The 143869-nt window shown below is 48.5% G+C and overlaps 1 pseudogene; it reads right to left on the minus strand.

The window, feature by feature from the left end:
• Positions 1-15676: 15676 nt before the first annotated feature.
• On the minus strand, positions 15677-102740 carry LOC111144994 (annotated as a pseudogene).
• Positions 102741-143869: the final 41129 nt, after the last annotated feature.

Here is a 143869-nt window from a genome sequence, read left to right on the forward strand (position 1 = left end):
GAGGGGCCAAGAGGCAACCCTGCCCCTTGGGAAGCACCATGCCCATTGTTGTAGGTGGGACCATTGGGTTGCATAGACTACAGTCCATGTGAACCTGCTCCTGTGCTGGGCAGAACATGGTGGTTGGAAAAGGACAGGGGCCTGTAGATGGAAAGCAAGGCCAGTGGGGCTTATGGCGGTAGGGTCAAGGAGGCCACCAGAGAGGGAGGCAGTTCCCCTCTGTCTGTATCTCTATTCTCCCATCTCTCTTGGGCTGTGTGGTCTTTGTCCTTTGACAATCTCTGAGCAGCCTTTCTGCTGTTTTCTGCTCTGTAGGCAGGATTCCTTTGCTTACTCATGGCTTCTTTGCCCCCCACCCCCCAGCTTGTTTGCAGATGGCATGGTTTGCTGTGGGGCCCACTGTGGCCATGACTACATAACCCACAGTGCCTATCCCTGTCTAACTTGGTCCAAATTCTTAAGAGGAAAAAACCTGACAGATTGCTGGTTAGCCAGCAGAGATGTTTTAAGAACCTTGATGTTTTTAGGCCGGGTATCCAACTCCAATCGAGTCAGAGAAGAACAGGTGGTACAAGCAGGGCCACTTAGAGCTGTCCCTGCGGCTGGGGCTGCGGGCAGGCAAATACACCACTGCTCTGCCACAGGCCAAGGGTCAGTTGAAGCTGTTTGTCTCACTCCAGGCTGTGGGCAGGAGAGCAGAACCAGCAGCAGTTTCTCCAGCAGCATTTTCTCCTGATGGGCTGCTGGCCACCTCCTCAAGTCTTTGGGCAGGAAGGTTGTACCGTTAAGGAGGCCTCAAAGAGCACAGTTTGCTGGTGGGCTTTTCCTGAACTCAGATCACTTTGAGCCCATAAGGGAGGGAAGGCATTGTGGGAGAACACACCACCTGGAATCCCATTTAATTCTCATAACCTGCCAGGAAAAATGGGCCTGCTGACTCCTGTCACACGAACGGTGACATGTTCATTTGTTGATGAGGCATTTACTGAGTGCTTCCTGGGTGCCAAGGCTGTGTTGGCTGTTGAAGATACGGTGGTGTGCAGTGGCTCATATTACTGTGAGTGAACTGTAGAACAGAGACCATGGGAAGGAAGAGGGTGCTGCATATTTATCCCTTTTAGTACTCTGAACAACCCAATGAGATAATTTGTGTTTTTAACCCATTTTACAGATAGGGAAAATGAAGTCCAGAGAGGTTAACCTTTTGTAGAAGGTCACACCGCTCGTAAGTGGCACAGTCTGAAGATGAACCCAGGCCTGCTGGCCTCTTATCATTTAGGCCAGGAAATCTGGGTAGAGGTAGATTTTGCTGGCCAAGGGGTGCTTGGGAAGTAAAGTTCCCATGGCCTTTGTCTCAGCTGGCTCCTTCCATTCCTGAAGGAGTGGTGGGCAGTAGGATTCCTGGGCATGCCCCTCCCATCTTCCCCCTTCATTTCCAGAGCTTCATTCTGCTTTCTCTGTACATTCCTAGTCTTCCTTGTGTGGTTTTCCCATGCCAAGGTCACAAAGACTCTTGGCCTTCTTGTAGGCCACATCATCACATCATGTGCTGTGGTCTGAATGTTTGTGGCCCCCAAAATTCGTGTACTGAAATCATAATCTCCCAGGTGGTATTGTCGGAGGTGGGGCCTTTGCAAGATGTTCAGTCCTCAAGAACGGGATTGATATTCTCATGAAGGAAGCCAGAGAGAGCTCCCTCACCCCTCTCACCAGATGAGGACCCAGTAAGAAGTCTGTGACCCAAAAGAAGGTCCTCACTAGACAGTGCTGCTACCTGTTCTTAGATTTCCAGCCTCCAGAAAGGCGAGAAATAAGTTTCTGTTGTTTATAAGCCACCTAGTCTGTGGTGTTGTGTTGTAGTAGCCTTTTTTTTCTTTTTTTAAGATTTTATTTATTTATTTGACAGAGCACAAGCAGGGGGAGCAGCAGGCAGAGGGAGAAGCAGGCTCCCTTCTGAGTAAGGAGCCTGATGTGGGGCTTGATCCCAGGACCCTGGGATCATGACCTGAGCTGAAGGCAGACACTTAACCCACTGAGCCATCCAGGTGCCCCTGTTTTATAGTAGCTCGAGTGAACTAGGGTGCTGTATGTGTGTCTGAGAGCCCTGCTGACCCAGATGGCCGAGTGGGGCCATGTTTGTGGCTGCCCCTGCCAGCCATTTCCTCTGTGTTCCTGTGGACCTCCCCTCTGCTGGGGTTGTGTGCTCACTGAAGAGACAAGCTGTGTGTGTGAGGGAGAGAGTATTAGACATCAAAGCAGGCCTTGGCATTGGGTCTTTTCATGGGCAAAGAGACAAGGTGACAGTCCTTAATTGGCCAGCATAAGAGCCAACTGTGTCCTACTACATCCATATAGTCCTCTTGATTCCTTCAAGGGCAGCTGTGCTGGGAACCATGTGGCAGCCAGCTCTTAGAGCTCTGCAGGAATCAGGCGGGGCTGGAGAACAAGGAACAGCCTTCCCTCTGGCTTTGAGAGCCCAGCTTTCTGGAACTGGGGGGAGGGCCTTCTCCCTTCTCTCTTGTACCTGATGGCCTTCATCACTACTGAGAGAAGGAAATTCTGGCCCAGAGTGTTTAACTCCTAGGCTCTTCTAACTTCTTGTATTCTAGTGATCCCAGAAACTGCCAGGGAGAGTGTTGATGAAGCAAACGATCTTGGGTAAGTTAGGAGAATGGGAGACCTTGAGGTCCTTGCTGGCCCAGGACATCCATGTTAGCTGTGGAGAGAAGATGAGGGCAATGTCAGAGCCCTGACCTGGCAGAAGGACATGCTTTGATGTCATGGGAAGCATGAGTACAGGATCCGGGAGGCTTGGAGCCAAGCTGTAGGAAGGTAGTTATTAATAATAGCACAGTCTTATTGTGGGTTGAATACCTTATATAAACATCTTACATATTTTAATTCATTTAGTGTTCATGACAACCTTATGAAATAGGTTCGTTATTACCTCTTTTAGAGTCAATGAAATTGAGGCACAGAGAGAGTAAGTGACTTGCCCAAGGTCACAATAGCCCTGGGCGGACAGTCAGTGGCTGTGCTAGCTGGCTGTGCGACCTGGGGCAGGCCTCTGGGCCTCTTTCCATGGAGTAGCTGGTCTTGTAGCACCCTGCTTGTTGTTGTCTGCTGCATTTTGACACGGCAGTCTGGCCTTGGACTCTCCCAAGGGTGTGAGATGGCAAGGGGTGGAGCTCTCTTACCAGGGACAAAGGAGCTGCCCGGATGATGTCATCGTGTAGCCGCCAGAGCCAGCCTTTCCCGGTTGATCACACTAGTCATTAATCCTCACGTAAAACACAATTTGGGACCAGGCTCCAGACCCTGTAGTTGCTCTCATGTTTTCATGTGCCTGATAAACGATTCTGCTGGAAGAGGTGTGAAGGGCATCTGTGAAAAGTGGTTCTGAGCAAGATGCTTTAAGACCCTTTTACGAATTTCTATCCATTTTGAGGCTGCCCTGGGACTGAGAAATGAGAATGCTCACAGTACCAGGAAGGCCTTTGGTCTAGAGTCAGGAAGCCTGTACTATCTTCTCACTGGAAATTAGAGAGGGAGAGATTGCTTGCAGAGCTGCTGAGCCCATTTTTTCCACTGCACATTGAGGGGTTGCGGGGAGAGGGAGCTCAGGTCCAGACAGGGGAAGGAGGGGCTTGAGGTTAACCGGCATTAGTTCCAGCATTGAGACCCTTAGGGCCACACCTGGACTTCCTCCCTGCCCAGCTAATGTAGATGGAACACTGTTACCATGCTCCACCTGGATTGTCTCCACTTAATATCCAGACTAACCCAAGATGCTTAAGACTGTTTACAGATAAGGAAACTGAGGCCCAAATGGCAGAACTAGAATTTGGCTCCAAATGCTTTCTTACTTATATTCCTTGTGTGTCCTTTTAATATTAAGACCTCTTTATGAATATTTTCCAGAGTGCTTTCTCTTTCATGCACAGACCATCTGGTAGAAATAATTCCTGAACCAACAATCAGGATGGCCAGTTCCTCCTCTGTTAGTCCCAAGTTCAAATCCTAGCTCCACCATGTACTAACTGTGGCCTTGAACAAATCATGTAACTTGAAACCCTGGTTCCTACTTTGTAACTTGGAGGTAATAATATCTAAATTACAGGGAAGATTTTATTTATTTATTTGACAGAAAGATCACAAGTAGAGAGGCAGGCAGAGAGAGAGGAAGGGAAGCAGGCTTCCTGCCAAGCAGAGAGCCCAATGTGGGGCTCGATCCCAGGACCCTGAGATCATGACCTGAGCCAAAGGCAGAGGCTTTAACCCACTGAGCCACCCAGGCGCCCCGATTTATGTTGTTTTGAGCCATGAAGTTTGTGTTAATTTGTTAATAGGAGCAGTAAGAAATCAATACAAGATATGTATTTAGTATTTTCTACTCAAATTCCATAGGCATTTATAAGCACCCCCTCCGGAGTAGGCACTGTGCTAGGTACCTCACCTGAATGTGTCTCTATAAACAGCATGATGAATGGGTGCAGGAGCTTCCGTGCAGAAGAGGCAAGCAGGAATCCCAGTCCTACTGCTCATTAGTGGTGTGATCTTGGGCCAATCACCTGACCTCTCTGAGCCTCAGTTTTCATGTCTGTAAAGGAGAGAGTTTTACCCACGAAAATACTTGACATGGCTAGGTACTCAGTAGCTTCTAACATAATTCATATTGCTGCCTACTTCCTCCAACTCAGATGCACGGCACCATGCTTCCCCAGGAGAGCCTGTCTGGGGAAAGCAGACTTGTGAGTTTTGTGTTCAGTGCCTCCTGTCTCTGGGGTTCTCCTGGGGAATGGGCAGCTGGCCTGCCCAGCAGTGCCCAGGGCAGGGTTAGGGCCAGATGTGGGGAAGAACTCCCTTTCAGCCGGCGCTCTTCAGAGTTGGAGCCAGCAACTTGCCCCCTTGGTTTTCAGGGGACCCAGGTATTACGGCTGCCCATCCTAGGACTTCGGATGCGGATCTTTGATGTTAGCACCCCACGTGGTCACATGTTGTCCTAGAGCTCACTGGTGCGACTGAAAGATGGGCATCTTGCAGTCTGGAATTTGTGTCTCTGTCCTTGCCTTCATGTTTGTAGAGCTCCACACCGCTCAAGAATACAGGCTTTATTTCAGGACTAGCAAAATCACATGGATTGCACTTTGTTTTGGGTTGGTGGGTTAGAACAGTATTTTGGTAAATGTACACACTGAAAATTGCCCACTTTTTTTTTTTTTTTTTAAATTCTGCTTTGGCAAGTCTTCATTTTTCACTCCACTCAGCGCTCCAAGATAAAAGTAGCCTGAGCTGGTGTTTCCTCCAGCTAGTATCTATCTGTTTTTGAAGAGGCAGATTCCCCCTTTGAAGCCCTGTCCCATTCAGTATCTCCTGTAATGCTCTCAGCAGCTATCTGAGGGCTGTATTCTCATTCTGCTGCTCTGATGTTCGAGCAGGATGAACAGGCAAGGGTACTAGGTGTGCAGACGATACCACTTTGCCTGTGGTTCTGGTCGTTTCCTCCAGCATTCATTCTGATTGCTCTGGGCTTGTGCTGCACTGATGGCTACTTATTTGGATAGTATCCCTGGTCATCCCCATTTTACAGGTGAGAAAACCCATATAGATGAAGGACGTGTGCCAGGCATTGCAACTGAGCCCAGGGCCCTTGACTCTGAGATCCCATGAGCTTTTCCCGCCCAAGCTGCCCCTCTTTATGGGAGGTTAAATCACTCTGCCTTTAAAGACCCCATTACAATACCTTGGTTTCTTTTCTTTTTACCACCTCGAAGCGGCTGTAAAAATATTAAAACCAATTGCCGTCATCTTTCAGACCGCTGCGTTTATGAGATGTAGCTTTCAAATGAATGGAAATAATCGGAAACTCCCTCCCCGTTTCATTCTATGGGGGCATTTCAGATTTATACAATATTTCTGAAAGCTCTTATAATAGGGCATATGCACTTAGGGCATTAATGAAGTCGGCTCAGCGCTGGCTGGTCTCATTTCATGGAGCTAATTGTTAAGTGTTTTGCATACTTACAATTGAACTAAATTATTCCAAGCTAGCTGGTTTCAGGAAGTGTTAATTATATTTCAGTAAAGGAAAATCAAGGCTAAAAAATCATCCACTTAGAGCTTATCTATTTATGAACATCTCATTCTAGAGATCTCAAACATATATTTTAACGCCATGTGAATATTGAGATTAATATTTCTTCACCAAAGAAACCTTTCTTCCTTCTTTGAATAGCCCTCCTCCCCCCAACCCATCCTTCCAGCTTTATTCAGCAGCCTAGTCTGGAAGTTGAAAGAAGCCTTCCTTTGTATTTCTGGCGCCTTGAATCTTTAAGTTGGATGCCAGGAACAGCATTAGTTCCATTCATCCTGAGACCAACTGGCCTTCTGTAAATGATATTAAGTAATTAATTTATGGGTCCTGCACAGGCCATTTAGGACCCAGTGCTTCCTTGCTCCTGGGTTCTTTTTTGAGGAACTTAGGAGTTTTTACCTGAGACTTGAGTTGGAGAGGCTGAGTGACCAAGCACTGGCACTCAGGTCTCAGAACAAGACGAGGGGATGGGGGGATGGGAGAGGAGCAGGTCTAGGGGGATCTGCAATGCTTGTATCGTCTATTCACACTTCTCTTCCTATTCATTGGACCAGAAGGTCTGAGTGAATGCCTAAGCAGAAGTTAGTCTAGTTTCTTTTGCATCTGTTGCTCAATTTCTTTTCTATTTGTTTTTAACTTTTTGTTCATCCACTCATGTATGCATTCATTTTCTCATTCAGTACACACACACACAGCATCACAGGAGAATACTGGACTAGGGGCTGGGCATAGAGAGCTGAGGGTGGCGGAGAACCCCCACTCAGGAGCTCTCATAATACAGAAAGAGACTGGAGAGCTTGTTAAAGCAGGGGTGCTGGGCCCCACCCCAGAGTTTCTGATATAGCAAGACTAGGGAGGGCTCATGATTTACATATTGAAACAGCTCCCAGGTGATACTGATGCTCTAGTCCAGGGATCTCCCTCTGAGAAACACTGGGAGACTCATGGGACTTAGAAATTATATCCCAAGACCGTCTAGATTTTTCTAAAGAAGACATACAGATGGCCAACAGACATCATCAGGGAAATGCAAATGTAAACCACAATGAGATACCACTTTACGCATGTCAGAATGACCAAAATAAAAAACACAAGAAATAACCATGGGCAGGGATGTGGAGGAAAAGGAACCCTCCTCCAGCACTGTTGTTCTGTTGTTGGAAGTGCAGATTGGTGCAGCCACTGTGGAAAACAGTATGGAGGTTCCTCCAAAAATTAAAAATAGAATTGCCATATGATCCAGTTATTATGCTACTGGTTGTTTGCACATAGAAAGTGAAAACACTGATTTGAAAAGATACATGTACCCCTATGTTTATTGCAGCATTGTTGACAATAGCTAAGTTATGGAAGCAGCCCAGGTGTCCATTGATAGATGAATGGATAAAGAATGCACAAAGAATGCACACACACACACATACAGGAATATTAGCCATAAAAAAAAATGAAAATTTGTCATTTGCAACACCACGGATGGAGCTAGGGAGTATTATGCTAAGTGAAGTAAGTCAGCCAGAGAAAGCCAAATACCGTATGATTTCGCTCATGTGGACTCTAAGAAACAAAACAAAGAGACAAATAAAAAACAGACTCTTAAATACAGAGAACAGACTGATGGCTACCAGAGGGGTGGTGCGTGAAATAGGTGAAGGGGGTTAAGAGGACACTTGCCTTGAGCACTGAGAAATGTATGGAATTGTTGAATCATTATATAGTATACCTGAATTAACACTGTAGGATTGGTAAAAAAAAGATTTGTATCTAAATTTATATATATGCATATATATAAATTTATATATATGCTGTAGAGCTAGATTTGTATCTAAATTTATATCTAAATTTATATATATGTGTATATATGTTATATATATGTTTATATATTTATATATGTGCTATATATATGTGTATATATATTTATATATATGCTATAGAGCTTTTTTTGGCTAGCAGATGAGAGAGGCATTTTTTTCACAAAGTTTTTTCCATTTTAAAAAATCACTTTTTTCTCGTAAATAATGAATGGAAAATAAGCAATATGTGTCGAGAAATGGATGTCGAGTGGCTGGTCAGTCTAATGAAATAGCTGTACATTCCCCTGCACAGTAGCCTTCCAGAATGAGATTCAAGTCCACACTTGTACAACATGACAAGTTATGCCTTTGCAGGGGCCTCCAGAGATGCTCACATGTATAGGAGACCTTGGGTGGAGTTACTATTTAAATAGCAGTGATGGGGCACCTAGGTGGCTCAGTGCGTTAAGCCTCTGCCTTCGGCTCAGGTCATGATCTCAGGGTCCTGGGATCGAGCACCGCATCGGGCTCTCTGCTTGGCAGGGAGCCTGCTTCCTTCTCTCTCTCTCTGCCTGCCTCTCTGTCTACTTGTGATCTCTGTCAAGTGAATAAGTAAAATCTTAAAAAAAAAATAGCAGTGATGCGAATATCATCTCAGTGTTAAATCTACACATGCCCCAGTCTACCCAAAGCTTATGTAGGCCTGACCTTGATATGTGGGCACGGAAGAAGACACGTTAACTTGGAGACAGAAGAGTATCAGGGAAGTTCAGTCTACCTGGGGCTCAAAGGATGAATAAGAGTCTGCTTCACTGGAGTGAAGGTGGGGTGAAGAATATTTTGGGCAGAAAGGACAGTCTGCAAGGCACTGAAGTGAGAAAAGGCAGGGCTTGTTCAAAGAGCATAAAGAAGGGGTACAGGGACACCTGGGTGGCTCAGTCATTAAGCGTCTGCCTTCAGCTCAGGTCATGATCCCAGGGTCCTGGGATTGAGCCCTGCATTGGGCTCCCTGTGCAGCGGAGACCCTGCTTCTCTCTCTCCCCTACTTCTGCTTGTGTTCCCTCTCTGGCTGTTTCTCTCTCTTTCTCAAATAAGTAAATAAATAAAATCTTCTAAAAAAAGGTGGGTGCAGATATTGCTATATGTACAGGGGGGAGAAGAAGGAGGAAGGCTGGGAGAGGAAGCAGGATTACGAAAACCTTGACTATTAAGCTGAAAAGCCAGACTTCGTTCTGAAATACAGGTGTCAGAGTCAAGGAGAGTGACTCAGGCTGCTGTTAGGCGGGGGTGGGATTAGAAGAGAAGTCTGGCAGGGCTGGGAGACTTTGGGAGGCAAAGTTAATGAAAATAAGATAAAAATCAGTAAATGAATAAAACTTCAGTTCCTCAGCAGTAGTTGCCATGTTTCCAGGACTCGTTTGCCACTCATAGCTAGTGGCTGCCACTGGACAGTGCATATAGACTTCATCACTGCAGAATGTTCTATTGGACAGCACTAGTTAGATCAGAACCATGCTGTCTGGGTGGGTCCATGCACCTCTCGTGGCAGGGAGAGATGGGTGTGGCAAGAGGAGACCAGAGTGGAGCTACATTCAGGGATAACAGATGGGTGGAGTCGAAGCAGTGCTCAGAGGGCGTTAACAGGGTCAAAATGATGGTAGTGGCCAGAAAAGGCCTAATCAGAGGTTGGAGGAAAGCTGGCACCAGCTGAGTCCTAGAAGCCAAGAAGGAAGTTTCAATAAGTAGAAGCCACTGGTGAGGCTAGCTAGCAAAGGGCAGAAATGGTGAGGAGAGATGCAGCCTGGGCTGGTCAGCATCTTTCTCCTGGAAATTTGAATTGGGACACAGTGACTGAGGGTATTAACTGTGGCCGCTGAGGCTGCTGTATTTGGGAGGCTATGAAGGCTTTGTGTGGGAAGATGAGCAGCCTGTCTGTGGAGAGAGTGGAACACAGCAGGTGTATGGACAGAAAGGAAGAGGACCACGCTCCTGAAAGGGACAGAGGCCGACAGCATGGCTTGATCACCTTCTAGTTCCCTTAAGGCCCTCTCTTCTCCCTGTGACACCTGGGCATCTTCACAGCCATGTTAACCAAGGGCGGGGCAGGGGTGGGGCCAGTTCCGTGAATTTCCCTTTCTTACAACCCAGCGATCTCTAAATACACTGACTCCCTACTGCCCAGCCCAGGATGTGGCACATACAAATGTTCAGTCAAAGCTTGTCGAATTGTGGAATTCCGGAGAGATTTGAATGATGGACAAGATTGAGACAAGCAGAGGGAAGGAGGAGGCCAAGGCTGCCTCTTCATCCTTTTGCCCACCCCCTTGAATGCACAGGGAAATACTGCTGGCAGGCCACTGAAAGATTTTCTCCTTCCCTCACCCCTTTGGCACCTGGAATATGGCGTCCCCCTCCTTCCTCCTTCCTGAAGCTACACGTGTGGCTGGCACTGTTTCTGATGTCTTGCCTTGCATCACTACACTCCCACATCAATTCAGGTGGTGGTTTAGAGCCAATTAAAATTTATAAGCCACAGGTAGTGAGTGAAATCCCAAGGATTAATTTGCTCAGTGGAGTATTAATCTGTGTAATGTCATAGGCGCTCCTTCAACAAACGTGGCAAGATGGAGCCGGGGAGATACATCTCCTCCTGTGTTTTACTGTAAATGCTTTAATTGGTCCCACTGGGCTGAAGGTGGGGTGTGGCTCCGCCTCCTCTGAGCACAGTGAAAGGGCAGAGTCAGCTATTTGGGTTCCCCAGCTGAGCTGCCCAGAACTCAGCCCCCCTCTCTGCTATGCAGCAGACCCTATTGTCCCCTCCCTCCACTGGCAGAGACATGCCCTCTCTGACCAGCACTCCCTCCGCCCTGTGCTCCCTTTCCATACTGCAGGGGTAAGGCAAGGGAAGGAGCAGTAAGGGGCTGATTCTGTCAGCGACCAGGACCTGCCACTTTCCAGGGTTTTGTAATTAGAATCCTTCTCAGTTAGGAGGTGCGGTGAATCAGTATCCAAATTAATAATGTGGCAGTGCCCACCTGTCCAGCCAGCCACCTTGCACAAGACTACCAAAGAGTCGGAGAGAGGATTTACTAATGCTGAGAGTGCAAAATTAGGGCTCCGTAGCTGGCTGGATGTGGGCCTGTCCAGTCAGCTTCGATGCTGGGGTTTGAGACACCTGGGTTCTAATTAAATTCCTTTCCCAAGCAGAGCTTGGCTGAAGAGAACCTTGTCTCAAAGGCACTCCGTTTCTTCCTGGAGAATGTAAACTTCAGTGTTGCAAGTCAGAGCAGTTACTGCAGCTGGTGACCCTGGAGTTCAGAGGGGATTAAGTGGTTTGTCAGAAAGGTAAGCAGAGGCAGAACAGTCGGGAGCCACTTAATATAATGACTAAGAATTCTGGCTTTGGACCCGGATTCAAGTCCAAGTTCTCTACTTAAAAACTGGATGCTCTTAAGCAAATTAACTAACTTCTCTGAGCTTGTTTCCCTATTACTAGAACGTGTAGCAAAACATCTATCTTGCAGGGTTGCACAACGTATAATGAAGTGTTTAGCTGGTGCTTGCAGATAGCCAACTCTGAACAAATAGTGTCTTATTATTGTTGTTAATAGTAGTGATTAAAAAAAAAATACCCCGAGTCCCAGTCTCTCTCTGCTTTCCTCTCCCTTGGCTTCTCTCACCCTCATCTGTGCTTGGTGATAGTGAGCAGGATAGGGGAGGGGACAGCTTTGAAAAGGACAAAATTGGTGCTGAAGCAAAAGAGATTATTGTTACTAACAAGCGAAGTTGAAGGCTGCAGATTCCCACATTCCAGGGATGGAATGGCTTGCTCTAATCACTTTGTAGGGGGGAAGTTCAGGACAAAATTTCTCCTCAGTTTCAGAGGATTCTTTTGTTTATTTGAGATAGAGTGAGTGAGAGAGAGTGAGCACAAGCAAGGGAGCAGCAGGCAGAGGGAGAAGCAGACTCCCCACTGAGCAGAGAATCCCACGTGGGGCTCGATCCCAGGACCCTGGGATCATGACTTGAGCTGAAGGCAGACACTTAACTGACTGAGCCACTCAGGAGCCCCATTGGTTTCAGAGGATTCTGATGTTGGTATGATGTTAGTCCAAGTTCACTGTTAACAGAAATGACTTCAGGCTGGTTTAAGTAGGAAAGGAATTTGTTGAACAAGAATATGACCTATCAGAACATCAGCAGGATAGCTGGGGAAGCAGGATAAGAGTGGCTGGGCACCAGGACCACAGTCTGAACTGAGCTGCAGGGTATCTTGGTGTGAAGCTGGTGCTACTTCTGTCCCCACTGTGATGCCCTTAGGACCTGGGAGTTGCCTCTACTTCTGGTATGCATTTTTCTCCCAACCATGCCTCTTCAAGTCATGAGCATGACACACTGGGCTTCAGCTGCAAAGAGGAGAATGGAAATATAAAACAACTATCAGGCCTCCATTGTTTTCTGACTTAGGAGGAGGGCTCTGCCTCCCAAAGACTCACAAAGTAGGGTGTTCCCTAGTAGGAAGACTCAGCCCTAACGTAACATACGTCAATAACAAATACCAGCATTCTTCTACATCCCCATGCAGTGGACCATGAGGATGTTGAAACCTTCACTGGCACATTTCTGGGATATTTCTGCATTGACTGGTACTTCTTTGTCTTCTGTTGTGTCGAGAAAGGGACTTGTGTTCCTGGAAGTTGAGGCCCAGATCTTTCGATGGCATCAACAGGCTGCTTGGGAACTCGGGTGGGGGAGGAAAATAAGGGTATCAGTGATGGCTGGACTTTTCCCTGCCTTCGAAGGCAGCTGGTCAAAAAGTTCAGGCCGAGGGCAGAGTCCAGCTGTCCAGACAACCAGTGAATCACAGCCACAGTTGAGGGCAGAGGGAGAGCCGGCAGTGCAGCTAAGGTGGGAGCTGCCATGCCTTTCTGGGGACACACTTGGGCTGTGATGCCCCTCCTCACCAGGCCCCCCCATGGGATAGTGTGTCCAGTGGGGAGGAGACTGGCTGGAAAGGCCCTTTTCCTGCTCTGACAGCACACCTTGTGTCCCAGGGTCTTCACCTCACCCCTGTCCCCCATGGGGGATGACCACTGAGCTCCAGGGAAATGAAAGGTAGCTTCCCATTGTCAAATGATAAGGACTCTGATGTACTCCAGTCTTTCCCCCACAACAGCACTGAAGCAGTCAAACACCAGGAAAAAACGTGAGCTAATCTTATCCACACAGCAGAAAAAAGTATTGCTGTTGCATTCAAATCATGGGTGGGTGGCTGGCTGGATGGGGAGAACCCACGTGGCCTCCCTTACCTCACCCAAATACCAGGAACCCTTAGGACATTGGTTTTCAAGGGGTGGAGTTCTCTGTATCAACAGCGTCAACATCACCAGGTAACAAGTGAAAAATGCAAGTTCTCAGTCCCAATGGCAGACTCACTGAATCAGAAACTCCAGTGGTAGGGCCCAGCCCTCTGTTTTAACGAACCAGGGGATGCTGGTGCTTGAGTTTGAGAACCACCGCTTTAGGATTTTGAGGAGATGCTCTCCTTTTTAAAGGGCCTCAAGTTTCCCCCTCTCTGTAAAGTGGAGAGTTTGAATGATTTTTTTAAAAGTACGGATTCCAGTAATTCCATGGATCCTCACCCTGTTCTGCTATTAATTAGCTGAGCGTCCTTGGGTGAGTCACAGAACCTCTCTGGGGACCATTTCTTTTCTCAGCAAAGGGACGGTGTTCAGACAGTTTCATGGAGGAGGCGGCACCTTGGGGTGTGGACAGGATTGGATGACTTTGCTGGTCCCCTGTGGCCCCTGCTGTGTGCTGTGGTGTGTTTGCAAGGCGGTTTGCTGTGGCACCAGTCCAGACTGTAAACAGCCACGTGTCAACAAGGAGGACACGAAGTTATGGTGCATCTGTGCCATTAACTATTCTCCAGTGTCAGAGAGAGTGGGGACAATGTGTTTGTACTGATTTGGGCTCATCTCTCAAAGTAAGTGAAAAAAAAAAAAAAAACCAAGGTGAAGAACAATATATATATTAAAATTTGTGTGAAAAGATACAAATACATGTTTGAGTTTATGTCAGATATCTCTGGCAATAGCAGATCCCTCTTGGAAAGGGCCCTTAGGGACTGGGGTTGGGGATGATAGGAGTGAGACTCACTTGTCACTGAATTCCCTTTGGTATTGTTCGAGTTTTTAAAGCCTATACAGTTGACCCTTGAACAACATGGGTTTGAACTGTATGGGTCTACTTATATGTGGATTTTTTTTTGGATATGGTACAGTATTGTCAATGTATTTTATCATTTTCTTAGTAACATTTTCTTTTCTCTAGCTTCCTTTGTTGTAAGAATACAGTATATTATACATATAACATACAAAATAGCATTAATTGACTATGTTATTGGTAAGACATCAGCAGGCTGTTAGTAGTTAAGTTTTGGGGGAGCCAAAAGTTACACGTGCAGTTTCAACTGCGCAGGGGGTTGGTCGCCGTAACCCCCTGCGTTGTTCAAGGACCAACTGTTCCCGTACTAGTAAAAAAATGAAAATGCAACAAAAAGCACCTGCAATAGAGAACCACAGTCCTGTCTGGCTCTCTGATGTTTTGATCTTGGAGCAGTGGCAGCCAAGTCTGCAAGTCAAAGATGAACGAGGCTCCTGTGGTGCCCTGAGAGCAAGGAGGAGAGGAAAGTAGGGCAGCGGGTGTCGGCAGAGTTCACTGGGACACACGCACAAACGGCCCCCTGTCCAAGCCTCTGTCTGCACCGTGCAAGGACAGGGGGACATGGAGGTACAGAGGGCCTCTGCGGGTAGGCTGTGGACTGGGCCGCACACCAAAGCTCTAGAAGGCAGAGCTGTGCCTGCCAGGCAGGCAGGGCACTGACCTCACTGTGGACTCCAGCGGGACACTTGCATGATGGAGTCCAGGACCCCAGAGGCGCCAGAGGGCAGGGCGTGAGGCTGGGCTGGGGCATGGTGGCTCACCAACAGGGTATCCTGATCACAGTGCCCTTCTCCCTATGTCATCTCCTGCGTACCCATGTGGGGCATTATTGCTAACCCCTTTATGCATGTGAAGAAACTCATTTTTTCCAAGGACCTGCTCAAGATTGCATTGCTGGTTAATGGCTGAGCTGGGATTGGAACTCAAGTTACTGTCTCTGAGTGAGAGGTAGAAACAGGAAAGAACTCAGGGTCCTGGATTTGAGAAGTGGATTTGGTAGAACCGGCAGTTCACAGGCAGTGGCCGACCTGGAGGAACTCCCTCAGGCTGGGGCCTCAGCTGCTCCTCACGGGGAGGATGAAGAAGGCCATGGAACCCTCTGAGATTGTTCTCCTGCCGCCCCATCCCATTTCCCTCCTCTCATTGCAAGTGCCTGTCAGGCCAGATAAATGCGTAAGATGAACATCCTCTGTGTATTGAAAGCCTGTTACCCCTTTTAAGGTCCAGCTCAAATGCCTGACCTCCATGAAGGTTCTCTGATCAGCCCTAGTGGCCTGGATCACTCTATTCTGACCTTGCAGGAACCCCAGGCAGAGTCAGCCGGTCCCCTCAGAGTCCTCCTCCAAGCAGAGAGCCAGGATTGGATTCCTTGAGGTTGCCCACCCTCTGGCAAATTATAGGGGCCCAGTCCTGTTTTGTGAAGGCTGAAAGGTCTTCTGCCCTCATTTCTCCACTCTCCAGACAGAAATTCTTTATGCTGATGAGTCTCATATGGTTAGAACAGAGGGCGTGTGATAGGGAGTGGCCAGGGGCCAGTGTTCGGAGTTGGGGCTGGTTGTGAACGCCCTTATCGTGCGGGCTGCAGGCGGACTTCATCCTGGAGGCCTTGGGAGCCATCAGAGGTGCAGTCGCTCTGGCAGCGGTAGGCTGGGAAACCTGGGGCTAGAGGGAGATCCTTGATGTAGCCAGCCAGGGACTCAACAGGCCTATGTCCCTGCATGGATCTGAATTAGGCAGTGGGGGAGGGCTGGGGGCTGGCAGCCAGAACTGGGGGTCAGCAGTCTGGGGAGAGGAAGAAGGAAGAAAGGCCGGGGAGGACTCCCAGTGCTTGGGTGGCTTCTAATGGGTGGGCGGTGGGTAACACAGAATTTCAAGTAACAAGAGGGGTCAAAGGAAGTCTTAACAACAGAGGGACACACTCTTTACAAAGGAGGGGTGATGGCCAACTTCACAGTCTTTAGAGGTCACTCTGTTGGAGGGTGAGGGGAGAGGTGGCTGGAGCCGGCAGGTGGGAGGCCACTGGCGGTGCTGTGGAGTCGCTTCCCGGGGTGTGACCGTGGCAAAGCCAGACTGCAGTGGGAAGCCGGCAGCCGAGGCATGGCTCATGGGCTAGGAGTGGGCGCTCCGCACAGGCTGGCTGCTTGATTGATTCTGCTGCTGGAACAACACAAACAGCCGGAAATGTAAACACTGCTGGGTCCAGCACAGCGTCCCTTGGCATTGCTAATTAGCCCTGAGATTATTCCTTGCAAGGAAGCAACTACATCACACCTTGGTTCTGGCTGAGCAAGCAAGCGAGGAGGCAGGTCTGGTCAGCAGCTGCCCATTGACATCCCCCCGCCCTGCCCCCGCCACCATTCTCTTCAAGAAATGCCAGAAACAGTCACATAGCCCCCTGCCTCCTGCTCCTACCTTTCCAAGGTACCATTGCTTAGGTGTTACTAGTTAAGAGAGGGACTAATTTGTGTAATGGAAAAGTCACGGAGAGAGAATGTGATATAAATGTTAATCGCTTTTTTAACTTCACATTATGTGATCCGTTAACATTAATATTTAATTTAATGCAGTCAAAAGATTAATGCTTGTGTTTATTTCTAAAAAAGGCAAGGATGCTTCAGGCTGCTTTTCAGCTTGGTTGAGCTTTGGGGGAAAAAAAAAAAAAAACCCAACCCACCCGGAACAGAAGAAATGTATTCATGCTGTAATAAGACAAATACCCTCTCCCCCACCCGCTCTCCCTCCTCCATTCCTAAAAATAAGCCGCGGGGTTCTAATGGGGACACTGATTAAATATTCGGCTCTGTAATTTATGCCCAAGTGAATCCCAACAGGAACCAGGGGCTCTGGAAATCTGTTGTGAAATAATTATCCTGAATGACATTGTCGAGATGGTCTGCAAGGGTGCTGTCAATAATGCATTAGCCCAAATCTGTTTGAAATACAGCAAGGAAATTACACGATATTCATGGGAACCTGAAAGAATTATCAGTAAACAAATTTAATCAACTTGATGTTATGCATACCACTCAACCTCTTATTATCTGATCATCAAGGTTTAGAACACGCAGGGGAATTGAATGACGCGGGACGCGAGGCTGAGCGTGTGTGTGTGTGTGTGTGTGTGTGTGTGTACGCGCATGCACGCCTGGTGTAACCAGCCTCGGGTCTCTGCATTTCTCCTCCTTGGCTGCGTTTTTCTCTCATTTGCATTTTTCTCTAGGTCTGATTGTTGGCTGTCAGCTTTCACCTCAGCCTGGCTCTTGAACTCTTTTTCCCCCAGAGTCAGAGCCCTGCTTAGAAAAGTCAGTTGACTGCCTCCCTTTCCTCCAGATGCCTCTTTCTCCTCTTCTGCCTTTCAATGGCGTGGTAGTTGCCTCTGCTATGGAAATAAGGAGTAGAGAGGTAGGAGTGCCCTCATTGGGGGAGACACTTCCTGGCAAAGAAGAAAGAACCCTAAGTGAAGATCTGCTGCTATCTAGTGGATCTTACACAAGACTTTTCTCCATCTCTGGGCCTTAGTTTTCCCATCTGAAAAATGGGTCTTGTGTTGGGTGGTCTGTGTGATTTTATGAAATCTTGGTAGAAGTTCAGCAGTGTGTCATTTGCTTGGATTTTATTCCTTGCTGTCTAGATGGGAACCCCAGAGGGAATGGGCTTTCTCAAGACCTAATGGGAAAATTGGAGGCAGAGTCAATGTAACTTTCAGACCCACTTCTCATTACCCCTTCATCCCCCAAATCAGAACATTACTTTTTGTCTGCACTAAAAGCCATGGGGAGCATTTCGGAGTGTTTAGTCCAGAACTGAGCCCTAGGTTCCGTGGTGGGGGACTTGGGTTGCTCTCCTGGCTTTGCAAGTCCCTTTCCATTTCTAGGCCTAAGCTTCCTTGTCTGTACAACAAAGGGGCTGATGAGATAACCCTTCAGACCCCTTATTTTAGCTTTGACATTCCACATCACCATCCACTTTCTAAGTTCCCCAACTGGCTGGCTGTGGCTTCGTACTTTCAGGAAGGAAGTCTAGCTTCCATTTCCAGACTGTAACCCTCTCTTCTAACTTCTTTGTGGAGTGAAAGCACACTGTTACTGAGCATCTGCTGTGGTCAGTGCTCAGGACTGGGCCCTGTTGGGGGGTGTGTGGAATATACTTATTGAGTTCACTTTGTGCTTGGTACTGGGCCTGGTATTGGCTTGACTTCATGGAATGTGGGAAATAATACTTGGGGAATGAATAAAAGCTGATTCTTTCAACAGCTTCTTTTGGGGGTATCTACTATGTGTCTGTCCCTGTGCTCAACATTATGTAGGATAATAGTAACATTTATGAATACAAACTATGTACTAATCACTTCAGTATTTAAGAGCATGGTGAATGAGACTTTCCCATTGCTTGGGAATGGGCCAAGTAAATGTAGGGATAAGAGGCAGAAAACACCTGTGTTATAAAGAACATCAAAAGCAGAGAGGTATAGACTCTCCCCAGAAGCTACTGCATGGGCTCTTCTACCTCCATCCATTACTGCGGCCCAGACCCTGGCTTCACACTGTCCCAGCCTAGAGAGATGAAAGTACAGATGTGGCACTGTTCAGTATGGTAGCTGCCAGCCCCAGATGGCTATTAAACCCTTGGAATGTGGCAGGGGCGCCTGGGTGCCTCAGTTGTTGAGCGTCTGCCTTTGGCTCAGGTCATGATCCTGGGGTCCTGGTATTGAGCTCCGCATCAGGCTCTCCGCTCGGCGGGAAGTCTGCTTCTCCCTCTCCCCCTGCTTGTGTTCCCTCTCTTGCTGTGTCTCTCTCTGTTAAATAAATAAATACAATCTTAAAGTTTATAAAATAAACAAACATTTGGAATGTGGCTATTCCAGACTGAGATGTGCTGTAAGTGTAAAATACACACCGGATTGCAAAGACTTAGCACAATGAAAGGATGTAAAGTATCTCAGTAACTTTTTATATGATTACATGTTGTAATATTTTGGATATATTGAGTTAAGTGAAATAGAATATTAAAATTAATTTCACCTGTTTCTTTTGGCTCATTTGGAAAAGTTTTACTTATTTAAGTAATCTCTATACTCACCGCGGGGCTCAAACTTACAACCCCAAGATCAAGAGTTGTCCACTTTTCCAACTGAGCCAGCCAGGCACCTCTTTTGGCTTATTTTGATTTGAATAGTAGGAAATTTAAAGTTATGTAGTCTTACATTGTATTTCTATTGGAAATAGAAATATGTAAATTATTTAAAAAATATTTAAATATTTGAATAATTTTTCTAATGGGAGTGGGGTGTACTAGGAGGGTAGTAATGTGGCTTTCTTCCTCCCATTTCTCATGCAGGAGGCTAGAGGGGCATTTGTCCCCACTCCATATAAGGGATTCTAAGAGAATCACTCACAGAGATGGAAGGGTCCTGGATAAAAGAAGATTGACATTTTAATTCTTGGCTTAGCTTCTTCTTAGCAGGGGAATTGCTGATCTGCTCCCTGTGCTTATTTGAACAGGAGGAAAAGATAATCGGAGAGTGTGGTAGGCAGAAAAATGCCCCCCATCTCACCCCAAGGTGTCTATGTCCTAATCCCAGCAACCTGTGAATTACCTTATATGGTGAAAGGGACTTTGCAGTTGTCATGAAGTTAAGACCTTGCGACAGGGAAATTATTTTAGATTATCCAGTTGGGCCTAATCTGAGTTCTGGAAGTTGGAGAGCCTTTCTGGCCATCAGAGAGAGATGGTATGACTGGGATGATGGAAGAAGAGGCAGGAAAAATAAGACGTGTGAAAGAGGTTTGGTTTGCTACTGCTGGCTTTGAATATGGAGGAAGGGGCCATGATCCAAGCAATGCAGGTGGCCTCTAGATGCTGGGAATAGTAAGGAAACAGATTCTCTCCTAAAGTCTCTAGAAAGGAACACAGCCCTGCTGATACCTTGATTTTAGCCCAGGAGATCTGTGCTGGATGTCTGACCTACAGAAGTGTAAGACAATCCATCTGTGATGTGTTAAGCCACTGTTTGTGGTAATTCATTATGGCAGCAATAGGAAGCAAATACAGAGAGACACTGGGTTGGAGAGAGTATAGTGTTTTGGCAAAATAAAACTGCATGAGTTGCTCTTGAGTTGAGTGGAGCTTTTGGAACACAGCCAGGCTTCAACCATTCTGCTAAGACCCTGGATGGAGGGAAGGAAGCTTAGCAGCTAGAGGCTTTCAGGTAGACCACCGAGGGTGGTAGTTGAGGGGAAGCGGAGGACGTCAACTTGGAGCAGCCCTTGGGGGTGTGTAATGGAGAGTTCTCCCTCTGGTGGGGCCTCCTGAAGAGCTCCCAAGGAGAAAGGGCCCCAGGAGAGGAAGGGGGAGGAGGATGGAAGAGCAGACCATAGGTGTTGCCTGGGTGGTATGGGAAGCGTGTGAGTGCTAAATGAGATAGGCGATTGAGGTTTTTTTTTTTTTTTTTTTTTTTTTTTTTAGATTTTATTTATTTATTTGATGGAGAGAGAAAGAACAAGCATGAGTAGGGGGCAGAGGCAGAGGGAGAGGCTGACTCCCTACTGAGCAGGGAGACCTACATGGGGCTCAATCCCAGGATCCCGAGATCATGACCAGATCCAAAGGCAGACGCTTAACCAAAGGAGCCACCCAGGTGCCCTGGTGATTGAGATTTTAAACCAGACTGACATTTCCACTTAGATACTGAAAATGAAAGGAGACTGAGGGGTCTTCCTGTGATGTCATTACAAAACAGGAATGTGAGATTCATCAGGGCATGGATGAAGGCAGTACTTTGAAAGCTGTTTTTTTTTTAAATGTGCGGCTAGTTATCATACTCTACTGAATCCAACTATGCATGCATTTAATCCTAAAAATGATCCTTCGAGTCAGTCCCTGTTACCTTCATTTTACATATCATAAAACTGAGGCTCAGAGAGGATAAGAAATGTGCCTAGTGGCACACAGCTTCAGCAGCTAGCCAAAACTCAAACTCAGATTTGCCTGGTTCCAAGTACACTTTTAAAAGCCATACTTGCTGTACTCTGTCACACTACTCTGATGTAAGTAGAGTACTACTGCTTCTGGAATGGACCAAGAGAGACTCACTCACACTGTGAGTTAGCCCTTTGTGGGCAGGAGGGTAAAATTAGAAAGATCCTCAGGATGTAGCCAGAGAAAATGGATGTTTGTGGGACACCTACCATGTGCCAGGCCCTGCCACGTACTTGGCACACATTATCTCAATTGAACTCCCAGGGTAACTTCATAAGGTAAGCCATTCCATTCCAGTTTAGCAGATGAGCCAAACTGAGACATAAAGAGATGACTTGACTTGCCGAATGTCAAACAAGTAATAGGCAAGATTTGAATCCAGTTCTGCCTGATTTTTAAACTCTTTAAACTTTTAAACTCTTTAAAACTCTTTCCACCCAGCAGCAATTTCCCAGTGAAAGGAGTTTTGAGGGTGGGGCAGTCTTGAGGAAGGCCTCCAGGTCAAGAGGATGCAATGGAAAGAGGGAGGGTGACAAGTGAAGGTGCACAGATGAGAGAGAGCTCGGGGCCAAGAGTAGGCAGGTCTGACACAGAGAGTGTGTGAGAACAGTGGGAATGGAGGAAAAGCAGTTGGAGTCAGGTGGGGGTTGTTTGGGAATGTCTGGTTGAGGAGTTTGGCTTCGTTTTCTCAGGCCACAGGAGATTATTTGCAGTGAGGTCTAGTGTACCTTTGGAGGAAGAACAGGAAGCCTGGGGTGTGGGGTTTCTGGGACTTTCTGCCATTCCCCCTTGCCCCCCCACCCCAGTAGGTACACAGCAAGAAAGGGATAGTTTAGGCAGAAACATTGCCAAGACAAAGCGTGGTCAGGGTTGGGGTGGGGGGAAGATTTCAGATACAGTGGGACAGGGCAACAGAAGGCACTGAGGTATGGAGGGTACATAAGGCAGGGGAAAGATTGTGGCTTTGGCACATGACAGACCTCTTTCAGGTCTCAGCCCTGTGACCCTGGGCACATAATTTTGCTTTGATGACATTGAGATTAAATGAGCTCTGTGTGAGAGAATGTGCAGATTTCCTCACTTTAACATGCTTCAAAATGTAGCCCCTTTAATGTCTGTGTCTGGCCGCCTTGAGGAGCCCCTTTCCTACAGGGGGGCAGGGAAACCTCACATCAGCTGACAGGCTCCACTATCCTATTCAATCAGCTTTCAGTGAAAATGTTCCCATTCTTCATTCCTATTTTCCTCTCAGAGCTGGCTTAAATAGTTCCTTTGGGATTAATGAATAACTCTTTAAGTAAATGGTCTTTCAGAGTTTTCACTTCTTTCTCTTCTCTCCAAGATGGCACCCAGGTATTTGAGGGCTTTATTGCATTCTCCGGATAACGGAGGGACAGGCTTTGGATTTGCATGGTGTCTTCCATATCCAGGAGCTAGTAGTCTGGTCTGCTCCCTGGACTGGTGGCCACGAAAGTGTGACTTATCTCTTCTGGCCTTCTGGGTGATGTGCTAGTGGAGTCTGTGGTTTTGTCCATTTGCCCTTAGATCACAAAGAAGTTCCTGTCAATGATGTCCTCTTTCTCTTGATGCTAGGCCTCTGCCCTCTCAGTACCTTTGTGTGCCCTCCTTTGATTGCCTCTTTGGTGGAGGGTCAGGGGTTCTGCCTGAATCAGTCCTCTGGCCACTTCCTACAGTTGCTGCTGTGCCACCACACTCTGCCATGTTGGAGAGATTTTGAGTGGCTCTTCTTAGAGAAAAACTCTTGCTAGTAGACATGTGAAGTGAGTGGGCCTTTACTTCTTTGGTTGACTTTGGCTTTATCCTCGACCTATCTAATTTATCTCTTCAATGTGAGACTATAGTTAGAGGGGGAAGGTAGAATGCAATGGCCTGAGTGTCCCTCCCATCTTTTGTTCTCACAGCTTTGTGAATGTGAAGGGATGAACATCCTGACTTTTACTTTGGGGAAATATGGCACCACAAATCATGTGGTTCAAGGGTACTGACTTCATGCCTAAACTCCAGAGACAGACAGATAACTAAGGCCTGGATAACCACACCATTCTCTTCTCATGGCCAGTGACTGGTTCAGGGATGGACATGTGACCACATTTGTGCAATGAGAGATAGCTCTGGGAACTTATTAGAACTTATAACAGAGGAGTGCCTGTTGGTTTAGAGGGTTAAGTATCCAATTCATGATTTCAGCTCAGGTCATGATCTCAGGGTCATGAGACTGAGCCCTGCTTTGGGCCCTGCACTTGTCCCTCTCCCTCTGCCCCTCTGCCCCTCCCCCTGTTCTTTCTCTCTCAAGTAAATAAATAAATCTTCAAAAAAAAAAAACAAAAACAAAAACAACTTACGACAGGGGCACGCGGGTGGCTTAGTCTGTTAAGTGTCTGCCTTCAGCTCAGGTCACGATCCCAGGAGTCCTGGGATCGAGCCCCATGTAGGGCTCCCTGCTGGACAGGGAGCCTACTTCTCCCTCTCCCCCTGCTTGTGCTCTTTCTCACTCTCAAATAGATATATAAAATCTTTAAAAAAAACCCCAACTTAGGACAGAGAAGCTCCTTTAAAAATTTTAACAATGAGATATAATTCATATAGAGGGAAATGCACTGGTCTTTGGTGTTTAATGTGAAGAGTTTTGACAAATGTGTACACATTTGTGTAAATAGCACCCAGATAAAGGTATAGATCATTCCCATCACCCTCAGAAGTTCCCTCAGGCCCTTTTCCAGTCAATCCCAGAAATACTCTTCTTGTCCCTTTCCAGTCAATACCACTCTCTTCCCAGTACACACAGTAAAGACAATCATTATTCTGACTTTTATCATTATAGATTACTTTTCCTGTTCTACTTTCCATTTTGGCTTTTTCATTCTGTTTCACTTATCCACTTGCCTATACTTAATCCAACATCACAGTACCTTGGTATATTGCCTTGGAGTTAGGCAGTATAAATGTTTTTAAATTTTGTTCTTTTTAAAGACTGTTTTTGTTAGTTAAGTTCTTTGAATTTTTATATAAATTTTAGAATTACCCTTCCAATTGTTCAATACAACATGCTGGGATTTTGATTGGAACGTCAGTGAATCTGTAGCTCAATCTGGAGAAAGTTGACATCTTATCCATATTGAGTCTTCCAAACCATGAGTATGGTATATCTTCCCCCCCACCTTTTTTTTTTTTTTAAGTTCTTCTTTCATTCCTCTCAGCAATGTAAAAGTCTTTTATGTTCATTACCAAGTATTTTATATTTCATGATGCTATTGTAAAGGTATTTTAAAAAATTTCATTTTCCAGTGGCTAGTGTAGATGTTCTCTTTTTAGTGTCTGCTAAGCTGGTGGGAGGTGAATCATGCAAGAGACATCATGGGGAGGTGGTCTCCCTGAGAGTGAATTCAAAACAGAGGGGAGAAGAGCTGAAAGCTGGGAGAAGAAACAGCGAGACAGAGAGAGATAGGGAGAGGGAGAGAGCTCTGAAGAAAAGATCTGAGCTCCTGTATTCCATTTAGGCTGAAGCCATGTCTACCATGGATACTACTGGAGACAATAAATTTATTTATTTCTGCTGAAGCCATTTTGAGCTGGATTCCTGTCACTTGCAACTGAAGGAGTCATGACTAATCCAATGTCTGACTTGGCCCAGCCTTGCAGGCTTGTGTGTAGCTGAGTAGGAGTTCCATGCCAAAGAAGAAAAGACACGGCACAGGTCACCCATTTACTCTCTTTTCCCATGAGTGAGAGCTGTGGGGCTGTGGGTCTCCTCATGGGGTGAGGAACTATTAAGTGAGCCCACTGTTTAATTCTTTCCTTTTTTCTTTTCTTCCTTTTTTCTCCCTTTCTCCCTCACTTCCTTCTTTCCTTCCAAAGCACAGTCTAAACCTATACAGAAGAATTTGAAAAGCAACATTACCTCTGTTAGCTGGTCTGTGGTCCTGCCATGTGAGATACAGCAGATCTCCTCAGTTTTGCTGAGGAATGTGGGATTTATTTTTGTCCCTCCTGGGGCCTGTGGCATCACAAAAAGCACTCTAAGCTTTTGAGGGCTGCTTTCTCTGCAACCCAGGGAATGTCACTGCCTTTCATTAAATTCTTTCAGTTTAGACTCTCCCTCTGGTGATGGGGGAAGGAGTTGGGGGTAGGAGTGGGGAATGTGGTATGGGAAGCACTTGATGTTTCTGTCACTAGGCTAGCCATCCATCCACCCAGTCATGGATTCTCTGAGCTCTGAATGTTTATTTCAAAGAAAGGTAAAATATGCACTGGGTGTGTTCCATATACATTATCTTATTGGATTCCTACTGCAGCCCTTTGAGGTGGGCATTATTAATACCTTCATTTTTTTCTGATGAGGAAGCTGAAGTTTAGAACATGTAAGCCACATATTAAGTCCAGACAATGAGAAGGTGACAAAGCTGACATTCAACCCTCCCCAAAGCTCCCACTCTTTGTATTCTGAGAAACTGTCTTGGTTTCATGTGTGTGGGGGCCATGCTGAGCAGTGCAGGAGGTGGAGAGAAGATGAGCACTGACCAGGTGTGAATCTTGTCATCCAACCCAGCAGCCCATTAGAGGAGCTGACGCTGTGTAGATAACTGTAATGCAAAGGAGAAGGGAGGAGCATCTACATGTAATGATGTGAATCTTTGGGATACAGGGGCCAAACCATGAGAATTTCAGGGACTTTGCAAAATCCCAAGTTATTCTTAAGACTTCCAATGTTCTGGGGTGCTTGGGTGGCTCAGTGGGTTAAAGCCTCTGCCTTTGGCTCAGGTCATGATCTCAGGGTCCTGGGAATCTGCTCAGCAGGGGGCCTGCTTCCACCCCCTGCCCCCCTCTCTGCCTACTTGTGATCTCTGTCAAATAAATAAATAAAATCTTAAAAAAAAAAAAGACTTCCAATGTTCTTCATTCTCTTTATACATTTTTATATATAACTAAACTTTCTGATGAAGAAATAAGAGATAGTTAGTAGAGTAGAACTGTAGCCTAGAGTGTGTATTAAAACATGGAAAATGCCAGTGAACATAATTGGGTAGTGTCTGAATAATGTCACATTGAGATCTCCTAGCAAGGTTAACAACACTAAGGAATTCCTTGTCTTCCAAAATTTATTTCTTGGAACACCACTCATAGGATTTATGTAAAATATACTGTGCATATAAACTTATTAATATTTATTTTATTTGCAAGAATAACTCACCATTAGCAGCAAAAAGGGCATCAAACACACACTGATAACACAACAGCCTTCAGCAAGTCTGACTCATGTCAACCTTAACCTTCAACTCTGCCTGTCAGTCTTCCCTGCTCTTGCTTTGACTTGACATTGGCAGATTCCTTCAAACCAGTAATGCCTCTGTACTGATAGGATTTAATTCTCACAGGAGAATATGATACTCTTCTTGGTTTTCTTCGTTGTTTTTTCTCAGGAGTTGAGATTTGGAGGAAAATTTAAATTTCCTGAGAAAGAACAGGAAGTTTCTGAATGGAGACCTTGGTTTTGAGGGAAGTGCAGATACAAGCTAGCAGGTTTGGGGAAGGTAAATATAATGCGCAGCTGCAAGACTCACGGCCGACTTCCTGTAGGAGCTGGCACCTGAGCTGGGATGTGAAGGGTGGGCAGGATTTAGAGATCGAAGTGGGTGTAAGAGTAGGGAGAAAGCCATTCCAGATGGACTGCCCAGCTTGAGCAAAGTAAGACTGAGAAGCTGGAAACTGGGGATACACCAGGCAATTTGACCTTGAGCAGAGCGTTTGTGAAAGGGGGTAGTTAACAATACAGTTGGAAGGGTAGAGTGGCACTAAATCCACTGGGGGCGGTAGGGGGTGGGGGATGAAGGCGGGCTCTGCATCATTTACATCTCCCTGTCCTGTAAAGTAGATATTCCAGGGTTATTTGTTTCTTTTGTGATGAGACAGAGGCTCACGCTGTGCTTAAGGTCACATGAGTAAGGTGGGGAAGATGAACTCTATAGAACACGTAGTCCAATGTCTTGTCCATCACCAGCACACACTGGAAGTCTCTGGAATGAGGCGGTCCTTGGGATTTCTTTTCTTTTCTTTTTTTTTTTTTTTAAAGATTTTATTTATTTGCCAGAGAGAGAGAGAGAGAGAGAGAGTGTACAAACAAGCAGGCAGAGAGGCAGGCAGAGGCATCGAGAGAAGCAGGCTCCCTGCCAAGCAAGGAGAATGATGCAGGACTCGATCCCAACACCCTAGGATCATGACCTGAGCTGAAGGCAGCGGCTTAACCAACTGAGCCATCCAGGTGTCCCGGTCCTTGGGATTTCTTAAGTGTCTCTGAGTTGAACTGGTGTGTAGAAATTGAAGGGAAATTAGATTTTGGTTAAATATGAGCGAAGGCTTTCAGGAAAAATAGACTTCTGCAACAAGTTGTTTTAACTTTTTTTTTTTTTTTTTGAGGTCTGTATCTTTCTGTCCTTTATCTATCTCTTACTGATGTGAATTTATAACTAATCATAGTCCCCTCTTCCTTTTGGCCACGAGGAAGTCTAAGTCAAATTTGTGGCTCTGTAAAATGGGATGGTTCGCATTTCTGCATGCTCATCTTAGCCCTTGCTTTGTTTTTTTTCCTGCCTTTTTGTCCCTTTGCTGATCATGTTCTCTTTCAGCATTTGACATCTTCATTCAAGCTGCCTCAAATTTGGATTTAAGTAACTAATCTATAACTAATTGGGCACAGACTACGAAATGCAAGTCAGATGAGCAGAACAATGTAATATGCTGCCTTGGGAGGTTATGAGCTCACTGCCATCAGAGGTGTGTAAGAAAAGACTGAAGGATCATTTGGCTCAAAGGTCCCTTTGGTTCTGAGATTTTCTAAGAGTTGGGAATAGGTCATTCTTTCACTGGATCCTCAGCCATCCCCCCAACAAGCTGTACCCCAGTGCCCAGAGTAAAATCCTCACCCCCTTGCCAGCCTGAGGTCCTTTGGCTACACAGCCTAATGAGACTCTGGGCTCTGGGGATGCAGAACACGGCAAATGACATTAATAGCATGTGACTAGCAGTAGGTTGATTGAGTAAGCAGATGTTAAGGTTTTGGCTGATAATGATTCATTACTATTTGGGAAAAACCTGATAGGGATGCTCTCACTCTAAGAATTAATTAGTTTATGCTTCATCAGTCGTATTGAGCAGAGTGTAAATGGCCCTTCTGAGTACAGAGCTCTCCAGTTAGGGGAATTAGCATTCCTTCCACCCAGCAAGACATGGGAACAGTGAGCTTCTTTCCGTGGAAGAACAGGCAGAGGGGGAGGGGAGGAACCAGGAGCAGGGGTGGGGGGGGAAGCATGCATACCTGATGTTCGCCTTTCCAGCTTCCACCCCTCTTCTACCTGATATTTGCCTTTCCAGCTTCCATCCTCTTTCTCCACAGCTTATCATTTGGAGAGGTTCCCCTTCGCCACTCTCAGTCTATGCTAGGGCGGGGCTCCTCCCTAGCTCAAGTTGGTTGGGAGATCATGTGACCAAAGCTGGGCCAATCAGTGAACTGCATCGCCTGGGCCACAGTGATTGGCTCACGGATGTACCTGTGTGACCCAATCAGGTAAATCAGATACCCTGACACTCAATGAGACATTTGATGGGAACCTAGGGAAGGCCATTCTGTAACTTTTCCCAAAGGGGTGTGAGGTAGGAGCTGCGGCAGCCATTTTGTGATTCCAGCCTGCAATCCATTGAGTCAGTTCCAGAGTTTGAGCCTCCCCAGCTGGTGCTACGTGGAGCAGAGACAGCTGTCCCCACGGAAACCTTTCTAAATGGTAGATTCATAAGCAAAAAGAAGACTATTGCTGTTTTAAGCTACTGAGTTAGGGGTGATTTGTTACATGTCAATTGACCAGAACAGAGTATTTTCCATATTTTGGACTATAGACCAAACTTTTCTTACTGCAAACCTGATCATCTTTTTGCTTAAAAATTCCTCAAAAGCCTGCTGGTTAAAGATCAAACACCTTTGTGTGGTATGCAAGGCCTTTCTGGGGGTACCTCTGAGATCTCATCTCCCTGCCCTTCCTCTCAGGAATCCTGTCCTTCTGTCACACAGAACTGCTTGTTGTTCCCTAAATAGCTCATGCTCTCTTAGGCAGACACATGCTATTTCCTCTGCCCGGAATGCCTGTCCTTCCTTACCAGACGTCATCTCTATGGAGGATTCCCTCCCTTCTCTTTTCTCTTTTTTGAACTCCTGTTATTAAAATGTTGGGGCCCATAGATTAATCACTGTATTCCTAATTCAACTATTTTTGTACCTATTCTTTGGTTTACCATATGGAGAATTTCCCTGACTTTATCTTCCAGCCCTTCTTTTTAAAAATGATTTAAAATTTTTTTTTAATTTATTTGACAGAGAGAGCACAAGCAGGGGGAGCAGCAGACAGAGGGAGAGGGAGAAGCAGGCTTCCCGCTGAGCAGGGATCCTGATGGGGGACTCCATCCCAGGACCCTGGGATCATGACCTGTGCTAAAGGCAGATGCTTAACCGACTGAGCCACCCTAGAGCCCCTGCACCAATCCTTTTTTATGAACTTATACTATGTGAAGTTTCTAAACAAATGGAAACACAACCATTGCTAAATTAAGTACAAAAGGTTTATCCTGGCAGCACAAGCCTCCCCAGTGTGAATCTACCACACTCCCCTAATCTTTCTTACTGTTGCCTCAGACTCCTTCCCCTCTTGCCCTATCCAAGCCATATCCTTATAGGCTGATCTCCTGGTCCTGCTTCTCCATGGCTGATTGGAACAGCTCTTCGATATAGCCCCCAGGCCCATCATTGATAATTATGTTATAGCGAATGGTACCCTCAGGCACCTGGGGAAAACTTCTTTGCCTGTTTTGGTGCTGTCTTGCTGAGCTTTAATACTTTTAACAAAATATGCTTTTCTCCTGTTTGTGTCTTGGTTCCCATCAGACTCATAAATCCTTGGAAAGCAGGGACCATGGCTTAGCTGTCTTCGTTCTCTCCAGAAGCCTGGTGAAGTTTTTTACATTGCTAAGCTAGATGGAACAACCTGGAGATGGGTAGACCTGGTTGAGGTTTCAACTCCCCCAGTTGATGGTTATGTGTCCTTGGGTAACTAAATTAACTTCTCTGGGCCATCACTTCCTTTTGTGCATTTTGTGACTCAAATAGGATATGCCAAACCCTGCACAAACCTAAGGTCCGGTGAAAGTAAGTTTTCATTGAGGACATTGCTGATGAGGCAAGCCGAGCATTAGTCTGAGGATAGGAATTTCTTGCACGGTGGATGGATCATGAGACCTGAAACCCCAAGGACCTACCAGAGAGACTTTGGCAGTTGCAGGTAGTGGTGGAATTGGCAGGATGGTCACATGTGGAGGTAGAAGGCGAGCGACCAATGTGACAGGAGTTTTGAGTGTAGCTTTTTGGGAGGATGATGTGAATGACCAGGATGGAGTAGTTGTGAGGGGAGCAAAGTTGGGGGCCAGATGAGGCATTAAAATTGGGAAGTTTGGAGGGTGGAGGCTCCCATGCAGATGTTCCATCAGTCAGTTAGAAGTGTGAAACCCCTGGCTCCAAGCAAATCTGGTCTGTCTCCTGTGTTGAGCCTAGGGAGCCTAGGACAGGATGAGATGCCTGAGGGAATGTGAGGACAGATCAGAGAGCTGAGAACAGTGTCTCTGGGGAAAAGAGACAGGTTTGGGAGGTTTGGGCTAGAGTAGCACCTGAGAAAGGAGAGTGCTTTGAGATATAGCAGAAGACCAGGAGGACACCTAGACACCTAGAAGACTAGGAGCCCATGAGGTGGAAATTAAAAATAAATGCTGAATGCTGATTGGGAATTTGGTGGTATTAAGTGCCTTCATGAGTTTTTAGGTGTGGTAATGGTATTGTGAAATGATCTCATGTTTGGTATTTGCTTTAAAACAAACTGGTAGGGTGCCTGTGTGGCTCAGTGGGTTATAGCCTCTGCCTTCGGCTCAGGTCATGATCCCAGGGTCCTGGGATCGAGCCCCACATCGGGCTCTCTGCTCAGCAGGGAGCCTGCTTCCCCCTCTCTCTCTCTGCCTGCCTCTCTGCCTTCTTGTGATCTCTGTCTGTCAAATAAATAAAATCTTAAAGAAAAAATAAAGCAAACTGGTGGGCTATCTTAAAGGAGACACACTTTAGATTGAAAGATAACCACATAGGTTGAACGTAAAGGATGGAAAAATATAGACTATGCAAATAGTAAACTAAAGACAGCTGGGTTAGTGATAGTATTATCACACAAAAGACTTTAAGATGGAAATTACAGGGAACAAAGAAGGACATTTAATAATGATAGAAGGATAGGAAGGTATAACAATTATAAAAATATATGCCCCTAACAATAGAACCTCAAATACAAAAAGGTGACTGAAGTAAAGGGAGAAATAGACAATTCAAAAGTAACAGTTGGAAACTCTGATACCCCACTTTCAATAACAGATAGAATGAGGCAGAAATCAATAAGGAACTATCTACAGAACACTCCATCCAACAAAAACAAAATACATGTTCTTCTCAAGTGCATATGAAACATTCTCCAGTTTAGAATATTTGCTAGACCATGAAACAAATCTCAGTAAGCTTAATAGAAAAAATAGAAAAGTAGAGAACGTCAATGAAACAAAAAGTTGGTTCTTTGAAAAGATCAACGAAATTGACAAAATTTTAGCTAGGACTGAGTAAAAAGGGAAAGAATCAAGTGCCTATAGTGAAAAATGAAAAAGGAATGTCGCCACTGATCTTACAGAAATAAATAGATTATAGGAGAATAAGATCATGATGGATTTTTCAGAAACCGGATTATAACTGCATTATGAACAACTGTACATCAACAAATTTGATGATCTAGATGAAATGGACAAATTCCTAGAAACACAGAAACTACCAATACTGACTCAAGAGAAATAGAAAATCTGAACAGATCTATAACAAGTAAAAAGATTGAGTTAGTAATTAAACTTCCCACAGAGAAAATAATAGTCCCAGATAGCATTACTAGTGAATTCTACTGAATATTTGAAGAAAAATTAATACCTATATCACAATCTCTTTCAAGTAGGAAGAGAGGAGGGAACACTCATGGCATATTTTATAAAGTCAGATATCATAATATGTGGATGCAAAAGCCAGGCAAATATATCACATCAAAATAAAACAACATACCAGTATCCCTTATAAATACAGATGCAAAAATCTTAAACATAATTCTAGTAAATTAAGTCCAGCTACACATACAAAGGATCATATAAATGATCAAGTGGGATTTATCCCAGGAATGCAAGGTTGGTTAAATAACTGAAAAATCAACGAGTGTATTTTATCAATAGAATGAAAAGACGAAAACCACATGATCAGCTCAGTAGACACAGAAAAAGCACTTGACAAAATCCAACACACTTTTATAAATTAAAATCACTCAACGAACTAGGAATAGAAGATGTAGAGGGTCAAGGTGCTCTTGGGTGGTGCAGTTGGTTGGGTGTCTCACTCTTGGTTTGGGCTCAGCTCATGGTCTTGGGATCCTCGGATTAAGGCCTGCGTTGGGGTCTGTGCTGGGCATGGAGTATGCTTGGGATTCTCTCTTCCTGTCCCTCTGCCCCTCCCACTTGTGTACTCCATCCCTCTCCCTCTCTCCCAGATAAATAAATAAATAAGTAAATCTTTAAAAAAGAAAAAAAGATGTAGGGAGTTGAAGATCACCCTCCCCAGTATGTCCAAATTCCAGAACTTGTGATTGTTACTTTATATGGAAAAAGTTCTTTTGCAGATTTAATTAAGGATCTAGAGATGAGATCATCCTGGATTATTCAAGTGGAGCCCAAATCCAATGTCCTGCTAAGAGATAGAAAAGACACAGAGACACAGGGAAGAAGGCCATGTGAAGATGGAGGCAGAAATTGGAGTGGTGCAACCATAAGCCACAGAGTGCCTGTGATCATCGAAAGTGGGAAGAGGCAAGAAAGGATCTCTTGCCTTTAGCAAGAATGCAAGCTATAAGATCAAAACACAAAAATCAGTTGAATTTCTATACACTAGCTGTGAACAATCTGAAAATGAAATTGAGAAAGCAATTCCATTTATTATAGAGTCAAAATGAACAAAATATTTAGGAATAAATTTAACCAAAGAAATGTAAGGCTTGTACAACTAAAACTTCAAGATGTTATAGGAAGAAATTAAATAAGACCGAAATAAATGGACTGACTTCCCATGTTCAAGGTTGTTAGAATTGTTAAAATGGCAGTACATCCCAAACTGACCCATAACTTCCGCATAATCCCTGTCAAAATCCCAGCTGGCTTCCCCTTACCACCAATTGACAAATTGATTTTAAAATTCATGTGCAAATGCCAGGAACCCAGCATAGACAAAAAAGATCTTGAAAAAGAAGGACAAAGTTAGAGGACTCACAATTCCTGGTTTTAAAATGTACTACAGACTTACAGTAATCAAGAATGTGTGGTACTAGCGTAGACATATAGATCAATGGAATAGAATTGAGAGTCCAGAAATAAACCCTCACATTTACAGTCAATTGATTTTTGACAAAGGTGCCAAAATAATTCAACTGGGGAAAGAATATTCTTCTCAACAAATGGTTCTGGGAAATGGAATATCCACATGCAGAAGAGTGGTTAGATCCCCTACCTGATAACATTTACAAAAGTTAAGGATTAAAACTATACAACTCTTAGAATAAAACAAAATTAAATATTTGTGATATTAGGTTAGGCAATATTTACTTGGGTAGGAGGCTAAAACACAAGCAACAGATACATTGGCCATAATAAAAAATAAAAGAGCTTTGTGCTTCCAAGGGCATCAATAAGTAAATGAAAGCAACCCACAGAATGGGAGGAAATATTTACAAATCATAGACCTGATAAAGGACTTGTGTCCAGGATAGAGAAAGAACTATTATAACTCAGTAATAAAAAGATAAATAACTGAGTTTAAAAATGGGGAAAAGATATGCAAAGACACTTAAGAAGATATACAAATGTCCAATAAGCACATAAAAAGATGCTGAACATCATTCATTCTTAAGGAAAAGCAGATTAAAATCACGAGACACCACTTCACACCCACTAGAATGATTGTAATAAAGAAGACAGACAATAACGAGTGTCTGCAAGGATCTGGAGAAATTGGAATCTTCATACATTTTGGTGGGATTGTAAAATGGCACAGCTGCTTTGGAAAACACAGTTGTACACTTCCTCAAAAATATTACACATGGAGTTACCATATGACCAAGAAATTCTACTCTTAGTCATGTATCCAAGAGTACATCCTCTTGAAAGTTCATAGTGGTAGAATTATTCGTAATAGCCAAAAGATGGAAGCATCTGAAATGTCTATCATTGAACAAAAGTGGTAGATCCATACAATGGCATGTTATTCGGCAGTTAAAAGGAATAAAGAGTGGATATATACTACCACATGGATGAATCTTGAAAACATTATGCTAAATGGAAGCAGTCCGTTACTTAAGGTCACAAATTGTATGATGTCATTGATATTAAATGTCCAGATAGACAAATCCATAGAGACAGAAAGTAGATTGGTGGTTATCAAGGGCCAGGTGGAGGGGAGAAAGGGGAATGACTGATAATAGGTAAAGGGTTTCTTTTGGGGCAGTGATGAAAATGTTTTAAAATTAGATAGTGGTGGGGCAGCCGGCTGGCTGAATTAGTAGAGCATGTGACTCTTCATCTCAGGGTCATGAGTTCAAGCCCCATGTTGGGTATAGAGCTTACTTAAGAAAAAAAAAAAAAGATTACATTAAAAATATAATTGGATAGTGGTGATAATTATAGAACTATGTGAATATACTAAAACCCACTGATTGTACACTTTAAAAAGTTGAATGTTATAGTAGGTCAATAAAGCTGTTAGACATTTCAAATTACTTAAAACTAAATAAAATTAACAGTGTGGTTAGTCACATGAACCACATTGTAAGGGCTCATAGCCATATGTGGCTTATGGCTACCATATTGTACAGCATGAGTCATTGCAGAAAGTTCTGCTGGACAGCCCTGTAGTTGCAGAATGGTAGCTGCAGAGAACTGGGGCAGGCACTGCACACCCTCCTAGACATCTTCCTGTGAGGACTGTAGGTGATGTGTCGGTGCACTGGTCACTTCTTGGGATGAAGCTGATGAAAATCTGTGTCTGTATTGGCACCTTACAGGATGCAGTACTTGGCTTCCTTGAACATCTGCACGTGAGCAGGGTAAAATGTGCGTAAGGGAAAGAAATGAAACAAATATACCAAAACATCCAGTGTGATTATTTTGAGTAAAGGGAATGTGGGCCATCGTCTTGCTTCTGGCTATTTGTAGTGAATGGTGCAACTAGAGTTCTCATCTCTCCCCGCTCACCCACTTTGTGGTCCAGGTGACATTGTTTGAATTCCTAGAAACAGCCATGTCTCTGAAGCTATGGCACTCTGTATTTCCTCATCCCATGAACCAGTTAAGATGATTTGAACTGGGTTTGTATAAGTCAGTAATGGTGAACGCTGGGGGCTGGGTTCAGGGGCTTCGTTATACTAGTGTCACTACTAAAAAGAAAAAATCCCCTTGACACAGTGAATGGTGATTAGCAGTATTACCTGATGCAGAGGTTCAGAAATGTGCCAGTTAACCTGGCAAAGTCCCGGGGGAGGAGAGGTTTCTTCAGAGAATGCTGTGAAGAAAAGCCAGAAAACAAAGGGGGAGAACTGAGGGAGTGTTAGGAGTGAGGAAGGTGGGGGCGTCAGTACAGATGTCCTTTCTCGAAAAATTTGGGGGCTTAGGAAATAAAGAATAGTAATCAAAAGGAGTTTTGATTAATTAAATTGTTTATAATCTCTCTCTTTATATATTTGAAATATTTTTTCACTTAAAAGTAATACAAGTTGAAAATTGGAAAAATAAAGAAGTGCAGAAAGACAAAAAAAATCACCCATTGTTCTGCTGAGAATGGACAGCATTATTAGTGTTTTTGTGGGTTTTCTGTCAGTCTTTATTCTTTACCCGTTTATCTCTACATATTAGAGTCTACTTCATGCACAACTTTGTTGTCTGCTTTTTACACTGCATATTATTTCCTCATGTTGATAATATCATGTAATAATGATAGAATCATATAATTAGAATGTCTCATTGTATCTATCTCATTGTATCTCACTGTGTAGTAAGTCATTTTTCCATTTGGGATGATTAAACTGAGGGAGTGAGATCCCAGGGAAGGGGACAGTAGAAGGACAAGGACCCCCATCCAGGTTAGTGCCAGGCCTCATTTGGAGAGTTGTGTTGGAGGACAAGTGAAGGATAATTGAAGAAAAATTTTGAGTTTGAGAAGGTTGCTGTTGAAGAAAATCATGTCAGAGGGCCTCTGTAAAGTAAGAGAGAAAATTTAGAACAGCTGAGGTGGGAAATTTGGTTGGGAATTGACAAGAAGTGGGTTGAAAGGGTTTTTGGAGGAGCAGTGAGGGAATTCAGCTGAGCCTGGGATTACTTGAGGCCAACTTCTCCTGAATTAATCAGCTACTGAACTCCCTCCTGATTAAGGAAAGGATTGGGTGTGGTGTTTGGGCTGAGTACGCCTCACTGGTTGGAATCCTTAATGATGGAAATGGATGGCTTTGTGGTTGAGGTGGGCTCAGGGGCAGATGCATGGATCTGAATCCTGGGTCTGCATTTACTGGTTGTGTGGACTTTGGCAAATTACTCAACTTCTTTGTGTCTTGATTTCTTCGTCTGTAGGAAACACAGTGATATCAATGCCTATTTCTTAATATTTGTTAGGATTAAATGAGAAAATCTGTGTCAAGCATTTACAACAGTGCCTGGAACATAATAAATATTAGATAAATATTAGCTATTACTATGATTGAGTTTGTTGCGGTGAACAGAAACTCAATATAACTAGATTAGGATAAAGGAAGGATTTATTGACTCCTATAAGTGAGAAGTATAAGAAACCAGGCATTGGTGGATCCATTTTATTCTCTGGAATATCTTGAGACTTCACTTTCTTCTGTGTTGATTTACTTCTCAGGCAGGCTATCTGGAAGATGACCACCAGCTTCTCTGTGCTTACATCCTATTAGCTGAGCGATGCCAGCAGAAGATAGAGCACCTTTTCCCTGAAAGCTCCAGCTAAGGGCTTTGGAGCTGGTTCTTACTGGCTTAACTGCTGTTCCCAGCCCATCAGTGACCTGACTACTGTGGCCAGGAGAATTCAGTGCAGTCGTTGGCCAGGCCTGAGTCTCACTTAACCTTTAGAGCTGAATCACATGGTCTGAGGGTAGGATGGTACCAAAAAAAAAGGTGAGATGTTTTTACTAGAGGAAGGATAAAGGATACCGGGCAAGCAGAAATTTCCTCTATACCAGCGGAATGGACAAAGTGGAGAAGGACTGTGGAGAAGGCAGGCAAGCAGGAAGAGAACCTGTGTCAGGTGGTGAGGCTACTAGGTGAGTGAGAGTGTCGTGGAGGGTGATAGAACAGTTTCCCAAAGTGTGTCCCACTGATTGCCAATTCAAGCAAATATTTTGTGACAAGAGTTCTGTGGAGGAGGAAGTCTGGGAAATGCCAGTATCTATACTATGTGATTTTTCTCACTTTTAACACACTTTTGTACATAGTGTTTCTCAGGACAGAGGTATAGGACCTGTGATTCCCAAATATATGGGACTATGGTGCCCTTATTCAATGGAGCATTTTGTGGGATTAGTATCTGTGGACCACGTTTTGGGAAACATGGTAGAAGAGGATGGTGCTGAGGTTGGGGAGTGATAGAAGAGACTTTCTGGAATGTTTGCAGGGGACAGTGGTCTCCAGGTGGCTGCAGGCACTGAGGAATGGGCCCCTTCTCCTCAACCTGGAGTCAGAGGCATAAGGGAAGGTGGGGAGAGGGGGCTGTTGAGGAGTGCAGAACTGGCAAAGCTGTCTCTTGAGCAGAATGGCAGGGCTTGAATGGGCAGGTGCCCAGAGTTGAGGGGAGGATAAGATCTCAGGTGGGACAAGACTAGCACTGGGGAGAGACACCCCCTGCCCCCTTCTCTTAGGATGCCTGAAGCTCTTTTAGCCAGCTTGTTTAGGTCTAGCATTTTAATCAGAATGTGGTCACTGAACTGGATTTGGGGAAATTGGCTTCTCGAGAGAAGTGTAGATAAGTCATTTAAACGCCTGTGGGTAAAGCTGAATCTGGAGGACTCTGGGACCAGGAGAGCCTGAGGAGTTGATGGCACAATGTTTGGGAAACTACCAACAGAGCTCAGCCACAGTAGAAAGGACTGACTCCTCCCATCACCCAGCAGGGATTCTGGATACACAGAATTCCTCCATCTTTCCCTCCTTTCCCTGTGCCTTCTGATTTTTGTTGGTTATGTTATGTTTGTTCGCTGGCATTGTCATGGCCTATACTAGATCAAGTTCTCTTGTAACCTCAGTTTGTCACATTTCCCTAGATTTTGCTCTGTAGTTAACTGCAATCAGTTTTTTTTTTTTTTTTCTGCCAAGTCTTGTACAGCACAGGCCTTGTACTCACAAGTTCTTCTTTTTACCTCTTTTGGATTCATTTATGGGTTGGCTAGATTTTATCACCAGGAAGGGTTTGATGGGTACTACCTTTCTGAGAACTGCTCTGTTGTCTTTATATACAATGACACCTCTGCTGGGTTAATAAAAATTTTGATTCACATTCTGTGTGCCCCCACCCCTTGATTTCTGTAAGGGTTGTTTTTCTATCTCTTGACATTGATTGTTGCAAAGAAGACCATGGAGGCAGCCTGACTGTGTCCCTATGTAGCTGACTCTATTTCTCTGCCCATTCGAATATTGACTTCTTATTGAATTAATCTGAGAGGACAAATTTCCCTTTGATCTGCAATTTCAGGTCTTTCTTTATTTTAAAAGATTGTCTTCTCTTGTATCTTTGACTTTGTTTTCTGACTGGTTCTGTTGCTGTTGTTCTTAAAGAGATGGGATATATGCTGGGGCTTGGTTCCTGAGGGTCTCATTGTATTCTTTATGTAGATTTCCTCCGGGAACAAGGAGCCATGGGTTTGAAGCTGCTCCTGCCACTCTAGCTCTTACTTGCCATAGGGATGTGATGTAAAATGGCAGAATGCTCTGTGCATTGATACATGGGCTCTGAGCAATGCTGACCACTCCATCACCTCATTGCAATGTTTGATGGGGCACCTAATGATTGCTACCGTTTGTTGAATACTCCCGTATATTCCTTTCTCAAGGATTTTTGTTGTAAAAGGAAGGCGAGAAGCGGGATGGTCTCTGGAGGGAAAAAGAGGGTTAGAAAAGGCTATGTTTTTTTCTTTAAAGAGCTTGTTTGTATGCTGACAGGGGTGATCCTGTAGAGAGGAGGAACATGATTCTGTGGGAGAGAGAGGAAGGAGAGCTGAAGCCATGTCCTCGACTAGGCAAGGGGGTGGAGTTAAAGCACAACTGGGAAGATAGGCTGTAATTAGACGTTTTGCTGAAGTCTGGATATCCTGTACTTACAGGACCCTCTTGGGCCCCACCGCCTAGGAGGGCAGCAGCGGGTCTGGGGGAAGAGCCTGAGTCTTTGCCTGTGGGAGACTAGAGCCCCCCATGGTCCCGTGCTTCAGCAGAGGGGCCAAGGACAGATGGGGTAACCTCTCTGAGACTCAGTTTCCACCGCTTGTAAACTGCCAATGATCCCATGCTCTCTTTGGCAGCACATTTACTCCAATGGAAACAATACAGAGATTAGCATGGCCCCTGCACAGGGATGACATGCAAATTTGTGAAGCATTCCATATTAAAAATAAATAAATAAATAAAATGCCAGTGACCCCAAATATTAAAGTATGTATTAAACAAGACAATGCAAGCAGAACATTCTACAAGGAAAATGAAAGTGATTTCAGTTCCATCATCTAGAGAGAACTGTGTATACCATTTTGATATATTTGTATACCAGTCTTTTTTCCACTTATGTAAATAAATACTTGAAAATAGTATTCTTTATATACTGTTATGTTACATGCATTTAGCACTTAAATACATTAAGGACAATGTTCTGTGTCATTAAATGTTTTTCTGTAACACCATTTGAAAAAAAATGCCTGTAGGTCATTCCAACGGAAGGACTTACCAGACTCTCTGTTTTAAACAGTTCCTGAGTGTAGACAGCGTGTTAGTTGTTCCTTACTATTTTCTATTCTAGATGTGGCCTGTCCCCTTCAGCAATGTAATTGCTGGCCCCATTGAAGACACGAGGGCAAACTTATCAAACAGGAGGAAGCTGTGAAGTTGAGAGAGAGATGTTGAATGATGGAGTCGAGATGCAGGGGAGACCCCAACTGGCAGGAAGAATGGGCTGAAAAAAGCATGAGAAACTGACTAGGGCAAACTCTACTGTCTGAATAATGGCAACAGCTCACAAAGCTAGACCGCTTTATGTGGACATTAGGGGAGAGCTGATGTATATCAGGGGACAAAAAGACAGTGGGGTTGATGTGATGTGTTTGCCCCTCAAACTCATGCAAAACAACCCAATAACTTCAGGATGCATCGGTTTGAGTACAGTGTACAGACCATGGATCAGTAGGTTGTAGATAAGCTGGAGCTCAGACAAACAGAAGGTGTTCAGGCTGACGAATGATCTAGACCACGGCGGTTCAATAGAAATAGAATGTGACCTCACTCACTCACTCACTCTATCTATCTATCTATCTATCATCTACCAAAAATTAAAACATTTCTAGTAGCCAATAATAGATTTTAGGTAACCCAATATATTAAAAACATGTTCATTTCAGTATTAACCCATGTAAATAAATTATTAGTGACATAGTGGAAACTTTCCCTGTAAGTGCTGAGTCTTTGAAATCCAGTATGTTTTTCACACTTCCAGCCCATCTCAATTCACATGCTAAATTTCAATGGTTAGAATCAAATAGAGTCCTACCAAAACAGTAAATTGTGTTTAATGGGAAAATATTTAATACTTTAATTTTAATTAAATTTAATTATAATGTTTTAGTTTAAAAAATTTTTTTAAATTTAGTTTTTTAAAATTAATTTTAAATAATTACAATTAAATGAATAAACACTGAGCTCCTCACTTGCACTGGCAACACCTCAAATGCTCCGTAGCCACATGTGGCCAGTGGCTACCAATATCGGACAGAGCAGGTCTGTGCCCTGAGGTTACTCCTCCAAATGTGGTCTGTGTGCCAGCAGCATCCTTACTCCCCAGGGAAGCTGGTTAGAGATGCAAGTCTAGGGCGGGGGTGGGGTGGGGTGGGGTGGGGTGGTGGTGCCATCCAGACCTCCTGAGCCCAAGTTTGCATTTCAAATTCTCTGGATGATTTCTGTGCTCACTACAGTTTGAGAAGCAGTGGTTAGATGTTGGGCTATGGTTTGGGGAATGTCTGAAGCAACTGATGATTATTTTGCATGGAAAAGGGAAGGCTCCAGGAAGCTGTATAACGACCTTCCCTTGTTTAAAGGCTTGTGTGTGGCTGGTGAGGGAGATGCAGTCCCAGATGGAAGAGTGAAGACCACAGGTGGAGGTGGGGCTGGAATGGGAGAAAGGAAACCCAACTTTTTAAATATTCCATAGTTAACTATTTCCCTGAATCCTTTTAAAAAATATTTTATTTATTAATTTATTTGAGAGAGAGAGAGAGAGAAAGCAGGGGTTGGAAGGGCAGAGGGAGAGAATCTCAAGTGGACTCTGCACTAAGCACAGAGCCCATGCGGGGCTTGATCTTATGACCCTGAGATCATGACCTGAGCTGAAAGCAAGAGTTGGATGCTTAACCAATGGAGCCACCCAGGCGCCCCTCTCACTGAATCCCTGTATCAACACAGCTGGACCGGGAGGTAAATCAGATGATCTGCATCTGCCGAGTCTCTCCTCTCCTACTCACTGTGCATCCTGGAGGAAGAATTATTTGACCACTCTGAGCCTCGGCTTACTGTCTGTGTGATAGGGAAAATAATACTCCCCCCACCTCCAGGGCTCATGTGAAGACCGTGGAGGCAAGGGCCATATTTGCTATATTCACTGCACCATCTCTGGGCTTGGCACAGACCTGGTACGGACTCAGCCCACAATAATGATTTCTTTGTGAACTGGGCAAAGCTCTGACTTGTGAACAATGGCCGAGACTACTAATAGCAGGCTTGTGGTTTGAGGTGACAGGTTGTGTTTTTCAGTAGACACAAATGAACCCAGCCCCTGCTCTCCTTCATCTCACTGAAAGCCCATTTTTTATTTACAGTCTCAATTGATCTGGATCGATCTATCATCAAACCTTTTCATCAGGAGAGTGAAAACAGAAAAGCAAGGGTGGTGGGTGGGGGGGTTCTGGGTTCCTCCACCTTTCCTTGCTCAGTGAAAAGTGATGGGCCTCTGGCCACTTTTTTATGATCAAGGCGAAATATCTCCAGACATGGCACTGGGTCACTCCAAAGAGGGAGGGTAACTTAGCCCATTCAAGCATTTCTCTGCGAAAAGACCTCATCCCAGACTCACTAAGCCACATCTGTGCTTCTGTCAAGTAAACAAAGAATATCTACTGCTCTCAGGCAGGCACTAACATTAGCCGAGTGAGGGCTCTTTGGGGATCGGGGAAAGGAGGTTCGCATTTGAAAATGAACCACTGTACGTGGATTTATAGCTCTGTTTTCCGATGGAGAGGGGGAAATACTTTTCTCTGGGAGATTAGAATTTACTAGTGGATTCAAGTGTAACTTTGGAGAGTGGCAGAGGTATTAGATGTGGCAGTATCACAGTATTGTTTTATTGGCAATTAGATTTCAAACTGGCACAAATGTATGAAAATAAGTCTCAATTATGGGCCTGTGAAGTTTCTCCACCATCTGTCAACAGTTTGCTCCTTATGCTGCAACATGTGTACCTTTGGAGGGGAAATGATTTAATAGCCCAAGTGAAGAGGTCCAGCTCACCAAATTATATTGGAGTTTATAGCCAATGCCTGCTTTGTGATTTCTGATGCAGAGAAAGCAAATTTAAACTTGCAAGCATGAGTGTGCGTGCACGCTTGCACACACATCCACACACCCCATTCAGGTTGCAACAGAGTTAGGGCCAGTGGTGTGCTGGTAAATGTAGAACAACTGGCTCTCTAGGGAAATTACAGCCCTGAGGTACAGTGCCTGCCTATTCCTTTGGTGTACACTCCACAGTGACTGATTTCATACCACCAATGTGATGTCACTGAATGCAGAGTTTGGAAGGGATGTGTACTATCATCTTTAAATGAGCTGGTGGGAGCCAGCTTCAGTGTATCATTGGTAGGGGCAATTGATGGTTTGCCTGTCTAGAATCTGTTTTCCCTTCTGGTAAGAGTGCCGTGATTTTTCCTGAAGGTATCTACCACCTACTCTCTTCTTGGCCCATGGGGTTTGGGTAGGGTGACCTCCTCACCAGCTCCAGGGGTGGCATGTGACCCAGGTCTGGACCAATCAGTGTATCCCATCTCCCTGGACATTGATTGGTTCAGGGATGGGTTTGTGGGCCGATCTGGCTCTGGGAGTCAGGCCCAGGACTTTGTTTGAATTGGTGGTCTTAGAGCTAGGGAAGTATAGCCTGGATTGACTTGGGTCTGGGCATGGAGACAAACATATAGGAAAACAGCAGAAAGAGAAAGAATGAGAGAGAAAGAGAATGCAAGCATGGGCCCCAATGAATATCGTTTGCTCCTGGATCCATCCCTACTTCAAGCTTAATGCCTGGACTTTATGTTTATAAGAATCCACAAATTTGGGGTGCCTGGGTGGCTCAGTGGGTTAAAGCCTCTGCCTTCGGCTCGGGTCATGATCTCAGGGTCCTGGGATCGAGTCCTGCATCGGGCTCTCTGCTCAGCAAGCAGCCTGCTTCCACCTCTCTCTCTATCTACCTGCCTCTCTGCCTACTTGTGATCTCTGCCTGGCAAATAAATGAATAAAATCTTAAAAAAAATCCACAAATTTCCATGTTTTTTTATCAAGTGCATCACTTCTGACAGAAGGAGTCTTAACTGATGAGTTTGTTCCTGGGAGTTATATGTGAAAATCTTGAGGGCCTTTGGGACCTGCTGCTTGTATAGAGTGTGAACCCCAGGAAGCCATGACCTTGTTTATCTTGACCATCATTGCTTTCACAGAACCCAGCACCATGCCCGGCATGTGGGAGATGCTCAGTAAATATTTGTTGAGTATCTTGTATCAGGCAGGTTTTGCTGTATTATGATGCAGTAACAAACAGCCCCTGCACTCAGTGGCTTATAACAATGGTTTATTTCTCTTTCATAATTTTTGTCACCGAGGATGGCTACAGCTCTGCTCCACGTATCTTCATCCAAGGATCCAGAGTGGGGGAAGAGCTTCCATCTAGGGCATGATCATTTCACAGCAGAGGGGAAAAAGAACAAAGGCAGATCCTTGTGGTGGCTCTTCAAGCTCCTGCTTAGACAAGGTACTTGTCACTTCTTGTCATATTCTGTTGGTATGTGCAAGTCACATGGCAGGAAGGTATGCTCCATCCACAGCGAGACACTGCACGCTACAGGCAGGAGTAGAGGTTTATTATCAATCCCCTCACAAGTTGGGGAGTGAATAATGGGGTACAGTAATATTGGCAACCACATATAGAGAGACTGTGGGAACACAGCTAGACATCTTCTTGTGAAATTGAACATTTGACTATCCATTGACCCAGCCATGCCCTTCCCAGGTATAGACCCCAGAGAGCCTCTTGTGTCTAGGCATTACATGTATGGAGAAGTGTGCAGAAATGTTTATAGAAGCACATTTAATATGGCGCAAAGCCCTCAAGATCTTTAACAACATCAGTGTCTGTAGACAGGCGGAGGGACGTAGACAGCAGGATACACTTTTATACGGAGGAATAACATGCAGCAATTAAAATAGACAAAACTCAGCAATTTGGAACAACATGAATATGTCTTATAAACAATATTAAGTGAAATGTGCCAGTCTGTAGAAGACTATGCAGAGTGTAACTCCAACTGTATAATTCATTCATATGTGCAAACAGTGCAAAGAACCATAAAGGAATGAAAAACACAAAAATTCAAGATGTGGCTATTTTGCAGGGGAAGGATGTGGATGGGAGAGGCAGATACAAGTTATTGGTGAGGTTCTAGCTCTTAGTTGAATGGTGAGTTGAGGGGTGGTCATTTTAGTATATATTTTAAATTTGTTGCATTTATCCTTTCTATTCTCTATCAAATATGCTCAAAATATAGTTAAAATGTAAAAATAACAACTAGGAAAGGAAATAATTAAAAAATAGACAAAAGTGATTATGAAAAAGAGTTGTCTTAGAAAAACAGGATTTCTAGAATCAAACTTGGCGAAATACATTTTGGGGCCGAGTTCAGGGGACTGGAAGAGAAGGGACAGGCAGTGAGCAGGGGCAGCTCAGATCACCAGGCACCCCCATGCCTGGGGGAGGATCTGAGTCCTCATTGACCCCAATATCATGCTTATTAGGCCATTTCAGGGACTGAGGTGCCTGGAGGGATCGTGCGTATGGGCACGGTCTACAGAGGGAAGGCTACCACTGTGGATGAATGCATTGGCTGTTGGGTTTGTTCATTTGGCGTTCCGATTTAATGATCTGTGACTGAGAATTTGGTCCTGTCTGGGTGACAGGAGAAGGTCCCATTTTGGCCTGGTCAGGTTGAAGAGGCCATACTCAGATGGCTGGTGAAGGTAGCCTCCACTCTTGACCACTCCCAGTGAGGCTGCATGTACTGGAAGATTCCCCAACCTGCTTTCCAATCTTAGGCCAGGAGAAAGGACCTTCAGATTGGAGAGTCTGGGTCTCAACCAACACACTTGCCCCCAGGTGTCTCACTGTCTTCCTGGGCAGACAACTCATGGTACTGAGGGAGGTATGCCTTGCCATGGGGATTCCAGGGGCCCAAGTGGTCCTTGAGTCTATTCCCTCAGAGGAAAACTGGAGATGAGAGAGAAGGGGGCTGTGGGAAGGCAGGAGATGAGTCAGAGCAGCAATCAGAGCTCAGATGAGTCTCTACTACTACTTGGCGTCTGAGGGAGGGGAAGCCTGCCCACACTGGCCCTCCCTGGACCTCCCTGACCACCTAGGGGCCATGTGAGAATTCTGCTCTCTGCATTCTACTTGGGGGCATGCTTGAGATCTTTACATGTTCAGGCTTAGTTAGCTCATTTTTGTTTGATTGCTTTCGTTTGCAAGTAACAGAAACCCAGAAAAAAAATGGGATTTTTGTTCAATACATTTAAACAGGAGTACATTCAGCTTTACATGAAACTTGGTCCTGAATATAAAAAACAAAACAAAACAAAACCAAACCAAAAAACAGTCACGGAGCCTGTTTCTGCTGACTTCTTGGCTCTGCTTCCTAGTGTTGGCTTTATTCTGGGGTTGGTGATGGTGCTTCCTGCAGATACCAACATTCTCCCAGAAGCTCCCAGAGCTCTACTGAGGTCCATGGGGGAAAGAAAGAGCTTCCTTGTCCCTAATCTCAGAAACTCAGATTGATTCTCTTGGGCCTGGCTTGCTCACATGCCTCTTCCTCAGTCAATCACAATGGCTGGGGAATGAGATGCACTGATTGGGGTGGCCAAGTCACATGATCTCCTAAATATGGGGGATGGAGTCTGCCTCCCCAGTCTTTCAATGGAAATCAAAGCCCATGAGGAAGCAGGAAGAGGAATTGGATATGAAGGGGTAATTCACTAATGGTCACTTCTTATCTACTGATGCTTTAGTGAGTATTAGTCATTGGAGGAGCTCTTTACACCTTAAAAATAATAATGGTTTATATGCTATATTGGTGGTTGTTTGCCCTTTAAATTTATGTTAAATTTTTAAACTTTTAAATAATTTGTAACCATGGACTTTTTTTTTTTTTTTTTTAATTGAAGCATAATTGGCACGCAGCATTCCATTAGTTTCTGGTGTTAGTTTCTGGTGTGCCGTATAGTGATTTGACAACTCTAGACATTTTGCTGTGCTTGCAAAAGTATAGCTACCACCTGTCACCATACAATGGTATTACAATATCATTGACTGTATTCCCTGTGCTTTACCTTTCATCCCTGTGACTTATTCATTCCATAACTGGAAGCCTGTACCTCCCATTACCCTTCACCCATTTTGTTCATCCCCGTACACACCTCACCTCTGTCAATCATCTGTTTGATCTCTGTATTTATGGATCTGTTTCTGCTTTTTTGTGTTTGTTCATTTGTTGTTTTTTTTTTTATGTTCAACATGTAAGTGAAATCATATGGTATTTGCCCTTCTCTGACTTATGTCATTTTGCATAGTACCCTCTAGATCCATCCATGTTGTTGCAAATGGCAAGGTTCCATTCTTTTTTATGGCTACATAGTATTCTATTATATAAGCATACAATATATATTCTATTATATATAAATATAAACATATATATGCCACATCTTCTTTATAACCATGGACTTTTTAAAAAAAGATTTTTATTTATTCATTTGTCAAAGAGAGAGAGAGCACATGAGCAGGGGGAGAGGCAGGCAGAGGTAGAAGCAGGCTCCTTGCTGAGCAGGGAGCCCAATGTGAGGATTGATCCCAGGACCCCCGGATAATGACCTGAGCCAAAGGCAGACGCTTAACCCACTGAGCCAGCCAGGCATCCCCCTCCTTTTTAAAAAATATTTTTATTTATTTGTGGATGTTTTTAAACATATGCAAAAGCAGAGCCAACAATGTAATTTTTTAAAAATTAGTACTTATAGGTGTACTTTTAGTTAATTAATTGATTAATTAATTTTAAAAAGATTTTATTTATTTATTTGAGAGAGAGAGAATGAGAGAGAGAGAGAGAGAGACAGAAAGCACACTAGAGGAGGAAGGAGCAGGCAGAGGGAGAAGCAGACTCCCTGCTAAGCAGGGAGCCTGATCCCGGATCCCAGGACTCCAGGATCAGCACCTGAGCTGAAGGCAGTTACTTAACCAACGAGCCACCCAGGCTTTCCAGACAGTGTAATTTAAACCCATCACCCCCCGTACCCATCCCCCAGCTTTAACCATTGTCATATATTGATTTTTGACTTTCAGAAGTTTCAAATTTGTACATAGTTGCATCTTGATGTTTTCCATTGTAGTTCATCCTAATGTTGATGTTTATATTTAGAGAGATGCCAGATAGATATTCAACATTTTCTGTGTGTGTGTGTGTGTGTGTGTGTGTGTGTGTTTAAAGGTATAATGCTGTGAGGTGAGGCTCTAACAGGATTTTTTCCCCAGGTGTCCAATTTTTTCAACTCTGCTTATTGAGCAATCCCTCCTGTTCTCACTGGTTTGTGAAGCTTCACAAGGTTCTCGCATTTGCCAGTGTGTTTCTGGCTACATATTCTGTCGTGTTGACCTGTGTGGTGTTGCACCAATACCCATGTTGAACTTCGTACATGTATGACTAAGTTTTCGTATCCAGTATACCTAGCTGTCCCTGGGTTTCTTTTTTCAATATTTTCTTGCCCAACTCTATCTGTTCATTCTTCCAGATGAAACTTAAAGTCATTTTTACAGTTTCTAAAGAAAATTCCCTTAGGATTTTGATTAGAATCAGTTAAAGTCATGCACTAAGTTGGAAAAATAAACATTTTCTCAATAAGCCCTCTTCAAATGTACAAATACGGTGTGTTTGTTTGTTTAGCTCTTGGAGGCCTCTCTGAAAATGCCGTGTTATCTCCTTGACGGTCACTCCTGGATGGCTTATGTATTTTGCTGTGTTTATGGATGGGAGTTTCAAAACTTCCCATTTGATCCTCGTTAGTCATTCTCCAAGACTTCTTGTTTTCAAGTTTGAGTCCCTCAGGGGTTTAAATCACTCTTTCTATCAGAACCCACCACTCAGTCTGCCACAGTTTCTGTTTGTTCTAAAAATCAAGTCCCCAGAGCTCTTATGTTTGGTGCAAAGAGCATTAGATTTGAGATTTGGCATCGGGACACGCCTGAGTTGCAGGCCCTGCCCTCCCCTTTATCAGCTGCATGTCCTCGGGCAAATTATTTTGCTTCTCCGAGTCTCATTTTCCTTATTTGCATGTGGGCATGGATCATTTTATTCATTTTTCATCTAGTTCCTTATATTGTTTCTTCCTAAACTTTTTTTTTAATAAAGATTTTTACTTATTTATTTGACAGAGAGAGAGCCAGCGAGAGAGGGAACACAAGCAGGGGGAGTGGAAGTGGGAGAGGGAGAAGCAGGCTTCCTACTGAGCAGGGTGCCGGACGAGGGGCTCGATCCCAGGACCTTGGGATCACAACCTGAGCTGAAGGTAGCTGCTTAACTGACTGAGCCACCCAGGCGCCCCCCTAAACTTTTCTTTCTTCTCTAGGAGCCTCTAAACTCCTTGGGAAGAGGAGCTGTGCCATCTCCATGGTTATATGTGGGGAACAGAATGAGATAACACTGGGAGTTCGCGCCTGATAACAGAGTCCAGCCAGTGGACACCATGTTAGTTCACTCAAAATAGAATATATTTTGAAATAATCTGGAGCCCTCACTTGGACCATGATTCTTTAATAAAGCTTTGAAATATGGATAATAGTTAATAAGATTGAAATAGCCAAGGTTTATTGAGTTCTTCGGGTGTTCCAGCACCAGATGATCATATATTCTAGGTCTGACCTCATCAGACCCCACTGTACCCTTTAAAGAAGCTACGACAGTAAGATCACATAGCTAGGACATGGTGCAGCTGGAACTCAAGCCATCTTGGTACTCTGAACCCACATTTTCTTTTATCTTCCCTACAATATCAAGTTATGTCTTCATAGTGCTTCTGGCCTAGGAGGTAGTCAGAAATACTGGTCTTGTCCCCTTCTTCCTTCTTGTCTAGGTCCTGCTTTTATTTTATTTTATTTTTAAAAGATTTTGTTTATTTATTTGAGAGAGGTAGAGAGAGAGCACAAGTAGGCAGAGTGGCAGGCGGGGGTCGGGGGGCTCCCCGCTGAGCAGGGAGCCTGATGCAGAGCTCCATCCCAGTACCCTGGGATCATGACCTGAGCCGAAGGCAGCTGCTTAACTGATTGAGCCACCCAGGTTCCCCTAGGTCCTGCTTTTAGTAGTGTGAGCTGAGGTCCATTGACCAATATTGATTGTCTTCTCTTCCTCCCTCCATTTTAAGCATTTCTGGAATAGGGCTATAATCAAGTACTTCTCACCATGGTGTTAAACGCTTACCCATCAAGTCTGTGACACCCCTTGTTCTCCTGATGAGAGTGGCAGGCCACCTGGCTGTGAAGGACCTCTGAGTGGAGGGAAAGGGAGTACAGAGTATGAAGGGGGCACAGAGAATGGAGGTGGAGGAGTAACGGCCTGGCAGGATGTCAGTGGAGAAAACTCTGGACACGGAACCAGACATATCTGCTGCTTGGTGACTAACTTGGGACACATTGCTAAGCTCTCCTTGGCTCTGCTTTCTCATCACAACAGTGGGGACTGGATGATTCTGACATGTCAGGGGGGTGGCAGACCTGCATAATGGGAACCCACTCTAGATTGCGCAGCCTCAGGCATGTGTAGGAGGATGTTTTTGTCATTATTGTACTAAAGAAAATAGGAGGAAAAGAAAACAACATTCAAGAAGAGGGTGATGCTTAGTCCCTCAGGCTGACTTCTGGGTGATAGAAGTACCAATGCACTGTTGGTCCTGCAGGAGATAGGGGTCAAAAGGAGGTTGACCAGATGGGCCCAGATGGTTTCTGGGTCATACAAATTTTAGGGGTTACTTTCAGTTTTTTGTTTTTTTGTTTTTTTTAAATTTTGGACTCAACATTTCCCAGGAATATACTGTGGTCTTATAAAACTAGTAATAGTAACAATAGCTAACATTTATGCATTCTGTGATTTGGATGGATTATCTGATTTAATCCATAGAACAACCTATAAAATAGGCATTATTGTTTCTCCCATTTTAGAGATGGAGAAGGTAATGGAGCTGGGATGGGGATTTATGCCAGAGAGGCTGTAGAACTTAAAAATCCCAACTCAGTACCCAGGTCCCACCTTAGATCAATTGAATCAGGGTCCCAGGGTCAGTATTGATGGACAGTGCTGAGAGATTCTGCTACATGGCCAGGCTTGAGAACTGGACCAGGTGTCCCCCCGGGGGACAGCAGATGGTGCTGAGGTGGTAAAGGCAGGGGAGGGTAAGTGTGGGTTCATGTTGGGGATAGTGGGGAATGGTGGCAGCTGTTCTCACTCCTGGAGACCTAGTGGTGTGACCATACCAGAGTCTCCTGCATATTGGCAGTGAATGTGATTTTTCCTAATGGGAAGAAAAGATGGCCAGCAGGCTATCTCTGTCTGTGTATGAGAGAGAGAGAGATAGAGAGAGATAGATAATGGGCATATATGTGTGTGCATGTGATTAAGTGTTTGTGTGCTCATGTATGCACTTATGTAATTGTAGAAATGTGTGTGTGGACATATGTGTGCATGTGAGGAGGTATATGTGTGCATCAGTGTATTTCTGCATGTGGGATTATATGGATATGTTTGCATGAGTAGACATATGTCTATGTCTGTATTTGTGAGCATGTGTACATGTATAAGTATGTCTGAGTGTGGGTGTGTATGTGTTAGTAGACAATTGTGTGAATGTGTCTGTTTTGGCTGTATACGTGAGTCTTTGTGTTGGTATAATCATATGCATGTATGATTACCTACACAAATGTGCAGGGGTATGTGCATGTGTGTGACTGTGTGTGGGTGTGCATGTATGTTTGTGTGTGTGCATATATGCTATGGACTGAATGTATGCTCAACCTCCCAAATTCATACATTGAAACCCTAACCCCCAGTGTGATGGTGTTTGGAGGCGGGATCTTTGCAAGGTAAATAAGGTTAGATGAGGTCATGATGGCATGGACGCCCTTATAAAGAAAGCAAGAGACCTGAAAGCGCTCCCTCTGCCATGTGGGGATGTAGCTAGATGGCAGCTGTTCACAGGCTAGGAAGACAGTCCTCACCAGACACCCAGTCGGCCAGTGCCTTGACCTTGGACTTCTCAGCCTCCAGAACTGTGAGAAACAAGTGCTTATTGTTGAAGCCACCCAGTCAGTGGTATTTGATTAAAGCAGCCTGACCTCACTAGGACAACATAGTTGTGTATTTATGTCCCTGTGTATACAAGCATTTGCGTACTTGGGTGTGCATGTGAGAGTGTCTGTGGATATGGGTGTGTCCGTATTGGGTGGCAGTGGCAGAGCATGTGCAGGAATATATGTGTGTGCATGTGCCTTTGTGCATGTGTACTGTGTGTCTGCAGGCATGTGTATTTATACATAATTGTTTACTTATGCATGGTGTGTAAGGATGCATGTGAGAGAGAATGGATGAGTGTGGGAGTGTGTGATCATGTGTGTAAGTATGTTCATGTGTGTTTGACTACATATGGGTGTTGGTTTAATATGCATGCATATGGTTGTGTCTGTGTGCACGGTTGTATGTGTGAGTGTGAGTGTGTGTATGACTCCATAGGTGATATATTTATTTGTGCATATGCTTGTGTATGTGTGTGTAGGTGCCCATTTGTGTACATTTATGTGTGCACATGTCGACGAGGATGTGTGTTTGAGTGTATCTTTTTTTTTTTTTAAAGATTGTATTTGTTTTTTTGACAGAGAGACACAGTGAGAGGGGGAACACAAGCAGGGGGAGTGGGAGAGAGAAGCAGGCTTCTTGCCCAGCAGGGAGCCCAATGCGGGGCTTGACCCCAGGACCCCGGGATCATGACCTGAGCCAAAGGCAGATGCCTATCGACTGAGCCACCTAGGCAGCCCTGTTTGAGTCTATCATTATGTGTGGGATTCTGTGGGTACGTGCACATGTGTGGATGTCTATGTGTTATGCATGTGGTTGTGTATTGTGCGCGTGGGCATGTGCACGTGTAAGTGTGTGCGAGTGTGTGTGCATGAGGGTCCTGGGCTCTGGAGCTGGGTGCCTTTCCTTTGCTTCTGACAGATGGTCCAGCAAATGAAGCCCTCTCTACCACCTGCCCACTTACCCCCCGCAGGGCCTTGCTCTCCCCCCTCCAGTCTAGCCACTTCCTCCCTCATCCTCTCTCTGACATTTGGACCCCCTTGGCTGGTGTGTGGGAAAGGCCTGGCCTGAGCACACTGTGCAGGGCCAGGAAGCAGCAGAGCTGAGAGTGTTAGTGTTAGAGCGTGTGTGTGTGTGTGTGTGTGTGTGTGTGTGTGTGTGTGTGCGTGTACCCAGCAGGGAGGCAGAGCCCAGGCAGTCCCCGCCAGCGCCTGGCCTCCATCCGCAGAGTGGGCAGGCAGCCCAGGGTATAAGGGCCTGTGCTTTGCAGACAAAAATGCCAGATGGTGGGGATTTGGGGGGGCTCTCCACGGCCTGGCTGCCAAGGGCAAGGAGGTTTCTGGGGCTCTGGAGAATGAGCTGGAGAGTTGCATGTGTGCTGCTGTGTTGTTTTTTTTAATGGAGAGTGGGAAGGCTTGTTTTGCATATTTCACAATGTATTTCCCCTTTGGATTTTTATCCGTTTGCTAAAAAATTTGATCATAAAGCTTTAGATGTTTTTTGATATAAGGAGAGTACATATTCCTGCAAGGAAGTCAAAACATTTTTTTTAAACTGAAAATATTTATTGACAAGCTATGAAAGAAGCACCAAATAAAAAAGATATTTAGATTGGCTGTTTCAGTTGTGAGTTAGCTGTGGAGACACAGTGAGTGGCTGGGTTCTGTTTATTTTAGGAATGGATTTTAGCTCCTGCTGATGGGGTTTCGAAGCTTTGTTTACTGTACAGGGAGTTTTCTGAGCTGACCCACTCCCCAGGAGATGCTTTGCCATGTCTGTTGGGAAATGCCAAGCTTGCCCAGGCATGAGCTCAGGCAGATGTCCAGATGGTTCTCTCCTTCCACTTCTGGCCAGCGTGGCCTCTCTTGTCACACTGGGATGAATGTCATGAGTGGTACAGCTGTGGGCAGAGACCAAAGTCATTTTTTTTTTTCCTTATTGGAAAAGGGAAACAATGAGGAGAAGGATGATCTTATGTGAGTCACATGTCTCCTGGCCCTCACACAGCCCAAATGCGGATGTCTGCATGGGAGGGCGGCATGTGCACTGGGGGCCCTGGAAACAAGGAGTGGAACAGGGAGCTCTCTTGGCGAACAGGTGGCTGTCTTTATAGCCTTCCCTGCCTCTGCCTTCCATTCCTTTGTCTGCAGGCTCATATTAAATAAAATCCTTCAATGGCTTCATATTGAATTAAGTCCACAGTCCTTAACACGGCTCTGGCAGGCCATAGGCACAGCCCAAAAATGCCTCCTTTTTTGTGGCTCATCTGTCCCTATACTTCTCTAACTTGCTCTGGGCTCTAAATGCCTTTTTTTTTTGAAAAAAGGAGACAAATATTTATTAAGTTACAAATCACCTGCTCGAAGGCAGGTGGGGGAATGTCATAAGGAACCGTGAATTTAAGCTTCTCTTAAAGTAACAAGAGCTGGGCTTCACAGTGATCTATGTTTTAGGAAGACTCCTTTAGTGTCCTCATAAAGGACTTGGGCTGAGCAGAGGTGGAGACCAGGTGCTTGGAGGGAAATGTGCTCAGGAGACGGAGGGAATAGGATTTGGTGACAATTTGGATATGTGAAAAGGGGAGTGGATCACTTAGGATGTGTTCAGGTACAAGACACAGAACACTTGATTACTTTTAACTTATAAAAGTAGAGTTCATTTTCTCATATCAGAATATCTCTGAGTCTTGGTGATTGTAGGCAGGGTTCAGTTGTGTGTACTGTCAGAACCTACTTTTATGATGTTCTTTGGGCTTTCTCACTGTGGTCACGAGATGGCTACTAGAATTCCAGACATCTCTTCTACATTCCCTCCCCAGACGTAGAGGAAGACAGTGCCCCATCAGTTCCTTCTATCAGAAGAGACAACTAAATGCTCAGAATCATCCTCAGCAGACTTCTGCTTAGGCTATGTTGGCTGGACATGACTCACATGGCCACTCTTAGATGCAAGGGAGGCAGGGAATATGAGAAATGGATTGTCACAATTACACAATTAGCTCAGACTGATTGCAATCCATTTTCTAGGAGTGGGCACATTGTCCCCAAACCAAGTTATGGCTCTGTTAGTTGGGAAAAAGTGGGGAATGGATATTGGGAAGGCATCTAATAGCATTGGTCACTAGCAGTGAGGGCACAGGTCAAGGATGACTCCAGGGTTTGGCCCTCCTGGTTTGGGGTGGCATTCAGCCACATAATGGGGGTATGGGCAGATGCTGGTAGTAGAAAGGGTGACTTCAATCTTGCTTGTATAACTCAGATGTCACTTTGGATTACTCTGCTTGTTTAGATCCGAATAAGATTTTCTTGGACTGAGGTTCCTTGAACCTTGAATAGATTTGTTAGAAGCAAATGTGACCCCAAGAGTTTTAAAAAAGCCTGCATTGCTCATTGTCATCTCTTGCTTTGAGCTTCTGCTGAATTAGTTTAGTCTAGTGATGACTTAGGGACCCTTATGTGCCATTCTTGTCCAGAAATGTGGGGGGTCAGATATAGACTTCAGCCCTTTCCCCATTACTCCCACCCCTGCTACATCACACAAAGACACACACATACTCCCTTCTCTCAGGCACTTGAGTGTTTAGAAACCTCCATTGAAAGCTTGCGAAGGAGTGATTTATTTTGCAAAAACATAACTTAAAATTTAAGACAAGACATTTTTTTTTTTTTTAATGCCCCTTGACTGTTTCTATGACTTGGATTCTAACCTTCTGCCATGTTACTTGGTCTTCCTCTCTCTTTGCATGTTCTCTCTCTTTTTGGATCAACACCCCAACCCTTCCTATTTCTTGGGAAGAGGAAATGCTCTGTTTGCAGCCAACAGACCCTGGGAAGTGCCTGGGTAGCATTATGGTGGTTTATGGCAGGTATCTCCTCTGGTAGGTTAGTGTGCATGCTATGCTTTGTTGTTAGCTCTTTCAAATATTGCTCTGGCTTAGCTTCAGACTCAGTTCTGGTTCCCCCACTGCATGTCGAGGACTTGGCTTGGCAAGAGACGCCTTTTGGGGCCCCTTCCCGGGTTCTGTCTGCCTGTTGAGAGAGGAGGGTCTCTTGCGTTTTGTTAGATGTTGGTATGTTGAGTTTGAGGAGCCCCCAGAAATGACATCCACTTATTTCCCCCTCTCCCAATCACTCTGAGGAGTAATCTGACTGCAGTGCTGGGACACGATACCCTCCCTCTGGGCCCACACTTGAGGCTGCTGAATGTAAGTAGCTGGGAGCATGCTTGTTCTTCAGATGGGGTGGGGGTAGAGGGGAGCACCACAAATCTTCCCATGGAAAATAAAAAGGTCAAATGGTGTTAATTCATCTGCACAACTCACTGGGCTTAAAAGCACAGCCTGAAATGGCTTCTTGATTGAGAGAAAATGCTTCATTAATCTTGGTTCTCTCATTTGAGAGTGCAGAGAATGGAGACTAATGGCTGACATTCCAGTGTCTCAGGGGTGGGTGGGATATAAGCCTCCAGACACTGGGCTATAATTGCAGAGAAGTCACAAGGAGAGGAGGAGCAAGTGGGCCAGGGAGATGAGAGGCGGACTCAGTGTCCCCTTTCTGATGGGTGATGGCTGTAGGGAGGCAGGGTGATGTAAGTTCCTTGCTAGAGATATTAGAGATTAATTCAAGATCATGAATCATGCTGGAAACAGTCTTCTGCATCCTCAGAGTGAGAGCTGTAGCCTGAGAGTCAGGAATCCTGGGTTTGAGTCTGGTTCTTCCATTGCCTGGTTGGGTGACTGAAGCAGATTATTGTCCCTCTCTGTAAAATGCAGGGAAGGGATGAGAGTGCTTGATAATTTCTCATCTCCCTCTCAGTGCTGGGATGTGTGGCTCTTTACTGAGTACCAGACACACTTGGACTCAGGAATGTAGCCTGGGGTTTAAGGCAATGCCTCTGCCTCTGTGGGCAGCCATATCTTCTCATAAGATCGAATCTGCAGAGACCTACACAAAGATAACAGGAGGTCAACATACCAAAGGGATGTCCCATATGGATAGTATTCTACCTAGGGAGAGAGAAACCTCCTTATGGTTGGGTGTGGGAAGGATCATGGAAGACTTCCTGGGAGAAAGGGAATCTAATGGCATGGGACAGACTTTGATTGGCAGAGAGGATATAGGTAAAAGGCTTCTACTTCCAAAGATCAGGTATTTATCTTGGGGCCCAAGGGGAGCCATTCATTTTCTATAGCTTTCTGGGATGAGGAAAGAGAAAGATCCTTGCCTAGAAGACAAACCTAGTAGTAGTCTTTGAGCAGCAGCAAACCTTGTTTTGCATTTCTGAGCTTCCACCATCAGACAAGCATTCCTGGTTGTTTACCCACGTAGTGACTTTGGGCCAGTGGCATGACTGCTCTGAGCCTCATTTCTACACAGAGAGAAGGAGAATGATAACATAGGTAGGCAGGTAGGTAGATAATTGGGATTCAGTGATTTAATGCATACAAAGTGCTTGTTATAGTATCTGGCACTTGATAGCCCTCAATACACATTAGCTGCTGTCATTTTTGTTCCTGATAACATCATTCTTGAGTACTTACTGTCCTCAGGCACTGTGCATTGCATTCTAATAATAACTAAGAAGTTGTAATAACTCTTTGATGGAAGTATTGTTATTATTTCTGTTTTATAGAAACCTGAGGCACAAGGAGATCGAATAACTTGCTCAAGGCTATGCCGGTAGTGAGTAGTGGAGGTACAATTTGATTTCAGGTACCTAAGCTCTTAACCATCCTGCTATTGCCTCTCTTGGGATTACTATTGTTATTTATTTTCAAAAACAAGGCTGCAGGTCCGGGTGACCAGTGAAAGGAGAGGGGTGAGTGGAGGAGGCACTCTAGGATAGTTTCTCTGTTTTTGGCTAACTTAAGGACTTCAGAAGGAGGTTGTGACCTGGGGTGGGGGGCCCTAAGAATATGATAGACCTGCTGTAGCAGAAGTTTACCTTACGGGTACGAGGTCATGCTGGGATCGTCAGATTGGAACCTAGGTCAGGGAGCAGGATCTCAGAAATGGGGCAGAATCTTCTGAAAGGTGAACTGGGAGCAGATCAGAGCCAAACTTGCCTCATGTTTGTGAGAATTCATCTGTCCAGCTTTTGGGAAATGGTGAGCAAATGTATCTCTTTGACCATTGTGAGATTATTGCCTCAGACTCGTTGAGGTGCCTTGCCCTCAGAAAGCTCCTAGGTTGATGAACTCTTCCACGGACCATGAGTTCTGGGAGCTGATCTCTAAAGAGTCTTGTGGTCAATAAACCTTAGAAAGGGCAGCTCTCTCCCTTGTCCATAGCAGACACTGTCCGGGTCTCTCCTGTCTCTCCCAGTTGCTGCCAGGCTAGGGCACTGGGCTGGACTTCCAATTGCCAGTTCTGCCTGAGGTCTTTCTGCTCATGCCTGGGGAATGACAGGAAGTGCCTGACAATTGATGAGGATTACTGATGCCCTTCCCCAGCCTGGCAAGAGCAGGCTTCGACCAATGACCGGCCACAGCTGGAGTATGAATACTCCAGCTCCCTTGCTTCCAGGTGGGATAACTCTGAGACATGTATCCCATGCCATCTCCCAGAGAGCCCCCTGGACAAAGCTCCCATTGCCCGCAGAGGTGACTTACTTGATAACTCCTCCATCATGGCCACCTTCCTTTCCCTGCCTCTCTTCTTTATTTCCCTATCAGGGTTCCCCGGGATCACCTTCCAAATCAACTACTTGTGCTCAAACCCTTGTATCATAGCCTGCTTCTGGTGGGAGCCAAGTCGAGATAGCGAACTGCTCAGAGATTCCTATAGCACATTAAAGCATGAAAGGCTCCGAGAAATCTCCTAGTGGGGAGGCCTATTTCACTTTAGCTCTTGTTTTCCAAACTTTTTTGGCCAGATAACTCTTTCTTTTTTTTTTTACCAAACACCTAGTAACTTCCCCTGAAACACTGTTTGTATGTGGTACACACTGTGGGAAGTCATGGTCCAACTCTACTTTGCAGCAGATGGCTGAGTTGTGTGAGCCTGAAGAGGGAAGTGAGTGGCTGAACCTGCTCTTGGCAGATGTGGCTCATACCCCTTCCACTCCTGATACAGGTGCATTTTCCAACCGCCATGTTCTTGCCCTCCTCATCTGTGATGTGGGAAAGTATATTTACTGCATAAGAGCTAACATAACCTGTGTGGAAATCCTAAAGCAAAGAGGATTGGGCTTATGTGCAGAATTTATTCTGACAGTAGAAGTAGGGGTGAGGGGCACTGGCTTCAAGAACCAGGGAGCTCACTGTCTTGGGCAACTGAGTCATGCCTAGAGGGGAAAAGGTGGCTGGAATTGTCTTAAACCCACCAAGTTTCCAGCAAGAGCCCCCTCCTCCACTGCCATCCCCTCCTCCTGCCCCCTGTCCCACTGCTGATGTAAAATATTAGCTCAGAGGAAAGTTAGCAAGTGGCTTGAAGAGGGTCGGCATGCGTCTCAGAAGGTACTTATCTCATTTTCATAGTCACCGGAGACAGCCAGGGAAGATAACCAGATGTTCGAGCATCTCTTCCTTGCTCTCGCTCACTTACTCTATCTTTTTTGTAAATTGAATTTAAAGGACCTGTTTCTTAGCAACAGCAGCAGTCAGTGGTTACAAAATCCTCCTTGGCCCTTTTAATGCCCAGGGTTTCAGTAGGCAAATGAACCTCTCAGCACAGGCTGGGGACTGGGGACAGATAGTATGGCTGCAGTGGAAGCCAGCACGTTGGGGGCTATATTATTGGGGGTGGGGAGCTTCCCAGAGGACCCAGGGTGTGGGCAGGAGGGCCGGCAGAACCATCTGTGGCTCCCAGGCATACATGGTGGACTATGCTGGCTAGACGGCCCTGGGCTGGAAGGCTCCATATGGCTGTTCCAGGCCTGTCCAGGGGCATCTGTTGTCTTGGATGAAGTGGCTGTGTGAAAAGAGCCCTAGAAAAGCATCTCAGGAAACTCAAGTCTGGTCCCAGCAACATTGTTGTGTTACCTTGGGCAAACTTGAATTTTCCTGAGCCTCAGTTCTTGTACCCATCAGATAGGTAGTAACATCCACCTTGCCATGTTGAGGGACAAAAGAGACCAGAGTGTGTGGAAGTTTGAAAGGCATGAGGAACAATGACAGGGTCAGATGTTAGGAATCTTTCCTCCTTTGGGCTGGAATGCTCTGCCCTCACCATCCCTGGATAAAGTAGAACTAGATCCTTAAAGCTCTGAGTTAACCTGCCCACCCGGAAGGCTTAAGGCTGTCTCTTAGACGGGTGGACACAGAAATGATGGGGTTGGGGGAGATCATGCCTGGGGAAGGGGAGGAGAAGGCCTCTCCTCACAGACCTGGTGATCAGAGCACTGAAGGGCTTTGGAGCCACAGGATGGCAGAATATTGGGTATGAAGGACCCTTAGGGGTTTTATTCTAATATCTCCTGATGCTTGAATCCTTGACCACTGAAGTTGAAAACTGATGGCCCATGGGTCGTAGAAGGCCCTGACATGCATTTTGTTTGGCCCTCACGGGGTTTTGTAATTTGTTGAATTAATTGTTAGCAGTCACCAATGAGGAGATTTCCCCCCAAAGTTGTGATTTCTAGCTTCTTTTGAATAATCATCAGGAGAAATTTTCACCTCATGTGTTGGTTATTGTGACAGGACACACACTTTCCAGTTTGTCACCATCTCCCATCTCCCAGCTGCCTGTGACTGGGGACACTTTGCTCATTTTCTACCTACTCATCCTTGTAGGCAGCTGGGTCTGAGATTCCTGCTTATTGGGAAACTCTTAAACATCTGTACAGTGGGGATGTTAGTAAAATCTGAGAGAACTATTAAAATGAAATAATGTGATGCACATAGTGTTTAACACATGACAGTTCAAAGGTATTGGTTTCTGTTTCCCTTTAAAAGCCTTCACGACTTAGAGTCATCTGTATGAGTTGGTCATAGGAACCTGAGGAACCTGAAATGATTCTTTATAGAGAATGACCTGGAAGCATGAATTGCTTCTCCTATTTATTCATTTATTCAGACTTGACTGTACCAGGGTTTGGCCTCAAAAGAGGCAAGTTCCAGGTTTGGCTGCTTGTGATGTGGATGGTGTTGGCCATGGCTTTGACTTCCAAGCAGCTTTAGTTCCATTTGTTCATGCACGCATTTATTAGTGTGGTAGGCGTCGTGGTGCTGGGTGCTGAGACTTCAGTGACACAGAAGACACAGCCAAAAGAAAGTCTCAGTCTCCAGGGACAAGATACAATAACTTGCTATTCATTTTGGAAGGGATGTCCCAATATCCCCCAAGACCATGAAATCTCTAAAAACAGTGATACCGGAAGGCTTCTGAATCTTCGTAGGGTTTATGTCCTACCCTCTAGATCTTTACTTGTTGTCGTGCTTGTTACTATTTACTCTTAAAGGTCTGATTTACATGATGTCATCAGTATAGTGAACAAGTAAGTTCTGTGGAATGCCTAGATGGTCTAGTCCCCTATGGATATATTATGACAAAATGAAGGAAAATGAGAAGGGTCCTGAACAGAGGGTTGTGAATGAATACTGCTGTTGGTCCCACTGCTTTGGGTCCTCCTCTCTGCTGGTTATGGAAAAAAAAAGCATTTGCCAGATCAATAGCCACATATCACTTACCTGCAACTATGTTAATTTGTTCTAGGTAATATACTACATCCACGGGTGCCTGGGTGGCCCAGTCAGTTCGGTGATTTTGGCCATGATTTTTGTCATGATACCAGGCTTGTGAGATTGGGCCCATGTTGGGCTCTGCTTTCAGCACAGAGTCTACCTGAGATTCTCTCTCTCTCCCCTGCCCCTCCCCGACTCCCATGCATGCATGCTGTCTCTCGAGTAAATAAAATTAAAAAAAAAAATGATACCACATCCAGCTCAGAAGTTGCAAATGGGGCTTCTACTTGGTAAAGTTTGTCATCCTTCACTGTTGTCCGCCATGACAGAGGTCAGACTATTGTGTTAAATGGGAGACAGGACAGAGGGACCAACTCCTCCACATTTTTTAAGTCTTTGGGGATGATGATAATCTCTTCCATTCCCCAGGAAGTGTTAATATTTTTGATTTACCATCTGGGTCCAGGAAAGGGGGCAGCTTCAGCTCCACGTAGCCTTTTGTGCTAGAAGAGCTCATTCTATTAGACAAAGAATCAGTCCGAAGTTCTTCCCCATTGCTAAGCAGATATATTCCAATTATGTATTTGGGAATTGAGAAATGACCACTGATCCTGGGCCATGACCATTGTTTATCTGAACCCTCATATACCTCTACTCTAATGAAGGAGCCATATGGGACTTTGGGTCTTGGGGTATCTATACTAGCTTATGCCCTCTAACGTCCCTTAAAAGCTTTGCACATTCCATTTCCATATGGTAATTCTCTGTTCCCTCGAGCAAATGAAAGTAGTCCCAGTTGGGAATGACTACTACCCATACTTAATATACTGTTGCAAGGTACTACCTTACGGGGACCAGTTTTCTTTATCAGTTGGGGTTCTGGGTCTGAGAACTGGGTCAAGTCTAGAAATTGAATAAAGGACTGATTTTCCATTGGGGTATCTAATCTCAGGCTTCTGCTCACGCTTCACCTTGTTTGACTCTGTACATAGATCATACCCTACTGACTCTTAAGGGCACAATGTTATTTTTTAAAAAGTTTTTATTTATTTATTTTTTTAGTAACCTCTATATCCAATTCGGGGCTTGAACTCATGATCCAGAGGTCAGGAGTCACCTGCTCCTCTGACTGAGCCAGCCAGGCGTCCCTGAGGACGTGATGTTATTATTAGTCACATCCAGCCATCAGAGGTCAACAGAGTTTTTCTGTAAAGTACCAGACAGTAAATATCTTAGGCTTTAAGGGCCACATGGTCCTTCAACATTAATTGAATTGAAGTTTTCAATTTGCGTCTTTGGACCCCTTTCCTCACAGTCTTTGACAGCAGCTTCCAATAGCCATACCAGCCGTGTAGAAGGCCACCCTCCAGGGCTCCTTCGCCAGGGTGTTGAATCCTGCAATGTAGAGGGTGCCTCCATATTGATAGACATTTCTTTTCTTTCTTTTTTTTCCTTTAAAGATTTTACCTATTTGTCAGAGAGAGAGAGAGAGAAAGAGAGCAAGCACAATCAGGGAAAGCTGCAGGCAGAGGGAGAAGCAGGCTCCCGGCTGAGCAGGGAGCCCGATGTGGGACTCCATCCCAGGACCCTGGGATCATGACCCAAGCCAAAGGCAGGCACTTAACCAACTGAGCCACCCAGGTGTTCCTTGATAGACATTTCTTGATCCGGCTTGAGATTCCGCTTCCCTCTTTCAGCATCCAATTCCATACATGCTCTCCTGGTTCCTATGAGCTGGATCTTAACTGTTCCTTCAGCGCACGACCTCTCTCTCCCCTAGCAGACTGAGCATTTGCTGGTGAATCCGAGCTGCAGTCTGGCCCCGGTTATGGCTCCGGTGGCCAGGAAAGGAGTTGGGGAACATCATGGAGAGGGCCAGCATTATCCTCAAAGGCATCCCCCCTCTGAAGCTGAGGCTTCTATTCAGACTTAAAGCAAGGGGGTGGGGGTTGGGCCTTTTCAGCAGGCCCAGGGGTTCAGGAGAATTGGGGATTCAAGAGTATCTACTTGGATATCTCTATCCCAAATCGCAGGGCCCTACTTCTTCCTCTCAGGGCCTTGATCTGGCCTATCCGAATTGCTGGGGCTGAGAAGACTTCTCTTACAATTCTGTCCTGGGTTTAGTCTCCACTCTGTCTGCTAACTGCTGGAGGTGAGGCTCTTTAAATGCTGTTGAAGAAGTCCACTGCCTCTCACAGTTGCTTTAAATTAATGCTTGCTTGTCCCAAGCTTGTCATTTTCTCTCCTCAAAGCATCGGTGTTCGGCAGTAGCCACCAGTTTGCCAGTCCTTATGCTTTTTCTCCCGTTTCTCTCAAACTCCAGAGATACTGCATGAGTAGGTAGCCTTCTCCCTCCCTCCCTCCCGCTGTCTCCCCAGGGGGAAGGCTTAGCAACTGCACTGCCACCACTTATTCCGGACGGCCACAGGGCCCACAGGGGATCCCCTCCAGATCCTATGTTCAGATCGCTGCCCAGGTCCACACTGGTACTGACTGTCTTAGGTTGGGTTCCCAGAGCCTGAGAAAGTATTCAGGTTTCTAGGATTTACTGGGGGAGGGCTCTTTAGGAAAAACCTATGGTAGTGGTGGGGGTGCAACTGGGTGGCTGAGTCACCTAAGTGTCTTGACTCTTGATCTCAGCTCAGATCTTGATGTCAGGGCTGTGAGTTCAAGCCCTGGATCGGGCTCCACATTGGGCTCCACGCTGAGCATGGAGCCTGCTTAAAACACCACCACTACCAACACCACCACCACCACCAACAACAACAAACCTATAGAGAAAGGGAATAAATTAGGACAAGGGAGGGGAAGGAGCCAAGCAAGAATGTGGTTGCAGATAAAGTCTCGCTTTGGCCTGACCCTCGATGGTGGGACTCTGGAGTATAAACCACACTGCAAAGCCATCTGCTTTTGAAGGAAGGGGATTAGATTTCTGTACCCTATGTTAGTCAGCAAGCTACTGGCTGTTGGTGTCCCTGCAATGGGGGTGTAACCTCCCTAGCAAGGTGACTTCTATCAGCCAAGAGCAATGCTCTGGAGGAGAGGCAGCTCTGAATTGCTGTCAGCCAACTAGCAGAGCAGTTGGGGGTGGGTGGACCTGGCGAGCCTGCAGAGAGGATGGAATATTCTGGCACAGGAGAAATTTCAGCAGGGCTGGTTCATACAGAGTGGGACATCCAGGTGGTAGCCCTTGGACCAGGGTGGTTAGCAGTGGAGGTGGTAAGAGCTGGTTGGATTTTGGATGTATTTTTTTTAGAACAACAAACAGCTTACTGAGATAGAACTGACGCACAGAAAACTGCGTGTATGGTGTACCATTGCATGTGTCTTGGCAGATGTATACCTCCCTGCAACCATCTAATAATCAAGACAATGAGCATGTCCCTGATGCCCAAAGGCTTCATCGTGGCCCTTGACGACCCTCCCTCCTGCTTCTTCTCCCCACCCCTGGCCCACCAGCCCTCATATCCCAGACAACCACTGATCCCGCTGCCATGACAGGTTGACGCTTTCTAGAATTTTGTATAGATGAAGTCATACAAAAAATATGTACTCTTTTCTTTGTTTTTACTGTTCTCACTCATAATTATTTTGAGACTCATTCCCGTCGTTGCATGTTCATCCCCCTCCTTACAGAGTTGAACTCCACGATACCACAGTTTGTGGACCCATTCACCTGCTTATGGACTTTTGCCCTGTTCCTAGTTTTTGGCTGTCACACATTGAGCTGTGATGAAGGTGTGTGTACAGACCTTTGTATGGACAAATACTTCCTTTTCTCTTGGGTAAAATGGCTGGCTGTGGGCCACCTGGATCCTGTGCTAGGTGTATGTTTAATTTTGTAGGAAATGGCCGAACTGTTTTCCATCTAGTAGTGTTTGAGAGTTTCAATTCCTCATGTCTTCACCAACGCTTGGTATGGTCAGTCTTTTTTTCATTTGGGCCATTCAGATAAATATTCTGGATATGCTCTGGAAATGTGGATCCTGTGGAATTTTAATGGATTGGATCTGGGCTATGGGAGAAAGAAAAGGAGCTATTTATTCAACAGATGTGAATCGAGTGCCTTCTCTATCCTGCATTATTCTAGAGGCTGAAGGAATAGTGAAGCATAAAGTAGATATAATCCCATCCCTCGTGGATCCTACACTCCACACTCTCCTTTGCCTGTTTTGGGAGGACTGGGGTGGCACCTGGGACTCTGGTGGGGGTGGGAAGAGAAGCTCAAGGAGAGGCAAGTACTCCTGATGGAGGCAGTGAAGAAAGAGGGGGCTGAGGGTGAAGCCAGCCCTACATTAGTGGGTCTGATGTAGAAAGATGCCATGATATCCTGAGTCTGCTATTTACCATTAGTGTGACTGTGGCCCAATCATGTTTCTGAGTAGCTCTGGTTTTTTCATCTGGAAAGTGGGAATAATGAATACTTTGATTGAACTGAGATATTTTGCCAGCACTTAGCCAAATCACGAAGCAAACTTCCTGAAGTCAGTGACATTGATTCATTCCCCAGTTGTGCTCTTGAGACAGGACCACATGTTCCAAGTGTGGGTTCCAGAAGGGTTTCAGGGGCTGTAAAGTCAGCCCCTGGCCCACTGCCTCATTTCCACCCTCCCTACCAATGCTTCAGGTGCAGACACCCCACCTGTGGACCCAGAGCAGCCAAGGGGAGTAGGAGGCCTGTTTGCAGCTTTATTTTCAGAGCCACCACTGGAAGATGGCTCAGGCTCCTGGCTCCATGGGGGGCTGAAGTCAGGCTATCTTTAGGAGACACAGCATGTCCCTTCATGTCACTGGGTCTTAGTCATCATGTTGGGAGAGAAGACACCACTTTTGCCTCAACTGTGTTTGTTGTCTGTGGATCCCCTAGGAGCAGCAGGCCCTCCTTACTCAACCTTTGTCTTGAACTCTCTGAGAGGAGGGTGGCAGGAGGGGGCAATCCACCACAATGAGGTTTTTGCCTCATTGTGATGCCATGGCTGGGAGTGTGGCTTCCCTGGGTGCCCTGTGTGTAGCCATGGCAACTTTTGTTCAGCATTTCCCCGTTTACCCAGTGCTTTTATAGCTGTCACCTTCGGCATCCTCTAGATGGGTTTGGAGTGTGGCATCATCGTCAATATCCCAGTGTACTAGCTAAGGACACTGAGGCTCCAAGAACACAGGGAGTTGCTTAGAGTTACTGTGTGAGTGAGGACATGAACTCAGGCTGTGGGCTTCCAAGATCAGGATTCTTTGTTAAGCCATCATTGTTGTCCTGATTTTGCAATCTCATGGCCCCTGCTCTATTCTGCCCCATTTTCTGCCTGCACAAATCCTATTTCTCCTTTGAGGCCCAGCACTTGGCTCAAATGCCTCCCTTCTCTGGGAAACCCCCTCTTATTCCTCTGTCCATGAATACATGGACATTTCACGATGCTGTGCAGAATGCAATGGGGAGGGGATGTGGTTTGGCATAGTTCTTAAGGGCCTCATCTTACCTCCTCTGCTGGATCACAGCTCCCTTAGGACAGGAATCATGACTCATCCATATTCCCCTCATCCATAGTCCTCACATCTAGGAGCTCATCCATAGAGGTGCCTATGAAGTTCTGATTGAACTAAATTCCATTCAGATTCTAGAACTGAACAGATTCTAGAATTGCTTAGAGCTCTGCCCTTTATAAGCTAGGTGAGCTAGGCTATTCTTATAATCATCTTTAGGCCCAGTTTGCTCAATATGTAATGTAGGAATAATCATAGGAATAATATATCATAGGAATGATAATCATAATAATGTAAGAATAATCTATTTTCGGTGCCTGGGTGGCTTAGTGGGTGGAGCCTCTGCCTTAGGCTCAGGTCATGGTCTCAGGGTCCTGGGATCGAGCCCCGAATCGGGCTCTCTGCTCAGCTGGGAGCCTGCTTCCTCTTCTCTCTCTCTCTCTCTCTCTGCCTGCCTCTCTACCTGCTTGTGCTCTCTCTCTCTCTGTCAAATAAATAAATAAAAAAACTTGGGACGCCTGGGTGGCTCAGTTGGTTAAGCAGCTGCCTTCGGCTCAGGTCATGATCCCAGCGTCCTGGGATCGAGTCCCACATCGGGCTCCTTGCTCATCAGGGAGCCTGCTTCTCCCTCTGCCTCTGCCTGCCATTCTGTCTGCCTGTGCTTGCTCTCTCTCCCTCTCTCTCTCTCTGACAAAAAAAAAAAAAAAAACTAAAAAAAAAAAAAAAAAAAAACAAAACTTAAAAAAGAAGGATAATCTATTTTGTAAGGTTGTTGTAAGGATTAAAAGAGCTAATGAAAATAAAGACCATGTGTATTGTACATTCTGGTGCATAAGGAATGATAAAAAAAAATTAGGGGAAGAGATCTCTTGTTCTTTACTCAGCAATCTTGCCTAATTCTCTTGGAAAGACCAAGATCTGCCGCCATGTGGCATCAGCTAACACTATGAAGAATACATGAAAGGATATTCATTAAGCATTTGTCATGTGACCTTTATTCATTCACTCACTCATTCTCCTACCATTCAGAGTTGACATAACTCACCTGGGGGCATCAGAAAAGGGTGGGAGCTACTCCATTTCTTCCCTGTCCCATGATCAAAGCTGTCCTCTGGCTGGAGAAGGTGGGGCAGGGGGAGATCCTCTACTTTATTGATGAAGTCAGTCATTTCCCTTCAGGCTTTCTTTATTGTGAACTTGAGGAATGTGGCCTCTAGATGGATCAGCGAAGTAGGAAGAATAAAAATATATTTCAGAAACTCCCCCAAAGAACTGATGGCTCTGAATGTGTCTCTCTTTCCAGCTGTTCCCTGCTACACCAGCACTAGGGGCTGAAGAATGGGGACTATACAAGAGGGAGGGTCTTGGTGGTCTGTGAGGAGGATCTGTCCTAGGAAGCTGCCATCTGAGGCAGAGGGATGACCATTGTGAGCTGGGAGGCACAAAGGCCCACAGTGGGCAGAGGCTGGCAGTTGGCAGGGATAGCAGGGGCTGGAGTAATGGTTTGGCTGGGATAGCTCTTCGTATCAGGGTGACTTGATCAGCCGAGAAGTAGAGAATGCTTAGCTGGGCTAACCATGTCAGTTCCATGGCAGTGGGGGTTGGGGCTGCTCTGGAGCCTGGAGATGGCTGGGTTGGCTCACTTCTGAATTGGCACCAACCAGGCTCTTTTGCCACAGAGAGAGGGCTACTTTGGCCTATGGTGAGGGCTGGCAATACTGGCCCTGTGCATGGGAACACTGATGTCCTGTTGGCTTTCTTATGGAGGACAGTTTTACGGAGAGGAGCCTGGATTTACCATAACTAGATGGAAGAGTAGGAGTGAGGAGCGTCTTAAAATGTGGCAGAGACACTGGTAGCCATCTCACCAAGGATCTATCTTCTCCCTCAGGACCATGTGCTCCTCTGGCCAATGGCTATGAACAGGAGTGAGGGGGTTACTTCTGGGATGAAGCATAGGAGATCTGGTGTGCAACCCTACAGCCATCTCCTTGTTACAGTGGTGGAGGAGTCCAGGAGTTTTAGGTGGTACAGATTTAAGGTGGTAGAAACTGTCAGCCAGGGTCCCGAGTTACCATGTGGAGCAGAGCCTGCCTCAGACTCAAGTTGGCTTTATGAACAAGCAGTTCGGCGTCTCTTACGGTTTGCCTCCCTTGTAATTTTCACCTTATTTTATTTTTCCTTCCCTTCCCCTATGTTCGTCTTGTTTTGTTTCTTAAATCCACATATGACTGAAATCATATGATAATTATCTTTCTCTGACTGACTTATTTCACTTGGTACAATACCCTCTAGTTCCAGCTACATAATTGCAAATGTCAAGATTTCATTCTTTTTGATAGCTAAGTAGTATTCCATTCTTTCTCTATATACTGCATCTTCTTTATCCATTCCTCCAATTAATGGAGCTTTGTAATATTTTTTAGTCCTCTTATGAGACAAAGAAAATATGGAAGAGCAGGAATTTGTTTTTTTAAAACTATAAAATTTTCATTATTCTAGAAGTCTTGAATTTTGATCCATCCCAATCTCCTAAACCTTTAGGTTACATTAATTTGTTTGTTTAATGAACAGCTATCATGCACTTACTGAGACCTAGGTCCTGTGCTTTTGGCACTGGGGTTTCAGAGGCAAGTCCGTGACGGTGACCTGCTGGATTCTGGCCATTCCTAGGGGAAGAGATAGGAAGTGTAAGTGTTTTATAAGAGGAAGCCCCAGAGGGCTAGGAAAATTCAGGAGGGAAATTTTCTCCCAGGCTGGGAATCAGGGAAAGCCTCATGGAGGAGGCAATGTTTGAATTGTCATGGGAAAGAAAGCATTGGTAGGATTTTGATTGACAAGTAATGGGGGCCAGGAAGGGCATTCCTTATACAGACAATGGCTGGAACTCAGGCACAAGGGTAGGGGTGAAATTAGACTAATGTACTTCAACAAGGAGGTTGAAATAAAAAAGTGATTGCAGGTTAACCTCTAATTAACCGGAAAATGCTAGTAACTGGAACCACTTATGGAAGATTGTTCCATTAATTAAGGTTTTTCCTGTGTGTGTGTATGTGTGTGTGTGTGTGTGTGTGTGTGTGTGTGTGTGTGTAGTGTATGTGTGAAACTACACAGTCAGAGATACACTCACACACCTGTTCAGCCCCAGCTCCCATAAGGACGCTCCCTCAACATCGGGGGTTGCTGCTCTTTGCACCCCTCTGTAGCAGGGAGGGGAGCTGCCTATCAGCCTGGAAGACACATTTTCAGCACGTCGTGCTGCGGCCCCATGGAGACCCTGTTCCGAGAGGATTGGAAATGTAATCACAACAGTTTTTATTAGCAAAAGAACAGCAGGAGCCCTTCTGCTGTCCATATGGACAGATCCCGATGGGTATTCATGAAGCAGTTTGCCACGGGAACAGCGGTGCTTAAAATTCCTCGTCCAATTACCTTTGAACTTGCCTTTTTTGCTGCAGTGGCTGCTGCTGCTGCATTGTGAAACATCTGGTGGCCCAGTAACTCCCTTGAAAAGCGGGGTCTGCCTTACCCTGTTTGGGGTTGGACATCGGTGGGCCAGAGGAGACCTGGGAGCTTGGGGCCAAGTCATGTAACCTGGATGTGCTGGTGGGCATCTCATCTGTCCTGTGTTAAATTGCCCAGTTAATTAGAGCCAACAATAGCTTTTGTAGTAGCCCCTCTGCCCTACTGGGACCTGAGACAAGGTGTCATTCTGCAAGGGCACCCAGGGAGAGGGTACAGTTGCCAGCCCAAGCATTGTCTCCTGACCTCGTTCACATGCTGCTTGATAGAGGATAGTGGGTATGGTGACCATACAGTCCAGGTGCATGGGGACACTTCCACTTCCACCTGCCCTTTTCGTTGTCCCTAGTGGTACATATCTAAATATAGACCCAGATTCTGGGGAAGAACACACAGGAATGTATAAATCTAAAAGAGGACCGCTGCTGGAGCAGAAGGAAGCCCGTGCCCTCTGCAGGCACGGGCTGGGTGCCAGGCCTTCAGATGCACTGGCTAGCAGAGGACAGAGGAGGAGCCAGTGTCGGAAGCAGACACATGTCTCTGAGTTCGTGAGGATCAACATCAGAAGAGTGTGATGAGAAGACAGCTGTTTTGAGTTGCTTCCTAGGCATTTGGCAGTATGACAGTCCTGCTAACGCCCCAAGTCTGGACACTCAGGTGAGGACCAGAGCTGAGGATTCTTGCCCCAAGGGCCCACCTTGCTTTTCTCAGGGCACCTTTTAAAACAACAGCTTACAGTTGAACCCATGAAAAGTTCTTGCTCTTGCCCTGGCACGGAGGACCACCCTTCCCCCTGCCTTTTTCACCTCCCCATTTCTAGGATTTGTAAATAATAAATCTTGTGACTTTATTTCCTTCTTGAGTGTACTGAGACCTTGTGGTTTTCGTTTCTCCGCAGCAAGAGATCAGATGCCAAGAGAGCTACCAGCTGACCCCATGTGAGTGGCTTTGCCTCCTCCTTCAGCAGGCTGTAATCTGCATATTCTTAACTTCATACACCAGCTCTGGGCCCCTAACACAGAGCCCGACAAAGCAGTCAGCATTATCAGTTAATGCTTTGTGGACTGGGTGGGTCTGCCCTGCAGATCGCAGTCAGAATTCAGGGTTCGTCTGTTGTTTTGCCTCCTGAGCCCTCCGTTTTCTTCTGGGGATCCACCATTCACCTGCTCTCTGACAGGGGAGTTTCACTGGGCCAGCTGCCATCCTCTGACTCCAGAAGTGATGTGTAACTTGGGTCTGGCCCAGGAGTCTCATGGATGGGTTCTGGAATGGCCTACTGGAGACAATAAGAGTCTGGCTTGAGCTTTTTGATGGAACTCTCTGTAAGAAAAGTTTTAAGTAGGAGAAATGTAACTCTGGAAGTGTGGGTGGTCATAAAGGGGCCACCTGGAGAGAAGCTGCTGAGCATGACTTCCTTCGGCCCCGTGCTCCACTGTCTCTGGCCACTTGGTACCAGAGCCCATAAATTCTCTTTTGTGCCTAAGCAAGTTCGAGAACCTTCTAGGAGTTACGATTCTGCCAGGTGACCTCTTACCACAGAAACTGGCACCCCAGGTCTTTCCTTTCTGTAATCAAATCCATCACTGAAGGCCTTCTCCCTCTCGTCAGGATGTGGCTTCCCAAGCTGGTGAGAAGAGAGGCATCTTCTCTGAGTGTTGAATCACATGTGAATATGTCAGAGGGGTCCTGAGGCTGATCCTGGCTAATAGCAGCAGCTTATTAAGTCGTGTTGATAATCTGACTGCCCACATTTATGGGGCTTTTACATTTCCCATCCCTAAAGGCAGAATCATCCTGGGATTCAGTCCAGAGTGTGGGCTTTGGGATCAGACACACCTGTATTCTTGTTCTGGTTCTGCCATTTGCTGGCAATGACCTGGGTAGGTCATTCAACCTCTGTAGGCTTCAGTTCATCTGGAAAATGGGTTTAATTATACTCCTCACTCACTGAATGCTTTTGAGGACTGAATGAGAAAATTCACACAGAGCAGAGCTTAGCACATAGCCTAGCATCTATACGGGAGCTATAATTATTTCTAGAAAACCCACTGAACAGATTTTAAACTACAAAAGCAATGGCCAGCAATTGATATTCCATTGGATTTCCCAGTGGGCATGCCTATTTCCTTTTCCTTTTATCTCTGCTCCCCCTGTGACATCTACTGAGGGCTGGATTTTTTTCTGTCCTGGACTCTGTGGTTACCCAGATATAGAAGATACAGATACAGTAGGGGATCTCCTTATGGGTAGGAACTACACCCAATGGCCAAGAAAGAGCAGAGTGGAAGAAAGTATGTTTTAATGGAGGAGCAAGAGACAATGCTCCATGCCTAGAGTCAGGGTACTAGCTTGCTGAGGGCTTATGTATTCATCACCTTTGGCCCTGGGATGCTTTGTTAGAAGTACGAAACCACCCTTATTCCATCTTGGAGGTGGAGATGAATTCCTTCAGTTCAGTTCAGTCTTCCTGAGTATGTACTTGGCTCAGAGTTGCGGTACCAACCCCAGCTCAGATTTTCCCTATTTGTTTTCTTGTCAAATGCTCCAAGTAGAAAGAGGGGGGTGTGCCGCAGCATGAAAATTGTAGAAATTGGCAAGCTGATTCTGCAATTCATATGGAAATGAAAGGGACCTAGAATAACCAAAACAATTTTGAAAATGAACAAAGTTGGAGGACTAATACTGCCTGATTTTAAGGCTTACTGTTAAGCTACAGTAATCAAGACAGTGTGGCATTGGCATCATGATAGACAAAGAGAACAATGGAGTGGATTTGGGGGTACGGAAGTAGACCAATGCATATACGGGCAACTGATTTTTGACAAAGGTGCAGAGACAATTCGGCACAAAAAATATAGTCTTTTTTAAACAAATGGCTTGAGTAGTGGGATAGTCATATGCCAGAAAAATAAACTTGGATCTAAAACTTGTGCCATATACAAAAGGAACTCAAAATGGATGATAACCCTAAATGTAAAACATAAAACTGTAAGACTTTGAGAAGAAAACAGAAGAAAAACTCTGTGAGCTTTTTTTAGGCAGAGTTCTTAAATATGACACCAAAAGAATAATCCATAAAAAAAAATAGAATTTGGACTTCACAAAAATGTAAAACTTCTGCTTTTTGAATGATCCTATCAAGGGAATTAAAAAGGCAAGCCCCCAGTGGGGAAAATAGTGTACACTGTATATCTGATGAAGAACTTGTATCTCAATATAGCAGGAAATTGAAATAATAATAAGACAAACTAATTAAAAGTGGGCAAAAGATTTAAATAGATATTTCACTAAAGAAGATACACAAATAGCTAATAAACATGAAAAGGTGATCAACATATGAATCACTGGGGAAATATGAATTAAAACTATAATGAGATCCTGTTACATGTCCTCTCAGAGTAGCTGAAATTAAAGACTGACCACACCACATGTTGGTGAGGATATGGAGGACCTGGAATGCTCTGTGGGTGGGAAGTAAATTGCTACAACACTGTGGAAAACAGTTGGGCAGTTTCTTAGAAAGTTAATCACACACCTACCATATGATCCAGCCAGCCCACAGCCAGCTCTTTCCCCAAGAAGAAAGAAAACATATGTCCACCCAAAGCCATGCACACAAATGTTCATAGCAGCTTTATTTGTAGTAGCCCCAGGCTGGAAACAACTTCAGTGCTTTTTTGGCAGATGAATGGATACACAAACAGTAGCATTGCTGTACTACAGAATATTACTCAGTAATAGAAATTATTGATACATGCTCTAACATGGATGAATCTCAAAATAATTGTCTTGAGTGAAAGAAGCCAGGAAAAAAAAGAGTAATACTGTATGACTCTATTTATATAAAATTCTAGAAAATGCAAACTAATGGATAGTGATAGGAAGCAGATCAGTGCTTGTTGGGGACTGAGGGCAGGGGTCTTTCGGGGAGGGACAGGAGGAAATTTCTGAAGGTGATGGATATGTTCATTATCTCACTTGCAATGATGGTTTCATGGGTGTCTATATATATCAAAACTTCTTGGAATGTACATTTTAGTTATGTGCAGTTCATTGTATGTCTGTTATGTCTTAATAATGCTGTTTTAAAAAGAAATGGAAGACATGGTTCTACTAGCAACCCTTGGACCAGATGAGGTACCCCAAGAAAGTTGCTGTCCTGCCCAGGGGAGGGGAGAGATGGAATAGGCTCCTGGCTCCCATGTCTTCCTTTGTTTGTATTTGTCCACTTTGGCCTCACTGTCCCCTCTGCCAGGGAATGTCTTCTCAGTTCTCCTCACCTGTTTAGATGCTACTTGTCTTTCTTTCTTTCTTTCTTTCTTTCTTTCTTTCTTTCTTTCTTTCTCTCTCTCTCTCTCTCTCTTTTTTTAAATTTTCTAGATTTTTTTTTTTTTAAGATTTTATTTATTTGTCAGAGAGAGCACAGCAGTACAGAGAGCTGCAGGCAGAATAGGCAGAGCAGGCAGAGGGAGAAGCAGGCTCCCCGCCAAGCAGGGATCCCCATTTGGGATCATGAACTGAGCCAAAGGCAGATGCTCAACCAACTGAGCCACCCAGGCATCCCGCTACTTGTCTTTCTTGATCTAGAGGAGAAATCGTCTCCTCCATGAAGCCTCCAGGGCCACACCTGACTTGTGTTTTTTCCATCTCACATGTTTGTGCAGCATTTATTTGCATGTTGTTACTCAGATCATTGTGTGTCTTGCTGATTCGGAGACAAATAAATTAAGAAGGGTTTGGTCTAGCATTAGAACTTGCTCTCTCAGGTCCCCTCAAGGCTTCATTAAGTGGTGACTTTGTTCCTGGTGCTTTTCCGTCTCTTCCTGAGTCAGATAGTGGTGTGCATATACTACTGTCTCTTTTTAATAGCACCTCCACCTACCCAAGTGCATCACCCATGAAAGCACCCCTCTCCCCCATCCTCAGTCAGTCACAACAGAGTCTTGTCTCTCTCCAAATTCTGAATCAGTTTACTTTCTCCTTCTCTATGGCCACGACCCTAGTCCAGCTGATACCACTGCATGCCTGCTTCCCTCCAGTTGCCCTGTCGCTGGTTTCCCTATGTCTCTCTTCCCACCACCCCCAATTGGTCTATTCTCAACCCAGCATCCAGAGGGATCCTTCAAGACCTACATCAGCATGTGTCACTTCCCTTCATGAAAGTTTTATCCACGGTCTCCCACTCGAGCTCAGATTAGAGCCAAACCCATTGCCATGGCCTACATGGCTGTGCCTGGTCTGACTTCTGCTGACCTCTCTGACTTGGTTCTGTGCTACGCTCCCTTTGTACCCTCTGCACCCACTGGGCTGGTGCCTTCCCCTTCCCTGGAGCCCCCTCCCTGCCCCACCCTCCTCTGTAGAGGGCCTTCTTCAGAGAGGACTTCCCTGACTGCTTGTTTAAAGAGAGTCCTTTCTCTCTAAGCTTCTTGCAGCTTCCAGCACAGCTGTAGCAAATGCTCCTGTTTGTAAGTGTGCACGTATTTGTAAGTGTCTATGTATTTGTGTGTACGTATTTGTAAGTGTGTACGTATTTGTGTGTACATCTTTGCAAGTGTGTATGTATTTGTAAGCGTGTAAATATTTGTGTGTACATATTTGTGTGTATGTATTTGTAAGTGTGTACATATTTGTAACTGTGTACATATTTGTAAGTGTGTACTAAGGCAGTGATCACCTCCTCCACTCAGTTGGGAGCTCTAGGAGAGCAGGGAGCAAGTCTGCATTTACTGCTCTGTGCTGTGTCCCCAGCACTAGTTTCTCAATGCCTGTTTGTTGAATGACTGAATGACTGACTGACTCTAAAGGGAAGCTTTGAGGGTACTGGCTTTTTGACATATCCCTTGTCCTAGTGACCTTTGGAACATGAGGATTTATTTTTCTGTCTTAAAATGAGTATTTCTGAAATCAGGATGGCTCTTATAATCTTGCAAATTTTATGCAGCAGTATTTTTCCTCCAGAAAACTGCTAACTTCATGATTCTGTCTTACAATGGCACATGCTATGTCTGGGAATTATAGTGATAGGAAAACCTTTGTGTTTTCCAATAGATAGCATGTCTTATAGAGGAGGGCATCTGTCTTGGTTTTGGAAGCTTTCTCTTGGCCATGACACCTGCTTTGTGACCTCACTTGTGTTACATTAATCAAATACTTAGTATTTATATTGTTCATATGGTCATGCAGCTTCTCCTTAGTACAGATTGTAGGCTTCTTGAGGAGAGACATAGAGTTTTATACTTCACTGTTCAAGGACTCAGAAAGGCACAGAAAGGAAGGGGAGGAGAAGGGAGGGCCCCCATAATGTCTAGCGGCTCAGCTGTCAGGACTCTTGAACCACGTGGGATCCTCGTGGGCCAGTCTCATTTTGAGACCTCAGGATTCCTAGGCTGGATCTCAGTGCTTCTGCCCCCAGGATATCTTTGCTGTTGGGCCCTCTCTGGTGTGCCATCAGGCTGTTCTACCCAGGGCTTGCCTTGTTCATGAGACAAGCGTAACTGTTTGACAAAGTGAGCCCTTTTCATGCCTGTCCCCTCAAGCCCAGGGCCCTACTCAGCTAGCCTGAGCTGACGCTCACCTCACTCTATTCATCTCCCAGGGCTTGGAGCCCAGCCACTGCCACTAGCCCTCAGACCTTCAGGCCAGTGAGAAATGGCGTGGCCCCATGGCTGGGGACACTGGCTGGGCTCAGGCCAACTTTGGGGTCATCCCTGATCTGTTTTTTTGTTAGCTGTGTGACTCGGGTGAGGGTTGTTTTTCCCTCAGATCTTCAGTTTCCTTCTCTGTAGGATGGGGATGACAATAAAACCTAACTCGTAGGATAGCTATAAGAAGTGATGGTACACATATTGACAACGTGTACTGCATGAACACTGGCCTCCGCTGACGCTCAAACAGGCTCAGGCACTAACCGTTAATGGCACTGGGGGGAGGGCTGTGTGGCTGGAGAAAGGATGTCCTTTTCATAGGGGCCTTGGGACAGCAGCTGTTTGCCCACCAAATTGAAAGTCCATCAGTATTTTACTAACTGGTGTGCCATACAGGTGTGCGGCGCCTGGGCTGTAATGTAATAAGCATGAGGCATACCCGTGGTGCCGGGGAGAGGAAAGGGGTTGATTTAGGGCAGCAATTTCCAGTATTGTACTAGTAAATGCTACTAAACACGGGTTTTCTAGGGGGAGAAAATGAAGTCCAAGTGTTTAGTGTTTGCCAATTTCCATGGTGTAAATACTACCAACACGGTTAACTTTGGGAGACGTGCAACAGCCCTAAAGATGCAGAATCTCCATCGTACAGACACAACAGATGTACGTACACTCAACAGTATAGACGATAGTAAGATGTAGGAGAAAAATTGGGAAGTAATAAGTTTTGAGTGCTTTTTTTTTTAACCTCTGTTCTTAATATAGATCATTTAATGGTAAGTTTATATAATTTAATTTTTAATAATGGCTGTGTTTAACAACTACTTATAGATGTTCTGGAAATGTAACAGTTGCGTTTTGAGGGCTGTGTAAGCCATTTCTAGCACACCTTTGAAGATTTATTTGTCTATTTGAGAAAGAGAGAGAGCAAGCACGAGTGAGAGGGAGAGACTCTCAAGTGGACTCTGTGCTCAGTGCAGAGCCCATCACAGGGCTTGATTTCACAGCTCTGAGATCATAACCTGAGCTGAAACCAAGAATCAGATGCTTAACCAACTGTGCCACCCAGGGGCCCCTCCAGCACACCCTCAACATTATGGCTGCCAATCTACCTTTCAGATCTCTGCCTATTTACCTTTCCGAGACTTCAAGTCACTCTCTTTCTTTTTGCCTGTAGCTGCTCCTACTGATGCTCATGGCTGGCCATCTTCACTTACTGCCACACCTGCTTAACTGTGAGTTTTCCAGTCCTGGTAGCTGGGCTAATTATGTGCTGCACTGTCGGGGACCTGGTCCCAGGACCTTTCCCTTTTCCACCTGGACACCCGACCACCTCCTTGACCCTCAGTTTCCCTCCTGAGCTGGGCTCTGATGGGACAGTACTCATTGGAGGAGGAGGAGACAGTGCCTTCTGGGATGTGAAAGCAGGGAAATGTTGCATTTCTTCTCAGGGCTGGAGAGAGCCATCTACAGAACAGGGTTTGGCTCGCGATTGCCAGGCTGCCTGCACCCCTCTACACTTGGCTACTGTCTTTAGAATTTCTGCTGGGGAAGGTGCTTGGCAGATTAATCCCCCAAATGCACAGAAATCTCTCCTGCCAAATTCAATTCTCCAACCAGCGATAAGTGCTTACCACCGGCTTGTGCAAGCAAAAACAAAGCACAAACCCAGCGCCGGGAGCTGTGGCGTTGGGATGGAGAATTTATGGCTCTTTGAAACCCTGCAGATCTGCACTTCACAAAGTTATCAAATGAATTAAAGGGCCAAGTAAAAAAATGGGACTTGCGAGTGGAGGAATTGCTGCTGCGGAGGAAGGATTACCTGCTTGGTTCCAGACCTTGTCAACAGACAGATCTGTCTTTAAGTCTTTATTTCAGGGAAACCTGCTCAAGAGTCCGGTTCTGAGACACTGATCTGGGGGGAGCCGACATCTTTAGCAGACACCTGTCCCTTGTTTTGTGGGTCTAGGACGAGGAGAAAGGAGGGAGGAGAGGAGAAACCAGGCCTGGAAGACAGTGGGACATAGTGGAAAGATCCCAGGCTTTGGAGGCAAAGGGATTTGGGTCGCAAGCTTCACCACTTCCCGCTTGTGTGAGTTTGGTCACAGGTCCCAGCTCGCAGCTTCAGGAGCCCCCTGTTTGGAAATAGGAGTAGTGCTGTTGTGTGCAATGCTGCTGGAGCTCTGTCCGTGTCTCTGTGCTCTGACAGTTCCCGGCCTCTCCGTCCTGGCGGTGTCTGAAGCACGCACCTGGGGACATTTGTTGAAGGGCTTTCTGGTGGATCTGAATGCACAGGTGGCACAGGCAGGTGGAGGGAGTTAATGCTCTGCTCACAACCCTCAACCTGTGGTTGGCGGGAGCCTCCTGAGGCGTGCTCTGTAAACCTCCAGGGCGCAGTGTGGGAGGACCTGCCTGCACCCCACAACACATCCTGCGTGGGCTTCTGTCCTTTCTTTGTCTCTCTTTCCCCTCCCCAGCTTGTGCTTCCTGGGATTGCATCCTTAAAACCCTGCTTGACTTTGAATCCTTGTCTCAGGGCTCCTCCTGGGGGAATCCAACCTAAGACAAGGATCATTTTGAGGGTGAAATGAGTAGTCACTAAAAATGATCAGTGAAAAGTAAAGTGCGCAGTGGGGCCGCACCTGGTTGGGCTGAGTGTGTGTCAGTCTCCTGGCCCTCGACCCACCTTCTCATCTCTTTCCCAGGAAACACCTGCACCATGGAGGCCTCTTCTCTCAGGCTCCCTTGCTGGCAGTCTGCAGTATGGGGAGGGAGCGGGCGAGTGGCTATTTCCAAGGCTGCCACCCCAACGCCTGGTATCCTGAGCCTCGGGAGGGTGGGAAACTCCTGCCCATGGGGTACAAGTGCAGCCTCTGGGAGTTCTTTTGGGGGCTAAACAGACTCAAGGATTAATTAGCTAATGCCTGTGGAGTGCCTCGGAAATGTCAAGTACCGAGTGTGAAGTGCCATCACTTGAGACGGTTTCCCTCCTTAAGCCGCCATGAAAGATGTGTCAATTACCACAGTGGAGAAACTGTTGTCGAGTCCCTAGTTAGGGCTCTAAACCAGGCAAATATCTGTAGTCCCCATAAGGCACTCAGGGCCTCCCAGGACCTAGAGGCTGGAGCTCACGGCCCAGCCTCTGGCCCGGTGGGTGGGGCTCTGGGGTGTGTTGGGAGACTCTTGGCTCCTCCGCAGAGCCTCCTTCGGAATTTGGCTGCCTCGTATCTCCCAGCTCCACAGCCCCCTCACCTGTGCCAGGACCCTCCAACCCACACAGCCAAGACCAGGGTTGCTTATTGGTTTTCGACTGCTTGTCCACTCAGAGCATGAGTCTGAGACCGTCTTCTTCCCTTCCCAGCCTGTTCCTCCTCCTTCTGAGGGTGGAGACGTAATCCTCCCAACCCCGCAGGAGGCTTCCATCATTGACGGCTGGTAGCCAATCGCTTACCAAGCTGTTTAGACTCTTCATGCTGATTATGATGTCTGTCTCCTCTCTGCCACCCCATCGCTCCTGCTCTAGTTCAGGCCGTCATCTCCCCCAAACCCTTGTTCCTGTCTCCTGGTCACTCTCCAGCTTTCAGTCTGCTCACCGTGTAGCCAGCGGAGGCTCATTCTGAAACTCAGTTTTCACAGAATCCCTCTCTCCATGAACATCCAGTGGCTCCCTATTGCTTATAAAATAAAGCATAAACTTCTGTCTGCCGGGGGCTCATCATCATTGGTCTTTTATCAACCTCTCCCATCTTTTTCCAACTGTCTCCTCGCATGTCCCCTTGACTGTAGCCAGCCTGAACTTCCCTGGAGTTGGGAACCACTTGCCCAGCTGATTATCCACTCACTCAGGAGGCTATCCCTCCCACCCTCTGCAAACATCCCTCTTTTTTTTCATGCATGCCCTTCCCCTTTATTTGGAGGAGAGGGACACCCTTCCTGGATCTCCACATGTGTGTTTAGAGGACAGATTATATATCACCTCTTTTTCCTCTCCACTACCGTGGCAATCTGATCTACATCCTACAGAGGATTCTGATTTTGTATAACAGTGATGAGTAGGGAGTTAGCCTCATGCCTCCTGTATTAATGCTGTGTCTGTGAAGATATTTTTGACAGTAAGTCTGGTGCTGTAATATAGTGATCCCTAAATCAGTACAAAAGATGGTTGCTTTTAGCCCCAGACTGCCCTCTCCCTCCTTTTTATCTAACTGAAAGTGTATATGAGTATGTCCTTTCTCCTGGCCCTTAAGGAGCTCCTCATACCTAATACTTTCCCTCCCTGCTGGTAAATATTAGTTGTTCAGTTCTTGTTGAAATAATATGAACTTGTGGCTTCAGAGACTTGGCAGGTATATTAGTAAGATGTGGCTTCTCTTTTTTAGGATATGTTTTTATAAGCTGGGCTGATGGGACATTGCTGCTGGTTTGTGATTCTGTGGGCAGATATCTGCTTGAAGCTCTCATGTTTGTCTTGGGATCTTTACAGGAAAGTTCCTGCAAATGCCCTCTGCTGGGAGGGCTGCATCAGGAGGGCAGGATTTGGAGACTGAGGCCTGAAGTGTGGGGAGCCAGGGTCTGGGTGGGCAGATGGTAACTTACATGGTAGAATCACTTTCTCAGCCACACGGGGGTGAGGGAGCCAGGCTTGTCATCTGGCCCTGTTTGGTCATGTGGCAGGGGCATTGAGGAGGTGAGAGCCAGCAGGCTCCACAGGAATATTTCCCTTACTTCTGGAAAGGGGGCCATCCAGTTAGCCCCGACATTGGGACCAGTTTTTGTTTCTCTCTCCCCTGCTCTCACCTCCCCTCCTTTCTTCTTCTCTTCTCAAAGCCTAATGGGGCACCCTTGCTCTCTAGAACTTGTCCAGTCCCAGGAACACTTGTGACCCAACTCTAGGCTTCTCTAGCATTGTGCCCCTGGAGTCCAGACACCCGGTATCCCTGTAGGGTCCTGGCTTTGTAATCTGAAAGCCTGTTGAGCAGATAAGGTCCCTGATAGGTTTTGTTTGACTTGACAGTGTTTGCAAGAAATTGGATGAACATTTAAAATTGTGAGTCTTGGCATAAAGTTTTCTTTCCTTTTCTTTTAAGAATTGGAGGACCTCACAGAACTGGACTTCCTAGTCCTCCAGGGCAACTGCAGCTGCAGCTGAGCCATGGGGGCTGCTGCAGACAGGTCAGGCAGACACCAGCGTGCCACGGGCATCACTGGGCACTTACTGTCCTGACCTGTGGCCTGGCCCTAGGTCACAGTCAAGGTGAATATCACTGATACGCCGGAGGACCTACACGATCCATAAGTGAGGCCAGAACAATGGTTTCGAGCTGTGTCTATCCAGATTATAGACATTGGGTTTGCGAAAGCCCTTCTGGGACTTGGTTCTCATCTCTCATTTGCAGACAGGACCTGGAACTCTGAGCTGGGAAGGGACGGGCTAAGGCCACCCGGTGAGTTGATGGCCAGGTCCCCTTACCCAGAGCCAGAGTCTTTCCCAGTTACAGAGCGCTCTTGTCTCCCCTTGCCTTTGTGTCCCTCATTTCATGGCCATCAGCTCCATTGCAGGCCTGTGTAGGGAGGCTTGTGATGGGGAGGGATGGGGAATAAAGGGTAGGGGAGGCCTGGGGCTGCTCAGGATAAAGGCTGAATGCAGGGGCGTTCAAAAGCCACTGGGCACTGAGCGAATTAAGCCATGCCTGTCTCCGTTGCCCGGGTACTCTTTATGCATTGCATAATGCCATTGTTTAGACAGAGCCAGGGGCCAGAATGAGCACTGTTTTTGCAGGTAGGCAGCCAGCGCCAGCTCTGCAGAGAGAGAGGGAGCAGGAGAGGCTGGAATATTCCAGCTTGAAAACAGCAGCTGTATAATAAAGCCAGGCTGGTTCGTCTCTGGGCCCCGCTCTCCCTTCTCCCTGCCTCAAAGTAGCAGCATGAATCAGTTCACTGCGGCAATGGTCCAGGCGATGTGACTTGCATCCGCATCAGCTACCTGATTGCAGTCCCTGGATGCACGAGGCACTGGATGTGCCTGGCATACCAAACTACCCGCCCCTGCGCCGCAGTTGCCAGGAGCCAAGCTCGCCGGCCCCGCCCGGCCCCGGAAACAGAGCCGGGCATCCTGTGAGGCCACCACTGGCCTTTTATCTTGTCCAGGGCTCTGGGACAGTCACCGAGATTCTGGAGCTGCTTTTGACGGGGGCCTCCAGCCTGTCTCAAAGATGCCCTGACAAGCCCCTCTGGTCCTGGGCAGACAAAAGCTTGAAAGGAGAGGGATTGCACATGGTCCAATGCTGCTGTTGCTAATATGTTATTTTGACACACAATTAATTGCAATTTTGCTTTAAGCAAAGAGTTCGGGCCCTTCCAAGGGCTGCGTGGCACTGTTCAGGCGGAATTGGGTCCCATGCAAACCTCGTCCTTCCCAAAGGGCCAGGGGTCACCTGCTACCTACAATGATGCCACCTCTCTCGGGGCCGGGTGTGGGTTCTGAATCAGAAAGCATGCATCAGCCTGCCCAGGGCCCAGCACGGGGCCAGGGAAACCACGGCACAAACGGGGGGAAAGAGCTGGCACAAAACCTTCCGACAGAGCACGCTGAACAACGGCCCTTCCTAAAATGGTGGCGCTTATCCTTCGCTGACAAAAGACTGATTTGAGCTCTCCCCGGAGGTGGGATGAAGCGAACACATTGCCTTTTATCTCCTTGTCGCTTTGAGAGGGGAGACAACTGGTGCAGAGCGTGGTGGGGAGCCCCGGAGAAGGCGCTCCTGAATGAAAGGCATAATCTCCGGTTCCCCAAACCAAGAGGGGAGGCGGCTTTTATCCCCCACCCCGACTGGCTCCCCCCATCCCGGAGGCATCTGAATGGGAGCCGGAGCGGCTAGGAGAGGCTCTGGTGCACAATGCCGCACTCTATTGCTTCTCCCCGGGAGCCCAGAGGAGGCCATGGGCATACAGCGCCTTACTTTGAAACCAATCCTCCAATCAGCTATTTAAATAAGAAATATAATCTCATTGAACACTGAGAGCTGTCGGTCTGAGACGCTTCCATTTACAAGGCACTTGAAGAAAGTCCCCAAAGCCCCAGTTTATCAGCACAGCCAGTTCGGGGCTATTTACTGGGGGAGAGAGCGGTGCTGGCAAGGGAGGGGAGGGAATTGAAGTTGGCTGTTAGAAATCCAGGCTGTGAGCAGCTCGAGGGGTGAACCCCACCCCACGTGCTGGGAGGAGGCAGGACATGGGATATGGGACATGGAGGAGGCGGGACAGCCCTTGGGGTCTCAGAGAACCACCTCCACCCAGGGCGATGCTCTGGGGTGTGCCTGCCTGGGCCCAGGAGGCCTTCCAGCAGCCTGAGGCTTGACTGTCACCTATCTGGAAACATCCTTTTGAGTGCCTACTGAGTTCCATCATTGTAGCAGGATTAGTCAGAGGCCGAGTATTGTCAAGACCCAGGAGAGGGAATGTCCCTAATAAAACAGGGCCTTGTGCAGAGCAGGCTGGGGTGACTTGCCTAAGTCTTCCCTGCAAGAGCCCAGGGCTCCTTCCAGGACCAGCTGTGTTTCTGAGCTCCAGCCTTCCCTTTCTGTGGATTCTGGATGGAGAGCCCCAAAAGCCTGTGACTGGGGTAATGGTGTGGCCCCTCGACTTGATGGTCAGGATCTGTGGGAATCCAGGTACCGCTACTCACTGACTTTCTAATCCTCGTGTCACTTGCTCAGCCAGAGCCTCAGTTTTCTTTATCTGCAAAATGGGTCATAAGGAGTAGTGCCTGGCAGCTAGACTGTGCCCCCACACGATGGCTATTACTAAACTGGGGTAACCCATGACTTGTCGGGTGTGGTGCCCTGCTCCAGTTCAGGCATGGCATATCTGGTCAACAGCTCCACCCGTTTTGCCTCGTCTTGTTCAGCCCAATTCGTTCCACGTGATCATGTTCTTTCCAAGGTACGTGATGCTGCTGGTCTGTGCTTCCCCAGGAAGTGGAGCTGGAAGGCTGCCGGGAGGAGGCGTGGATCGAACTGGGCTGGGGGGGCGGGAAGGATTTGGGGAGTAGGCGAATGAGGGGAGTAAAGAAAAGACTTGGAGGTAAGGATGAGCAGAAGGGGAGGGTCAGGGAAGCCAGCCTGTGGGGACTACCATGCAGGGGAGACAAAGGAAAGCAGGAGGGGAGGTGATGGAAGCCAACCCCTCCTGTCTATGTTGCTTTCAATTATCTGGGCATCATTGCTCGTCTCAGGATGAATTTGGCTTTGAGGCGACCAGCCTTGAGAAGGTTCTCTGGGAAAGCCACACTGCACTCGGGTGTGACCCCAGCTAGTTAGCAGTGGGGCAGGACGGCAGCCCAGAGGGCCTCATACCTGTTTCCTTTCCCTGTTACTGCAGCTAGCTACTGCGTGCCTGCTGTGTGCCCAGCACTCTTCCAGCTCTTTGTATGTGCACATTTTCCTGTTGAAGCTTACGGTAGCCCTGTGAAGTAGGGATTGTTGTTATGATCCCTATTTAGGGACGAAGAAGCTGAGGCCCGGAGTCATTTTGAGTCTTGCCGAGGTCACGCAGCCAGGAAAAGCCTCGGCGCCTGGCGCTGGAGCCCTTCTGCCGTCTTGCCTCTGAGGGTGCTTGGCCCACTTCTCTCTCCTTTTCTGAAACAACGTGTCCTTGTCAGAGACGAGGAAAGGAGGTCTCAGCTTCATTTGGTATTCTCTTCCTTCTCAGCAAAGCACCTAAGTGCCTTCCACGCTCCCAGAACGTCAGGGAACATCAGCAAGATAGGAGAAGAGGGCCCCCAGACCCGCGCCCCGCAGTGCGGGAAGCGCCGGCTCACTCCGCTGACTTCCATTAAACGTTTGACGCATCGTAGAACTGCCGAAAGCCATCCATCACGGCTACCCCCTTCCGCCCGCCTTCCTGACCTACTCCAGAGAGCAGGCCTCTGCCTGTGTTCGCCGGCACTTGGCAAGCAGGGGGCAGGAGAGTGGATGCCACAGACCCTGCCATGGGCCCCGGGAGCTGCTCCCTTCCCCTGGGCGGGGGTCTGAGAAGGAGTTGCAGGCTTGGCTGAGTCATGATAGTAACAAGAGCACCACTCAGTGAAGGCTTGGTGTGTTCTGGGCAGACTGGAAGGCCTTTCGTGTCTTATCTCCTTGGACCCCCGGACCACCGACAGGTGCAGTGACTGTTGCATTTGATAGGTGCGGAGCCCGACATTCGAGAAAGTTTGCTCCGTTGCCCACAGTCCCTCTGAAGGTGCTAGAGCCACACTGAGCTCGGGTGTGTGAGGTCAGGACCCCCTCAGCCCTCTGCACTCTGGGATGGGGTGGGGAGGACAGGAGCTCAGCAGGGATGTGGAGGTGGAACCCCAGACTCCCAGCGCACTTGGTGGTCACAGTGCCCAGGGGAGGATGGCCCTGGCCAGGACAGGGCTGAGGGCTCCCGCGTAGGATGAGCCACAGGACAGCTGGCCATAGGTGGTGGGTCCTGTCCAGTTGCTTCTCCTGGCACCTCCCACTCCCTCAGTCTCCCACTCACTGAGTGGCCAGTTTCTTAGCTCTCCCTGCTGACTGTTCTTAAATCCCCTGCTGTGGTCTGCTCACAGAGGACTGCCCTAGCACCTCTGTTCTGTTTCCTCTTTGCACTGTAGCCAAAGGGACGGTTCCAGAGGCCATATCTGCTTGCTCACGCCTCTGCTGGAAAACCGTGACCCCTCACTTGGGGTAAAGCCCACAGGTCTTCTGTGGCCTGTCTTATAGGGCTTATCTCCTTTCCAGGCCTCCCTTGCTCCTCATCCCTGCCTGGTGCTTCCCTGCTTTGCTCTCAGCAGAATCACCATCTTACCCCTTGCCTGGCTAACTTCTGCTTATCATTCAGACTTAGATGTAAGCTCTTCCAGGGAGCCTTCCCTGATATGCCAGGCTGGGCTTAGAGGGCCCTCATCTGTGCTTCCCTCCCTCATGGCACAAACCACACTGTCTCCACTTGCTTCCCTGCTTGTCACCCTCTACTGACTTGTCAGCCCCAGGGAGGCCCTGAGTGTGTCCCCCGACCCCCATTCCTCCAGGGTTTAGCATGGGACCTGTTCCAGAGTGGGCGCTGCACGAATGAATGACTGATGGGATGAATGAATGATGACTTAGAAGGTAGAGATGAAGTCCTGAAGGAGTAACAGGGGTCAAGGCTCCAATCCAGGCGGCTCCCTGCAGGAGGAACTGTGTGCTTTTTGGAGTTCTGAGCAACTAGGTTTAAGACCAGACCGCACTGCTCACAAGCTGTGTGTCCTTTGGCCTGACCTCTCCGAGCCTCGGTTGGCTCACATGCCACTCAGTGCTAATAGTACCTCCTTTGCAGAGAACATGTGGAGACAGGCCCTGGGGAGGATTCATGTGCGGTACCTAGTCCCGTGCCGGGCCCAGAGAGGTAAGTTAGGGCCCCCTCTGGGGACTGAGCAGGGAGCCCAGGTCTCCCCGCCGGGTATGAGGCCTGGTGGTGAACCTGTGCTGTCCAGTCTGGAGGGTCTTGAGGCCTGGGGCCAGAGGGAGAGGAAAAGATGGAGACCCAAAGCATACAGCTCCCCACCCTGCCTGAAGGCTTGCCTTCGGGGCTGGGCTCTCACCATTTGGCCAATGTTAGAACTGGCAGGCATGGAGATTTCCCAGTGTGGTGAAGCAGAGGCCGGGGGAGTGAGGAATCTCACCCAGGGTTTGGAGCATCAGGGTGTGGAGGATGGGAGGTGGGGGTGGCGGTGGGGAGGCAAAACACCATGTATTAGTTACCACTCTTGTGAGGCAGGCACTTTCTTTGTGTGGGGAGGGGCATAGGGAGAGAGAGAGATTGTTTTTCTTTTTAAAAGATTTTATTTATTTGAGAGGGAGAGAGAGAGAAAGAGAGCGTGCGTGCACGCGCAGGGGGAGGGGCAGAGGTAGAGGGAAAGACTCAGGGCTCCATGACATCATGACCTGAGCTGAAACCAAGAGTCCGACTCTTAACTGACTGAGACACCCAGCCATCCCAAGGCAGGGAGAGAGAATATATTAACCAAACTCCATGCCCAGAGCAGAGCCCCATACGGGGCTTGATCTCTTGACCTGAGCCTAAATCAAGAGTTGGATGCTTAACCAACTGAATCATCCATGCGTCCCGTGAAGCAGGCACTTTGTCATCTACTTAATACGGTGATTCAGAGGGGAGCCTGGGTGGCTCAGTCGGTTATCTGCTTGGATCATGATCTCAGGATCCTGGGATCGAGCCCTGTGTCCTCTGCCCCCCACCCTGCTCATGTTCTCTTTCTCTCTCTCTCAAATAAATAAATAAAGTCTTGAAACAAATATGGTGATTCAAAGCCCTGGCTTTAATGTCAGATAGGCTCCCCCAGCTCTGGGTGCATGATGTGCATATTGTTGTATAAAATGGGTATGAGATGGTACCCTCACAACAATTGCAGTGAGCTCTGGGACCACGTTGCAGAGGAAACTCCCAGCACCCCTGCATGTAAGCCCGCTGCAGAAGGTTGGGGCAGACCTTATTATCCCCGACTCCATATGATGACGTTAGCCCCAGCGAGGTGGAGGGTGAAGTGAGGAGCATCGCCCACATGGCCACTGTGGGCCAGGGGGACAACTGACCCGGCACGGCCACAAGCCAGGGAGTTGGGACCCCAGAGCCACCAGCGTATTAACATGTGGGTGTGGAGTATTTTTCTCATCACCTTCACGTTGCATTTCTTAATTTAAAGTGGGAAATTCCACATTGGGCGCCTCATCAATCATTTCTGTGAGCTCAGCTCTGTGGAAAGCAAGGAAAACATTTATATTTGCAGCTCAAACTGTCGAAAATGTAAAACAATTTAAATAATATTAACATTTTAACAGCCTCCACTCGTGGCTCTGTGAAATTAACCATTATCTCTTGGAGCGTTTGTTAAAATTCAGCAGTGAGTAAGTGGTGAGGCCCTGTGTGCAGCTGTGTGGTTCCCGGGACGTGGGTGCAAAGACCTCTCAGCTGGGCTGGGTGCCCGAGGCAGAGAGATGAATGTGACATACTCTCTACCCTCCTGGAGGGTCTGGTGAGGAGGTGATCAGGAAAATGTACTCTGGCGTGGGGGTATGTGCTATGTGGGAGAAGGGAGTGCTGGTGTCCTGGGAGCATTGAAGAAGAAATCAGGAGCACTTCCTGGAGGAGGTGGCATCTGTGTTGACCCTTTGCACCAGGCAGTCATTGAACAAGTGGACAGGTCATCTCCAAGGTCTAGCCTTGCATAACCTTTAAGAGCCTAAGAGGTCCTGCAGTCTGTTCCTGGCAGTGAGGAAGAAGGGTCTCTGGTGTGGTGGTGGTTCTATCTGGTTCTATCCAAGCCCTGCACACTGGTCTGGGAGAGGGATGAGAGGGTGATTGGAGTAGACACTTGCTGGGCAGCAGGGTGGCTGGGGTGAGGAGCCTAGGAAAGCAGAGACTGAGGGGAAGAATGATGTTATTTTCAAATAATGGGAATGAGGGATGGATTCTTTTGATGATTTCAGTAGGAACAACTGGGCTTTGTAGTTAGGTGTTAGGACTTTTAAGTTGTTATCTCCTTATCTAAGAATGAATGGCAGGCTCCCTGTTCTCCGGGTGTCAAGCAGATGGTGGGTGACGTGCCCGGGACTTGTAAAAGGGATTCCTGCATGGGACATTTGTCCAGCCCTGCTGTGGAGCAGGCTGGCTAGATACCGTCTCCTTAAAAGATAGCCAGACCTGCTTCTTGTCCTTGAGAGGTGTAATGGACTGAATTGCGTCTCCCCAAATTCATATGTTAACCCTCAAAGTGACTGTGTTTGGGGATGAGGCCTTGAAGATGGTAATTAAGATTCAATGAGGTTATAAGCATGGGACTCTAATCCAATGGGACTGGTGTCCTTACAAAAAAGAGGCATAGATAACAGAGACCTCCCTCCCCAAGAACACACAGAGAAGAGACCATGTGAGAAGGAGTACGTGGTCACCTACAAGCCAGGGAGAGAGCCCTTACTGGAAACCAACCCTGATTGCAACTTGATCTTGGACTTCTGGCCTCCAGAGCTGTGAGCAAAATAGCTCTTGTTTAAGCCACTCGGTCTGTGGGACTTGGTGAAGTCAGCCCAAGTAGACTAATTTGGGGGCTTACAGTTTTGGTGCCAGAGATGCTCTGGTTGCTAGTTATAATGCAGCACAATATGGGATGGAGTGGGGGTATGCACAGGGAGAAAGTACCTGGTTCTGCCAGGTGGGGATCAGAGGAGGTTCTCTGGAGGAGGCGGGAGTGCTGGAGCTAGATGCAGGAGGACGAGAAGGAGTAGTCCTAGGGACAGGGGAAGGGGATGTGCCAGGTGGCCCGGACAGAATGTGCACAGACACCGAAGTGTTAAAAGGTTGGTGGGTCTGGAGGCCCGGAGAGGAATCCTGCATCTCTAGAGTGCAGGTGGGGAGGGAATGTGAGGGAGAGAGGACGTGGAGGCAGGTGGGGCCCATTTGCCAGCCAGCAAAGGCCCTTCTGTGTCTTTCAGGGAACGCCATTTAGAATTCAGTGCTCTCCAGGTTCCCTGCTTGCCTGAGGACTCTGCGCTGAGCCACTAACTTGCTGTATGACCTTAGGCAAGTCATTTAACCCCTCCACATAGCAATTTTCGTATTTGTAATCGGAGGAGAAGGATCCCTGCCCTGCCCACCTCCCGGATACTTTGTGGGCTCAAAAGCTAATGCCTGTGAAAGCACTTTGGCAGAAGGCCCGTAATAGCGCCAGAGAGTTGGAAGGTGTTATTATTATGTAACCACACTGACTCCCATCTGAGGAGCGTGGAGTCAATTGCAGTCTTGAGGGATGTCAGGGAATTGGCTTCTCTCTGAAGCTTGTCATAGAGACCCGTCTTTTCATTGTACTCCTTTCATATCACTGTTGGCTCGATGAAAGAAGGGGAAGGAATCTTTGATATGTCTAAATATTCCGCTCCCACCAAGACGGGAGGGATTCCGAGGAAGAGCTATTATTAGAGGCTGAGCTGGAAGCAGGCGCCTTTGGTGGATCAGAGCTGTCAGCTTGCATAAACAGCCTCGTGCGCTGCGGAGCCAGCCGGGCTGTTTCAGGCCCCGGGCGCGGGCCAGGGGTTCCTACCCTGCTGGGGGAACTGCGCTGGGCTGGCCTGGGAGAAAGGGGGACTGGGCTCCTGGTCCCGATTCTTCACCTACTTTGCTGGACAAGTGGCTCATGCTCTCTGAGCCAGGTGAAGACAGCATAGTCCTTATGGACAGAGAGGGCTTCTGTGTGCAGGGAAAATGAGATGCTGTGCTACACAGAGGTCTTCACGGGCAGAGCGGGGCTCCAGCACAGGCTGCCAACACCCTGGCTATGTTGAGGCCAAAATAGTTTTTCTTTGGGAAGGGTATATTAGAGTTCAGCTCTTCCTAAACCCCCTATCAGAAGCACCCGAGAGTTTGAAAAATCAGATTCCCAGGCATCACTCCAGGCCTCTAGAATCAGAATTTCTGGGGGTGAGGCTAAGGACTCTCTTTAGTGAGCTCCCAGGTGGTCCTGAGGCAGGGGTTCCAGCATTTGGTTTTCCACACTCTGCATTTGTGGGACTGGGTTATCTGTCTGGCTCTAAGATGCTGTGATTCCATGAGAACAAGGGCACAACCTCTTTCTTCGTTTGCCTCCAGGCCACACTTAGCCCCTGCCCCCCAACCAGGAGCTTGTGGGTCCTTGGGCCTGTGGTCCATCTGCTGGGCAGACAGTGGCCAAACCCTGGCTCCTGGCCAGCTCTGGCTGGGGACATTGTCCTCCGCACCATTCTCACCTAGATTTCTGTGTCACCTGCCTGTGAGCCTTGTAGAGACCAAATGGGGAGAGCTTCTAGCATCTGAAAAATGGGCCCCACTGAACTCTTCAGTGGCTACTCAAAGTGTCTTCATTGACTAAGAACCTCAGGGAACAATCCCAGGAGACCTGGGATGTCACCTAAATCTGGTTTAGCCTCTTGTTTCAAAGGTGAAGAGATGGTCTCAGCAGGGCCAAGTTGGTTATTTTAACCAGAACCCCTGTCCTGTTGGGTTAACTCTGGTTCATCTGGGAACTGGGTTAACTGAAAGAAAGCAGAGCTCAGTCATTGTCCAGAATCTTAGGATACTTTGTGTTCTAATGGAGGCTGACACCCTGGGGGCAGATTATAGCCTGTCCCTGGCCTGGCTCTCATGGGTCCCTTACATCACCAGTTTGCAGAACTGACCGTCTTTTTTAGCACAGCCCATCACAGCCCCTCAGTTTCTGCCTCTCTCCTGTCCCCATAACCACTGGTATCCCCAGTGAGAGTCAAAGGCCACCTGGTTGAACCTGCTCGGGAGGGTTTATAGACCCCCGTGCCCAGGCTGCTCCCTTGACCAATGAAGTCATTGTCTTGGGGAGGTCCCAGGCATGAGTGTGTACTTTTTAAAGCTCCCTGGGTGATTTTGTTGTGCAGCTAAGGGGGAGTACTGCTACTCCAGAGTAATTGGTCTCTACCCCAGGGCAATTTGGTCCCCTAGGGACATGTGGTAATGCTGGAGACATATCTGATTGCTCCTGGTGTTCAGTGGATAGTGGCTGGGACACTGCTAACACCTCCTACAATGCACAGGACACCCCCCCCCAGCAGGGAGTAATCACAGGTGCAGAGAGGGACACACCCCACGTGGGTGAAATGTGGAGGTGACTTTGCCTGTGGTGCAGCCACGTGGCCCCCCAGCATTGCTCTCAGCCCCCTCCGAGGAACATGCTAGAGATGCGACCTCCTCAGCTCAGGCCTACTGAATCAGAAAAATCGAGAAATCTTGTCCTAAGGATGGAATGCGGGGAATGTGGCCCATCAGTGAATCTTTGAGGGTGCTGCCGTATCCTGTGGTGGCCTGCTGCATGGCGAGCAACGTGGAGACAGTGAGTGTGGTGAGGGGTGAATGGGGGAACAGTCACAGAGCTGGGGGTTGGGGCAAGGCTGACCGACCCCCAGGGAGCATTCAGGGGCCACAGGAGATGGGGTGCCACCGTGTGTTAGCAGGGGTGGGAGAAAGTGGCTGGGCAACAATGGGAGGTGGCAAACACTGGCTCAGCAGAACCAGGTGAAGTGCTGGGCAGCCTGGGGTGGCCCTCTCCCCTAGCCTCAGTTGACATATCTCTAAAATGGGTGATGGTGCTGCCTCATGGCCTCTCTGGGTCAAATGACACAGTGTGTGAAGAGTTAGAACCTTAAGACTCCTAACGGTACATTTTATTGAGCACCTACTCTATGTCAGGCCTGGACCAAGTACGGTAGAGACAGTCTGACTTCATGTTCACATTGGCTCTAAAGTTCCTAAATCACCCTCAGTCTACAGATGAGAAAGCTGAGGCACAGAGCTTGTAGGACACTTGACGCTAGGGGGTGACATCTGCAGGCGAGGCTGAGTGGCGGTGAGGGGACATTAGCCTCCTCATTCTGTCTGACTGTGGGCCAGCTTCCATCCCTGCAGTGCTGCCCCAGGATGGCCAGGAGAGCCAGCTGTTTGGGCCTCATAAAGCCTGCTCCTCGGCCCTGCCAGGGCTCACGTCGTGTAGAACGGAGTTAGGAGAAAGCCTTCTTCTCCTTCACCTTTCAGGGAGGTCATTCTGCACAAAGGAGTGGGAAATGGCTCTGTTACCACCAGGCCTGGTCCCACCTGCCTCAGCACGCTGGTCAGCCATGTCGCCCTGAGTGTGCAGTGCCTACCACAACCAGGAGCAGGTGCACAGAGGGGCAAGTGGGGCTCTTGCCTCTCGTAGATGGTCCACTTAGAATTCATATGTTTGTTCGTGGGCATTCATTCATCTCTGCTGTCCTCCATGTGCTCACTGACCCATGGTTAACGAAGATGTGGGTGTGGGCTGCAGGGAGGCTTCAAGGAGGAGGTGACATTTTCCTAGCATCTTAAAGAACCCTACCCCCCACTATCACCTGTTCTCACCTAAGCCTTGCAGTCTTGCCCACACACCAGTGCCCACATACACAGCACCAAACCATCCACCCAGCTCCCTGCCAGGCCCAGGAGTTTCAACTGCACCTGTACTCCCTCAGTCCTGACAGCAGCCATCAAAACAAGTCATGGGTCAAAGCTGACCCCAACTAGATTCTGTTTGGCTCACAGCCTTAAAAAAACCTCTGAGCTAGCTACAACAATTTAAAAGTCAGAAAGTTGCGTATTAAAAATTCCATATTTTTTGCCTTCTCTAGAAAAATGGAAGTCCCTCCAGCAACCAGCTTGTGGTCCGGGGCAGCATGGTGGTCGTCCCTGTGATAGATGTGTGCCTCCCCACCCCCAGCCCTGGATACATTTAGAATCTAACTGGGCCCTGGAGGCACTTGACTTTGACACTGCTGGGTCTCTAAGGCTGGGTCCTGTGGAATTTCCCTGTGAGTGGCTGTAAGACACCATTAACCCTTTACTCCCTCTCAGGAGAGTGTGTCAGAATAGGAGCGAGACTGACATTTGTAAGGGAGGTGACTCATTCCTAAACGTCGGCATTTATTATAAAATGACCGTGACTCACATCCCACCTGAGTGGGCTGCCCCTTGAGATGTGACACCAGAGCTTGCAACACAGAACACTGCCACACACTGTGTTTGGTTCTGCCCCTCAGTGGCATTTCGGAGAAGTTAGAGCTCCATGCATACTCTGCCCCAACGGCCTCCGGCCTTCACCAGAACCGAGTTTTGCAGGTTTTTGGGGGCTATGCAGTTTACAGTCCCAGATATACCTGCCTTCCCTCTCCCCAGCTCAGGCAGCCGCTTGGGGCTTTCTGCCTTCAGGGGTCGCTGTGGCCAGGAGGAAAGAGACACTGTGGGAGACAATCCTGTCAGGCTTTCCTTTCTCAAGGCACCCTGAGGCAGTGGTGTTGGGAGGTGAGAGAGGAAGGAGGAGGATGGGAGAGCCCCTAGAGAAACACGGAAAGAAAGGAAGGGAGGTCCCCCACTTCCCAGGATGTGTCTTCAGACCAGAGTGGAGGGTGGCTGCTATAGGGCCTCTCCCCGCAGAGGCCCAGGAGGGATAGCTGGGTGATTTTCAGCCTCCCTGAGGTTTCCAATCCCAGGGTGGGACGCAGGCAGAATGCTGTACACCTGAAGGGGCCGAAGCTGGGTACAGGGGCTCTAGCTGCAGCGTGCAGACCTGCTGAGGCCTGGAGGGGTTCCCCGAGCCCACACCTTGTGTAGACCCAGGGAAATCTGCCTGGGAGGGAAGAACTCCTGGCGTAAGTGACTGGGTGACCTTTCTAGCCAGCAGGATCAGGGCTCCAGAATTCAAAATGAAAAAGGCTTCGGAATTCAAAATGAAAATAATCTATAGGAGAGGTTAATTGATGTTTCCTATAAGCTTGAGTCTAGGGACTGAGATTCTTGTCCTCAGAACAGATAGTAAAGTAAGTCAGTTCCAGAATCACATCGCAGGTGGGTCAGGGTAGCTCACCTGGAGGGCCTGTCCCGGGCTCTGTGTTGAGAAGGATTCTGAGGCAGTCTTGGATCAGGGGCAAAACAAGCTTTCATTATGAGTGAGCTGTAGCATATTTAAAAAAATCCCATTTTAAATTAAATTAAGTAAAATTAAACTGAGGCCCAGAGGTTTGAGCTTTTTGCCTAAAGTTGAGGCACAGCTAGAGCCAAGCACTCTTGACGTCAGTGCTCTTTAATTGAAACAATACAGTGTTTTTTTTTAAATTTTATTTTTTATAAACATATAATATATTATTATCCCCAGGGGTACAGGTCTGTGAATCACCAGGTTTACACACTTCACAGCACTCACCATAGCACATACCCTCCCCAGTGTCCATAACCCCACCCCCTCTCCCCCCATCAACCCTCAGTTTGTTTTGTGAGATTGAGAGTCACTTATGGTTTGTCTCCCTCCCGATCCCATCTTGTTTCATTTACTCTTCTCCTACCCCCTTAACCCCCCATGTTGCATCTCCTCTCCCTCATATCAGGGAGATCATATGATAGTTGTCTTTCTCTGATTGACTTATTTCGCTAAGCATGATACCCTCTAGTTCCATCCAAGTTGTCGCAAATGGCAAGATTTCATTTCTTTTGATGGCTGCATAGTATTCCATTGTGTATATATGCCACATCTTCTTTATCCATTCGTCTGTTGATGGACATCTAGGTTCTTTCCATAGTTTGGCTATTGTAGACATTGCTGCTATAAACATTCGGGTGCACGTGCCCCTTCGGATCACTACGTTTGTATCTTTAGGGTAAATACCCAGCAGTGCAATTGCTGGGTCATAGGGTAGTTGTATTTTCAACATTTTGAGGAACCTCCATGCTGTTTTCCAGAGTGGTTGCACCAGCTTTCATTCCCACCAACAGTGTAGGAGGATTCCCCTTTCTCCGCATCCTCGCCAGCATCTGTCATTCCTGACTTGTTAATTTTAGCCATTCTGACTGGTGTGAGGTGATATCTCATTGTGGTTTTGATTTGTATTTCCCTGATGCCGAGTGATATGGAGCACAATACAGTGTTTTTTGTTTTGTTTTGTTTTTTGCTTATTTGTTTCCTTACTTATGCCAGGCTCTGTGTTAGGTGGTGGGGCAGTTAGAAAGAGTGTAATGCTATTAGAACTTACTATTAACTTCCTACCATAATATTTCTAATCCTCATGAAGTACTATGTGAGCAGTGTTTCTATGAGTCAGGGTAGGTCACTGCACGTGAACCCCCTCAGCTTTTCCTGTACTGCACGTTTAAGGCATGTTCCAAGGTAGGGCCTCCTGGCAGTCTGGCAGGAACTCAGGTTCTTTCCATCTGGTGGCTCTGTCACTTCCCAGGGCCCCACCACTGTCTGCTGGCAGAAGGGGAGGGGAAGTGAGTGTGGAGGACCGCGGGAGGGGTTTCTGGGTCGGCTGGGGCATTTCACTCTCACCCACGATCCACGGGGCAGAGCTGGGAAGGTAGCCTGGAGGTGTGAAGACAGGCGACGTCGCAAAGGGGTTTGCCATCAATAGGTTGTGCCCATTCTAAAGAGGAAGACGCTGAGACTCCGCTTTAACTAGCTGGCCTGAGGCCAACCAGCCAGTGAGAGGCGGAGTCAGAATTTGCTAGGGTTGCCCTAACAAAGTACTACACACTAGGTGTCTTCCACAACCGGAACTGATTGTTTCACAGTGGATCTGGAGGCTGGAAGTCCAAAATCAAAGCTGGCCTTGAGCGTGTGAGATAGTACACTTTTTTCGTTGCCAGGATTGGTCCCTTCTGGGGTGCAGGAGAGAGAGGCTGCTGTCTGCTAGCTGTTGGTAACCTCAGGTGTCGCTTGGCTTACAGGTAGCATTCTTGTGTGTTCATCTGGTCGTCCTTCTGTGTGTGTCCAGATTTCCTCCTTCTGTAAGGACACCAGCCATAGGGGAGTAGGGCTCAGCCCAGTGATCACACCTTAACTCGATCATCTGCAGGATCCTCTTCCTGAATACGGTCACACTCACAGGTCCTGGGAACTAGGACGTCGGCATCTTTTTGGGGCTGCAAGTCAACCCATAACAGTCCAAACCCGGGATATTGGAATGTCGTGAGAAGGGCATGAAGAGTCTGCCTCAAGACTTCCAGGGAGGGTAACATGTGAGCTGGGCATTGAGGATTGGTGGGGATTCTGTAGGTGGAGGCGCAGAAAGGCAATTTTGGCCAGAGGCCCGATGTTCAAGCTCTACCACATGTGGCTCACTAAAGGCAGGACCTGCATTTTCTTTCCATCCTGAAATCCAGTTGAGGCCCTAATTCGAGCTTCCTCCTTTGAATCTAAATCTCCAAGAGCTGACTGCCCAATTAGCGGCATAGAACAAATATGGATTGAGAACTACGTTGTGACGGGCAACAGGCTATCCCCTAGGGACTCAGAGACTGATAAAAGAGCTCCTGCTTCCTGGGAGCTCATAGCTCAGGGACTCACACAATGGGCCGACATGAAAATGTAACCGATGAAGTTAGTATAAGAGACTTGTAAATGTGAAGTGCGCGGAAGAGAATGGAACCTTATAGCCATTAATGAGATTTGGTGTGGGGGACTGAGGAAATCTTGGCAGGCTTCCTGATAGAGGGGGACTCTGTGTGTTGGGATTTGACAGAGGGCTTGGTTATGCAGAGAAAGGAGAGGGGAATGGGATTTTAGACATGGGGAACAGCCTGGCCAGGATTGCTGGAAGCCAGGCTGCTTTTGGAGGATCGTAGAGCCTGGAGCACCAGCCTGGGAGGTTGGATCTCATGCCACTTCGAGGGCCTGGCTGTTTGCATTCTTCTGCAGGGCAGACTGCGTGCGAGGCCCTACAACTGCAGATGCCCTGGGCTTGGTTAGCATGGCAGCATGCCCTAATCGTGCACAGCCTGGGGCCTGCAGAGACCAGCAGGGGTTGGTGCAAATGCCCCCCACCCTCCGAATTCCCAGGTGGATGCCGTGAGATGACTGCTAGGATCCAAGTTTGAGCAACTAGATAAGAACAGACGTGGAAAGGAGGCAACTGTTGTTCTTGACACAAAGAGTGTGTGTGTCTGGGGGTGTCCCTGCTAAGATCTTAGCCACTGTCCCAAATTCACAGTTATTAAGTTAAATGACCACCTCTGCAGCGTGTGGGGGGTCGCCAAGCTGCCCTTACTTCTCAGACCTCTCTGGGAGCTTGGCTTATATGCCTGGCTCCGCTGGCCTTCCTCCCTGGCCTTCAGAAGGTGGAAGGGGTGTTCCCCCGCCAACCCCATCTGCTGGGACAGGAAAGGCTCTCCTGTAGGGAAGGGAGTGGGGAGGTCATTTAGGACTCCTGCCCAGGGCAAGGGTAACCCCTCTCAGGGACCCAGGAGTGAGGCCCAGAGGCCCTAGGCAGGACCGTGTTCTGGGCGCGGGAGCTGGGGTTCTAGTCCTGGCCCCGCACGGATGCACCAAGGGAACGTGGGCCCAGTGTCGTTCTCTGAGCCTCAGTTTTCCTCTCTAACAAACAGGGAAAGTGACATCTATTGTGATAATCAAATGTTTTGATATTGGATAAGTGGGGATGCCAACCCCTGTGAGCCTTTCCAGGAACACACTCATCAAGCAAACGTTCCCACTCAGGCAAGAAGGGCAGCCCCTTTAAGGCCCAGCTCTTCCAGGGAGGCCCCCGAATTCTCTACATGCCGCCCTCCTGCTTATGGCTCTGTGTGGGAGGTGTTTGCTTCTGCGCCTGTGTTTTTCCCAGATGGTAGATACCTCCAGCCTGGGAGCTATGTGATGATTGTCCCCCCAGAACCTGGTACAGGGCCAGTGGGGAGTAGGTGCCCTTGGAACAGGCAGTAACTCAGACTCTTGGCTGAGCCAGTGTTGTGGGGCCTGCCATGTTGGGCACTGCGAGAATCCTGAGGACGGGTCTGGTCCTTGCCCCAAGTGTGTGCCCAGGAGGAAACCCAAGAGGGGCCAACAGAAGGGAGCAGTGTGGACAGAGGGTGGGCGTGCGAGGGACTCTGGGCACTTGGCCTGCATTGTGGGAACAGACAGGAGTTAGGCAGGCAGCTGGGAAGAACTGGGACATTTCAGGGGGAATCACAGACATCCTTCAGTGCCTGAGGAGTATAGGGTCTTGAAGAAGCATATCCTTTTCTGTCCTCCCACCAGTGGTTTGTACACATTAGTGTCACCGTCTTGCAGGTGAGCAAATTCCGGCTTCTCCAGGTTAGATGATTTTCCATGGTCACGCACAGGGCTGAGTTGAAGCTCAGGTTGTCTAAGGCCCAGGGCCATGCTCCTGGGCAGTCCAGGGGGACTGCAGGTCATGGGCAGAGGAGGGAGTGGGCATGGTTGGTGAGCAGCAGGGAGACCAGGGGGAGAAGGGACAGGCCAGGGGCACTATGGGTCATACTCCATAACCAAAGAGTGTTTCTCTGTCCTCGCTTACCAGGACTTTCAGGCCAGTGGGCTAGATCTTGCTACCTATTGGGCAGATGAGAAAACTGAGACTCAGAAAGAGTGGGCTCTGCTCCTCTGCTATAGATCGCTTAGGAGAGGCTCAGAGAGAATAGGGATGCCTCCAACAGAATGTCAGCTCAGGGCTTGTTTCCACCATACCTCCAGGGCCAGAACAGTGCCTGGCTCACAGCGAGGGCTCAGTAAATGTTTGCAGAATGCAGAATGAATGAATGAATGAATGAACAAAAGAAGTAGCAAATGAATAAATCTGGGAGCTGTCCAAGCATTTCATGCCTGTGTGTGTGTGTGTGTGTGTGTGTGTGTGTGTGTGTGTGTGTGTGAAGTTGGCCATTTCATGCCTCTGTGTGTGTGTGTGTGTGTGTGTGTGTGTGTGTGTGAAGTTGGCCATGCTGCCCTTAGATCAAGACCTAGATGACCTTAGGAGTTGTAGGAAGGACATATTCTTCCCCCACAACACACAGAGAGCCACAGGGAGTGAATTCGCTAAGGCTTGTTCTGTCCTGGGCGCTGTGCTGGGCTCTGGGTCACTTGTTTATCCAACAAGTGGTGGGAACCGGGCAGGAGCGTCCTAAGCCTTGGGGATATGTCAGTGAACAAGACAGTCAAGGTCCCTGTCCTTAGAGAGCTTCCTTCCTAGTTGGGGAACACCGAGAATAAGTCAGAAAACAAAAACAACCCAAAAACAGGAAGGGAGAGGACTTTTGCTAATAATTGCTATGAAAACAATGAAGGAGGGAAGAGTAGTCTGTCTGGGATATTTTGGAAAGGGGAAGACTTCTCTTGACTGGTGAATTTGTCTCTTTTTTCTTTTTTTCATGAGTGGGACCTTTAGCCTGGTAGGGAGATGGAACTAAGGCATGCTGGGGACCAGGCTGGGGTCATTGTGGTTACGTGGGAAGGACCCTGTCACTGTATGTGGGGGGACTGCCCCTTGAAACCATGGGGAGGAGGGCTAAAGTCAGGGTGCTGGGGCTTGGGGTGGGTGCTTGTTGATCCCAGGAAGAGGCACAAGGTGGCCTGGGTGACCTTGTGAAGGGGTCCCATCTCAGCAGGGAAGTCCCACTGTGGGGAGTCAAAGTGGTGAGGCTTGGATAGCCACTACAACGGGTACCAGGGATGGAAATCTTCCTGCATGAAGCAGGGTGGGGCGTGGTTCAAGTTGTGGGGGTGTGACAGCTGGTTGAACTTTGGGTGCTGCTGGTGGGGCGGGACGGGCCCTCTGGAGGGTGGCAACCACTGCATTTGGAAGGGCGTCTTGCACTGCTGGCCTCTGCCCCCCCAGCAGCCCCTCGTGCCACTGTTCCAGGGGCCCTCGAACTGGCTGTTCCAGCTGTGGTCAGGCCAGCTGTTCCAGGGGGCATCATGGTGACCGTTTTAGCCAGGGTCCTTGTAATGCTTGCCTCACAGGCCCTCGTGGCTATTGTTCCCGAGTGGGCAGTGGGGTGGTCTGCCCTGATGGTAGGGTTAGGGGGCCTGCTTGGGAGGGTGCCATTGGCCCCAAGGAGCAATGGGATGAGGCTGATCCAACCATGGGGGCTTGTTAGGTGGGATCTGATTATGGGGCCCAGGGCCCAGGGTGGCTCACAGTGACAGGATCCTGGTCTCCCCTACAGGTGCCATACCCAGGGAGCCAGGCATTTGGATGGGTGTTTGGTGGGATCATGTGGGTGGGTGTGGGGTTTGGAGGTGGGACTGGTGGTTGTGGGATGGACTTGACTTTGGCTTCCATTTGCAGCATTTAGATTTGCCACTGCTGCTGCTGCTGCTGGGCTAGGCCATCGACAGACTCCTTGTGCTGCATCTTGAGGGTCTGGATCTGCGGCTGGAAGGCCAGCTGCACTAGCTGGACCACCAGGGAGGACTCGCTGATGAGTGTCCCCTGGTACTGGCTGAGCCCCAGGGCTGGGCTCTGGAGCTGCTGGGTGATGGAGCCATCAACGTTCCTGAGCTGCGGGAGCCATGTGGCCCTTAGCTGCTTGTTCTCCTCCACAGCCAAGAAGCTGGTGCAATAGATGGGCACCAGGCCTTTCTGCAGGGTGCCTGGCTACTCCCTGGCCTGCTTGTGCTGGCCGTGAGGGAGAGACTTCCGCACATCAAGGCCCAGGGAGGCAGCCAGTGAGGTGCAGTCAAAGCTCGAAGTGCACCCCATCAGCTGGGATGTGGTTTTGGAGGTGGCCCGCCATCAGCTCACAGTGTGGGGGGGGCTTGGCGTTGCCACACATCCAGTTCTGTCTGGCCGAGATGGCATCTCTGGTGCATGTGATGGGCCGCGGCAGGAGGTCAAAGTAATTCATGCCCACCTGGCTCTCCTCCAGAAGCTTCTGTATCTGCTGCTCCACTGCATGGACCATAACCATGTGACAGGCACTATTTGAATTGAGTCCTACTTGGTGCAAATGGTCCAGATCAGGAAGATCTGGAGGAAGTTTATTTCAAGTAGAACATGTGCAAAAGTCCTGAGGCAAGCTGCAGCTTCCGCTCTGGAGGGACAGAAGGAAGCTGCTACAGCTGGAGCCCCAGTGAGTGATCAAGTGGGAGGAGAGAGGAGAGAAGGCAGATGGTAGGTGGGACCCATTGTGATTGGCGCTTTTGTAAGTGCTACAGGAAGAGTTTTGGGCAGGCCAGTCACAACATTTGCATGTTGGAGTGTTGAAAAGTTAAGAAGATCCACTCATAAATGATGTAAGTGTGCTGAATGTTAAGAAGAAGTGAAGGATGTCATGGTAGTGATTGTGGGGGACTTGACTCTGTCAGAGGAGGTGATGTTGAGTTGAGATCTTCAGGCAACTAGGCAGGGACACTGGGGAGCATCACTCCTGCTGGAAGTGGGACAGTGTGGCTGAAACCCACCCAGAAGGGATGCATCCTGTGAGTAAGGTGGGCAGGATGGTCGGAGAGCAGATCGGGCAGGGGCTCCTGACCATGACGAGGACACTTATTGGTCCTGGTGGCCTCTGAGGGCCAAGGGGAAGAGTGACAGGGTCAGCAGGGCTCTTGAGAGGGAGTGCTCTGTCAGGGAACCCACGGAGGGGTGGGTGAGGCAGCAGAGTCCCAGCAGAGGACCCGGGAGGGTGGGTGGAAGCTGGAGAGCATCACCGTGGACAGATCTGATAGCTTCCTGGGATCCCTTTCAGATCTGCAGGTGGGGTTGGTCTTGCAACATTCCTAAGGAGAAAGGGGGACACTCTGGGAGAGGGAAGAGACCTGTAGCAGGTTGAAAGGTGTCCTGCAACAAAAGACAGGTCTACCTGGAACCACAGATTGTGATTGTATTTGGATTAAGGGTCTTTGTAGGTGTGGTTAGGGTATGGGTCTCAAGGTGAGATCATTCTGAATTAGACTAGGCCCTAAGTCCCATGACAAGGATCCTCTAAGAGGCAGAACAACCCAGAAACCTGCCATGTGAAGACAGTGGCTGAGATTGGAGCGATGAACCCACAAGCCAAAGAATGCCCAGAGCCACCGGAAGCTGGGAGAGGCGAGGCCAAGTCACCCCCTAGAGACTTCGGAGGGAGCTTGGCCCTGCCAATATGTTAGTTTCAGGCTCCTGGCCTCCAAAACTGTGGGAGAATGCATTTCTGCTGTGTTAAAAGCCACCCAGTTTGTGGCCATTTGCTGCGGCAGCCCCAGGAAACTAAGACAGTGCCCCCAAGAAACCCCAGCTGATGTTGCCGTGGTGGTTACAATCCACGGTGAGGACGCCTTTGAGAAACTGTGCTCTGTTCCCATTTGGCTGCGCAGCTCCCCCCCCCCCCCCGCCCCCGCCGCCTGTATTAGAATAAGATTGAATTTTCTAGCTTGGGTTACTAAGCTTTCAGATCTGGAAACTGTGGCCATTAATCAGCTGTCACGGGATGTCGTAAACAAGGGGCTTTAAAAACCATGTTTGCTTTTTAGGCTGATAATACTTGGAGGTGAAGCCGGGAGAGTTATACATAATGCATGCATTTTAATGGGCCGCGCACTACAGCCCTCTTTAGTCGGAATGATTCGTTTTAATGTTCAAAATAAATATCAGAGACAATTTGCCAACAAAGCTGATTTTCTCCGCCCGCCATTAACTTAATCTTTATACCTCAGCCTAATGACAGAGGGGCTGTGGGGGGCGGGAGGGGTCTTTGTATTACAAGTAAGTGGGGAGAAACAGTCAGTGTGGTCACGAGCCACGGGGTGGCTGACTGCGTGTCCCAGTTTGCTTTGTGCCCAGTGTCCTGCAGTCATTATTCTGAATTAGGATCAGGAGGCATTGCCAATATCCATCTATTTTTTGACCTACAAGGTAGCAATCTCATATGGTTATATCTAAACACAGTTTCCCAGTTTGTGAGGCAAATGATGTCACAATGGAAATATGCCCTTTACTCTATAGGCGAGGAAACTGAGGCCCATAGAAGTCACACCCCAGGCACCCTGTGCTCCTGTTCTCAGCCCAGGTGTTTTCCTTTCAGAATGTGTCTAATGCTACTTGCCTCCTCTCAGCCTCAACTTGTCCAGCCCCTGCCTTTTCTTGTGCCTTCTACTCCAAGAGCTTCTGGGTGCCCCTTAGAAAGGCAAGCCTTAGGGGCACAGCTTGTTCCTGTCCCCTGCTTCCTGGCATGATGACTCCTGAGGAAGGGTCAGCAAACTTATCCATAGCCCACCCTGGCCATGAGCTACCGTACCCCCTGCCCCATCAGTCTTATAGCATGTACACGGAGATTAGGAATGCACAATGAGCACTAATTAATTAGTCTTACTGACTGATACATAATTGGAGTAAGGTCTGATCCCTGCCTTCTTGAAGCCTTCTGAAGCTAGGATGGGAGACAAGGTGACTGTCCCTCAACTTATAGTGGCTGATTCTTTCAGTTCACTTACTCAGGTCTCTGTGCCCTTGCTGGGGGTGGTGGAGGAATTCAGCAAGGCAGGAGGTCTGAGCGCGAGCAGGGCAGGTCAGGGCTTTGCTGGACAAAACTGATTATACACCCAAAAGTTACCTCGCAAAACAGGGAAGATTTGCCTCCCCCTGCAGCCTTCAGGGAGATGCCTATCTACTCGAGGCGGGGTGGGGGAGGGCGCCGGTGTTGGGGCAGGTGTAATTGGTTGCCGGAGGATGCCGCTGCCTTGCCCTGCCCACCTGTCCAGAGTAAGGCCAGGGTCTTGCACGTCTTACTGGAGAGGCAGGTCCCTCTTCCAGGCTGAGCTGCAGAAGAAAGAAGACAAGCTTCAGATTCCTTCATTCTTTTCTTTATTCACTTAAGAAATATGAAATCTTCAAGGGCCAGGTGTTCTGCTCAGCATCAGGGCAAATACACTCAAAAATCCAGGTTTCTGGCTTTCTGGAAAAATCATAAGACCTGGCTCACAGTCTGGTGTTCTGGCCACTCTCCCTAGCATCACCTTCACTGAGCCCAAGTCCCTCCTCAATGCAGCCTGCCTGGTCCCTTAGTCTCTGCTTCCTGTACCCAGACAGAGCATATAATAGAAGCCAACAAAATTCTTACAGTTTGTTGAATGAAGCAGACTCTAGATGGTTTTGCTTAAAAGGTCCTGTTCTTCCTTCAACATTTCCACAACTTGGTCCAAGGTCCCCCCCAACTCCCCACCCCTCACCGCCAAGGGAGCCCACATTGGGGAGGGAGGCTGACGGACTGACACCTGCTTCAGGTGTGCTAGGAGAAATGGGGGCATGGCACTGTGGGCATGGCCGCCTTGGTGAGAGAGCAAACTTGCCTCACCCTCTGGAGGGCAACAGGGCCGCCGCGTCTGTTTACATTTGAAAAGCCTATGCCCTCTGGTTCAGCTGTCCCAGGGCTCCTTTCCACAGATGTGCTTGCAAATGTATCCTGAGGGAGAGAGGACGTAAGCTCGAGTTAATGCAGAAATGTTTTTAGCAGCAACTAGGGGCCACCAACACGTCCATCAGGGGCCTGGGGGCAGAAGACACATGGCTTCCATGCCAAGTGGCTACAGGAGAGAATGGAGGAGCTGGTTTTGTGCTGATATGGAGAGATTCAGAGATGCTTTTTAAGCAAAATAAAGCAAGGAGCAGAGCAGTGTATATAAGAACACACTTGTGTGTATAAAAAAGGACGGTTGAAAGCATGGCCTTGCGCACAGCCCACCTGAGTGTGAATTCCTGCTCTGTCACTCAGCAGCTCTGTGACTTGGGAAAGTCACTCAGCCTCTCTGGGTGTGGTTACTCAGCTGTCAAAAGGAGCTAATAATAGCACCTGATCATAGGGTCGTTGTGAGGATTCACTGTGTTAAAACATAAAACATGAACAGGACTGGGCCCAGAGTAAGTCCTTATTATTATTATGATTATGCATATATATATATATATATATATATATATATACACACACACATATATATATACACACACATATATATATATATACACACACACATATACATATATATACACACACACACATATATATATATATACACACACACACACACATATATATATATATATACACACACACACACATATATATATATATAGTTTTTGGAAGAACACACGAAATGTTAGCAGAGGCTAGTTTGGATATTGAGGAGGGTCTGTGTGGGAGGTAAAATTTCCTTTTTATTTCCTACATTTATGAACAGTTCAAAATTTTTAAAGAGGCATTTTTACTTCTATTCAAAAATCAGTTAAACACACACACACACCCCACAGAGGAGGAAGCTATTTCTGTCCAGAGTTAAAGTAGGAGCTGAGAGAGTTAACTGAAGAGGTTATAAAAGATCTCCCAGACAAAGAAGAGAGACAGAGATGATAATTCTGGGTGGAAGGACCAGCTTGTGCAAGTGTCCTGAGGCAGGAAAGCTGATAGGGAGGGTATGGCATCATATTTTAGAGACACGGAGGAGCAGAGGGTCCTTAAAAGTACTTACAGTGGGCCCAGACCTCACGCACTCATGCATGTTCTCAGGTGATAAAAAATAGATGATATATTTTTAAGCTGGACATGACATTTCCATTAACCACATTCAAAAACAGGCACAGAGAAGTGAAGTGCCTTTCCCAAGATCACACATCCAGCTAGGGGCACAGAAGATCTCTTAACTTCTGGCATCATTTTGTTCTGCTACATAGTATGGGCTTCATCCGTTCCATCAGAGAATGGCTCAGGATAAGGTTTGGGAAACTGAGGCTTGGAGGACAGATTGCTTGTTAATTTCTTTAGAGTTGGCCTTCCCACTTGGTCATTGCTGTAGGGAGGCAGGCTCTAGGAATGGTGTGTTGTGGACTAGCATGCCTTAGGGCTGAGGACAGTCCCTAGTACGTCGTAGGTACGTAGTCAGTGTTAGTTAAATGACTGAATAAATAAGGTCATGTGGGAAGCTAGGGACAGTGGGATCAGGAAGCCAGGTCTCTGGACCCCCAAGGTGGACTCCACCCATCACACCAGGAAGCCGAGACTCTTGGGGCCAGGATGGTGCCTCAGTGTTGTTGGTTGAATTGTTTCCCTTCACCTCCTCCAAAATGGGAGATATGTTGCAGTCTTAACCCCCCCGGTACCTGGTGGTGTGGAAATCAGGGTCTTCGGAGATGGAAGCAAATGGAGATGAAGTCCTCCTGGATGAGGGGGAGGCCATAGTGGGCCAGGAGGGGCCATAAATCCGAGGCCTGGTGTTGTCATAAGGAGAGAGAGAGTTGAAGCCATGGGAGGGGGTGGTGCGCAGGAATGAATTCCACGTGGTGGTGGAGGCAGATTTGGTGGTTGTGCTGTTGAAGCCAAGGGAGCCCAGGCTTGGTGGGCACGACCAGAAGCCAGCAGAGGCCAAGGTTCTTCCTCAGAGCCTTGGAGGGAACAAAGCCCTGCCAACACCTTGATTTCAGACTTCTGGCCCCAGAACTCTACAGGAGAATACATTTCTGTTGTTTGGAACCACCTTGTTTGTGATCGTCCAGCATGCTGGGAATGAGTATTGGCATCGCACTGGTGCAATATGTGTCTGAGAGCAGGGCCTGGGTCTTGTGGTCGAGGCTGCCCTTTGGGAGTCACTGAATGAGGTGGTCTGGCCCAGCCCTTTCGCCAAGACCAGAGAAGGCAAGCGCTTGGACGAGGCTGCACAGCTGGTGGGCCCGGGGCCAGCAAAGAGCAGAGCCTCCAAAGGTGGCAGCTGATGAATGATTTAGTTGCCCTGCCCGACACAGGGCCCCTGGCCACCCTGCCTCTGTGGGACCCCTTCCTTCCCGAACAGACCAACGATGCTGGCAGGGGTGGAGCGTCCAGACAGAGGTGCAGCATCTCGCTTTTGTAGGAATGGGTCCTTTTTCCAAATCTCTGGCCAATCTGTTTGCACCACTCACCATGGCCCCCACGGATACCGAGGGTGCCCCCCGCTGCCTGCATCCAGCTTGCTCCCCACACTTTCACTGAACCTCAGACAGGCGTGTAGGAAGCCCTTCTCTCCACCACCCTGGGTGAGGGGCCCAGATGCTGCACTCATTGACCGTGTGCCCTTGGGCCAGTCCCTTCCCTTCTCTGTGCCTTGGTTTCTCTGCTCCAACCGATGTGCTTCACTGTAGCTTTTGGGGTGGGGGGGGCAGCGTGATGGTGAGGAGAGCCAGACACAGAGCCCTACAGCCTAGGTCCAAGTCCTGCCCCAGCCCTGACCAGCTGTGTGACCGGGGGGCAGGCTGCCCAGCTCTATGAGCCTTGGGCTCCTCCCCAGTCAGATGGTGCAAGCCGCCCAGCCTCCCTCTTGTCCAGGGGGGGACTAAATGACACCGTGCATGGCAAGTACCCAGCACAGTGCCTAGCACGTACGTGTTCTGGAAGTGCGGCCATTGCCTTTTCACCTTTTCAGTGTCACTGCCCTTATCCTGGTGCCAGGAGCCCCCAAAATAAGGTGCTTTGTACAGCTGGAGGTCTCATCCCCAAGCCTGTGCACGTGCGGTCTCTGGCCTGTGCTGTCCACCGCAGCCCCTGTGGGTTGGACCCACCTGCCTGCCCTTCAAGTCTCAGCCGTACTGGCCTGCTCTACTTCTCAGAATTCCCTCAAATTGAGTGCTCTTTCCTCCGGGTGTCCCTGCGGGCCTGATGCCCCGTGGTGATGGCCTTCCCACCCCTGGCTACCATCTGCTCTCACCCCACCGCTGTCAGGGCCTTCCCTTCTTTCTCTCCAGCACAGGTGCTCCTGTCTCTCCCCGGCTTCGGTTCCCCAAGGGCACGAGTGTCTGGACCAGGCTCCTTACCTCCCCAGCCCCAGAAGGTGATCGGCCCCATTCTTCAGGGACAGGGAACTGAGATTGAGAGGGTTAACATGCTGGGTTCGATTCCCAGCTCTGCCACTTCCCCACCTCTGGGGCCTCGGGCAAGTGACCTCCCGTCTCTGAGCCTCAGTGTCCACTTCTGTGCCATGGGGACAGTGTCAGCGGCACCTGCCTGGCGGGGTTGTAGGGGTCAGGTGCATTGCCATCTGAAGGCAGCTTCTTAGGGCTGTGAATTAGCTGCAGCTATTGCTGGACTCTGGTTGCTGTGATCACTAAAGCCCCCAGGGCCACACAGCCCAGAGAAGTGGGGCGTCCTGGCTGGGATGGGTCACCTGATGCCTGCGTCCAGCCAGTTTGCCTCTGAGGCGGGCCCAGCGGCCAGAGTTTACAAATGGGTCATGTGCTGGGATTTTCCGAGGGGAAAGGAGAGCCCAGTGGGAGTCAGCTGTGCCCTTTCGGCCCCTGGGCATGGCTGTAAAGAAGGGGGGCAGGCGAGTTGGGGGGTGATGTTGGGATGCCAGAGCCTCCTGTTTCCCTGAGGGCCCTTAAGATCGTGCCTTGCTTCTGCCCTGCTTCACTGTGTCCCATGAGGCAGATGTGCTCCTGGGGAATCTTGGGGGACTGGTCAGCCCCCTTGAGTTGCCTTCCCTCAGAGGAGCTCCTGGGAGAGAGTCCAGCAGGTGGAGAGTGGAGTGGTAGCTCTACTCCCTCCGCAGCCCTCTCTCTACTTTCTGCAAGGAATGCCTGGCTGGGGAAGAGCATAGCTCAAGTCACACGATGTGGGGCAGAAAGGAGCTGGCCTGGCTGCCAGGAGAGCCTCTGAGCCACCCCTCCGCCACCCCTCCCAGTTCGCTGTGTGACCTCAGGCCTAGCACCTCACCTCTCTGAACCTCAGTCTCCTTACTCAGAAATAAGGGGCTTGGACTCCAGCTCCAAGAAACTATGAAAATTTCTTTCTCTTGATCAGGAAAGCAAAATGGAATCTTTCATTCCAAGGTGTTGCTGTTACTGTTACCTATGTGTTTGCCACCTTCCCTCCTTTGCTCAGGGAGGGCTCGCTTCAGGTATGCCTTCCTCCAGGAAGCCTTCCTTGACCACCCTTCCTGTCTGAGTCGGGGCCTCTTTTCTGGGTACCCATATAACCTTGGACTTCCCTCTATCAAAATATTCATCTCTCTGTGGTGCAACTGGTTTTGCCCAGATTGGGAGCATTCTGGGGGCCGGTGTTGGATGTCTTCCATCTTGGCATTTCCATCCCTAGCCCAGACCCTGGTTAGAGACCTCACTCATATGAGTTGAACTGTCCTGCCGTTAGAGAACGGGAGGAGATTCTGGACTTTTGGATCAGGGCGTTCTCCTGGGGGGCCAGGAAGAGTGGAAGACCCTGCTTCTGTGAGGTCTGTGAGGCCCCTCCTTGGAGAATCTTTAAATGACAGAGCTGGATGGGTGTCCAGGAGGAGAGGGATGAGCTGCTCCCCCTCTGAGAATGGTGAGATTTAAGCTGCGTTTCCATCCCGATCCCGTCTGTGCATCTTACTGGAGGCCTCCGTGTGCCCTGCTGCGTCTTGCTCCGTGCTCTGGGCTCCCGGGAGCATGGCCGGTGCGGGCTGGGGCTGCTGGCAGGTCCTCCCTGATCCTCCCTTTCATTCCGTCCTCTGTGAACACGCTGCCCTGCGCCCTTGGCCCTCTGCGCTCAAAGCTTCACAGAAGCAGCTCAGCAGGAGCAGGAGCTGTTCTGACCCCTCTAGTCTCTAAAACTCTTGTAAAGGAGAAATACTATGACGGGAGTGTCTTCTGTCAGATTTACATTTTTTTTTAATGCCGACTGCTTCTCCATGGGTTTCAAAATGGGGAAACCCAGGCTCCACGGCGAGGATCAAGTGCAGGGAGTGACTCAGTATCTGCTTCTTTCCCCACTCCCTTCTCTGGGCTGAGGGTCACTGTCTGCCCAGCTGCCCAGGGACAGGAGCCACCAGGCCAGCCTGGGGGAGGCTCCTGTCCCCTCTTCCCACCTGCTCTGGCTCCCCCATGGTCCTTGTCCCACACCACACACACTCCTGCCTCTGGATCCTGGGGGTCCTGCCTCCTGCCTAGCATCTCTCCCCTCTCCTAACTCCTAACAGTGTCCCTCCACACATCCTAGCTGAGAGGCATCTCTGGAGCCCTGAGTCAGGCAAATACAAAGGCTTGGAGCCTGATAGATCTGGGTATAACGCTTAGGTTTCTAGCTGTTAGCTTTTGGAGATTGGGTAACTCACTAACCCTCCCTGGGCTGCAGGTTCCCCATCTGGAATATAGGGCTAGAAGCATCCACCTTAGAGAGTGGCTGGAGGAAATGGGGGATTAGCATGGGTGACTTGCTTCGAGGTGAGCCCAAGGGCAGTTCTCCAAGCCTGGCCCTGGACACAGGGGAACAGCACCGTCCTCACACTCTTGATTACAGAAATTGAGAGGAAGAGTTAGAAACTTGTTCAGCAACCTGGCATTACCATGACATTTTAGCTTGTTTTATAAAAGTATCTTTAACAAAAAATATCTTTAACAAACTAGAAAATGAATTGATTGGAAATAAAAAATGTGTTTTCACACTGAGTTTGGGAAGCTTTGTCTCATCATGGAAGAAATCTCAAGAAACAGTGTCTATTTTCATTTTTTATTTGTCCATCTGTCTGTCTATCCATTCATCCTTTGATCCGTCCATCCATTCGTCTGTGGATCCATCCATCCATCCATCCATCCATTCATCCATCCATCCACCCAACCATCCAACCAACCGTCCAATCATACATGCATGCATGCATGCATCCATCCATTCATCCATCCATCTATCCATCCATCCAACCATCTATTATGAATTAAGCTCTCACTATGAGGCTCAGAAGAGGTAAATTGGCTCCTGGCTAACACTCCTCATTTATTCAGTCTCTTTAGGGCAGGAGAGAGAGGTGGGTGTGTTCCCTGATTTCCCTCAGCGGGTGGGCAGAAGCAAGTTTGCTTAACAAAGTACAGGTAATTAGACCCACATTACGTTTAGTTTGGGAGTGGGCGGGGTAGGCCAAGAGAAGCCCCCACCCCGGTTCCCATCACTCGGCCTGGCTTGGCATTTGCTGCCTTTTGTGATAGGAAAACCTGGGCAGGACTGACTTGAAGTCTGTCCTTCATCTTCTCAAAAGTCAAAGTCAGGAGTTTGCTCTCTCCCCCTCACCCCCCCAGCCTAATTTCCTTTTATTATGGAAACTGGGAAAATGACAAGTAATTGCTTGAAGATGCTAGAAAGATTGCATTTTGTTTTGCAACTATCAGCTTGAAAATAATGTTTAAGAGATTATGAATGGGTGATTAACTATTTTTTCCATTACTTCCCTCTCGAAATCAAAACCACAACAATTGTGATATGCACAGTAGAATGGAGGCCCTGGTCTCTAAAACCAGGCGAGAAAGCAAGGAGCCAGTGTCCCTTCTGGGGAGAAATCCTACCTCTCAGGCCTTGGAGAAGACTGGGCCTGGCGAGGTAGCTTCTCTGCATCGCCCTGTCCCTCCTCACTCCTTAGATCAACAGCGGCGATGGGGTCTGCAGTCAAATATGCTATTTACTGCCTTTCCTGAGTCAGTTTGTTTTGGGTGAAAACAGTCTCTGATGTGACTCTATTGCGCCATTTCAGTGGGTGTTTATCATTTAAAAGGAACAATTTTAATACCTACATTTGCCTTACAGTATGAGCCATAAATGTGATTTAGACCTCCCTTTATAATAGACTCTTACATGCGGTTGCCTAGACTCCAGAAAACCATTCCTCCAAGTGGTGGCCATGAAAGTGAACAGGCTTTTCCTTCTTTTACGGAAGTTTCCCTTTTTAATACCTCTTGAAATTATTGAATGAAAGCTGGGTAAATGGGCTGATTTGTGCATCTTTCTTGCTGGGAATCTGGAGCTCTGGGAATGCCTTGGGAGAGAACGAGTCGTTGAGGGAGCTGCTGCACGGGGGTGTGGGGGGGCTGTTTGTGCTCGCCTCTGTGTCTCGCCTGTCTGGGCCCCAGCTTCCTCCTTTATTAGGTTATTATTGACGGTAATACGGACCCCTTACATCGGTGCCACTCAGAGTGAGGGCTAACAGCATCAGTGCACCTGAGAGCTTGCTAGAAATGCAGATTCCCTGGTTCTGTCCAGACCTACTGAACTGGAACTCTGGGGGGCGGGTGGGGGCCCAGCACTCCACTTTTATTAGCCCTCCAGATGGTTCTGATGCACACTGAAGTTTGAGGAGCCTTGACTCCTTAGGAGCAGAGCCCGGCTTGTGATCAGACTGAGCCCCTAAAGCAATTCATAGGCTCCCCTTAACCAAATGGGGAGGTCCTGGGAAGCTGGAGGCCCACCGTGTGCTTTGGACCCAAATTAGCTTATAACAAAAATAGCAGGGCCAATCTTGGACACCACAAACCAACACTGGACATTGACAGATGGGTGTGTGTGTCTTGAGATGACAAGGATGATGACAGGTGTAGAAGATAAAATTTTGTCCTGTTCATTGAGAAAGACCCACTAACTACCCATTGTTGTCCAAGACCCTCTGTCACAGCACGCTGCCACAGGGATGGGCCAGGCTGGTACGACCCAGGGGAGGAAAAGAGCCACACGGGAGTGGTGGACACCTGGGGACTGTCTTCAATTTACTGGAGTTGACATCTCTGCAGTTTCAGAGATGCCCCGGGCGGAAAGGAGACATGGGTGAGAGTGAACACTCTGTCACCAGAGGCATGCAGGCACAAGCAGAGGACTGAAATCCTGCTCGCCATCCAGGGCACTGCGACACGGGGAAGGGTCCCTTTCCGTCCCAATATTCTGGGGCGTGTGCCTTTTGTTCCAGCCACAGCTGACATTCTTGTGGCCCTCCTTCTGCAGCATGGGAAGGCCGTAACCTGGCGAACAAGGAGAGCCCTCCTGCGTGGAGATGCTACTTCCTGCTGAGAAATGCCTCCATTTGGGGGAAAAATTGGATTAATTTTTAGCGGAAGCAGCAGTGGCTGATCGCGCAGTTTTCAAATTGTTGACTATGATATTAAGTAACAGGCAGACTCCTGTCCAATGGATGTTATTAAAATTAACTGTTTTAGCACTACATTTAGAATCAAAACCAATCTGTCACTCCTAAATTGGTTTCTTTCAACTGCTATTTGCGGGTAAAATGAACAGTTTTAACAATTACATCTCCAGTGCAAATCATAAACTTGATTTACAGGAAAACACTTAATTTACTGCATTTGACTATGCACCAGAGCTGCCAATTATCTGACTGTAAATTTCCCTGCTTGGTTATTTGCTTCTTAAATAGCAGCCTTGGTCCCCTTGCCTCACTCACCTGTGGGCATAAGGCTCTAGCTGGGGTTGTAGCCCCAACTGGGGGTTTTGTCTGTGACGAGTTGGGTGCTTAACAGTAGACAGGGCTCTCTAGTGAGCGGAGTCTCTGAGGACCCTCTGTTCTGTGCTGTTGCATGTTATAAAGCCCTGAGTGGGGTATCAGTGCTATTTAATGCAGTCTGGGCTAGTCATTAAGGAGGGAAAATCAGAGTGTGTTTGGCAAGGAGCTGTAGGCGTGCAGTGGTGGCTGCTTCTCCCACAGTTCCTGCCTTCAGTGAGTCCACAGTCTAATAGGAAAGATATGTGCTAGATAACACCCCTCTGTTACATAACAAATCATCCCCTTAATTGTTGGCTGTTAATGAGCTAAAGTGCTGTGACCCACTGAGTGGCAATAATTCTGCTCAGAGGCATGGAGGTAGGGAAGATGACATGGAGGAGCTTTGCAGAAGGTCCATTTGAACTGGGCCTTGAGGGTAAATGAGTTTTTCGTGTAGAGGAAAGGGCATTCCGGGTCCGGGAACAGCATCCTATAGGACTATAGCCAGGTCCTATAGACGTGGGAGCGCAGAGTGCCTTAAGGGGCTGTGTGCTTTGGCCCAACAGGAGGGGAAGGGGCAGCCAAAGTGGGTGGGGGCCATGACCCTTTGGAAAGCCAGGTTGGAGCCAGGACTCACCTTTGAAGGACTTTAGAGTCTCCCTGGTTTCTGAGTGTACCCCTTTTCTAGCTAAGCAAATGGAAGTCCATGGCACTGAAATGATTCGAAGTCAGGAGGGATTCTGAATGCAGAGAAGTTATAAGGTGGAGGAGGGTTTCCTGGTATTTTGAGAAGTCAGGAAGTATATGCAAATCCCATGCAAATTAGATGCCAGCCAGCACCTGCTCTGTGCCGTGCTTGGGCGGCTTTCTGCTGCAGGGAGGGTCCCGTGCGTTTTAACAAAGGTGAGAGACGTGTCTCCTGTAGCCTGGGCGGAGCTATGGGACACACAGGAGGCTGCTTAGCAGGGAAATTGCCCCACGACTTGCCCTGTCAGAGGCCTTTCTGTTGGAGAGAGTGTCCCACTGGGAGAGGGAAGGCCCAGTGTGGAGGGCCTCAAAGGGCAGGAGGAGGCTCCCAAGATAGCCACCTGCAGGGATCCCCTGGCTTAGGATTTCAATGACTTGGTTTTCAAAGATGCCAAGATTTTGGCATGGCAGGCTGGCCTGGCAGGGCTGGAATTCCCATCGCTTCTGCACATCCAGTCCTCTGGGCAGTGTCCTCTCAGGAAGGGACCATTGGGATTTAGAGCATCTTCCAGAACTAATGTCCTGTGGTTTGAGGGTCTGTTTAAGGGTTTTCTGCTGTTTGTTCAGCTCTGACTCCACTTAAGCCCCAGAGGGTTGATGACTGACTTGGTGGTGGTGAGGCTGACTCTCCTCACAGGGGACTTGGGGCCCAGCCCCCTGCCTGCTATACCTTGAGCAGTGCTGAGGAGCTGCCGTGAGTGGACTGTCCTGGGCCCACCGAGAACAGCGAGTCAAAGCTGGGGACATGACCCAAAGGAGTTTTCTATCCCAAACTCTGTTTTCCCTCAGGTTTTGTTGTGGTCTCACACCAACAGTGGAGGTGGAGGTCAGTGCCTGGCTCATGGAAGTTTCCAGGGCCTACTCTTCTCACTGTGCCATGTGACCTTGGACAAGTCCCCTCCACAGTATTCCTCAAAGAGCCCAGCCCTTCTGTAGGAGAAGCCTTCCCCAGGGAGAGTCAGCCCATCCCGACTCAGGGACGGGGAGAGCTGAGCTGTTTTGGGACAGAGGCTGCTGGACAAGCATTTTGAGGGGCTGGGGGTGTCATGGGTATCCCGGTCTCTGGAAGGACACTGCACCCCCCATTCCCTATTGTCCTCTAAAGGGAGGCTGGCTGGGGCTCACAGTGAGGCTTGCTGCACATGGGGACCCCATGGGAGTGGCTGACAGCTTGTCCTGCATGCCGTGCTCTCTCCCCGTCTCTCCCGTATCTATTTTCCTGGTATGCCTGACTCATCCTTTAGGTCTGGTTCTTTCTGTGCTCTCTGTCTCAAATTGCCTGTGTCCTGCTGGCCTCCTCTCTCTGTTCCTGTCCTACCCACCCCCCACCCCCTGACTCCCTACAGGGCTGCTCTCCCTCCCTCTTTCTCTCCTTGCCTGGGTTTGGAAGTCGGCTTCCCTCTCCCCTTCTCCACGTTTCTCTCTGCCTCAGTATCTCCTGTCTCCCCATCTGCATTCACTCCCCCGCCCCTGCTCCCCCACCCATCTTCCGAGTCCTGAGCACTTTGAGGGAAACTGAGGAAGGGTCTCTTCTGAGGGCAGGAGAGCATAAGGGGCGAGGACAGAGAACAGCCAGCCTTCAGCAGGTGGCACTGTTGGGCGACTTTTGCTTGCGAAACCTTTTAGCACTGAAAAAACATACTGGAATCTATTGGCATTTGAGAGACTTCTTCTTCCTTTTTTTTTTTTTTAAATAAAAATAATGACTCTCATTTCCCGGGCATCATTAAACAAGGTGCAGTGTGTGTGTGTGTGTGTGTGTGTGTGTGTGTGTGTGTGTGTGATGAGGATGTATGAATGCAGATATCTGCACGTGAGTCCACGGGGCTAGAAGTGTAGGTGTGTGTGGTGAGCACATGCCAAGACCATGAGCGTCTGTGTCTGTGTGTAAGAATGCTGGAACGTGTGCCTGGGGGAGTGTTTGTGTGCCTCCGTGTGAACGTGGGTTTTCAAATACGGATCAGGGTGGACCAATGTAAGGCCTGTCTCTACCTGTGCACCTGTCTGTGCTGGACTCCCCGGTCTGTGCCTATGTGCGTGCGTGGCTGCAAGTGTGGTGGCCGTGTAGAGACAGGTTGTTGGGGGAGCACAGAGTGACGTATCGGTGGTTTCACACATGCTCCCACTCGCAGCAGCTTAGTATTGTGGACAAGCAGGGGAGCCGGGAAATCAGGCCTCCAGGTTTAAACTGTGTGTGAATTTACAGCTGTGTGATTTTAACCGAGTCATTTACCATCTCTGAGCCTCAGATTCTGCATCAGCAGAATGAGTCCATAGCAATCTCTACCTCTCTGGATGCCTGGGAGGATGTCAAGGGCCTGTCACGGCACCAGGCACAGTTAGCCCATGAGGTACAGAGCCACCATGTGTCAGCGTGAGGGTTGGGAGGGCACTGCCTCTTCTGTCCAGCTGCACTGGCTGGCAGTGGGGCTGGGTCGGCTGGACCCAGGGGCTTACAGTGGTTCTCTTCTCAGGGGCTTAGAGGCCTGGGGTAGGGTGTGGGCCTCCTGAGGGCCTCTGAGGTCTGAGCAGGTGCACAATGTCCTGGCTTTGCAGACAGGCCCAGTCTGGAATGAGCCCCGTGGTGGAGGGACTGGAGAGGCAAAAGCTGTTTCAGTTTCTCACTTAGCAGAAGGGGAGAGGGCAGATCAGAGGAGCCGGTGCTAGTCAGTGCCTGGCGTGCAGGCCCCTGACTCATAGGCCAGTGTCTGAGGGCGCTTGGGCAGGCTGACCCCTGGCTGGGACCCAGAGGCAGAGCAGAAGGGAGCTGTGCGCCCCAGCTGCTGGTAACCCTGAGGCCCGCCGTCTCTGTCTTCCCTTTTCCTTACCTCTTCGTAATGACCTTCTCTCTTAAAACTGAAAGGAGGGAGGGAGACATCTGTTCTGGTTCTGTACTCATGTGCGATAATCATCCCCCAGCTCAGGGCTTCAACGATGTATTCTTATGCTGCCTAATCCTGTGGGGTGACTGGGCTCTGCTGGGCAGTGGGCTCGGTTGCAAGTCACCCAAGGGATGGTCACTCGCCTCCAATGCCTTGCCCCTCAGTGTCCTTGGCCTCTCTCTGGGCAGTGTCTCCTTCTCCAGGGCCCTCTGCATGACTTGGGTCTCTCCCAGCACAGTGGGCTCAGGGTAGTTGCACTTTTCATATGGCAGCTGGTTCCCGGGACACAGAAAGTGGAGGCAGCTGGGCTAGGTAAGGGCTGGGCTGCACCTTGAACCGGGGTTGCCATTTTGCCACCTTCTATGGACCCAGAGCTGTCATGGGCCCACCAGATTCAAGAAGGAAGCAAAACAGAACCCACTTCCTTATGGAGGAGAGCGATGTCTTGTGGTCAAAGGGCCTGGCGGATGGGAATGGTGTCGTTGGCACCTTTGAAAGTGCGGCCTGCCACGGCATCGTGATAATGTTGGAAGATACCTAGCAAATTCCAGTGTCAAGAGCATTTCTTCTCCGTCCTCTTCAATCCTCTCAGCACCTTCTTCGGCAGATCTGTCCTGGCTTCGTCTCTTGCTGTGTGATCTTGAGCAGCTCTCTTGCCTTCTCTGTGTCAGTTTGTGTGCATGAAATAGGATGATCATGGCAGAGCTCCCCACAGGGAGTTGTAAAGCATGGCTTGGCACGTGATAAAACCTCATATGTGTGATTGTTGTCGTCATCCTTCTCGTCCCCTCACAGATGAGGAAACAGCCTCAGAGAAGTTAAGGAACTTGCCCAGGGCCACACGGTTTGGAAATGCTGTAGCTAGGCCTGGAACACCCGCCTTCTCCCTCCCCATTCCGTACTCTGTTCCCATGGAGGCTCTGTGTTGTCAGAAGAAGAGTGGAAGGGGCTGGGAAAGCAGAATACAAGGATGAGAAGTCGGAGGGATGTTGTCCTGTCTCAAGTTCTCGGTTACATGTGCTGGGATGGGACTCCCAGGCTCATATCGCTGTCCGCTGGCTTCTTCACAGGGCAATCTGTCTCCATCCTACCACTCTGAATCCAGCGCCCCCTCCTGAGAGCTGGGATGGAACCAGCGCCAGACTCCTCCCAGCAGCCTCCCACCCCAGGGCTGCCACCCCATTCCACAGGACGGGAAACTGAGGCTCTGGGAAGTGGCCTGGCTCCTGCAGCTCCCAGAGTTGCCGGGCAGCTCTTCTGACTCCTCCCGGGCCACGTTCCTGCTGCCCTTTCTCCTCTGGGGTGGCCCACTCCCTGCTGGCTTTCTGCACACCACACACCACACCTTTCCTTTCACAGAATCACTTTTTGACAGGCGCTTTTTGAATACTTTCTAAGAAATGTAGCCTAGGGAGTGAAGTACAAATCTCTGCTCTTGGCCTGCAAAGGTGGGGCTTCCTTATAGGATCTCAATCCCATTTTCAGTTTTATCTTTTTTGGATCCCAGAGAGTCCTTCTCCTTAGCATTCCCTGGTGTCCACGGGACCTGTGGCCTCAGACCTCCCTGCTTCTGCTCAGAGCTCACAACTCACTCCTCTGGGGAGACCATGCTCTGATGGCCATGCCTCCCTCTGCCACAGGTTACATACGGTTTTAGTTGCCTTTTCGTGCCCCTGTCTTGAGCCCTGCACTAAAGGTAAGCTCTTCAAGGCCGCAGGTATCCTCCAGGTCTCCTGACCACCTCCTGGGCTGGGCATGGATCCATGCAGGATCCAGCATCAGGGCTGCATTGGTGGATAGGGGCACCAGGGAAAGTGGAGGGGTAGGGTAGACACTTTGCTACCTTGCATCCAGCCGGCGTGGCTGGAGTTTCCCCCTAGGTGGGGAGGGACCCGACACTGAGGACAATAGACATCACCCTTGCTCTGTGCCTCTGCCTTTGTGTTCAGTTTGATTTGAACTGGAGCCATCACTTCTCTCTTAAGTCCCTGTAGGGGGAGAATAGTAGGAACTGGCCTCCGTTGGAGCGGCAGAGATCCCAGCCAGGCTCGGGAATGACTTTCCATAAAGAGACGAAGGTGGGCCGTTTGATGGATTAGATTTCAGGGAACTGTCTTAGATGTAGGGGTCTTCTCTGTCATCCTTAAGGACTTATGGGTGACGGTGCTCCTCCCAGGCAGTGGAAGAGATGACCTCTTTGGGGATTTTCCATCCTTGTGATTTCTAGGCTGCCACCTCCCATGGTCCCCAGAGTCCTAAGGCAGAAGGTGAAGTTATGGACAGGAGAGTAAGGGTGGGCAAGGAAAGCGGGGTGGAGAGGGTTTTGTGGAGCTGGGTCCTGTCCTGCCCAGATGAAGGGAGGCTGCCGTGCCAAACCGGCTCCAAAGATAGTTGGAGCCACCCAGCACCCCCCACCCCCACATGCCACAGTTATTTTTAGCACTGGGATGTGCAGAACATGCTACAGAGAAATAGAGTGGAAAATCTGACACTCAGAGCCCTGCTTCAAGGGAGACCCAGCTTCTCCAGCCCGGCGTTGCTCACGTGGCCTGATGTGCATCACTCACGTTTCTGTGCACAGCTTGACTTTGAATTCCAGTGGATTCTCTGGAGCTGACCTGAAACCTTCTTGGTGGGGGCTGGGGTCCTGGGACTTGGCCGGTGGTGGTGGCTCCTGGTCAGACTGTCTTCCTTGCCTGAGTTGTACACAAGTAGGGCCTTCTATACAAGACAAGCTCAGCTATAATTTCCCAGGCCTTCCAGGCACAGCGTGGAGAAGGCTGTGCGGGTTCTAGAATTCCTGTCAGTAGAAGATGGCACTGAGGCCCAGAGAGGGTGTTGTGTGACCCAAGGTTGCACAGGCAGAGAATCACAGCCATGATCAGGAAAGCCAGCACCTCGGTTCTTGGAGTGTCCAACCCGGAATGTAATGTCTAGGAAGCCTGGGGTGGAAATCGAAAGCAGCTCGGGAGGGTGCGAGGAAACAGCAGACACAGACTCTGCTTGGAGGAGGGGACGGCTTCCTACCAGAGGCTGATGTAGCAGGTCCTTAATTAAATGTTACTTCAGGTTTTCTTCCTCTTATTACAAAAACATGCATGCTCTTTGTAGAAAATTTAAAAATACTGATAAGCGAACAGAAGAAAATTAAAAACACCCCTAATCCCAGCACTCAGAGATAAACCCTGTAAATATTTTGGTATTTTGGTGGAGATACTGCCAGGCTTTCCCTTTTCCTTCTTGAAAACATTTTCATTTATTTTTAATTACACACACAGTATAGGAATGCATTCTTGTTAGCACGATATGGACCAGGCTAGGGTCTTCTGTCCCTCTCCCGCTGAGGGAACCACGGCTGCGGGTTTGATGTGTATCATTCCTGATCTTGCTCGAAGGGCACACACACGTTTCTATCTGTACCTATAGAGATACACGGTTTTATTTTTAGTGTGTTTGGATGTTTTTTCTTCAACAGAAATGGTATCACACAGTATGTATTGTTCTGTACTTTGATTTTGTCACCTAACTATTAGTCTTGGGGTTTTCTCCATGTCAGTACTTATAGCTGTGAGTCGTTCATTCTTACTGCTGGGTGGAATTCCGTACATAGATACATCAGAGTTTATTTAGCTATCCTCTGGTGATGGGCTTTTAGATTGCTTCTGCATTTTTCTTTTTTCCTCCCAGCACTATTACAGTGCTGCCTTCGGTGCTATTGGACAGGCCTCCTTGGGTGAGGGTACTTATCCTGGATCAAAGCTGAGAAGAGAAATTGCTGGTCAGTTTCTTTTCACACACATTAAGAAAATGGGAGCCTCTTGCACCAACTGCCATAGGAAACTGCCTTCTCCATTTCTCCATGTTACTAAGAAGGCAGCTGTGACAGCATTTCCCCAGCTCTGTTCTGGACGGCAGCGACGTCCCCAGAGCCACTCACGGGTGCGCCTCAGGAGGAAAATTCAGGGCAGGTGTATCGTCGACACAGTGTATAGTCGAGGGCTCGGAAGTTCACCAGTGCGCATCGGTGCGCCAACAGGTGTCCTGAAGCGAAGAAATAAGTTGTCTATCCAGCCTGGCTTTTCCCAGTTTGAGAGCTGTAGGAAGCACAGACTGTAGCAGAAGAGGCAGCGTCACGCCCATGTGCCCTTGGCCCTTCCACTTCAGTGCACTGCCGCTCCCTAGTCCACCTGCCTGCACCTGGGTTTTGTTTGCTGAGGGCTTTCTCTTGCTGCTGGAGCCTTCTCGGCTGCCTGGTGGCGGGCTGCAAGTGCTGGGCAATCGACACTGGCCTCTCCTGCCCCCGACAGCCCTCCGTCCATGACTGAAGAAAGCTGGTGTTAGATACCCCAACTCCCTCCCCCAAGGGACAAGTGTGGTACCTCAAGGCAAGTGTGTTACACTGGTCCCAACAGTTTATCCAGAGGACTTAGGCTCCGATCGCCCACCCTGGTAGCTGGTTTGAAACACAGCCATGACTGCCTGCCTGCCTTCCTGTGTCACCTCCCCTCCTCTGCCTCCACCTTCCTGCATTTGAGCCCTGGGTCTGCTCCAGGGAGAACCCCAGCGAGGTCTCTGATCAATGATTACTTCATAATGGCTTCCTGAGAGTGTCCCGAGTGTTTCTTTCAGCCGATTCTGCATTGTTGGACAATTACAGGTTACTTCCAATATTTTGCTAATGTAAACAGTCCTGTGGTGGACATCCTGAAGGCTCGAGAGCTGTATGCATTCTCCATGATTTCCCTAGGGACTATCCCTAGACACAAAGCCACTGTGTCAATGGTTGTGCACTTTTGTTTTAAGGCTTTGGTAACTATTTGCGACATGTGCATCCTCACCTTCTCTTGTTGCTCTGACACCACCTTCCCGCCTACCTTCCAGGGCATGGACTGGTCAGCCATGGGGGTGCTGTGGACATACAGAGATGCAGGGAGGCTCTCTTGGAGGGTCTGGGAAGGCAAACCAGAAGAAGCCCCTGGCAGGATCCAGGAAGACAAGCAGATGTCCACCTGGGAGTTCTCAGTAAGGGGTTCGGAGCTTGGTGGTTAGGGGTGCTTCTCCCCAGGTTTGTGTTCCAAACCCTTCTCATCCTGCAAGGCCCATATGAAACTCTGCCTCTTCCAGAAAGCCTTCCTTGATTGATCCAGCCCTTGTGAACCTCTTCTCAAGGCTGCCCATGATTCACTACTAATTCTATATGGTCCATGCCGTACCTGGGGGTAGGGATTCTATCTGTAAGAGTCAACCTTATAAAGGACAAATTTACAGACTTGGGGTTTAGTTAATGCTTGTGGTAAGAGCTCTGGCTTGGGAACCAGGGAACCTGGATTTGAATCCTACCTTTGCAGCTGACCCCTGTGGGGACCTGTGGGGCTCAGGGCAAAGATCCTGAGAGAGTCTTGAATGGAAATGAGCACAACGTGGACCCACTCTCTCCCCTCCCGGCCTCTTGTTTTTCCCCCTTTCCCAGAAGCCTCTGTGCCGGGAGCCCCAGAAGCAGGGCCGTCTGTGTTTTGCACGGGGCTGTGAATATCAGCGTGCTTGCCTTTTTATCCTTGCAGGTGCAGGTTTCCGGAGACAAATATACCCTCCATTCCCAGCCCCTCGATCTGTCTAAACACAATTTGACATGCGTTGCTATTAGCTTAGCACCTTATCAAATAATGCGGCCTGATCGAGATAAAAGGTTTTACAACCCTTGCTGCCTTTGTTTCTGCCTGCATTCACCCGCCGAGACAGCTAATAATTACCACCAAAGACAAAGAGAAATCTATACGCTCAGCGTTGAGGTTCCCGTGCGCATGTTAAGTAGCAGCCTGAGGACAGAGAACGGGGAGGAGGCGGCCCCAAATGCAGCCCGTGCAGGCCCAGACTGAGCCTTGCTCCTTGGGGGAGAAAGTGGCCCCCATGGATTCTGGGGCCTCGGGCCCCACGGATTGCTGCTATGACCCCTGAGGTTTGATGTCCCCTCCTGGAGGTGGAGACAGAGGTGGCAGGTGGGCTCCAGAGCCCTGCTGTGGACATGGCGAGTTAGGTAAGCTGGGGGAAGCTGGGACTGAAGTGAAGGGAGAGGCAGGGGGCGCTGGTGTAGAGGGCCTGGCCCCCCTCAGGGATGCTGGCACATCATCTGGCGTCTGTGCTGACTCGGCTACTGGGTCATACTACGAGCTTGGCTAACCCTCTAGACCTTCGTGGGCCTCAGTCTCTGTGTCTATAAATGGGACTCCTAAGGCAGTGTGGTGGGCATTTGGAGACCTCAGTTCTATAGAATTAGTTCGACCTTGGACAGGCAGTTCCATGCTGTTCTGAGCCTCAGTTTCCCCACCTGGGGAATAAGAATCTGATTGGGATGATGGATACTGGTGTTTCGGGACTCTGTCCCAGGCAGTAGCTGACTCAGCTGGCATCTCCCTAGACATCAGTTCCATGACTAGGCCTATGTGGGGCCCTGACTGTGGGGGCTGAAGAAGGAGGAGACGTAGGCTTTGAACCTTTTCCAGGAAGGCACTTTTCATCCCAGAACCAACAAACAGAAAGTGAAATGAGAGCTGGGGTGGCAGTGCGGGGTATCACTGCAACCTAAAGCAGTCTGAGAAGGCTTCCTGGAGGAGGAGGGCATGACTGGGGATCTGAATGGGGGTGCATGCAGCAAAAGCAGTACTGTGGACTAAATGTTTGTGTCCCCCCAAAGTTCTTATGCTGAAACCTACTCCCCAGTGTGGACATATCAGGAGGAGAGAACTTTGGGAGGTGATTAGGTTATGAGAGAGGAGAGAGGTTATGAGAGGGGAGCATGGTGGGATTTTTGCCTTCAAAAAAGAGACCCCGGAGAACCCCCTCGCCCCTTTCCACCCTGCGAAGACACAGAGGCACAAGGCGGCCTTCACTAGACATTGAATCTGCAGGTGCCTTGATCTTGGACTTCTGGCCTCCAGAACTGTAAGACATAAATACCTGCTTTTTATAAGCCACCCAGTCTGTGCTATTCTGTTACAGTAACCTCCCTGGACTGAGGCAAATGGTGTGAGGATCCAGAACAAGGTGGGTGTCGGGGGTTGTGGGTCTCTGATAGAATGGTCTGGACTCTAGCATCGGTGGGCACCGGCCACTTGTTGGGGCCAGGGGTTCCCATTGGATCCCAGGACTGGGGGGCTGCCTGACTCCCCATGCCCTGGCCCCATTTCCCCATGCCCTGGCCTGCAAACCAGTAAAACCCTGATTTATTGCATTGGCCCATTTCTGTGGTGTAAATACTTCGGCTGTGGCTGACTTTAAGCTGCATGCAGTGTGCTGTCACTGAACATGACTGGGAAGAGATGCAGAGCTGGCTCGTAGGACTGGGGCGAGCGAACTCCAGCACGACAAGCTGGAGTCTTGTTTAAGCCCCAGAAGTCAGATCAGAGACTCACAGAATGTCAGGACCCCAGAGGCAAAAGATGGTGAGCAACACACGCACCACCTCTGCCCCTACCTGTGCCTGCCCAGACAGCACTGATCAGTAGTGTGTCCGCCAAGCCCAGGGTCCTTCTCAGGAGAGTGTTCCACGACGGCTCTGAACTCACCAGGGTTGATCTGGATGAACCTCCTCAAGGTACAGATGGGCAAACTGAGGCCCAGGTCAGGGAGGAGATTCTCCCAAGGTCACCTCAACGGTTTGGAAATGCTGAGGCTGGAAACCCAGCAGCCTGCTTCACCAGCCTGCCCCTCTTGCTCCCTGACACCGTCATCTCTCTCTTTGAAATCAGCAACAAGGGAAACGGCCCTGCTCCTGAGGAAGACAGCTCTGTGCCTGGGCTGGGCAAGTCTTTTCCCTGAAGCCTCCGCTTTGACAGGGACGAGTCCGCCTAATCAGGAATTCTTACAAACACTCCGCCGCAGCAACCTGCTCTCTTTGCTCTCTGCCCTTCCTTGAGGTATGTGTGTGTGAGCGTGTGTGTTCATGCGCCTGTATGCAGATTAGACATCTCTGCACACACAAACGGATGTGTTTTTATTCCCTATTAGCTGGTGACAAACTTGGAGCCCTCCCCAGGGAGCAGCGGTCCCTCCAGAGAGCCGCCTGTCTGTCTCCCAGATTTACAGTGGGAGCCAGGCACTGAGTCATGATTTATCCAGGGTTGGCTCCGGGCCAGCCTGTTCATGGCCATGAAGCGCCTGGTTTGCTCCCTTTTCCATCCCTTTCCTTTGCTTTTTCACGTAGTTCCACTTAGGCGCGGTTCCTCTGGGAAGCCCTTCCTGATCCCAGATGCTGCTGTCTCCTCTGCCTCGTGCTTTCCTCTGGCTCGACTCCCATCGCCCTGCTTTGGGATTATTGGTTTTCCTGTCTGCCTTCCTCCCAGACCGAGTGCTCCCTGAAGGCAGGACTGTGGCTTTCTTTTAGGAGAGGAGCCCTCGGTCACTGTTGGAGGGACCCCAGTGCCCCTCTTTTCTCCCTGCCTCTCTCCATAGTTATCTTCATCTTTCTGCGATTCGGAATCCAGGGTTGTTGGGTTGGAGAAGAGGCCTGGGGGTCTTGTTCTCGTTCTTGCATGGCTCCCCGTGTGTTTGTCAGCTAGGCATTTTGTTCTAAGCCCCAGAAATAGACTCTGGCTGTTGGGAGCAAGAAGGACAATTTATGGGAAGGGGAACAGGTATTTGCTGAATTGTAAAACGCACGGAGAGCTGGGTTCAGGCAGTAGGCCGGGGGTCCAGGATCACGGCCCCTGCCCTGCCATGTCCTGCCAGCCCAGGGCACTGGGCAGCTCCGTGGGCACCTTGGCCATGGTGGCCCTTGGAAACGGGATGTTTGTGCAGCTGTGGCAATAGAATGGAAACTGTGCCTTTTGTGTGTGTGTCCTCAGCTAGGATCCAGAATCGCCTGTGGCTGCCTCTAAGGCATCGAGCTAGGTCACCCCCCAATGCCGGGCCCCTAGGACAGTGTGTGGAACACACCAGGCATCACCCCACTGGGGACAAGGTTGTTGAGGCATGTGCCCACCATTTCTGGTCTCTCATTGGCAAAGGTTGTTCCTGGGGCACAACAACTCCCTGGCTCTCTGCCCTGCCCAGCACACAGGCCAGAACCCCCTCATGAGGAGAAGCCGGGCAGCCTCGGCAGGACTGGGACGTGTCTGTGGGTGGCCTCCAGAGTGGCCTGAGGTACCATGGTGGGTGCTGACTGGTCTCTTATGCCCCTCCCAGACTTCCCTATACAGGTGGAGGGCTCCAGGTTGCTGTGGTTGTACCTGGTCTGATACTAAACATAGACTCTTGCTCTACCCAGGGCTCTCTTACGGGCGTCCACCTTCCCATCGTGGTCAGGAGCCCACCTCACCATGGTTGGGAGGCCTGACTTGGTGGATTAATTTGGAGATGGGACTTGGGGCTGGACCGCCCAGACACGGGGTTCCCAGACCCTCAGATGGTTAGCTCTGAGAGGAGTCTTAGACACCCCTTGCCTCATCCCTAAATATGCAGATAGGGAGGTGGGATCTCCTCCCACAGCATCCCCCCTCCCCCAGTGACTTCTGGAAGGCATTTAGGGGTACGTTCCTGACTCATCAGTTTTGCAAAGAGGACTGATCGTTCACCATGCTACCTGGCCAGCAGCCCTACCAGGAAACGTGCACGTTTGTTGTGGGAGTTGTCTGACTCGTTGCCGGTCGTCAGCAGTTTTTGGGCGGTGCTCCAGGGATGCTTTCCGGTAGGGGAGCCTGCACATGGGCACCCGGAGCTGTGGCAGGGGGCCACTGGCTTCCGCTCCCTGTGAGGGAAGCCTCTCCATGCTGGGGGTGCTGGGGCCAAGGTGGGGATGGGTGGTCCATCTCTACTTCTGCCCACAGCACGGGTGGGGCGGACGGCAGGCCCTGGGTCCACGTGTGCCGCATCGAGAGCTGTTACCTGACTAGGAGCTCTGACCAGAGGGGGTCCCTGCAGGCTGGGAAGGGGGGTGCCCTGACCAGGAGCTGAGACCTATAAAGGTGAGTGAGGCAGCAGGCCAGGTGGGGCAGGAGGAGTGGGGAGCCTGTAGTGCCCTCATTGTTAGGCTGTGCATGCTCCTCTGGGCCAAGGGTGATTTCTTAGGCACCGACTCAGAAGAGTGGGCTGTGCTCAGTGTCACTGTCCCAGCACTGCCCTTCCCAACTGCTGATGCAGCTCAGCCTTGGCCCCTCCTTTGTCCTTTCTCTGGCCTGAGAAGCTGCCCGCAGCCCAGTTGGCTCCCACCCTGCAGGAGTCCTGCCTCTGGTTGGAGGGTGGGGCGGGGGGGATGTCACCTCTGTCCTGGCCAGCATCGAAGCCAGCCCTGCCAGCTGCCCTTGTCCTTGGGGAAGGGGTGGAGCTGGGCCCTGCCCGTGGGAAGAAAGCAGGCATTTTTTTATTGAGCACCAGCCGTGTCCTTTGTACTATGCCGGACTCTTGAATGCCTTGTTTCATTTCGCCCTCACAGTAGTGGGGGAATGTGATAGTACGTTCCCTTTCCAAAGGGGACAAACCGAAGGTAAGACAGGCATGTCCAGGGTTGTACAGCCAGGGAGAGGCAGAACTGGGGACCTCAATCTGGGTCTTTCTGTGTCCACTATGCCCTCTTGAGGGGGAGAACAAGGAGGCGAAGGATAAGCTGGATCGCCTCCCAATTTCACTTTTCTGGGGGAGTCCTGGGGACCATTTGTAAGTATAAAGGATGGACCAGGCCCTATGGGGGGTGAGGAGCCCTTGATTCCCCATTTCCCAGTGTGTGCTTGCGGAAGCCAGGGAGGAACTCTTTCTTTCCCAAGGGCTGGGACCCATATGACAATGTTGCTTAGACCCCAACCTCCTCCACTCCAGAATTGGAAGGGACCTCAGGAAGTCCTTGTTTACAAGCCCATTTTACAGAGGAGGAAACTGAGACTGGAATAGAGAATTGCCTCGCATCCACCTGAAGCATGGCCAAGCTGTAGATGGCTGCTCTCTGCCTGGGAGCAGCCCTCACAAGGCCCAAGGCCCAGAGGGGGTTGGAGAGGGCTCTCTAGAAACCCTGCTGCTGGTGTTTAAGTGATGAGCCCCTGGAAGTTCAAACTCATTCTTGTGCCTTGTTGTGCCAGTGAAAGCCATGCCCGTCTCTATGCTCTGCACTGGCACTTGATGCGGCAACATGAATGGTCTGGAGTCCCTCAGCCAGGGGGTGGTGGAGTGGCAAGTCCCGGATTTGTGGACTCCTGATCCAGTGCTCCTTCTGTGGTTTCCCTTTTCAGTCAGCAGGAAACACACAGGCTGTGAGTTCTTCATGGCTTTGGAGAGAGTTTGGACAGGTGGCTATAGAATTTTAGAATCCTAAAGTCCCTGACTTGTGGAGATGGATGGGGTCTCAACGCACTCTCACCCATGGCACAAATCCTTACCTGGCCTCTGTTTGAACACTTGTGGTGATGGGGGGCTCACTCTTCCCCACTGCTGGCAGCTTCAGCCGATAACTACTTCATTCCTTCTTGGAGCTGATGGCCATCAGCCGAGATTCATGCCCACCTGGGCTCCTGCTGGCCCGGCTTCCCATTTCTTGGTCGCAGGTGGCTGGTTCTCTGGGTATCCCTTCTTTCCTCTACAGATTGAGTTTGTATCATGGCTCTCCCTATCATCTTGTGAACTTGGACATGATACTTAGCTTCTCTGAGCCTTGGTTTCCTTTTGTATAAAATGATGATAACTTTATTGGATTATTGTGGAGACTAAATGAGAAAAGGCATGGAGAGTGCTTCGCTTGGTGGCTGGCATAGAGTAGGAACTCAGTACATGCTAGAGAGTAATATTATGGCGCCTCATTTGTAAGCTACAGATGGTAGCTCCTGCCTTGCAGAGTCATGTCAAGAGCTCTCTGAGATGATCTACATTAGTGGTCCACACAGATCTGGGCTCCTAGTAAAGCTGGCCCAATAGTGACAATAGTCTTTTATCATGTTGCCATTACAAGGGAGCGGTCCTGCTGGAGTACGTGAGACATGTACTTCTAGGTACTACTTTCCTGACACGCATCTGAGATCTAGCCCTGCCCCTTTAATTTAATATTAAACTCCTTCTTTCCTTCCTTCCTCCCTCCCTCCCTTCCTCCCTTCTTCCTTTTCTTCCTCCCCGCTCCTTGCTTCCCTCCTCCTTTCCTTCCTTCCTGGCTTATCTCACTGAGGTATATCAATTAGGATCCTTTCAGCTGCACTTAACAGAAGAAACAAGTCAAAATAGCTTAAAGTATAGAAAGATTTATTTTTTTATGTTATAAAAACATTAAAGTGATAGTAGAGTCTAGTGTAACCAGAAAGAGTTCAGAGCCCAAACTCAGACTGCCTGAGGGGATCACTGCCAACTGCAGGACTTTGAGCCAGGTACTTAACCTTTCTGGGCCTCCGTGTTCACATCTGTAAATGGAATTACCAATAGTAGCCTTCTCTCTGGGCTCTTGGGAGGATTAAATGGGTAAACAAATGCAAAGTGCTTAGAGCAGTGCCTACCATGTGGTGAGTACTACATTAGCACTGACTGTTGTTTACACCAGAGCCAGGATAGTTCAGGGGCTTATCAAATTAGGGACCCAGTGATGTGAGCAAGGCACTGGATTTTTTTCCATTGTCTGTTCTGCCACTGTCAATGTGTTGACTTTGTCCTCAGGCTTGGGCCCTCATGGTGCAAGATGGCTGCAGCTGCACCAAGCATCACTCCTCATACAATATTGTCCAAAGCCAGAAGAGAGAGTACCTCCTTTTTCTTAGAGAGGAAAGCTTTCCCAAATGTCTTCCTTTGCATCTCACTGGCTAGAGATAGGTCAAATGTCTAATCCAACTACTTGGGAAGAGGAGGATGGAATGGCTGTGACCAGCTGAGCCTAACCTAGATTCATCTTCCTGAAGCCACTCATATTTGTACCAACTTTTGTGGGTCTATAGTGAGAAAGAAGAGAGATGCAATGATAAGTCAGCCAGCAGTGTCTGACTTGGGGTAACAGGTGTGGGGACACAGCCATGTGGCAAAGGATTTGCCATCATGCCAGGTTCTGCTTTGCAGGCCTTGTGATAATTTTTTGGCTGGTCCTGAAAGCCTCTCTGAATTGGGGAGGGCTGCCATTCACCTGCCAAGGGCTCAGCTAAGGCCTTATCCATTGTCACTCACAATAATAGCGATTTCATTTATCCAACCTCACTTTCTGTTCTCCGTAATCTCCGAGGCAGGTACGACTTTTATCTTCATTTGCAGATGAGCAAGCGGAGGCAGAGAGAGAGAGAGTCACTGATGTGCTTTAGCAGAGACTCCTGGTGCCTGCCCATAACACTTCGGTCTTTCTTGGAGGTTACCTGCAGCCTTGGTGGGCAGTGGCTGGGAGTGTCGATGGCTTCCTGCCTCAGGCTGCTGTGTGCCAGGCAGCCTGGGATGGTTGGGGAGTTAATGTGCCCGGGCACGGCCCTTGAGAATTAAGGGATGAAACTTGGTAGATTAAGACCTAGCTTCCTTGGGGACATTTCTGAGTTGTGTCCTGCCATGTCTGGAGGTAGAGATGACAGTGGTAACCCGCTCATGAAGGCGCAGCCTGTAGCTTCTCTCTCTGCATGGCCTTACTTTCTTGCTTCCTCCCTTGGACTTCCCAGGATCCCCTTGCCCAGATCCTGGGCTCAGGGGCTGCTTGGGGTAAAACCCAAACCAAGAGCCTTCTCTACAGTTGCAGGGTGAGCCAACGATGGCCCTGGGATAACACCCGCCAGGCTGCTAACCTCCAGCCTGAGCATGCACCTCTAAGCCACCATCCCCCCATCATCAGAAGAATCCCGAGAACCAGGAGCACCTCCACCTCAGACCCCAAATCCCAGCGCCTTTCTTGAGACCAGCAGCTCCAGCAGCCGGATCCGCCTGTGTGGTGATGGAGCCCGGGGCTCTCTGTGGGCACAGGCCTGCTGGGCTCCCACAGCCAACTGCGGTGGCTCATGAACTGCCTCACGGGCCAGGACCAGTGACCTGTGAACTGACTTGGAGGGACCATTTGGCCTTCCCCAGCTGGCTTCAAAGGAGTGATTACGGACCATCCAGGAAATAATACATTTCGTGGAAAAGACCGTAATTATGGAGTATTGAGTAAATAATATGTGCTTTTAAAAAGTCTGCAATTATGTATTTATCCTATCTGTAATTAGGGAATTTTTAAAGGGTGCATTATAGGTAATTTAAAAATAAAATAATGATACCACTCAAAACAAGCAACCCTAAACAAAGACAATTCAGGCCACCCCAAACTCAGCTGAGTGATGATTTCAGGAGAGCCACTGTCCTTGGCTTTGGGGAAACCAGATGGCCCATGTTTTTTGGGCCTGGGGGGATGAGGTGACCTTGACCCCCACTTAGGTTTGATGTCAGAAGTTCACCAATGCTAAGAGTCTCTCCTTGACCAGACTTTTCCTGGACTGCCTCAATCCTCAGCGATTTCTTCCTTGTAGGACACAGCCAACAAGTGTCTACTGGTGCCAGCAGCTTTTCTCATTTTCGTTCTTCTAGAAGCATCAGGGTCCAATGTGGTAGTCACCTGCCATGAGTGGCTATTTAAGTTTAAATGAGTTAAAATTTAAAATATTTAAACATTCATTTCCTTCATTGTACTTGTTGCATTTCGAGAGCTCAGTAGCTGCCCCCGGCTAGTGACAGTTGTATTGGACATTTCCATCACCGCAGAAAGTTCTATCCCACAGCATTGCTTTGAGTTGACCAGGTACAGAGGTGATATAGACTTGGTCTGAACAACTGTGGTGAAAAGGAAGTTTGTTTCCTTCCCGCTGGCCTGCCTGGTGAGTGCACCCTTGTTCATCCTTCCTTCTGGAAGCCTCCTTGATGTCCCCAGTGGTCAACTCACATCCTTTCTCTTTTACTTATGACACTCTTTTGCCCATCTTGTTTTCATGCCAGTCTCTTTTACCCTGGGGAACACTTTCTCATTCACCTTCATGATCCTGCTTCCCAGGCCAGGATCTAGAAGGTTGGTACAGAGGTCCCAGCTCAAAACTTCTGTGAAAACTTGCTCCCTTCCTCATATCCTTATTCCACTGCTCAGCGTCTGTGTCTGTCCTATTGCTGTTGGGCACATAAAGTACCAACACAAATGCAGTGTGTCACGGAAGGCTGCCCATACTGCCCACATGTAACTCTTGTTAATTGGCACTTGTCTCCACCTGGCATTGAGGGCTGTATGAGGGTGGCCAGTGAGGGGAAGGTACACCCAGGCAGGATCTAGGGTTGCAGGGTCTTCGTTGGTGCCTGTTTCCTGGTGATGAGGCCCAGGAGCCTGACATGGGGATGGAGTCAGGGGCAGGTCATGGGGGTGCAGTGTGGGGCTGGTGAAGCCCCAGGGGAGAAGGGAGATGAGGATGTCAGTCGGCAGCCAGGATGTGGCCAAGGTGCTGCTGGGTGGACAGGTCAGCAGGTGTGTCAATGGCGGGGTGGGGAGACTAGAAATGAGCCCCAGCACCAGAACCTCCTTCTCCTGCTCTCCAGCTCCTTGCTTTCCTAAGTGGAGCTTTGTGGAAAGATAATGCTGGTCTTGGTTGTGCTAAGGGAGGCCAAGGGCTGGAGCACTAGAGGGAAGAGGCAGCAGCGGGCAGCTGCTTGGGGCAGCAGTGGGAATCGAGGCCAGACCCTGTCCTCCAGGAAGCTGGAGGTCAAAGCCACAGTGTCTGCAGGCTCTGGGCCTGCCTCTCTCCCTACCAAGGGGCTCTTCTGGCCAAGCCTTGCAGGTGCTAAGCTTTAGTTCTTTTCCCTTCCCCTTTGTTTACAGCAGCCAGTTTATTTTACCTCAGCCCTCCCATCTACGTCCCAGAGCAGGGGGTGACGTCTTATTCACAGATCCACTGTGTGCCTGGCCCCGCAGGGCACTGAACCAGGAGCTGATGCCCGTAGAAGGAGGGGGCAGGTGGGTGGCTACGCCTGGTTGCCCGTGACCAGGACTTGAGCCTCAGCCCCATACCAACCCTTTTGCGCCTCTGGCTCCTTCACCGAGAAACACGCCTCATGGTCTTACGGTGGACAATGGCTGGGCTAATGCAGGTGAAAGGATGTTTAATTTTTTAGTTAAAAACTCTACTTCAAATTTTGAAGAGTTGATGTATTTATGTATTCAAAACTACAAATAAAATGAGAGAATCAGAGAGTAAGCTTCTTCCCCAGACCCCTTGCCCCCATCTGTCCATTCCTTTCCCATGAGCTAGACACTGCTTCGAATTTCTCTTGTCCCGAGGGCTCTGTTTAATGTGTTTACATTAAAGCAAACACAAACATATATTTCTTTCTCTCCTTTATACCCCAGCGGTCGTGTGGTGAGCCCACTGCTCTGAGCTTGGGTTTTTAGGTTGTGTTTGTGTATCTGTGAGAAACGACCCGCTCTTTTGAAAGACAGTCACCCCAGAGGAACTCACAAGGGCTCTGGGAGCAGGGACCATGTGAGCTTCTTTCGTAGCTGCCCTTAGGGGTGGCCCATGGCTCAACACAGCATGGCGGAGCACAGACCCCAGCCATCAATGGAAGCACATTTTCAGTGAGCTTGGTGGCCTCTGTTTCCACATCTGTAAAATGGGGATGAAAAGAGTTGCTTTATGAAAGAGTCATTGTTGCCACGATTCAGTAGAGCGCCAAGTGTAGGGTGCCAGCACATAGTAGGTGCTCAGGAAGTGGCCAAAATGAGAGCATGGTGACCCCCTGAGGCGAGTGGCATGGGTGTGGCCGTGATCAGGGTGGGCTTTGAGGGCTGCTCTGAGGATCTGGCATCTCCCCTCCAGCTGCTGAGGGTAGGCAGGGTTGGGGGCATGTGGTGGACTCCGGGGTCCTTGTTTACAGCCGAGCTGGGCGCTTGGGCCTCCTCATTTGTGTCCTGTCAGAGGCCGAGTGGAAGGTAAATCTTGCCTGAGTAGCAGTGTGGCGTCTGAAGGACCCTGTCAGATTCAGTCAGAAATCCGAGATGAGGCGTCAGGGCGGAAGCCCTTCAAAGGCAGAGTGTATGTTGTTCATCAGCGTGCTGGTCCCCTTCCCAATCTCCAGGGCTAGGGAGGACCCCCTGGTCACCACTGTCATTTGGACAGGCTTACACTTCCCCACCAAGCCCCTCAGAGCCCACCACAGGTACTGTCGATGTTGGGGAGGCCCCTGAGGCCCCAGAGTTTCCCTGCTGTCCCCATGTGTCTCTGGCATGACAGAGAGGAGACCCAGACAGGATGCATGCAGGTGGACCCCGCTTCCAGCCCATCACCCCTGGCCTCTGTCATTGCAGCACACCCTCACTGCTCCTCTGTCCCCTCTGATCTGTCTTCCTCCTGGTCTCTGGGATCACTGCCTTACAGATTCACCTTGATCGCCTCTCTCCTGCGTTTAACAAGGGCATGCCTGGCCTGCTTCCCCTCTGCTCGCTCAGACAGGCTGGTGGCTGCCTCTGCCCCAAAGTCGCTGGTCTAGACTGGACTCAGAGTGGGACAGAGATGACCTCCAGCCCCTCTTACTGTTTAGGTGTGTCCTTCCTGTCTTACTCCCTAACTGTAGCCTCACATCCTCCAGCCCTGCTCCTGCCCACCTCACCCTACTCCTGGCCCCCCTCTGTGGCTGGATACCAAGCTCCCCAGATGTCATTTCCTTCAGGGGAAACAGTATGCTCTAATAGCTAGGCTGTGGCTGTAAGAGTCACACTGTGTGTCTTCAGATCCCTTATTAGCTATGCGTCCTTTGGCCATGCCCTTCCCTTCTCAGTCTCAGTGTCTTCATCTGAAAATAGGAGGAAGGGTATGCGCTCTGCCAGTCAGAGGAGCAGGTGCTTGTCCATGACCTTGCAGGGCACCTGGCACATGATCAGCCGTTGCAGTGTGCCAGCGTTACTGTTACACCACTAATCTCTGATTTCCAGCACATGAAGCAGTAGTCTGACTGTCATCCCACCCGCCTCGGAGAAGAGAAGCCGGCCCAGTGGGTGGACAGCAGAGAGGGTCGTGGTGGTTTATTTTATATAGAAAAGATCCTATCTAATTCATTCTACTCCCTCCAGGCCTCCCCACTCCCATCTGGGCCCAGCCACCTAATCCCTCCCCCACAAAAGGGATTCCCAGGCTCCCAGAGCCCTGACACATAAACCTTGGGCCCTTCAGGCAGGTGCCAGCCACAGGAGTAGTGGGTTTATAAGGTAAGGGTGTATAAGATGTGACAGGCCCGGAATTAGCAATGCAATTCCTCTGTCATTTTTATCATTGGCCCCTGCAGGGAGGAGCTGATTAAATGGATATTCAACTCTTCGCATTAATGTGCATCCAGCTTCAATTTGCATTTCATTAGCTGCACAAAAAGCATAATTTTATTATTTGCCGTTGGAAAGCAGATCTCTGCTAACAAGCAGCTACGCGCTGTTACTGAAATATGATGTGACTGACTTGCTCTGCTGTCTTGCCCGTGCTGCCATCCTTGCCCCTCTGCAGACTTTGGCTCTCCGTGGTAGCACAAAGCTGTCTTGGCCTCATCATGGCAGACTGTGTTCTCATTCTAGCCCCAACCCCTCAGAGGGCTTCTCTGCCTTCCTGTGGCCACCAGCTGGGGACCCACGGGTCCCATTTTCTGATGCATCTAGGGAGGCAGGGGTCAACTACCACTATCGCATGGATAGTCACTATCATCACCAATAATAACAATATGACTAATGCCCCGGCAGTAATTCCACCATCATTACCAACACCGGTATTGCCACAGTCAAGACCATCACCACCACCCTCGTCACCTCCATCACCGTCACCTCCTCCACTTCCACTGTGTTGGTTGCCACCATTGCTATCACCACCGTCACTTCCACTACCCCCATCTGTATCATCGCCACCTTCACTACCATCTTCTGTCACCTCCACTATCATCATCCATCATTATCACTTCTACTGCTTCCAGCATATTGATACGACTATGGCCACAACCATTGTTATCACCATCACCATCTTCACTTCCACCCCTACCTTGTCCCCCCTCCACCACGATTGTCACCACCCCACCACTTATGTCACAATCACCCTAATCATCTCCATCACCACCGGGACTCTCATTATCATCACTCCCATCACTGCTGACATCATGACCATCACCATAATCTCCTCCACCACATTCACTGTGTCGGTACGCTCTTGGCAACAGCGTTACCACTGTCATTTCCATCACCTCCACGGCTACTTTCGCCACCACCTCTACTACTACTGCCACCATGATATTTAATACCACCATCCACCATCATTGCCTCTGCTGCTACCTGCCCGCCTCCACCACCACCATGACCAGCTTCATCCTGACAACACCAACACTATCTCCACTACTGTCACCCCTGCTACTCTCATCGCTTCCTCCATTCCAGTACTTTGACCCTCACTGCTGATATTATCACCAGCATTCTCTCCATTGACACCATTGCTATTATCATGATCACCACTGTGTCCCCATCATCTCTACCAACACCAGTGTCTCCATTTCCCCAAATTTAGTGAGTTTCTTGACCCCGTGTGACGTTGAGGGGATAAGCAGACTGAATGGAACCCTTGAGGGCCCACCAATGCCACAGGGGGATCTGGAGCTTGGAGCAGAGGGAAATGCAGGAAAATCTGTGTAGTGGAAGGATTGACTTTTTCGAGGGCAGATAGAATTGATCACTTATTAACTGTGGGGTCTTGGGTGAGTCACATTTCTGAGACTTAGCTTCGTCATCTGCAAAGCAGGGCTCATATTATCCTCTTCATTGAGTTGCATATGAATTCAGTGAGCACATGGATGCTGACGGTCTATGGAGTGGAGTGGACACTGTCAGTTCTCGCTCCAGATCCCCTTGGGTCTCCTTTAGGAGTTCTTCTTGTCCATGCCCGCCCTGCCCCAGCCTCTGCATGCTGCTTTCTTGTGGCTCGCAGCCACAAGCGTCTTTAGGGGATCACTTGCAGGCTATTCCAGTTACTTCGCCCCAAGGGGCTGAGAGCAGGAGGTGTCCCCAGAGTTGCCTGTAACCAGTTTTCAGCGAGGCAGGACTGTGAAAGCTCAACTTCTTTTCTTCAAGGTGGGGCAAACTTGGCGGGTATAACTTCTACCCCAGAGCTCTGTGCAGGGTCAGGCCATGCCGGGGCTCCCCTTGTGGCCACATCATCGCACGGCTGCTTTCTCATTCTGCTAGCCCCACTCCCCTGTGAGGTTTTCCCAGGAGCAAGTTCATAAGACATCGCCGGCACATGAACCTTAGTTCGGCCCGGGTTCTGCTTGTGACATAGAACATAGCAGGATTTCAGTGCTCCCCGGCTCTCCCCAGTCCTCTTCTCACATCCATCAAGGGCATTAGGTAACAGGGCTTTTGCATACATTGTTCAGTGGAAGACTGTGCTAACCCTGGCAGTTTCTCAGAGCAGAACTTATTATCCCCACTTTACAGACATAAAACTGAGACCCATGCACAAGATCATGGAGCTGGTGAGAAGAAGATGGGGGACTTGAAGGCTGTCTTCTGAATTCAAGCCCAGCCCTCTTGCCACGGAGCTCAGGGTGGGCTCGGGCCTGCGGCGGCGTCTCTACATGGTGATTACAGGTCAGTTGCCAGGTAGCAAGTTCTATCTGTTGTATTTTTCTGCACATCTCGAGCACAAAAAGACTCACCGACCATAAGGGGCTCACCACGGAAGAAGGGGTAGCCCAGCTGGTTTAAAAGGAAGACCATGCAGTGAAAGTGACCTTGTTTCTGCCGGCATCCCATGTGACCTTGGGCAGATTGCTTCATCTGTGTGAGCCCTGGTTTCTCTTCTAGTTCCCCTAGCCCCTTGGTGAGGCAGGGGCTGTTATCATCCCAGTTTTTCACATGACTGGAAGTTTTTCTAGATGTTCTGAGAAGGGAAGATGGATCAGAACAGAGAATGAGGTGCTCTTGTCCCCTTCCCCCAGCTCAGGAATCCTTTGTGCCATGTTTCTGACAAAGGATGCTTGGCTTCAGCTCGCCTACTTCTCCACGCCAGAGACTCTTCTCACAGTCTTGCAGGGTGGGCCTTCCAGTTCAGCCTTCCATCCACAGAGCGACTGACCTTCCTGTGATTTTCATTCACTGGGTCTGGTTGAGTTTTTGGGGTTGCTCAGAATGACCATGCCCTTTAGGGATTTGAAGACAACTTCCTATGCCCTGAGTCAACTCTTTCCAAGGCCGGTCCCAGCGAAGAAGGGGTAGGGCAGCCCCTTACACATCACTGTCTCCCAATCCCCACCTTCCACCCACATCATTTCATTCTGCACCTGTGCTCACCAGCCCTCCAACAAGGAGCTCACAATTGCATGTCAATGCTATTTATGTGTCTGACACCCCCCCTCCATGAGTTGTGCTCTTCGAGGTTAGTCCTCTTTAAAATCTACAGGGTCCCGCCCCAGCCCAGAGTAGCATAATAAAGTGGTCTTTGGAGTAGACTTGCATTCACATCTCAAGCTCTACGGCTTTGTTTTAGGCAAAGCACTTTACTTCCTTGATCCTCAGTTTCTTCACCTGTGAAATGGGTCTGATAGTATCACCTACCTCCCAGGGCTGTTGTGTGGCTCCAGCGACATCATGCATGGAGAATGTCAAGTCCTACAATAAGAAGCATCTGGAACTGAGAAGTGACCTCTCTGTCGAACATGGGTAGCTGGAGCTGGACATGATCCTTGGGGGCTGTGTGTGTGGGGGGGTGTCTCTGAGCAGCCCAAGGTTTTCTGGGCCTTTCACCTTCCTGGTCCCACACCATTCTCACTCCGCCTGGTGCCCCGAGGTTGTCTGTCTCCCAGTGGAGTCGCCAGGTGGGAGAGGGTGGCAGGCAGCAGAACGCAGACGGAATGAAGTGGGCGAGCTCCGCACTGAGCGCTGTGGTTTGAATGGATGCGCGTCTCCAGACTTCAAGGCAAGCATCTCTGGCCAAACCCACTGTGGAGATCCTAAATTGGCACCCTGTGGAGTGAGCTGTCTGATTCTACAAAGGCAGTATTTCTGGTTTTCAAAGGAACTGAATAATTTAAAATGCACAAGACAAAAAGTGGGATTAAGGCGATCTGATAGGCTCTCCGGGCTGGGGTATCAATTATACACACTCAACTCCTAAAGCCTTATTTGTGAGATTCAGAATTTATTATCTGTCTGAAGCACTAATTACCAGGTTTTTCTCTTTTAGTCTTACAGGTCTCCTTTCAAATTTATTTTCTCGTCCCTCCACCACCACCCCCCCAACTGGGGCCGAATAACTCCTGTTCCTAAAACGGGAGCTGCCTACTTGAAGACAGACAGAGGGAGATGTTTGGGTTTGGCTTGTCCGACTCTGGATACTTTGGGAAAGTAGGAAGGAGGTCAGGAGGACTGGGCAGTGTTACGTATTAATAATGGGACCTTTTCCTTTTAAAATGTCCAAGTCCTGTATGTGCAGTGCTTAAGGCAACTAGGTCCATGGGAAGCACTTTGACTTTCCTTTCCTGCCTAACTTCTTGTCTTCCCCAGAGCTAATAACTTTCCTGTTCTTTTGCCTGCTTGCCTGTCTGTGTGCTACTTTATCACTCACTCAACTCCAAAGTCTGCTGCTTGCCTACGTCTTCTCTCAAGGTTTTCATGTGCCTCAGGCATGCTACAGGTTTCGTCATCCTGAATGGTCCCACCTGAGTCTCCTGTCCCGGTGCCCTCGGAGGTGACATTGTCCTGTGCCTGGCTGCCACCTCATCCTGACCCTGCCTTTGTCACCGTCCTTGGGATGCCCTTCCCATCTCTCCTCCATGGTGAGGCTTGTCACCATTGCCTCCATCTCCAGTCTTCTGTGTCCCTCTCGGTTTGCAACTTTGATTTGGCAGAATGCATCCACGAGAGCTTTTAAGGAAGGACCCGTGAGAAGCAAAAACTTGCCTTTCTGAAATTCACTCTTGATGACTCAGTCGAACATAGAATTCAGGGTTGGATATTTTCTTTCAGAAATGGGAAGAATTTGGGGGTGCCTGAGTGACTCAGATGGTTTAGCATCTGACTTAGGCTCAGGTCATGGTCTCAGGGTCCTGGGATCGAGCGCCACAGCAGGCTCTGTGCTCAGGAGGGGGTCTGCTTCTTCCACTCCCTCTGCTGCTCCCCCTGTTCCTTCTCTCTCTCTCTCAAGTAAATAAATAAAATCTTCAAAAAAAAGGGAAGAATGTTCACTATGATCATTTGGTTTCCAGTGACATAAAGAGGTCAATGTCAGTTTACTTTCTTATCCTTTGTATATTACCTGTTCTTGGTTTTCTTGTTAAAACCTTGAGGAAGCCATGGGGTCTTCTCGTCAGAGTGGGAGGCTTCAGAGCCGAGCCCTCTGGGCTGTACTGACATTCTGTTTTATCCATTGTGTGGTGCACTTTAATAGAACTTTTACTTTATAAACTCGTGCCCTCTAATTCTGGGAAATTTTCCCAAATAATTTCTTGGATGCCTTCCTTCCCTCTGTTTCTTTGGTTCTATCTTTCTGGGAACTCATAATTTGTATAATGGACTTCCAGGATCAGCCCTCTGACTTTATCGTTTTTTCTACCTTTCCTTTTGTGTCTTTGACCTTCTTTTTGAAATCTTCCTTCCATTTTATCTTCCAATGCTTTTATTGAGTTCTACCACTTTCTTCTCTTCTGTACCTAATTCTCAAATCACTCTCCACATGGCCCCTGAGTGATTGTGTTGAGATTTGGGCACATGGTATTGAAGTCTTTCATGTTTCTCCATGGCCTGAGGGAGAAGGAAGTCTCTTGTTCTTGGTATGACCTGTAGGCCTGCCTATTTCTGTCACGTCATCACATTAAACCTCTCCATATAGCCGAGGCTGCAGCAACTCCAGCCAACTCACCACACTGGACACATGAAGCCACCTCTTGCCTCCATGCCTTGGCTCAGACTGCCGCTGCTGCCTTGGATTCTCTTTCTCTGGCTGCTCCCATCATTGACTTTGGTCTGCATACCGCATGCGAACGTGAAGTCCCTGAGGGCAGGAGCAATGTTGTAGTCATAACTGTTTGCCCAGTACACATGAAGACCCTGGCCCGTGGCATACTTGGCGATACTTGATAAACACGTGTGTTTGTTGAGTGCACTCATTATAAACCTCTGGACTAGATTCATGGGCATCTATGGAGGAGTCCAACACGATCCCCGTCCTTGGGTGATTACATAGAGTGGGATGTTCATGGGTGAGTACACACACACACACACACACACACACACACACAGACAAACACACATGCACACACCATGTCTGAATATGGCAGTTCAGTGCATTATGACAGGGATACACGGCATGCAGGGAGAATTTTTGAGAAATAAAACTCTCATCCAATCTAGTTAAATTAAACATCAAAGCCTTTGTAAGAGATGTGGAGTGTTACCTCTTTGGACCAGCATGTAGGCGTGGCCATTTCTGTCTGCAGCCTCTGCCTCTCTAGGTGGGCTTCAGGCTCCCTACTGAGCAGGGGCCCAATGCGGGGCTTGATCCCAGGACCCTGGGATTATAACCTGAGCCAAAGGCAGAGGATTAACTGGCTGAGACACCCCGGTGCCCCAAAAGGAGCCCTGTTTTAATAGGAAGCAACCATTTATTCAGTGTGTTTTGTGTGTTGGGCACTGTGCTAAGTATTACAGATATGTGACCTCAGATATGAGATCACAACCTACCGCCGACCAGTGGGCTAGGGACTACTGTCATCATTTTGTACATGAGGAAGTTAAAGCCTCAGAGAGGTTAAGTGATTAGCTCCAGGTCACATAGGCCAAAAAGGTTGAGGCAGCCAGGACTCAATTCTAGGTCTGATGACTCTGTCCTTTAACACAATAAGGGAGAAACATGAGAGAGACGGAGGGCGCAAACGTTCGCCTTTGGAACTTCTATCCTAGAGTTCCTGGCAAGAGGTGTCTGAGGGGAACCAGGACAGAGAGGTGGGGCTGTGGGTTACCGGTGATGCTTTTGTCCCAGAGCCAAAGCAAGATAGAGATGTGATCCTGGGAAATCACTGTCTCTGCCCCTGCACACCTTGCGTGACTTGTAGGGGTGAGGAGCCCTACCAGTAGATAGGAGGTAGCCCCCAGTGGCTGTCCTGGTAAGGAAGGAGCAAAAGCAGTGGGAGATTTAGTGGTGCAGCCTGAAGGTGGAAGGGACCTTGGAAACTGTCCAGCCCTATCCCCTTGTTCCACTCCTCAGGAGGAAGGCTGGCCCACCCAAGGCCGCCTGGTGAGTGAGGTCAGTGACTGGCTTGTCGTCTGGGCCTCTCATTGCACATCCCAGGGGCTCCTC

The sequence above is a fragment of the Enhydra lutris genome, unplaced genomic scaffold (genome assembly GCF_002288905.1).
Source record: "Enhydra lutris kenyoni isolate GAN:26980312 unplaced genomic scaffold, ASM228890v2 scaffoldscaffold12, whole genome shotgun sequence".
NCBI classification, from domain to species: domain Eukaryota; kingdom Metazoa; phylum Chordata; class Mammalia; order Carnivora; family Mustelidae; genus Enhydra; species Enhydra lutris.